Source organism: Vigna unguiculata, chromosome 10 (assembly GCF_037176805.1).
Source record: "Vigna unguiculata cultivar grain cowpea cultivar isolate G323 ecotype 2 chromosome 10, ASM3717680v1, whole genome shotgun sequence".
Taxonomy (NCBI): domain Eukaryota; kingdom Viridiplantae; phylum Streptophyta; class Magnoliopsida; order Fabales; family Fabaceae; genus Vigna; species Vigna unguiculata.
The window spans coordinates 53,074,996-53,207,240 of record NC_140801.1 but is presented as its reverse complement, the minus strand read 5'-3'; the positions used below and the strand labels follow the sequence as shown (position 1 = coordinate 53,207,240).

Here is a 132,245-nt window from a genome sequence, read left to right as displayed (position 1 = left end):
ACATATATTTTTCAACTTTTTTATAAATATGGTTTAACTCGTATAAGCTTCATTTTATTATGTGAAATATGGTTTATGGAACATTAATTTTTTTACTAAATGCATTGAACATGTGGACAACGTGTGAAACTTAAATTTTATTATATTAATATAATATTAATGTCATTAGGAGTCTACTAAAGTCGATATTCTAATTTTTTTTATCATATATTATGAGGTTTCTTTCAATTTTTACTTTAGATATCTACAATGTCCTCAACATAAAGGTGTGTATTGAAGATTATAAGTATATTGAAGATAAGATCAAACTAGACTATATAATTTTATATCTTATAGAATCAATGAGATTGAACTATAATTAGTTTTCTCTTGATTCTCACACTAGATGAAATGAATGATTTTATTAATGTAAGCGCATAATATGTCTAGGTCAGTAGGTGTATTAGTGATTTTACATTAGTTAGGAGTATATAAGTAAGGATAAACTTATCTTGATGAGTTGATTTATTGAAATTAAGATGAGATTTAGACCTATCATACCATTCGCTATTAAGTTCTCATCGATTTTCATTCCTGATATCCTGAATACAAAGAGATGTGTAAGATATCTAACCTCGAGTAAAGATAATAATAATTTATAATATATAAATGAGAATAATAATTTACAATATATATATATATATATATATATATATATATATATATATATATATATATAAATAAAGTGAGAATAAACTTTATCTTATTAAGTTATTCTGTGGAATCTAGTTAAACATTATTTCACACCCTTAATAATTATTATAACATATGAAAAAATATATTTTGATAATAAGAAAAAAGGTTAAGTTTATATATATATATATATATATATATATATATATATATATATATATATATATATATATATATAAAGATATAAAACATATATTGTTTGTTTACTGTTTTTAGAAATTTAGCATTTGTTTATTTGCTTTTGATTAGAGAAATATAAAAAAATAGAACAAAGAAAAAATAAGTTAAGATAAAAGTATCATGGAAAAAATTATAAATTTAATTATTTAGTCAAATAAAATTAGGAAAAAAGTAAAATTAAGAAAAAAATTGATTAATTTGCATAAAAAATACACCAAATAAGTAAGTACGAGTGTTACATTTCTCATTATTTTCTAAAATTTACCTTCTTCATTCCCACAAAGTATCTTATTTTATTCATAGTTACAACCAAACAAATCAATAAGACAAAATTTTATTCCACAAAAAGCAATAAATAATAATAATAATAAATCTTACAAGTTCATTTTCATCAAATATGGAAGTACCACTCTAAACTAATTTTATAGGGAAGGAGGTATAGGGTCTCTGGTTTTAGTTAGACCACACAATCATTACCAATGTTTATTTCACAATCATTCCACCACCAACTTCTATTTAGAGTCTTAGGTGAGAATACAAATAAAAATTCTCTTTTTAATTTATGTGTTAAAACAAGTTTATCCATATTAATAATTTGTCTGAAAATATTTTAATATTTCTAATCTTATTAATATATTTGTATCAAGTTTTTCCTTCAAAAAAAATCTAATGTTGTCCGCCAAACACTATTTTGAATAATTATTTTGAAAAACACTTAATATAGTGATTTTTTGTGTGATATAAATGATTACTTATTACATTTATGTCACACAAAAAATAACTACATAAATATTTTTCGATAAATAGGACTGGATTGGATTAAATATATATTGACAAAATTTATAATGTTGATTTTAAAATTATATCCATGGTGTGTGTCTATCACTTTCTTCCAAAACTATACACAAAGGAAAGGAAGAAAAGGTAGAAGAAGTACACATTTTAGTTTGAAAGTGATGTTTTATTTCCAAAAATATTTATGATTATGGAATATTTCTAGTCACATGCTTTTATCTATTGGGTTGGCAATGTTACACATAAGTTCTTATCTCACTTGAATTATTAATGAGATCAACTTAGACACTTGAACTTTTCTCTACAGAGTGTGATACAGTATCAAACCCTAACAGAGAAAACAATTCTTGAACCGTTTTTTTTCCCTCAATTTTTGGGTAACATTTCATAATTTAGGGTCCTACTTGTGATCAATTTGTGATCAATTTGTAGATGCATGCATTTAACCCTAGTGCTACTAATTCAACTCATTATTAATCATCACTTGCTCCTATTCTAGGGTACTTTAAGTGTGAAGTTGTTGAAATGAGCATGTGATCTAAAAATTTTCAACAGTTTTGAGGTTTTCATATTACTAGTTAGACAAAATACATATAATACATAATCCAAATTTATAGTATATAAATATTTGCAAATCTCACTATGTGAAATTGAATTAGATCTAAAGTTCATTTGTTAATATGATATCAGAATCATGCATTAAGGTCTATCATAATAAAATTTGTTATTTGTTGGATCTATATTTCACACGTCATCAGACTGTTATTGGACCACTCATTAATAGCTAATATTCTAGAGGATATATTAGAAGTCCTACATTAATTAGAAATAATACAAGTTAATTTTTGTAAGATTATATATATATATATATATATATATATATAAATATATATGTATACATACATATAAATATTATATATATATATATATATATATATATATATATTCTATTTCTTAACATTCTTTAAAAGTGATTCGTATCTCATTAATGATTAATTTTTTTGTGTATTATCTAAAAATTTAACCAACTTGGACGTTTTCATATCACTAATTGGACAATACATACACTTATTAAAATGAGGATAGCAAAATCATGTTGCACTCAGATTCTTCACAAATGTTATACGCACAGATTCGTAATAATTTACTGCGAATATTTTGGCTTTGTTAGTGATTGAACAGGTGCATCTCTCAGAATCCAACAAAAAAAATAGGTGCATAACATTCATATAGAATATTTTAGTGTTAATCACTCATTAACTTTGGCCTTTTTTTTATACACTTTTTTGACAAACAAAGTTTAGAGAACCCACCATCCAAAAGTCACAGACAAATATGATGCACCATGATGACAATAATGATTGCTCTCTGTGTATTCACCTTCAAGCTATTCTGCTATGCAATGCTTATATTATAACCTATTTTTTAAACATCTTCATAATTAAAGTAAAACTATTTTTTAATGTGGTATTGGACTCCTTTCTTATCAACAAAGAGCAAATTAAAAATAGTATTTTATTTTATTACTCTGTATTTCTTAATCGGTATTTAGTTTGAATTTAGATTTTCTGCTGTTTTTGTTGTTGTTCCTCTACGTGTTTTTATAATACACTGATTTTGACGTTTTAAAATATATTAAAAGAATATTTAAAATATCAATACAGTTTTAAAATATATTAAAAAGATATTTAAAATATCAATACAGTGTATTTTTAATGCTTAACAGAAAACAGTACCAAAAAAATCAATGAAGAATCTGGACTCGTTTAGTTTTCACATTATGTGAATATAACAAGCTGGGGTAGAGAAAAAAAGAAAAATACATGACATGACTGATTTGGTTAACTATCATAATCCTCTCAATGGGGTTAAGTGTTGTTGAATTTAATTTCACAGATGGTTAGGATCATGATTTGCTTCCCACATTGAGTCCATTAAAAAGACCCCATACCCTTGAGCCACTTCACAACAAAACTAAACATCATTTCTTCTAGTTGTGGATAATATTCAACAACCATGCTCTGCATTTGGACTCCCATTTAAGCTTGAGAAAATGACTGAACACTAAATTTTGCTGTCAATTTTTTCTGGCATGCATCACCCTTAAGTCATACTAGCATTCATAATAAGAACTGCATAATTTTGTAGTTAATTAACTTTACCACCCAAAACATGGATCAATGGGTGTAATATTGTTCCTGTTTAATCAATGATATTGGAGTTTAAGTTTTAGACATATAGCTGCATTACATATTTGGAGAGACTAAACATTACTGTCTATAATTATAGTATAGAGTAAAATTGTCTAATGTGGAAATACCTGCATTGTATAACAAGGAAAGAGAAAAAGGCTTATTTTGCTAATAAAGATCGCTCCTTCTGCATAATTGGAATGTATCTCTGCGTCAAACTTTGATACATTTTTATTCCAAGACTTTAAAAATGAATGGATATAACCCTCCTAACTCAACTAGATTAAATTTTTTTGACATGTCAAACATGTTTTAGGATGACATACGAATTGTTTGCATCATCTTGACACATTCCAGCTCAAATGTCATCTTGAAACACCGTTCAACAAGCCTAAAAAAATTAATGTTATTAAATTAAAAGGACTATATTCATTCATTTTTAAAATTTGAGAATTAAAATATACAGATTAAGAGAGGAACAAATTCTAGTTTCTCATCTAAGTTTAGGTTAGGTCTAAGTTCAGGAACTAAAAACATACGTAACTCATAATTCAATTCACACAACTTTGTGCTGCTCATGTATGGCGAAATCCATGCATGGTAGAAACTAGGCCCTATTAGCTTGACAAAAAAGCCCATGAAAATAAAACAATGCACTTAAGTTCAGCTAAGAAGAAAAAAGAGCAAGAAACTATGTTCAAGTCCAAATGTGAAATGAAATTATTCCGGCAACAGAATCAACATCAGTACTGAAATCATGTTGCTAATCAGCATTTTTATTGATTAAACAATTTCTTAAGTTTCAGAACAAAACTTATTATATAGAAAATAAACAAATCCAGAAGGGACTTATTATATTGACAGAAAACAAAAATGAATTGAGTGACCAAAATTCTAGGCCATTAAGTTATATACTATAAACAATATGATGTCCAGAGCTTTTGGCCAGACAAACACTCAGATGGAGAAGCCATATTGGTTATTCAACTCAACTCTATTTAACGAACTGATGCACAAATGGACTGTTGGTTGTACAATTCTGTGACTCCATTTGTGATCTTCTGCCTGTTTTTCCTCCTCTTTGAGACAACTATGAACCCTTCATCACCATTCTTTTTTTCACTAACACCTAATGTCTCTTGCTCATCACTATCACTGGAATGAGGCACTGCCTTACTCTTTTCTTCATTTCCATACATAATGTTTATGACAGCACTGTCTTTAGCTACTTCATCATCACAATTTTCAAACTTCCCAACTTTTCCTTCACTGTTGTTAGATTCATCCACAGAATCAATATTTTCCTTGACAGATTTCACTAAAAAACTGAGCAATATCTGCCTTGCTATCTCGGACTTCTCGGATTCAGAAATACTGTTTTTTGTGGGACTTGCCTTGATTTCAGCAAAATTTTCATTTTTTTCTGCCATGTCATCAGAAACATTTGAATTAGAATCATTGGTTTCTATCTGAGAAGCACTTCTGGGAACAAACTCAGGCGCATGAGGATTCATTATTCTTGGAGATCCAAATCCGGTTCTTTCTCCGGTAGGTGTTTGGCTTTTACTAAAACCATGTTTCATGCGGAAAGTATAGTTGGTTCTGTAATATAGAGGTGATCTAGGTCCACAAGGGACCCTGGCAACAGCAGGGGGAAACACTGGCTCCACATGCATGCCTTGACTAACATCTGTATCATACACGCTAGTGAAGGAACCTGAATTTAAATGGTGAGACATGGACAACATTCCTGGATTGAAAGGTTTGGCCGCAGCTGAAAGCTTACTGCCATTTGTTTCTGTAGGTTTTTCCTGATCAGAAGAAGCAAGGGAAACCTTCTCAGCTTCCAATGCAGAATTTTCTTGTTGAGGTTCAATTTCTTGAGTTTCCTCTGTTTCATCATGCTCAGAAACTGCATTAACTATGGAACTTCGGCACGTACCTTCGTTGGTTGATGTCACAGGTAGACTGCTGCATGTCTCATCTTCAGCATTAATCTTCTCCATCTCAGCCTTTTCCAACAGTGGCTTTAAAACTGTACCTGGTGGAGCCAGAGCTACTTCTTTGTAAGATATAGACTTTGAAGCCAAGGAACTTAGAGATGCTGGAGATGAAATTTTTGACACAGAATTTTTTGTTGGATAATTGACAGAATCCTCGGTCAAAGCTATGTTTCGAGCTTTTGGTTGTCTAGACGGAGATGACATGTCTGAAACTGCTCTAGGAACTCCTCTTTGTGGTGGTGAAGTAATCTCATTCCTAGAACTGCTTTCCCTGTAAATGTAATTATTAGAACCATTGATGCTGAGCTTTGATAGAAGAGGTCGCTTTTTGTGGCCGAACTTGCGGTTAGCAGCATTTCCTGATCGCCCTTTTGAATTTGCTTCTTGCCAACCCTCATCTGATGATGCCTCATAAACAACTTCACTTGTCACTGGCCTGTAACTAGTGAAATCACCATTTTCTTTTGGTATTTGAGAATCACGTGTGTCATTGGTTTCTTCTATATTCTCTTCTACCATGCTTGGAGCATCTCTTGAGTCATAAAAAACAATGCTCTCCTCAGCTACTGCATCTTCAGGTTCTTGACTGTTATCACTTGCTGGGAGCAACTGAGAAATAAAAGCGATATGTGAAATATAAAATATGGTAAATGTTCTAAAGTGTTGTCAAAAGTACTTCTAATTTGAAATTAGACTATTCTAGCACTTCACCTAAAACTATAAGCTAACTCCAAAAAAATGTAATATGTTGCATGCCGTTCAAACTTGACTTTAATAAAGGATAAAACTTCCAAAATCTTTGGAATATAGTCTTCCCTTAAGGGAAGTACTTGATGAAAGGCACGTGGTCAATGGAACCGGAACTCAAGGTATTTAATCAAGAGAAAAATCATAAGTTACAATATAGCATATCAAGAGAGGCATTGGTTACAAGCAAGCCATCATCTAGAAAAAATTTTACCCACCTTTGCACGCCTCTGTTTTCTCTGTGCATCATTTCTTTTCGGATCAGGACTGATAAAATCCAAGAGATCTGACACACTGCAAGAAAAGGCTTAAATACATATGTATGTGTACCTTGAAATATAACCTGTTTAAAACACGGTAAATGGGGATACCATGTTAGTACCTAAGGTGACCTTTACTTGCAATGGATGCATCAGGCTTTGGAGTTCCATTTTTAGCTGCTTCCTGCTGCTCTATGGCTTTTGATTCAAAATACTCAAGCCATGCCGCAGCATCCTGCATTGGGGATTTGTTTAAAGAAAATTGTTAAGATTAGAAAAAATCAACTATCAAACCCCATAATTTGTTAATCCTTAGTTCAATCCTAGATAGGTACTCTTTCGCTTATACTAGTAATACCATCAGAAAAGGAAAATACCTGTGTACGAAGGTCTTCTGATCCAAGCTTTGCTTGAAGTATCTTTAGTGTAGTTTGCTCATGTTGCACACTCAGAGAAAATGCATCCATCAATGAAAGAGCTATAGCTATGGCGTGGTAGCTAGCAGCAGTCTATAACATGAAAACTTCTGTATAAAACACTTCCATCTATAGGGGAAGGGAGAAAAAGGAGGGATGGAAAGAGAGAGAGAGACCTGTATATGATCTGCTCCTAACAATCTTTTGTTGCATTTAAGAGCTTCATGCAAGTATCTCAGTGCCACATGAACATTTCCCATGCCCTCTTCCATCATAGCCACATTTATATATGTTGCAGCTGTGTTTGGATGAGACAGCCCACATGTAAAGTGAAGAAGGAATAGAGCACGATTAACATACCTGTGAAAAGGGACATGATTAAATAGTAATTTCAGAATATCAAGCAGAAAAATATAAGCATCCAAGGAACTCAATAAAGTTTAACTTACTTCAGAGCCAGCTCAATGTGTTGCAAACGATAATAGAAAACAGAAAGATCCCCGTAGCTTTTCATAGTGTCAGGGTGGTCAAGACCAAGCTCCCTCTCATTTATATCCAAGGCCTTTTGCTGATAAATGGTGGCCTAAATAAAGAATAATAAAAGTTGATATTTGTTCCAAATCTTTTACCAATCACTACATAAAGAGTTAAAGATACTACACAGGTCCTCACTAAAATGTGTTGATTCACTATCATATTTAGGTTCAGAAAGTCTTTAACATGCTTTCCCCTTTTCTCTTTCTTTCATCTCTTTCCCCTAGTAGCTTAGGACAAAAGAAACAATATTTTCTCCGACTATCTTAGCTTAAACTATGTATCAAGAAAAATTACAGATAAAAATTTCAGATTTCTACTATAGCTTAGACAAAACTGAATTATTGTTACCTGGTTAAAATCTCCTGTGTGGTAGAGAACCACAGCTAGAAGACTATATGCACTTGCAGTATTTCTATGATAGGGTCCACAAACAACCATCATTTTAGCCAATGCCTGCAATATGATAGTATTGTCAAAACACTGCCATATTTATAACTAGTAAACTTTAAAAAGGATGTATCATGCAGACGCCGAAGAAAGTGATTTGTACCTTTGTTCCATAATTTACAGCATCCTCAAGCTTTCCTTTATCAAGAGCAATTTTTGAAGCCTCCAACAAATTGCGTCCATCAATTGAGGAGCACCCTACATGCTGTGAAAAATGATCTTCTTTGTAAATGGTTCAATAAATTATACATTTACACATAAAATAGATCTAGATACTGTTACATAAACATGACCTCACCTTGCAAACAGGAACCAAGCTGATAATATCATTTTTCCCAAAGGGTTTACTAAACTCCATGTCATAATCTCTGGGGAATAATTCCAATCCAACCTGAAAACAAAAACTAGGGCAATTAATAAAAACTTCTTGTATGACAAATAGAATAAGAACACAAAATGCCGATACCTTGTGACATAGCCCTCTGAGAATTGACAGCTTCCTCAAATGTTGAAATTCATCATTCAGTGTCCACCCAAATCTTTTGGACAAAAACGTTCGAAGCCATTGAATTTTGAGATTATGATCATCATTCAAACTTTGATCATTATCTTCTGTTCGACTCCCACCAAGTAAGAAATTTAGTGTTGATGCAATGGCTGCTGATAGATCGGCTACATTGTCAACAGAGGCAATAACTGCTTTAAGTTGATGCTTGAAAGCTCGAGTAATCATCTCATGAATACAAAGGGATTGTATGTGAGGAAGATTCTCAGCAAGTTTAACCTGATTCACACATGAAATTAGAACCAAAAAAAGCAAACCATATAATATAACCAAAACTACTTAAACCAGAAAGGTATATCTAGATTACAATAGCAGCTATCAAGCAGTAGAATAGTGGTAATATTTGAACACTGTTCAAAAAAAGGCTCTAGAGATTGGAAGAACATTACACATACTACATCCAGAAAATTAATCCTCAGCTAGCCAATATCTACAGGAAGCTTAGAAATAGAGAAAAGTATTCTCACCACTTGACCCAAAGATCGCATCTTTAAGCCTCTTAAATGCATAAAGTCAGTCAGTGTTCGCCCATCCACAGGAGAAAGTTCAAGTGATCCAAAGTCCATAGCCTAAAAAATTGATACATTACGTTCTTAATTATTGACTACAACCTTTGTGTTATTCAAACGAATGTAAAGTCCTTTGAAAAATGTAATGTTACCAGCTTTGGCAAGGCAACTTCATCATAAAACTTGTGTGCCATGCTGATTAGCTCATCCACTGACTGTTGCAAGAAGAAACAAATTGAAATGATTAATACAGTTACATGTACAAGAAAGATAATGAAAGATTCATTATCATAAAAATAGCAGCATAAATAATACCTAAAACAAACTAAATACAGACAAAGTAATAAAATTGGAAAATGACAGTCACAAAAGATGTAAGAAAAGTACTAGAAAATTTTCAAAAAAGAAATGTAGATCGCATTCCAGAGGTGATGTTGGTGTCTAACATTTAATGAACTTAATTTCTTCAAAAAATATACCATTAAATACTCTTAAAAGACCTCTACTAAGCATTCAATTTTCAATAACCACTTTCACAACAGATTATTCAAAATTCTCCCCCTTAATATGTTGTTCTTAAACTTATAAAACTTCTCAAATTTGTGAAACTCTTATACAGACAAAACCTTCATGAAAGTATCAACAAGTTGATCATTAAAGTTGCAAATAGAAAAAGCAAAAAAAAGTATCAACATGAGAATACACCAAAATGAAGCACACAAACATCAAAATACGCCACAAACCTTCGTGTGAAGACCAGTTCCAGATTCTTTGAGTCGCAAAAATGTTTCTTCAGAAAGTAGTTTCTCTAATTCATTAGAGTTACTCAAGTCATCACTGTTCGGCTCAACTTTATCAGCATTGTCACTCACATCTCCGGGTCTAGAGTCATTTTGCTCTATAGAATCTGCACCGTCTACATTATTTGATTTCTTCTCTCTTTTCTTCAAAAATTTAAATTGCTTTCCAAGACCTTTAACAGCTTGCTCAACGTCATTTCCATCTTCTTTGTTTTTGGAACTGTTATCAGTTGAAGTTTCCTGTTTTTGCAAATGCTGCATCCAACAGGAACCAAGTTCCCATCTAATAGACCTTTCTGAAACACTTGGCTCCTCCTTTATTTTCTCTATGCCTTCTTGAATAACCTTTCGAACAAGGCTTTTAGAAGCATCTTCGTCATCCGAAATTGATGGGGATGATACATTCACTTCTAATGAATCAGATCCAGACTTGTGAAGCAGTAGCCTCAAACTGCATAGATCACAAAAATGTGTCACTTTGTCAGACATCATCATAAATTTGCTATTATGATCAATCTCTATGGGTGACAATGCTTGCATTGAAATGGATCTAATTAACCAATAGAGAAAGATAACACAAATGTTGCCTGACATAATATGCAACCTAAAAGTGCTACCATTTCCAGACCATCCATCCACAGTTAACATTTGCATAAAAGTTTATCGTTCAAAACCTGTTGATGTTGAGAGCATTTGCCCCACCATCTGGCTGATCGTCTATCTCAATGTCTCGAACTTTGGGCTTCCTCATGTTCACATTACCCACAACCTTCACTGTTGCAGTATATCCACAGTGGTGTACAACAACGACAGTCAAGGAAGAAGTATCCTGTACTCAACAAAGAGCAAATAAAAAAATGAACAATCACAATTCATCTATACCCTTGAGGGACAGGTTATTGACACTTACATGAACAATTACACTTTCATCAGCTGTCAATCCTTTGATTAAATTCTTCTGAACATCCTCCTTTTGCACGATGGATTCAACTTGCAAAGAATCATGCTTTTTATTTCCATCCTGGATGTCACGTTTGACTGTAATGGACAAGTCTCCCATTTGATCTTCATGCAGAACAGCACCTGGAGAAGAATTCAATTCATTCTTCATGTTTTTGTTGGATTCCATGATGTGCTGGATAGCTGCAACAGCCTTAAATATTGAGGTATCAACAAATTGATTGTGAAGAAGAAATGCTTTTCTATCCCTGACTACTCTCTCCTCCTCAGTTTTGCAAGGAAGAGAAGCCAATATTGCAAAATCCGTTGCCCATGGTCTAAGATCGAATTCGCCATTTCTTCCTTGGCCACCACCATTACCACCCCAGTTTTCATCCTCCGCGGGCAATGAAGGAAAGCTTGAAGGAGACTCGGCTACAGATGGAGGGACAAGCCATGTATTTGCTCGGAATCCATATGGAAGATTTCCAAACTGAAGAAACATGCTGTTAGAGAAAGATGTTTTCAAAAGAAAGGCAAATAATAATCAGTTTCATTAATTTGATGAAAAGTGTACCTTATTACGTTCCAAAAAGGCTTTCATCAACGATTCATATGCCTACATTCATCAAGTCATTTGTTAGAAAGCTAGTTAAAACATCAAACTCCCTGAAGAAAAATCAGATTCTTATATCTATTTTTCTGATATCTTCACATGAAAGATATGTAAATAAAAGCACAAAATATGAACAACTTCAGTAGATAGAGTTTATAGCCATTTATATATTATAGAATGAGTTAAGAACCTAAAAGGGAAAGCAAAGAAGTTGGGAATAAGAAGAAAGAGAAACATACATTAGCAAAGGCTCGGCTGAGCTGTTGCAGAAGATCAACCAAGGTGTGGCTGTGCAGAGACTGCTTCCCCACAGTGTAAAACCCTTTCTCTGAAACAACCACTTCTATTACCTTCCCATTGCATATTTTAACCTTCATTCACGCACCAACAACATTTTCTCACGTCAGATACACATAACATCATGCAACATGCATCAGTAACAAAGGAAAAGGCCAAAACCTGAAGCTGAAAGTAATCCCCTTTGCGCCTATCATCTTCATCCTTCACTTCACATCTCTTCAATTCTGCAAAACCCAAAAAAAAAAAAAAAATTCCATTAAATTATTGTTCAGCTTGTGATTTTCCCATGAGTTTGTTCAACAGAAATGAAAGTGAAGAGAAAGAGGTACCCACGTAAAATGGGGGGAGAGAGGTGAGACAAGGAGAAGAACTCGTAGAAATCTGAGAGCTTCGGCGTCGGGTGAATGGCCTTCATCCCCACATTGTCGGAGATCGCCGACGGTGGCGCCTCCGACGATGGTGACCCGACCCGGGATTCCCCATTCGGTGTTTCAGGTGGGCTCAAACTCGTCTTGTTCTGGTGTTGGGCCTTCCCGTTTTTCTTGGGCCTCGATTCTGGGCTTGGTAAACTCCGTTTGGGCCTACCGAACCTTGTTGTGCATGCCACAATATCCAAGACCCTCCGCACGTGCGCAACTGCTTGGGCCTCCTCAGTGTAATCCTCTGACACAGTGACACAAACAAATAAATATATAAATAATAAATAAGTTTAAATAATCATTTACAGTGATTTTCTTATTATTAAAAACTCACTACAAAAACTACGACATTATTATTTTTTCATTCATTACGACTTCAGAGTTTCTTAGAAATGGAAAAACCTTTTATATTTTAAAACCTTTATTTTGTAATGATAGAGAATAAAACTTAGAATGAAAAGCGTTTATATAAGAACTAAAACATATTTACTTAAAATATAAGGATTAAAAAAAATAGCGTAATGATTAAATAAATAATTAATCGAAGAATTTCATTCTGCAAGTATAAATAATTGAAATGAACAGTGACACGTGAAATCATACCGGTGAGTTTCGTGACACTGATATTTTGAGAGAGAATAAAATAAACATGCGGCAAAACAAAACACATGATTTTCACATGATTATTTTTAATTATTGTACAATCATTTTACCCCATAATTAATTACTGGTAATTCTTAACTTAAAAAAAATCTGTTATCGATGCATAAATAATTTTTCAATAATACTTGAATTTTGAATTATTTGAAAAGATCGAAAAAGGGGCGTACAGAAAACGTTAGTATCACATGTTGGTTTCAACATAGCTTTAAAAATTTAATTGTTCTTTTTAATTTTCTCTTATATTTATAAAAAAGAAAAATACAATTATTTTGGTATATATTAAATTCCAACACGAAGCTATTATGAGATGGCGATGGTGTAGGAAAAGTGGGGTTTGGTTTTCCACCGAAATGCAACTTGAATAAATGGCAACAACAATATTGGGCGAAGCATTAACGTGTATCACACAAAAAATAGATTTTCACTCTTGTGAAAAGGACAACAAAGTATTTTTCAAATACCAAAATAAGTGAATAGATTTTTTCTTTCTTTGTATGCATTGCTTTAAAGAAACACCATAAATATAAATAACCATTTTGAAAATAAAAATTAAAAATAAAACCACATTGGAAGGTTTTTCACTTACTCCTAGATGATTTATTAATTTTTCAATAAAGGGCACACTTAAAAATTAGTACATTTGAACATTAAAAACCACTATTTTTTTTTTCAAATAGTTGGAGCCCACAAAAAATATTCCATTATTTGTTGTAAACTACTATGTTTTAAGAAGTATTAAAAGATGTTGTATTCTATAGAGCAATGTCTCCTCTAATGCTCTAATGTTAGGTGAAATTCCTCCACATGTAACTAAGCCAAATAGGAGATGAAAAAAACTAAGTATCTAAAGGAAAATAAAACAATTTCTCTTTATAGAACCCAATATAAAGAAAAAAAAATTAAAGCAATGAGATTTATAAAGCACAAAATCTTTATAAAAACCAATGTAATAAGTTTTTTCAAACAAGAACTTTTGACATTAGTGTACATTCAAACTTTGAACAAAGACTTTAACATTAAAATACAAGAAGTTTAACATAACAAGAGCATGTTGTTATTACCATTTAAAATATCTTTGTGTCACAATATTTGAAAAGAAAAAAAAAAAATCTTGTTAATCACGAGATTCTCTATGTTTCGGATATTGTCCTCGTAAAATATAATAAAATACAATATAGTAGACAATGTTTTAAAAGATATTATTTTTTTTATATTTTAATATTAATATATTTTGGAAACTCTGATAGTAGAAGATAACATAAATAAACAATAAAAAATTCTGACCGGTTCATCCTTGCATGTAACTTCATTGGTAAAAAAAAAATGCCAAAAAATAAAAAAAAATTAAAAGCATTGATTAAAAACTTAATGGCAAAACCAGTTCACAACTCCCAACTCAACACCATTATGGAAATTTGCAATTACCCCTTCAGCCATTCGATGAGTCTTAATTAAAAAATAAATGAAATTTCAGTGCAAATTCTGATTAAACTCATTACCCTCTTCTTAAAAAAGAAGAAAGTAGATTAAAGTGGTGAACAAAAATAGCCAGAAATGGTAGACTAAACTAAATGCAGAAGCACATGAGACACAATTTGTAGTTGATAATGAATGGGAAACATGTTGTTGTTGAGTACACCTACCTTCAACCATTCTCAGAAGACATGGCTTTAGGGTAACAATTTCCACTCTGTCATTTAATTTATGACCTTTACCCTAAGGAAGGAACAGAGTATATGTGTGAGACAAATATAAATAAAGATTGAGAAGGGTTTTTCACACAGGAATATAAAATATTAACTCAATAAATAAATAAATAAATAATTTCAAAAATATTTAAATGCCAACCTCATGAGATAAAGAATAGTTTGTGAAATGGCATGTCTCCACCTTCACAGCCAATAGTTTCCTCACATCGAGTATCTTATCAGTCGAGATACCCTTTCGCAAATTTTCATCACACAAATCGTTAGCGAAATGTAAAACTCGTCAAATGACACACAACGAGAATCTAAATTCTCCAATAATACACAAAACCTTCAATGATACACAACTACAAAATGAAATTTTAAACCCTTCAATTGACACACAACTGATTCAGAATGTGAAATAATATACATACCTTCAAGAGAATTTGGGTATCATATGGAGTCACCACATTGATGTCAACAAGAGAAGGTGCTGCTGCTGCTGAAAATGAAAACACACAACAACAACAAACAGACATTGCAGAAAAGTTTTTCAGTTCCATTATCTACACCAATATATATATATACACTCACTAATCTGGTGATGTTCACAAAAAACAACACCTTTCTCTTCCTTTTTCTTCTTCTCTGCTTTTGCTTTATTTGATTTCCCTTTTCCTGATCTTGGAGGCATTTTTTCTGCACACTGCCACACACACAAAAGGTAATTTTTTTTTTTTGCATAGAAAGTTGAGAGCACTAGTTTGGAAAACTCATCAGCAATCCAAAACTTTGGGTGGTAAAAGGAGATTTTATACTAAAAAAGGTGTTATAAAGATTGATAAAGAAGAAGAAGAATGAAGAGTGTGGAGAAAAGAGTGTGAGAAGAAAGAAACATAAGTTTTGAAGAAGTGAGTGATATATTGTAATTTGGGTTGAAGAGGATAGGATAAGGGTGATGGAATTTTAACCTTTTGAGGATTTGAGAGCAATTGTAGCCTCTCCTTGTTGCTAATAACTTGATATCTTCTTTTTTTTTTTTTTTTCTCTTTCTCTCTCTCTTTGTGTTTTTTGTGGAACCATGTGATGTGAATCTCAATGCAAATGTCTTATAACAAAGTTTGAGGTGGGCATGCACTTGAGCCCAGGCAAAAGACAAAATGGCCAGTGCAGACAAAACTGGCCGTTGATTGCCTGCCACGTGGCGCTCTGCCGTGTGGCGAGTTCATTTTGTTTTATCACATGTTTGCATCTTCAATTGATGCTCCTGTGCAGAGTCATCACACACCGTCCATCTCCCATCATGTAATCAACTTTTGACAGTGTGTGTATTATTGAACCTCATGCACCAACCTTGTCATCTTCTCATTGGTTGCTACCTATTGTATTCACTATTTAGTCCATCACTTGCAATTTTAAATCATTTTTTTTTCTTTATCTCTATGGCAGGGAAAAATATGGCTGCAATTTGCAAATACTAAAAGAGTTACTTTCTGTTTATTTTGATCTTACATGCTAATGAATTATTTTACAAAGAAAATAACAGATTAATATATAAAAACTTGGAAAATCACTTTTCTTTTATGTTGAAACATGTCAATATATACTTGTAAACAAATGTATTTATTTTGTGCAATAAAAATCAAAGTAGTTCACAAATATTTTGTCAAAATCAAGAAAATTCAATGTAGTTCGTAGTTGTCAAAATCAAGAAAATTCAATGTAGTTCGTAGTTCCTATGGGCTTAAAACTACTAATTAAAAAGTATTGAGTGTTTTTTATTAATCATTTATAAAATGCATCAATTTTTACAGTATGTTTAATAATAAATATTATTTTTTTTACTCTTGTTCAACATTTGTAGAACTGAAAATATTTCATTGTCTTGATTATGTTGTTTAAGATCATGGATTAAATATTAAGAAGGATTTACATTAATATTACTTTTGCAATAAATTATTTGCATTTATTATTATTATTATTACTCTAAGATAATTTATAATATTTATATCCATATATATTAATTATATAACAAAGATACTTCTTATTATATGAAAGAAACAAATTTGAATTCTATGCTGGTTATTTGAATTCTATGCTGATTTTTTACGTGTTGTTTTTTTTTTACTGTATTTTCATAATACACTGACTACTATTAATTTTAACGTTTTAAAATATATTAAAAGATATTTAAAATATCAATACAATCTATTTTTAATACCCAACAGATAATAATATAAAAAATCAATAAAAAAATTTGTACTCAAAAAAATCATCTGATGTATGCTTTCAATGACTACAAATATTCTGCATAATATAATTAATACTCATTAATTTTCATTAACTCCGTTCCTTGCTAAAAAGCATGTCAAACTAATAAAGTAAGCACAAGCTTCAAAAATGTTGGTGCATGAAAATGATGTAACTTTGGGTCATTAAGTTGATCAATCTTTTCAAACGTGATTACCTAGGCTAAGAGTAATTACACTCCATTTGACTTAATGATAACCGTCCAAATTAAAAATTGAAAAAAAAAAACGACAAAATATTATACAAAACGTGGTCCCTTCAAATATATAAACACGATATGAACAATTAAATAATTAGTTGCGAATTGATTTCAACGACTAGAGTTTATCTAAATATATATATTTGAATAATTATTGGAGTCAAAATAATTGACAAAATATAAAGTAAACTTCTTCGAGGAATCGAATATTTGTAGATACCATTCTGCAATGCAAATATGTACAATCCAATGGATTGGTTAGCAATTTTTTAAATAAAACCTTGATTATTTTGTTTTGACTTTTATAATTACTGTCAGTAATATTTTGTTAGTGATTTAGGTTGTATAAAAAAAAAAAATTCCTACAAGTGTTACTCTTTGATTAGATTTTAAATTTGTAGAAGGTTTAATACATTTTATTGTCTTAACAATTATTTAATGTTTATGTTTTAGTTTATTTATTCATACTGATATTTGTTAAAGCATCGTTAGATCAATCTTAACATTTTTGTTTGGAGACGATGGTTTGATAAAATAATATATTAATATAATAAAATCACTACTAACTCTTTTAATAAATATTAATATTACCTCGAGTTAAAAATAATTAAAATAAAACATGACAAATATTACGACTAAAAGGTTATTAAGATTTACTAAATCAAATTAAAATATATAGATGTGTTTTTATTTAAATCAATTTTACAAAATCCATTTATAAGATGGAAGTATTCGTATATATTATGATAATATATTGATTATATTATATATTGATTTTATAAATTTATATTTATAGCTTTTTTAAAATATTTAACGTCACTTTAAATATATAATAATAATATTTTAATTACGTTTTGAAAAAAATTAAATTGAAAAAAATATTCGAATTTTTCACATAACGTTTTTAATCATAGTATATACATTTTTTTACTTACACAACAAAAAAATAGTTATGGTGTATTTATGTTTGTAACGGTAATGTGTGTGATTTTATTTAAGAAAGGAGGCTTGCATTTCTCCGTTCAATTCAATATTTAATAACGGCAGTTGAAATATTATTATTATTATTTTAAAATAGTATTTATTTTAAATAAAAAAATAAGTATAAAGATATAGTTAAAAAGTTATTATTTATTTTTAATTTTTAATTATGCACTACTGCTTAATATTAAAATTGTAGAAATTGATTTAATCATCAAAATTATACATAAATAGCATTAAGCTAAACATTTATTAATTAATTATCAAAATTGATATTAAAGAGCATTAATAATAAAATTAAATAATGAATTAGTATTCAATATTAAAATTATACAATTTAATAATTTATTAAATATATAATTAAGAACATTAAGTTAACTTTCGTCCCACTACTATCATTAAATTGTGGTATAAACATTATTAAGGTAAGTAATTCAATTCTAAATTTATGTTATGTTTAATTAAAATGTAATCATTAATAAGTTTAAGTCTCATTTACCAATAAAGGATACCAATCTATAAGTTAGAATAATGTGCATGCTCTATTGAAATTTCGATCTAGGAAAAAAAATAAATTTCTTTTATTATTATTATTTAATATTTAACTAAAACAATTAAGAAATAAACTAATTATACGGAATAATTGATCATTTATTTTCTATTTTTAAACTTGTTTTATAACATTAATATTAGTTATTAAACATATATATAAATAGCATTAATTTTAACAATTTATTTTTTTCATTAATTACAGATAACGTATTTAATTTAATTTAATTTCATCCTACCACTATTATAAATAATATTACAATTCGATTATTTCAAAATTTATCAATTTAAACGATACATGATTTTCCAATGACTAAGATTAAAATTCTAACAAATGGTATTAGTATTGAATAATAATATAAACAAAAAAGTTAATGTCAAAGTGATTTGTAGAATCAAAAAATAATCTTTTAATATAATAGCCCACTTATTTGGCACACTATTTTTACGTAATTTTTCTCCCTTTTTTACCCCTAAAAACCTTTCATTGGATTCATTGATCAGTTCCTTTTCAATTATGTCTTTTGATGAATACTTTGGCTCCTTCACATATAAAAATTAATACATATACATGTATACATGTTGTGAATGTTTTCACACTATTTATAAATATATTTTAAAATATTATAATTATTATACATCAGTATATTTTAAGAGCACAACAAAAATGATAATATTAATAATTTAATAGAATAGTTAAAAAGTAACAAAAAAAAGGTGAAATAGAATTGTTTGATTGCAATGTTTCATAGTCTTTGTCCTAAGCTATGGTGCCATGCCACTTTATTTTCATTAAACTCTTGTCTCATTGTGTTTGCAACAACCAATTCATGATTTCTCATTCTTAGTTAGAAAAAGAAATGCAGCATTAATGACTACATTTTAATATATCATTTGACTTCAACCTTTATAAATCTTTTTAAGATTAAATATATTTTTTTTTCTAAATTATTATAAAAATATATACTATTATGTTAACAAGTAAATTTAGTTTTAACTTAACTTTTTAAAACCTAACTATTTGTTGTATTTATATATTATAATATTTTTTTCTCATGTCTTGATATAGATTTTTAATGAAAAAAATATACTTTAGAAAGCTAAAAATTGTAGTTGTAGTCTATAAAAGAAAAAACCTAATAAATAGTGAAAGTTTGTAGGATTGAACATATTGGATAGTTGGCACTTAACATGACACCAAACTCTGTACCTCATTTCACAAAATCATTCATTGGCACCACATTTTGGTTCGCCAACTTTCATAAAATCCTTCGCTGCCAACACATTTTTTAATCAACAATACCATAATCATTTTAATTAAAATTCACTTTCAAATTTAAGTGCAAAGCCATATTTTTAAATTATTTACTATATAACTATTTGTAAAATGCCTAGTGTTTAAAGAACAAAAAAATGCTTTTGGTTCGGTCTTAAATTAAAATAGTGAAGAAATAAACTTAATTTTGAAAGTCACGTCGTTACTCAACAGAGACAAAACTAATTTATAATAACAAGGTACAAATTTTATTTTGTTGATTTTGTAAGTTTAAGTTAAATTTAAAGTTGATTTCTTAATATAATCAAAATCAAGAATTTAAGATCATTATAGCAAATTTTGTTGTTTAATAAGTTTATTATTTCACTCGTTATAAGGTCGTTTCATTATTTATAACATCGCTCTTGAATCACTATTAATATCTAGTTTCACATTAGAAATATATATGTTTCAGACACGAAAAAGATGCGTTAAAAATCTCACATCAATTAGAGGTAATATCAATTTATAATAATAAATAAATATAAATCTTTTTTACAAACTCATTTTGTAAGGTTAACTTTGTAAGACTCCACCTTATTTTCATTTATTCTTCACAAAGTTAAACTCATAATTTCTTCTCTTGTACTCTTAAACAAAATTTTAAAATAATTAAAAATGTTTTCTTTAAGCTAAACAGTATAGAGTTAAAGATTTATTCAAAATATCATTTAAATCATAAAAATCTTACTCAAAACTTGTGTTCCTCTCAACATTTACTCATTATTTAAAGGAATAATCAAAGACAATATGGGTGTTTATTCTCTAAGGACAAATTGAATTCTCTATTAGGAAATGGAGGACAAGTTCATCTGAAGAAAGATATACTTTTATCAGTATTCCAGAATTAAAAGATAAAAATGAAAAAAAAAAATCAAGGCAAACTAAATTTACAATTTATGTAAAAACTAAGGAATTATCTTCCAATCAAATAAACACTGTGATGCCTGCAGGCAGCAGGGTTAGGTAGCTGTTGAGATCAGAAGAAGAACATTCTGAAAGCTTCAACAACTTTCTCAGGCCTGTCAAAGATTCAAAAGGGTATATTCTTAGTATGTTGAAAAAAATATTTCCCTATTTAATGCTATGTCAAAGTTGTTTACCAGTCCTCTTGTGGCATGTGACCTGCTCCTTCTATCAATTTCAGCTGAATTTGTGATGGATTTCCATTCTTAAACTGCTCTGCTACAGACTGAGGCAAGTATTTGTCTGATAATCCCCAAGCAACAAGAATTGGTTTATCCCATCTGTAATCAAATTACAAACCCTAGTTATCAATGCAAGTTTAGGGTAAGATTTTGATTTTCATATCTCTTCCCACAAATTAGAGTTGTCATTCTACACACATGCATAACAAACAATGAATATGCTGAAAAATGAATGGAGTTATAAGGTGAGTTAGTGATAAAGTTGAAAGAAAGGCGAGAGAGATCATGGATTCAACTTGTCTCATAATATTTGAGAGTTATAAGATTTGTTTGATGGGTTTGGAAAAAAAGGCGAAAGAGTTGTGAGTTTAACTTCATCCACTGATAACATACTAACAACTGACATTTGCTGATAAATAGTTTTAGATAAATAGTTTTAGAGGATTCAAATTAATAGTGTATACTACATACTATATATGTCAGATTAAAAATGTTTCAATCTCCCAACATGCTAAAAAGTAAACTTGATTATTGTCTGAGAGTTACTGTTGCCACCCAGATGTTTAGTGTTGGGTTTTATATATTTTTCATATATATGGTTTATGGTCATGGTTATATATATTTTATATCATATGGTTATAATCATTGAGAGATTGTGATTTCATATGGTTATATGATATTAGTCTTACACATATAAGACATTTGACACCACTTTTACCCCAAAACCTTAAAGCAATGGTGTTATGGGTCTTTATTCTTATATAGTGTTTAACTTTATCTTTTCTATCTAATGTAGGACTTTGACTCACACTTGGACTATTTCCAACATTTAGTTCCCCCGCTTCTTTCATCAAGAAGAACTAATCAATTCCAAAATAATGATAATAACGAAGCATGAAATTAATATACCTCTCAGTTGCAAATCCTTCTGCTATTTGATTGAAAGTACCTTTGAAGTTAGCTTTTCTTGCAGCTTCAAGTAGTGCTGAAACCCAACATCAGAAACTTGGTTGTTACTAAAACTAAGTCAGCAAAATTAGTTTTACTTATGTTCATTACATAAATTTATAGTTAATAAACCATGGTTTTTCTAGTGACTGAACTGAATATATATATATATATATATCAGGTATAAATATAATCATTTTTCATGAACATCACTCTGAACTTGGCACAAAGTAACTTTTCTTCACTTCCTGCATATAATATAACATATCTATCGGTTTTATAAACAATTTCCTTAAAATTTAATTACAAGCAGAAAATTTGAGACCACCAAAGTGATGATGTCTTGTCTGTCACTAACCAAATCCAGGTCCACTGCTTTTCAAATAAGGTAGCCTGTACACGTCAGCCTTTTCATTTTTTAGAACGTAACTGCAAAATAGACAATCTATAAGAACAAGATCCTTAAAAAATTTTAGTTTGAGGAAGTGTTATTTCCTTAATTCACATTTTGATGCTTTAACAAGAAAGATGTTTGCACCAGTGGGTTACTGAAAACAACAATGAGTAAGCTCAATGCTGCTCCTGCACTAAAATTGCAGGACTTCACAGTCTTTGAACAATGCATTATATGAAGGACAAGGAGGTTTTCATAAGTGAAACACTTACCACATAAGGTGGTGCTAAAGCCTAGTATGATTCTGGTTTAATGGATGTGCGAAATTGTTCGTTTATATTCCTAATTAAGCTAAGTTAATTTGTTTACTTCTATCTGTGAAAAACTATACAAGATATTTTCAGCACTTTGGAAATGGCATAGTAAGTTGCAGTTTACAGCTTCAACTTATAAAATTACCAGGCAATAGTCATGTACAATTTTTGGATACATACGGGCTACCTCCTTCAATAAACCGCTCAGCGATGATAGCATTCTGGCTTGTAAATTCACCATACAGAGGAATTCTAGAAACGAAAGAAAAAACATCAATGGAGTTATTATAGTATATGAATCAAGATCAAACAGCCAACATGTCACAAAAAGACAAAACAGCATTAGTATCAGCTCTGCATTGTGACATGTAGAACATATTTATGGCTAAACCACGTCATTCATTGGTAAAAACTGTCATGAAATACTCTAATTTTTTAGCTCCATTGATAAGGTACTATTCATTGATAAGAATAGGAATAAGGTTGTTCTTTAGTTGAAGAAATACTCAGTTACTAGAACATTTGGAAGTGAAGACAGTGCTCCATAGCCTTCAAGTGATTGAAATTTTAGAGATAAATCTACAGAACATTTGCATAGATTTAGCCGAGAAGTTCAGTTATACATTCATTGGTACTGTAAGAAATAAACCTTAGCTTCTGAAAAAGTCCAGGAATGGAAGATGAATCTGTTAATGGACTGTTCAGTATTGCTAGCTTTGATATCTTGCTTGAGTTCTTCAGGGCCCAAGTTAGTCCATAGGAACCTACAAGAAATCCCTTGAGGAGAATTACGAACATATGTTAGACACAGTATTTAGTAAGGAGTTCACAAAACTAAAATGCAACTAGAATATACATCTACTTTTAAGAGAAGCATTCCATCTTTATGTAAATGTATCACATCGTTTTAGAAAATTTTGAATGCAAAATATGCTACTAACTGCAGATTGTATTATTCATTCTTTAGGTACCTGAACAACTAGGAAAAAGGGGGATTTGACCTCTAACACCTCAAGCAGTTTATCCAATGCATCGTGGAACTCCTTTTCTATGAGAAATGAAAGAAATGCATTAATGAGGTTTCTGCAGGAAAAACTGCTTATGATATATAAGATGTTTTCATCACAAAACCTGTGTAATCAAAACCATATCCTGGCTGCGGTTTGTCACTGAAACCAAATCCTATCCAGTCTGGTGCAAAGCAATGGAACCCTGAATCTGACAACTGTTTTAAGAGGAAGAAAATTTAAAACAGAGAAAATTTAAACAGATTTAATCATAAGATAATGAAAAACATGCAATGAAGGTAAAGTGACAGTGTAAAATCAAGAACAAGTAATGCTCAAAGTTACTCATAATCTGGAGAAAGAAGGGAACAATAAGTACTTCAAATTATTGCATTAGTTACATGGTAACAGCTGACACTAACAGCACACAGTTCATTATTGGCTACTGGGGTTGAAGAGTTCAAGGATTTTGAAAAGGACAAAATATACAATTGCTTGTGTTGATCTATGCTCCAATCAAAAATTAAGTTTAACCTCGTTACAGTGATGAAACTCTAATTCTGACCGAAGACCTCCACAGAAAACACAACAATTTTTAAATTTTGTCCTTCTGAGATATGAGAGGCTCAAAATCATTCATTCTGATGAGAAGATCATGTTTGATTGCATACAAAATAGAAGTAGCATGAAAACCTGAGACATAACAACTCGGTAGCTAAAAGATTGTGTAGGAGCACCATGAAGAAAGACAATTGTTCCTCTTCTGCTACTAGCTGACCCTGCAAAATAAGACAAGGAAAAAAAAAATCCAAAAAGCGAGCATTTTCCATACATTTCTTAAACTTGAAAATGGAAAATCAGAAACCAATTCCTCAGCTAAGAAACAAACAGTACCAGTTTCTCGCACAAACCATCTTAACTTGCCAGATTTAACGTATGACCCATATTCCTTGCCCTTGTCTTCTGTCCTCTAGCAAAACAAAAACTATTACTACATTCCCACTCAGTGAAAACCAGCATCACTGATCAATCAAACATTAATAGTTGAAGAAGCATCATCAAGTCATGCACAAACAACACAAAGTCTTCAATGTTATATATCAGGAATCAAAGGAAGTAGAAGGAGAAAAGAAAGATTGGTACATAAAGCATTTGGCCAACGTTGCCATCTTCAGCAGGGCTCTCAGGCAATTGAATAGCACTGCGGCTTGAAGCGTTGTCAGTGACAAACCCAAAAGGGTTGAATGCTGAGGCTTCTTTGTCCTCGGATTCACCCTTCTCTGTAGAGCTAGCTCTCACTGTAACACTTCTTGTGGGTGTTATTCTTCTTTTACAGCAGTATGTGGTGGAAGAAATGGCAAGGTTGAGAGTGGGAGAAAACATGGCAGAAAAAACCATTGTTGGGAGAGGTGACTTAACGGTTCAAAGTGAACATAACATAACCAACGATTCTAGCCAAAACTTTTTTGTTTGATATTTATCTTTTCTTGGTTGCTTCATAAATTGCGGTTGATGTCCCCACTTCAACGTAGTCCTCATATATTTCCACCTAAGATGTGGCATATAGTGAGAACTGGTAAGAACACACCACGTGTGATTGCATTTTTTTTTTATACTTATTAAACTAAAAATAACAATTCACACAATAGTTTTCGTAAAGAAAATATTAAAAAGCTGCGTGAATAAGGACAAAATGGTATAAAATATGTACAAATGTGTAACGTTGTATATGTAAGTCATCCGTAACAAAGCATTTATCATGTCAATGGTAACAAAGATAATAAGCACTTGTATACATAATAGTTAATAAAACCATTTGATTCAAAATTGTAACATCATTAATATGTTCAAGTTAACTTATTGAGAGTCACAACATTAAATGGGTTAGTTTCTGGCTTAATGAGTTCAAAATACTTGTGACAGGAAAAAAATAAAGTGACACGAGCTGACAATTGATATTTGCAACCTTGATCAACTTCTATTTGAAATTTTCCTTACCATTTTCTTGTGAACGGTAATAAAAAAATACATTTTAAGTCTAACTCAACTTTAAAAAAAACTTATAAGATATAATTTACATTTATTTATATATTCTAAAATGATTTTATCTTTAGTCAAACCTAATTATATAAGTTTGATATACATATTTAAAAAGTAATTTAATTGTGACAGTAAACATATTTTCCCACAGAATGTGCAGGTGGTGTCAAGTTTCTATAATTATATAATGGAGATAAAAATTGACATGACTTGAGCACAAAAGTATATAATGTATATTTCTATGTCAATGTGAGAACTTCACAACTTAGTAGGCTTGTATTGTGGCTACTCTTCTGGATCTTCTTGTTAAAATGTTCACCAGAAATTATTACATGAACATGAACCATTCCTGAAATGATGGAATCTGGTTTTATCTCTAATTATTAGTTCCCTGTTGTAAGCTTCTGAAACCAGCTTTGCCATCTGGTGACAATCCACACACATTCTAAGGTTCTTAACTATTCTTATAGTAACTCCAGGGCCTGAACTAATGAGGGCATAGGCAATAGCCAACTTCTCACTATGCCGGTAAAGTGCAGTCTCCTTATCCTCCTCCCCAAGATCAAGGAAAACCTCTGATGTATCAGGTGAATAACCTGCTTTAATCAAGTCCTGCATCATGTTTTCTAACTTTTCATATATATATTTAGATTGAGGATGTGACTGGTCCCCAGCAACAAATTCATAAACATTGCCATTCAACTCCATCAAACTGCAACCTGGTGTTTTCTTGATTCCCCTCTCCATCATCATTTTCCTCACCTCACGCAGGTTTTCCCATCTCTTGCAGGCAGCATATATATTACATAACAAGACATAAACAGCCCCATTTTCAGGCTCTAGCTCAAGAATTTGTTTAGCTGCCATTTCTGCTAGATGCACATTTTTGTGTACTCTACAAGCGCCAAGAAGTGATCCCCAAACAATTGAATTTGGTTTCACAGGCATATTCACTATGACCTCAATGGCTTCTTCTAAATGCCCAGCACGACCAAGGAGATCAACCATGCATCCATAATGTGTCACATTAGGTTTAATTCCATGTTGCATGGTCATGGCAGTGAAAAAACCTTTTCCTTTCTCTACCATGCCTGCATGTGTGCATGCACACAGGACCCCAATATAGGTTATCTCGTCTGGTGTAACTGAAGCCTCTATCATACTTGAAAACATGGCAAGAGCTTCTTCACCATGGCCATTAATGGCAAGGCCAAGTATCATCGCTGTCCAGGTAAATTTGTCTTTCTGAAGCATTTCCTTGAATACTGTTTTTGCTTTTCCAACATTCCCACATTTAAAGTACATGTCTATCAGAGCATTCCCGACAAAAGTATCATTTTTTATACTGTTTTTGTCAATGTAAGTCTTCACCCATTCCCCTAGCTCGAGTGCTCCCAGATGAGCACAAGCCGTTAGAATGCTTACCATGGTGAACTCGTCAGGTTTCACATTTGACATTTGCATCTCACGGAAGAGTGCTAAAACCTCTATGAAACGGTTCATTCTGAGGTAGCCATCAATCATAGCAGTCCAGGAAACATAATCTCTCTCTGGCATTTGATCAAAATACTTCCGAGCTAAATCAATTTGACCGACATTGGCAAACCCAGTAACAATACAAGTCCAAGAAATAACATCTCGAGCCTTCATATTGTCAAAAACACCTTGTGCAGCATCCATTTCTCCACAAGATGCAAACATATCGATCAAAGCATTTTCCAATATGAGATTAGGTTCAACAGTACCTTCCTTAATATACTTAAAAATGTTCTTGCCCTCATCAAAATCCTTCAATTTAGAGAATGCAGAAAGCATCAATACTAGTGTAACTGAATTGGGCGACACTCCTCTCTTCTCCATCTCAATAAAAAGCTTCTTTGATTTCTTAAATTGCTTAACTCTGTTATACCCGGATAGCATTATATTCCAGGTAACTACTTCCCACGCATCACCCTTATAGAAAACCTTGTAAGCCAAATCCACAAGCCCACACAAGGAAAACATATGTATGAAAGCCTTTTGAACAAACAAATTAGAATCAAATCCATGCTTCACTGCATGGTTAAGTAACACTTTCCCATGCTGCAAAGCCATGTCACTGTTAAATCCCTTCAACAAGAAGGGAAATGTATAACGGTCAGGCATGATGCTATTGGCCAGCATTAATAGATACATGGAAACTCCATTCTCAGGACGGTTGATCCTAGAATACCCCTTGATCATGGTATTCCAAATGAACACAGTTGGGTGCGGGATTGTGTCAAACACCTGACGGGCATAGTCCATATCCCCTGATTGATGAGCACAACAGAAGGCTATGACTCTATTTTGAAATAAAGGGTCTGAAGAGAGACCAATTTTGAGAATGTGGCAGTGAATTTGCTTTAGCTGGTATGTGGACTTGCACCTCTCAAGCAAAGAGATTGGAGATTCTCCAAAGCAGTTTGAAGAACACACAACAGTAGCAAGAGTGCTACAGATCACTCTATTGGGGAACCAAGAAAATGGAAATTTGAATGTTGCAAGTGAAAAAAACAAGGGAGTTGACAAAGATAACATGGAGAACATGTCATCTCACTCAAGTGCATATCTAGGATCAATGTGACAAGTATCTATTCATGTTTTGTGGTCACTAAAAGTTTGAAAATTTAAGTACAAGTTTAAGTCTTACCTAAAATAAAAATGAAAAGAAATGAAAATTACATAGAAAAAGAAAGACTTACTCTAAAAATTGAGTTGGAAATAATGATATTAGATTCATGTCTGATTGGTAATTACCACTTCAATTCTATAACAAAAAGATAATAGATAATCACACTTCCAATGCAAGGAGCAAGATTCTATGAAAGCTTCTCAAGATACAATTATTTTTGGACAATTCATCGTACAATTTAGTATTTTTTTTTCATTAGCTTAAATAACTTTTTAGTTTTTTGTGATACTTTTCTTAGATAGATAATAAAAAGATTGTTTTTTGTCTTCTATAAAAAATAAAAAACTAGTTTTGCTTTGACTCGAGTTGTTTACTTACCCAAGTTAAGTGATTTAGTTAGTACTCGTATGATATGTAAGTGATTCATTAGGATTAATTATTGTTATGTACTTTTCTTATTATAATTTCTTTTATTTTAGTGTCTCATAATAGTTTTATTTGTATTTGTATCTCAATTTATTATTAGTTCTTTGTAAAAGTTTTATTTTTATTTTGATCATCGATATTATTTGAATAGTGTGTTATTTGGTAAGCGATCAAATAGATAATAAGTAGAACTAAGATGTGTTATTTTAAATTGTTTTATTTTGAAGGAAGAAAATCAGTTAATATCATGCAAATACTTTTTATTTTCTTCCGATATGATTTATATATATATATATATATATATATATATATCGTCCAGATTTCCTAAAAATCCAATACTTATTTGATGATAAAACTCAAAAAAGTTGTATATCTAACACCCTTGAATAATTATAGAGGGTTTTTAAAATCCTGTCTTCTCTGGATTTCACCCTTAAATAGAGAAAAATGAAAATAATAATAATAATAAGGGACACAAACCTAAGACAAATATACACGTGTTAATTCTAGGTAATTATTGATATAGTCACATGAGGGACAGTGTATACTTAAAATATCTCAATATGCAATAGAGAAGAAAATCGTTTCTCTTTAAAGAAAATAAAAATGGACAAAAATAATTGAGGACTAAAAGCAAAAATCTATGATTTTATTAGATACTAAAAGAAAAAATAAATAAATACATGTCTGAGTCCTATTTTATTGCTAACATGTCATCACCTAATAAACAACTAATCATTTTTTATAATCTTTTATTTAACTTTTATATGATAGTTTCGAATGAAAAAAAGTTAATATTATTTTGTTAAAGAATAAAAAAATTAATATCATATATTAAATGCACAAAAAAGTATACCGGTTTAAAAATCCATTATATGAATACCAATTTACTAATAATATAAAAAGTAAAAGTAATAATACCAATTTTGAACTCATATATTCAAGATATTGATATTTTAATATATATATCTATATCTATATATATATATATATATATATATATATATATATATATATATATATATATATATATTATCTATCTATATATATAGATATATATATCTATCTATATATATATATAGATAGATATGAGTTCAAAATATTTATCTTTGATTTACAAGATACTTCACTTTCTAGTGGTTCATCACTTCGCTAACAGAAAATTACTAATAAAAATAAACAACCCTGTTAACGGAAAAATAAAATTACCAATAAAAATCTTCTACTCTCTTAATTTAATATAATTGTTTTTGTCTCAAAAAATATGTACAAAAATCAATCTTCTAAACAAAAATAATTACTTTTTTTATTCCTTTAAAAAACTTGCAAAAGCTAATTCTAAAAAAACCCTTATTAATCTCCTATTTTCCACTCCATTACGATCCAAGGAAAGGATAATTTGTCCACCTTGCCACTCATTCTACCAATTTCATTGCTCATTAATATGTAGCATCTTTCTTCATCATTATAGATTTAATAAGAATCTATAAAACTAAATAAATCAAAAATGAAAATTGATGTCCAATTCATTAATTACAACTGCCATTTGTCCTGTTTTTTTTTTATGAGACACGTTCCACATCATATTTAAGCAAAAAAATTGTCAAATAGACATTTTTTATATGCTTTAAATATTACCCAAAAGTTTGACATTTCCATATGATTTAAATATTTTTGTCAAGTTTAAAGCATATCATTAAAATTAAAACATGATATGCAAGTTAACTTAGTTGGTTAAAGCATATCAAACCAAACATGCACTATAGTTGGTTAAAACAATCATCTTCTATCCTATCAGGCACATACATCAAATTAGTAATTAGGCCAATGTCTATACATGCGAGATATAAACTGCCACTATACAAACCAACCCTAGAAAAGCAATCCTTACATCAACGTTCTTCATTCAAATTTTGAAACTATGAATCTTTCATGTTTTTCATTGAAACAATAAAGTATGAATAAAATCATTTCTTGTTACAAAAGGTTATTTTAACCAAAAAGATGAAATTTAAATAGAATTAACCTTTATACTATAAACATGTAATGAAAATCCTGACAATAACACGAATTAAAATCTACTCTGTAATATGCCCCTTCATGAAAAACGTATACCTGAAAATTTCCATTTTCCCATGTACAACTGAAAAATATAAAGTCATTCTGACTGGATCCAATCCTTGGCACAAATAAGGGCCTCAAGAGTGAGGGAGCTTAAAGAACTACGGTAGCTATCCATTTTTCTAATCTGGGTGTCAAAAACAGAATCTGCAGACAGAGTGGAAACTGGTAAAGACAAAATATCAGATGCGATTCTAGACAATGTCGGATATTTCAATCCATTTACTCTCCACCAGCTCAGAATATCAAAATCCTCTACTATGGTTAGCAGAGGCTCTTCCAGATACTCTTCCAATTCTGATTTAAATTGAGGGTTACCAGTAAAATCAGATATATAAAATTCATAATCAGAAAGACCATCACCATCAACAAGAAGTGAGCAGTCAATAGAATCTTCTTGACATATTTCTTTTATCATAATGTCATCCCCATCATCATCATTTGTTGCTGTAAGAAACATCTGGGTGCTATATTCAATGAATAGATCACGAAGACCATCCTCAACAGTCTTTATCCAGGTCTCAGCATTCTCACCGAATGTCTTAGCAAAGGTAAATTCCACAAGTTTCATTTTATGCCTTGGGTCCATAGCTACAGCAATTGCTAAGATGATGCAGCTTTCTCTCCAATATTGGTCAAAGTTCTTGTGCAAAGGAAAAATCAAACTTCTTATGAAAGGATCCTGGATGAAGACTGCTTGTGTCAGCTCCACCTGAATTTTTGACACTTCAGAAAAAAATAAGTTTGAAGTTGGGTATGGTTGCTGTGTCAGAATTTTGGCTGCATCATACAAATACTTCAAATATGAGCAGAGAGTTTCAACCTGATTCCAGTCATCCATTGTCAGAGTCATTCTGTAATCAGAATCAGTGGTATCAAGGCAGATGAAGATTTCCTTTAACTCACAGGCAGCTACAAGCATATGATAAGTTGTGTCCCATTTACAAGGGTCATCAATTGAAAGATTCACCATACTAGGTACTTGTAAATGTTGCTTCAAGTCAATAAACTTCTCTTTATGGGATTCGGAAGACTTCACATGCTTTACACTATCACGAACCTTGCTAATAGTTTCTCTTACTGCCCATAGTGCATCAGCTGCAAGGCGACTAAGCACACGAGCATAGCAATTCTGGTTTAACAACTGACCATTGAGAATGGCAGGGTTCTTAACAGAGAGCAGGCCTCTCAGATTTTCTATCACATTCTCACTGGAAAAGGATTTATCAAGCGCAAGAGTAAACAGCCGTCCCTCCAAATGCCAATCGGATAAACAGGTCACTAAAGTTTGATTTAAAGAGTCTTCAGAACCAGGAAAGGGTACTGTAACGACATTGAGAATAGGACGATGTAAGTTCCAATCACTATCAATGAAGTGTCCTCGAACAAAAACATAGCCCATTGCCTGGTTCGAAGTCCACAATTCCAATGTCAGGTTGACTTGTCCAGGAATCACATTAATAACATTCAATAGATTTTGCTTTTTCCTGAGGTAAATAGCGATACAATCCCTTTCAACAGAATTCAGACATGATGGATTGAACTGGGGTTGGAGAATCCGCACAAAATCAATGAAACCCTGTTGCTTCACAATATGAAGAGGATAATCATGCAAAATTATCATTTTGGCGACATCATGGTTGCAACGCTCCTGATCAAATGAGATACCATTACCAGTAAACCTAGAATTCTCTCTTGGCCGTTTCTTGGGAGGATTGGCAGTATACAGAGAACCACCTGTTTTGGGATATGAGCTTTGTTGGTTTTTCTCCCGAAGTACTTGACAGATTCCCAAAGAAATGTGTCGTTTCAGATGGCTTGTACCAGCTAGTTTTGAATCAGTTATGTAAGAAAATGATTTTTTGCATTGGTTACAGTAAGCCCTGGTACATCCAGCTCCAACAGCTTCTACAGTGAAGTATTCCCACACCATAGACTTTTTTCTCATCCGCTTATTCGGTTGCATTCCTGAATAAGGTATCACATCATTATTATCGGGGGTAACTTGAGCATCAAGCTCCATCATAGCAAAAGTAACCCTGGAAAACCAAAAAATTAGAGCGCCAAAGGGCATCAATGAGTGGCTCACCGAAACTAAAAGTTGTATTATTTCTTATACAAAACATAAAAAACTAAAAAAGAAAAACAATTTATAAGGCCCTGAAGTTCAGCTGCTAAGGGCAAAGTCTCATAAATGATATCTAAATAAAAAGGAAATTATATTGGAAAACAAAGAAACCAGAACTCTTAATTTTGCTGACAATCTTGAGTTTTGGAGGAAGGTTGAACATCATCTCAAAATGAAACCCACCATGTGAAAAATTCACTAATACTGTCAAAGTTAAGACAGTCATTACCGGAAAGATATCAAGACTTCAATGTCATCTATATAGTATTTCCTCTAAAGGCAACTCATCACATTCTTTTTTGTTTGCATTCAGTCTCTACATTATAAATGATAAAGGTTTTAAGCACAATGTCTATAACCCTAAACTATTTAGCACAGAAGCTAGCAAATAACTAAAGGATTAACACACATAAAAATAGTTATCAATCTAGGGATGAGGCGCATAGTGGCCAACTGTGAAAATGCTATAGCAGGGTAGAAGGAAGTGGGATGGCCGCTATTTTAAACTTATAATTGTAACTAAATAATTTATAAAATACTAAAAAAAAGATAATTAAAGAAATTCATGATAAATAATAGAGCCACAATTTACTCGTACAATCACCATCAATTCAGGTACAAGTAAAAAGAACATAGCAACAATGTCATACAAATTAGATAAACATTAGCAGAATATAAACTAGGAAGTCTAAGGAATAAAATAGAAAAGAACAGAAGTAGGAAAAAAAATGCCCTATGCAGTGAGAAGGACAACGTCACAACTAAGGTAACTTTTTTGTGAAATGATCAAGGTCGAAAGGTTTCAAATCCTATTAACCAGAAAAGGCACTCAAAACAGAGAGAGTAATAACAATTTTACCCCCCAAAAAAATACAACATGCTACAAGACAAAAGAAAGGTTGTATCACGGTAGTGCTGCTATGGCACACATAAAACCACTATTTTGGCTACCATTGCAACCACAATTGAAAACCAATTCACTATTTGAACCATATAGCAATCGAAAATCACTACCCTAATCTGCTATAGCAAGCTATTTGTGAGACTTATGTACAACCTCTTTAGTTATTTCTAGTTTAAAATTATTGCATGGTGTACTATTCATCATTTATATGACATATGTGAACATGTAGTGGGCCAAGTTCATTCCTCGCCATTGTGAAAAATCGTCGAACCAACAACAGTTATAATATTGCGGGCGGGATTAGTCTCTGGCAAAGTGGACGTAGAAAACCCGTGGCAGAACAAAAGAATATAATATATTTGAATTTTGTTTTGTCTCCAAATCTAACATTCACTTCTTTGATTTGAAATTCATAACTCTAAAGTTGCATGGCAGTTAATGATTTAGTGTACATCCGTGCTATAACTATCTACGTTAGCTTCAACATGTATCTTGATGAAAGTAACTTTCCCTTGCAAGATATACATACTTAAAACCAGTGTTAAATTGAGAATCGCAGAAAATGGCGGATAGCCGATAATCTGCTATATCATAAGCAGATAATGCCGCTGGTAAAGAAGGGAAATCACATAGCAGTTGAAATTTGTAAAAGATATCAACTATATATGCATAAAAAAATTAAGTTTCCCGTAAATAAAAGTAAAATGCATAAAGCTTTTCATAATACTAACTGACAAAGTTCAACTGGTCGGAGATTTGTCAGTGATGACAAGAGGGTGAAAAAGGAGGTGAACAAACACTGATGGAGTAGTGGGGCTCGATCTTAGGTGAAACCCTGAACAGAGGTTTTTGTATTGGAGAAGATTAGTAGGTTTAAGTGAGTAGGGGGAGTGGAACAAAGGGACTGAGTAGGAAAAAACATGTGTAGTCCCATATCCATCTCAAAACCACATCGCAACGCATGAAAGTGAACGCAAATCCTAGGAATTGTTCCATGCAACAGCACTATAGTCACTACTTAAACAACACAGCTTAAATCAAAACCTACAAATAACTTGTGCTCATTTATCCCAGTAATCTCAACAGTCACACTAAAATTAAAGGTAGCATTCACATTTTCTTTCTCGGTAACATCCATAAACAATCTAATGAGGAAGATTGACAAACAGAACACCCTATCCGCCCGCATCATCAACAGAGCAAACAAAACAAAATTTAATCAAAAAATAAAACAAAATTTAATCAAAATATAAAACAAAAACCCCGATACTCAGGAGAAAGAAAAAGAAAAAAAAATCATGAAGTGTACACAAGGCTCAACACAACATTTCACTTGAACACAATACCCGACTCACTCATTTAACATCACAATGAAAATGCGCGACGAAGACAACAACGACTGAGCACAAGGAATAGGTCCTGATTAAAACAAAAATATTAATCCAAATAATATAAATACCGATGTTTCCTCGTGTGTTTTCCGTTCTTTCGTTTAGGGATCGAACAAAAACAATACACAACAGTGAGTAAAACCAAAACAGAGAGACTCTAATCCGTTACAGAGTAGCATTACATTCAATTCAAATAGTGAATAGATAGAGAGAAAACCTTGAGAAAAGGGGAAGCTGAACGAGTTCGTGCCACTGTCACGGCGGCGGAAGAGTGAAACGGCTTTGTGAAGTGAATGGAGAAAAAAACGAATGAGAGAGGAGTGCTTATATATACACACACGTGTGAGTATGTGCGTATATATAGATGAATATATAGAGAGAGAGAGAACGAACAATTATGGTTGGAAAGCGGAGAGAATGTGTACGCGCGGCCGAAAGAAGGAAAGGAGGCAATGAGGGGTTCAAACTATGCAACTTTTGAACTGCTTCCCGATTTGCACTTCTAAACCCTTCAATAGGGTTCATCATATATATATATATATATATATATATATATATATATATATATATATATATATATATATATATATATATATATATATATATATATATATATATATATATATATATATATATATAAAATATCAAATAATATTATATAGATACACAGTAACTCGTCTTAAAAAAATAAGAAGGAAAAAAAAATGGAGATTATGATGGTGGGAATTCTAATGTTTTTTGTTTGTGAAAATACTTCATTGCCATTTCAAATTTTGGCTTTAGATAATAAAAAATGTACGGAAAAAATAACATTTATTAGAATGAGAGAGAAAATAAAATTATTTATATAAAAGAATTATGAAATAAATATTCTACCGGATAAAATAACAAATAAAAATATTATATGTGTATCTTATAAATAATTTGATATATTATTAAATAAAAGTGTATATATAAAAATATATATATATATATAATTAAAATTATGATAAGATAGAATACTAAAAATTTGAAAATATTTTTTATATATCGAACTCATTAAATCAGAGATAATAAAAGTCATTTCAAATAAAAAAAATATTTTCAAATTGAATAAAAATTAAAAAAAATTAAGGATTAAATAGAATACAAATAAATAATTTGTATATACTATTAAGTAAATAAAGAGTTTATATTATTAAACACTTGAAATTGATAAAATCAAACATTTTTCACGTAAGAAAAAAAAACTTATAAGATAAATATAAATGATGTAACGTTTTCACGTGAAAAAAAAAACTACAAAAGATAAATATAAATAATGTAACGTGACACCTAAAAATTATTTGATTAATTTAAATTAATAATACTTAAGATATCTACATAAGTGTAATCAAAATTTTAGTAAGAGGAAAAGTAAGTTAAAAATGTTAGTAAAGTTTGTATATATAAAACAAGTTAAAGAATTAAAAAAAAGAAAAAAAAGAAAAAAAGTTAGAAACTAAATTATATATATATATATATATATATATATATATATATATTATAAAGTTATTCGAATTATCTAATAATTATTATGTTTAGTTTAGTAATTTAAATGGGAATGATTATTTGCCCACTAATGAGAATGGAGTGAGTCAATATAAGCATTGTAATACCTCTCTTTTACCCTCTTCCAAAACAGAAGCTCACTCTTCTTCCTCATTCCTTCCACTCTCCTCTGCAACTCCAAACTCTCTTCCACTCCCTCTCTCTGTGCTGCCATCTCACCATTTCCTTTTTCCTACTCAGATTCCAGAAGAACCAACCAGCAGGAACCTCCGCAACTCTCTCCCTCAAACCTCCATCCCCCAAGGTAGGCTTCTTTTAAAATTGGGTTTGGTTCCAGCTAGAATCCTCTAATTACTCGCCGATTTTTGAATCTAATCACGAAATTCTTTCTTCTCCATGTCGTTGTGATGAATTCCTCTAGGTTAAGCTAAAACTCTGCTGTCTTGTAAATCTGCTTGAGTCCACCAGTTAAAGTCTTGGCAAAAGGTAAGGGAAGCTAACTTTGTAACTCATTTTGGTGTGAATTGCGTTTGGGAGTGCTTTGATTGCATGATTGCTTGTTTAATTGAAGTTTGAGACTGCTAAAGTATGAAATTGAGTGGGGATGGCCTTTGGGCGAGTTTGCATGTGCAGAACATGGAGGATTTTCTGGTAGTTTCGCCTAGGCGAGTTGGTCTCGCCTGAGCGAAAATACCAGAAACTCACCTCTGTCAATTTGCGAAGTCTCGCCTAGGTGAGCTGGAGTCGCTTGAGCGAGATAACCTCTCGCCTGGCGAGCCAGCTTCGCCTGAGCGAGAATTCGTCCAGAGCTTCTTTTTGCCACTGTAAGGGTTCTCGCCCAGGCGAGGGAAGCCCGCCTAAGCGAGATAACCTCTCTAGCTTAGGCGAGACCCTCTAGCCTAAGCGAGATCCCCTGCTGAAGATTGTTTTCTTCCACTGTTTTGCTTCCTTGATGTTTGATTGTTTGCTTTAAGATGATGAGGGTTGATAATTGTATGAGATCTTTATGCATAGTAAATTGTATGCACACCTTGGGTGTGAATGTGATGTGAATGGAGTATGTTATAGTTAAGATTTCAAGGGAAATCCTATAGTATGTGGTTTAGTGAATGTAAGGGCATGAGGACTCAGATTGGTGATATCCTGACGCTTCCAGTAACCATTAAGACTCAAGTAGAGTGTGATGGATTACGTCGGGAGAAGTAGCAGGAGGTCCTGGTCTATGATTCCGATCCATCATAGAGGTGATGGGATTTACCTTGAGAGTGGTTGGGTGAATACCCCTTGTGCCTAAGACTCTGCAGAGTTTAGGAACCACTTCAAGTGCAAGTCACCAAGAGCTCCAATGCCACTTACATAATCCGGATATCGAGTCTAGAATGAGGTGTGATGTTATGGCCATGATTAATTGGATTGATTTTAATTGATTGTGTAACAAAAGTATATTACCTGTGGTAGTATAAAAATATCAATTGCATGATTTACTCTGTGTCCAGTTAGCTTACCCTTTTAGTTTCTTTTGTGTTCTGTGTGTCTTCTATTCTCTTTTGCAATGACCGTCTTTAATGAACGGCGCGAACAGATAAAAGTGCAGGTGAAGGTACACCTTTCTCGGACCGACGTTGAGTGAATTCCTAGACGTTTCCCAGCTGTATGTAGCTACTTGTTCCCTAGTAAATGTTTAGGATGTTTTGCAACCTTCAGTGATATGGGCTGTACATATTAATCAGTGTATGCACTTCTTTTGGATGACTGTACTAGTTATATTGGCCTATGTTATCATCTGCTTCTGAACTTTTAAAATTTGAATGTTTTGTTTAATAGTTTAAAACTATAAAATGGGATCTTACAAGCATTATCCATCACAAACATATATGAGCTAAATAAATATTCATAAGAACGACTCTATTTTTCATCCTACGAAAGACATAACAATCATGTTTTAAGGTCAATTGCATTTTTTTTTCTACTATTACTTAGTAATTAAACTAATATTATTTTTTACTATGTTTTGCACGAAAGGCCAAGAATCTATCACTTCAATGGAATTGAAAAAAAAAAAAAAAACAGAAAAGGAACGTAACATAGTGATTAGTTAGTAAAACATTAGTTTTAATGTGGGAAAACAAATTCCTAGTTATGAAATTGTTTCTTGGAAAAAAATAAAAAGTTCGTGGAAGGGGCTATTTTATTATCGAAGAATGTAGCATCATGTGGTAATTAATGAGACGTGTTAGCGTGGACTACTAATTGCATTTTAAATACTAATAATAATAATCCTTTCAAAACCAGTTTAACTTATTAGGGTTTAATTTAAAGTAATTTAGGTTCATTTTGAGTGCAAAATTTAATAAATTGATTTTATTTATTTTTTCAATCCAATAAAACTTCATCATAAGCAAAATGACTTGAAGGTGACGATGAGTCATTAATATCTTTGATTCAAATATACTATAATTCTTTTTTTTAACGATATAGATTTTAAACGCAATTAAATAGAAGGATTGTTTCCATCTTGTGCCAATTATCAATTGGTAATGGATAATAATTAATTTTTTTATGCAATATCTTTGATTCAAATATACTATAATTCTATTAAAATTGTTCAATATTTTAGCAAGTGTACCAGTATCCTGGTTTTAGATTAAAGGAACACTGAGACTTTACCAATCATTTTCAATAAATCTTAATCCAACCAGAATTAGAAAAATACAACCCAAACCAAATTTATTTATTGCTCTCTCCACCAAATTCACACAAAACCTAATTCAAAAACAATTTCTTACATCATGAACACAAAATATTTAATCACTATATACATTCATCGCACTTTTATTAAAGTAGTCCTAATGTAAACAAGGCGCTATTGGATTTGTGTTTATACAATTTTTTAAATATGCGTAATATTATATACGTTTGTGTGTATATAATTTTTTAAATATGCGTGATATTATATTAGTAGGTGATAATATTATAATATTATTAAATTGATATATAAACTAAAATTATATTTATTAAAAATAAAATAAAATATATCAAAACAGATAAATAAAGAAGAAGAGAAGAAACTGAGATAACCGATTTTATAAAAAGTTTGCAAATATAATGATCGATTTTTAAAAATTTAATAAATATTATATTTAAAAGGTAAAATTAGTATTTTGATATGTAAATACATAAAGGAGAATTCTCTTTATATATTGTTAAATTGTTAAATATAAATTTGAGTTCTAAATACCAGGAGACTGCATTTATGATTTTAAATTATAATTTAACAGATGATCAGAACTAGCAATTTTTTTTGTTCGAATTGGTTTGATTGGGTCAACCTTCATCCATGACCAAGCCTATCACAACATTAGAACAAAATGTAGTTTTTATGCAGATATTATGTGTGATATGGTTAACCAACACTAAAGCAACATTGGAAGAGACCAGATGAAAAGGAAAGAAATATATAAAACCAGAAGAACATCCATCGAAGCAATCGAAAATGCAAATCCAAAATCAACTGTCAGAATTAACTTCACCTTTTTCAATAAATTAAGTGGAGCAATATGTAACTTATTTATCATGTTACAACTACAAGAAAACTTCCAACTCACAATAAAATTGCTTTGCGTTCCTAAAGACTAAAAAATATACAGACAAGGGGGTTTAGTTCTACAGAAGGAGTGTTAAAGAAAATTTGAAATGAACTATTCCACCCATCGAGATTGCTGCAGATTGATTAACAGAACAATTCATCCGAATTCAATGTGAACTGCATAATTTGATGAATCCAGCTCTTGTGAAGTATGTATTAGAGAGGTTTTGGTAGTGATCAGAAACAATCCTCAGCTCCTATGCCACAACAATCTACTTATCACCACCGCCAAACATTCCCATCATATCTTTAGCAGATCCCATCTGCTTCATCAAGCTTTGTAACCCACCCATGCCTCCGATTTGTTTTAGCATCTGAGGAGGGAGGACTTTGCTCATGTGCTGAGCATTCATATTTCGGGATAAAGCGCTCATTTCACCCTTCTTGGGTATTTTAAGCCCTTTCATTTTGCTCCATATCTTTGCAAGCCGTTTGTACTCTTCCATCATTTCCATTACTTCCCTGACTGGACGACCAGAACCTCGAGCTATTCGCATCATGCGGGACTCATTCATGAGCTTTGGGTTTGAGCTATCCAACTCTGTAAACATATTGTAACCATTAAAGGTTAGCTTATGAAGGTACATTATTTCAAAACAATTAATTTAGTATACAAAAATTTGATACTCTAAAAGAGGCAAACAAATGCCCAGCACATGCCTTCATTTGTCATTGAGTCCATCATTGTCATGTAACGCTTAATTTTTGCCTGGCTTTCCTTCTCACGGCCTTTTGGCATTAATTCGGCACTGAATCCTGGTAGCATAGAAAAGACCTGCATAAATCAACCAAGCAAACGTCAATAAAGCAAATGTGCAGCATCTCATTACACGGTAACCAAGAAGCTGTTACTAGTATCTGTTTAGAGCATCAAATATAAAAATTGTGGGTATAATAAATTCAATCAAACATAAAAAGGATGTAACCTGGCCAATGGGACCCATTTTAAGTATGTTCTGAAACTGCTCATACATAATCCTCAAGGTGAAGTTTCCCTCTGACAGCTTTTGTAGCAGTTCAGGCTGTTGATCCATAGGAACAACTTCATGTATTTTGTCCATGAACCCGGACCAGTCTCCCATGCCTGGATCAAAAGTCATTGAACAAGACTAAAAATTAATTTAAGCAAACTGACACAATAATATACTTAAAAGGGTGTAGGATAACCCAATACTCATGTAGAGAAAAAAGGGAGGAAGCACACACCTAATAGTCGACTGACAAATGGTTTAACATCAAAAACTTCAAATTCATCCATGTGTTCTCCAGTTCCAATAAATATGACAGGACTCTTTGTTGCTGCTACACTGAACATACAAGATTATTAGATTTCAATTCAAACCACAACAAACATACAAAAGCAACAGACACCCTATTTACATAAGTTGGTATTAAATTTAAATCGTATAAATACAATATAATTATCTTGGCAATACTTACGCACTAAGAGCACCACCACCCTTTGCGTGGCCATCCATTTTAGTCACAATGACGGCTCCAACTGCAACACTCTGTTTAAATGCTTGAGCCTGATCAAAAGCAGCCTGACCAATACTGCTATCCATGACGAATATAACAAGATCTGGTTTCTGAACAATGCAACGAAAAATATTAGATGTTGTTGACTATTGAAAACAGAAATTAACAGAGTATCCACAGGAAATACCGTTGCTTCTGAAACTTGACGCATTTCTTCAAAAAGTGCAGCTTCTTGTTTATGCCTCCCACTAGTGTCAACGATTATAAGGTCACAGTTTTCGCTCTTGAATCTTTCAACTCCTTCCACAGCAATTTTCACAGGATCTGACTCCATATAGCTGAAGAAAAATGGGCCATTGCAACCAAAATATTACTTGAGCATGAACACCACAGAAATAAAATGAAATGCAATTAACAACATAGAAGCAAGCATTTGTAATGAATGACAAATGAGAAAAATAAAACGAAAACAAAAGAAATTGTAAGATGAATCCAAATAGATCATTGTGAGAAAGAAAAAAAAAAAGGAATTCTTTTAATTATTGGTTTCATGCATTTTTTATGTTGGTAAATTTGCATAGTAAGCCTGAGACACATTGTAAATTTTTATTAAGTCTTCTTTAGAAGAAATAAGATAAAAAAATGAAAAAGAGTACGCCCATTTGTGAGCAAGGGAATCTTAGCAACAAAATCTGAACATGTGATTGAAGAGCCAAGAGTGTAAAATCCATAACATATGAAAAAACAAATTGAGAATAAACAAATCTAAGCCCCAGTTTCCGAAATAGTCAGCGATAATCATCCCCAATCTTACTTTGTTACTCACTTAATACCTACTTGCAGACGAATAATATCCCAAAATAAGATTTAACGCCATCCAAGGCATGATCTATATAGAAACATAACTGCCAATGTAACTCATCAACATATAAAAATACAAGTACACAACCTTAACTTTACTATCAACATTCAGCAGGTATAAGTGCAGCATGGCTAACAACAGAACAATGTGTCAACTACAGCTAAATCCAATCATCTCTGCATCTCACGAATCAAATTGAATAACAACTACCAACACGTACCTTCCATAGAAAGGGATCTTAGCCTTAGTGGCGTTTTGCTTCAACTGATCAAAAGCACCAGCTCTGAACGTATCCGCGCATACCAGTGCGGGCTTCCATCCTTTCTTCTGATGATAGTACGCGTATTTCGTACACGTCGTCGTTTTACCAGATCCTGTATCACGCAAACATCCACGATCATTCCAATTGTGCAAAACGCAAAGCATAACGCTATTCGAAGGAAAGAAACAAACCTTGCAAACCGACGAACATGACGACGCTGGGTTTCCCCTTTTTGGGAGTGAACGAGGGTTTCCCGGGATCGAGGATTTTGCAGAGCTCATTGAACACGGCCTGCTGGATGATCCGGCGCTTGTTGTGGCCAGCGGCGAGGTCGTCGAGGTTGACGATGCTCTTGATGTTAGCCTGCATTTCACGGACCAGCTTGAATTGCACATCGGATTGGAGAAGTGCGCGCGTGATGTCGTTGAGGCAATCGTTGAGGACTTTCTCGTCGATGATGGTCGCATTGCTCATCTGCTGAAGAGCACGCGAAATGCTCCCACCTAACTCCGCGAGAACCATCTTCGCCCACCGTCAGATTCTTCCTCCGATCACCAATTGGGTTTTGTTGAATTAGGGTTTGCACCACGTTCGCCGCCGCCGGTGAAACGAAAAAAGGTGAATCCAAATATCCACTGTGTATGCACGCCGTTTCTCGTATACACGCACACCCTAGCTATAGTTGGATTTTGATTTTTCTAAAGTTCACTAGAATTTGGAAATAAAAATCTCTTCTTTATTGTAATTTATAAATTGTAAATTAAAAAAATAGGTTAAACTACTAATTTATCTTTTTATTATTTTTTTTTAAAAAAACGACTTTGTAAAGTTTAAAAAAATATAGGTTTTCATCGAATTAATCTTAATCAGATCGTTAATTATGTAAAACAACTCATCGAATCTTTTTTTTTCTCCATATCTAATGTTTTCAAAACAGTTAATAATTTAGTTTTTTCAAGGCCGGTATTTTTTAAAAATAAAATTTCAATTAATTAATAGCTTTACGTTTAGTTGTCCATTTAAAATTTTTAAATAGTTTAGAAAATAGGAGTAATTTAATCTTTCGAAATTTAGAATAGGCAAATCTCCTTTTTATGGTTTTTTGTAGTCTTGTTTAGTTTATGATGATACATTTCATATCTTACTTTTGCAACTGTTATTGTTAATAGTTCATCTCTTTCGTTATTTAATAATAAATCGTTTATTGTGTACTGAAACATATTATAAAATACAAAATAAAGAAAGAAAAAGTAATATGTAGCTACGATTAAAAATTAATATTACAAATTTAAAAGTTGTAACCGCAATACAAATTTTCTAAACAAAAAAGATTTGATGTTTACAAAAATTTAAAATTAAATATTGCGGTATTTTATTTTTAACTGTATTGCTGCAGTTATAAAATAAACAAAGATAAAAAAAAAAAATCTTGAAAAATGTACATGTCATAGAAGTTTTATAGATAGTTATAAGTAATATATAATATTTCTAATCAATATAAATTTATATTAATATAATGTATTAATTTTATTGAATTGCAGAGGAAAATTGTGAATTCAATCACGCCTTCAATTAAATGAAGATAAAAAATTTAAGGTAAATAATTGATATCAAAATCTTTTTTAATGACATTTAGGTGTATCTATAATGCTTATAAAATATATAATCATAATAATAAAGCAAAATTATAAGTGAAAGATTTTAGTAAGTATATTATTTTTACTATTATCATTATTAATTAAAATATTAATACAAAATATGTATATGATTTAAGATTATCTATTAAGTTTTCAACGAAGACAATTAAGATATATTTATGCTTTTGTAATGATTTTTTAAAATTGGACTTAAACTCACAATCCAGAGTGATCACATGTAGCTGTTTCTAAAATAAAAGAAAAAATACAAATTATTTTTCATTATTTTGAGTGGTTCTAATTTATTCGAGTAAAACTAAATTAATTTAATAAAGATATTTTAAATTATAAATATTAATAAATATTTTAAAATGTGTGTTTAACATATATTGAGTGATAAGTTTACATTATTATTATTGTAAAACATTATCTTTAACAAACACATATACTTTATGTATTAAATTTATTCCAAAATCAACATATTACTTTATATTTAGTCGTTATAAATAAAGATATTTAAAAATAACTTATATTGTTACAAAAAAATTTATCGTAATTTTATTGTTGTTTGTTATTTTAATTATTATTATCTATAACAATATATAAAGAGATTCTTTTTTATATCTATATTTCATAATATCAATTATACCCTTTAGAATATAATTATTTATTAAATTTTTTAAATTTAATGTTATTTTTACCTATTTTCTATAAAACTGTTTATCTTTTTTTATTTATCAACAATTAATTTTTCTATTCATTTCACTTTATTTTTAATAAATATAAATCTATTTTATATATTAACTTAATAACATTATATTATTATCATCTACTTACATACTATAATTTATATTTAAAAAATTGCATACACAACTGTGTATACGTTAATTATTATTAATTTAAATAAATGTCATATAAATTTTATTTTTCTATAAAAATTTGTTCTTATTTTTGTTGTGTTTATTCACTCTTATTTTTATTTCATAATTTTGACTAACCGTTGTTAGGTCGTTAACTTTGTTTAAAAGTGCATATCACGTATTAGTTCATTTTTTAATATATTTTTTAATTTTTTAATTAAAAAAAATCTATTTGTCAAATTATAATTATGTTCAATTCAGTTTTATATTTTTTATTTCATTCAATTCAGTTTTTATATATTTTATTATTTTAGTTTTAATTTTCATTAAAATTAGTAATTTTATTATTTTCAAATTAACACTAAATTTAATATTTTATATAAATATTATTCTAATTTTTAAAAAATAGACTATTAAGAAAATAAAAAAAATTGAGACTGTTCAAAAAATGAATTATTTTAAAATTGTTGATAAAAAAGTATTAAGCCTTAATTTGAATATTACGTATACATCCCATTGAAAAGTATTGACCCATTAACCCCTTATTGTCCGCATCAAAGACCTTCTTTGCTTTACCACCGCAGGGGTTGCGGCGGAAGATTGCCGGCGGTCGTGGGTGTAGACTCAGACCACCATTTTGGACCGGTTCTCTTCGACGGAGGGATAAAAAGGCAAACGGGGAGAAAAATAATTTAAATAGTTTGATTCTTTTAATCTAGATTATTTTAATTTTTATCTTAAGGTTAATTTTTTTTTATTTTCCTTATTTTTATTTTGTTGTTTTCTTTTGACATTTACACTTCACTTTTTCCCCCTTTCTAAACCTAATTTCTTTGTCTCCTTCTCGCATTCCGCCGTAGCTCGCCGGTCGCCGGTTTCCGTGAGTTCCTCTTTCTCTGTTAATCAATTTCTCTATTTCATTTGCCTTTGTCTCAGCAAACTTCTCACTCAACTCACTCACTCTCGCGAAATTAAGTTCGCAACTGAACAATTGAGAGAGTAAGCATCTGTGTCTTTCATGCCCTAATTGTTGTGTCGTATCATACAATGATGGTGCAGATCGTGAAATTGAGAAGTTTAAAAGGTTTTAATTATGGCAACGGCGACATACCCTCCACCGCCACCTTTTTACAGGCTTTACAAAGATTACTTGCAAGATCCTAAGTCTGCTCCCGAGCCTCCGCCGCCTATTGAAGGGACTTACGTTTGTTTTGGAGGCAATTACACGGTAATCATTTTTTTCCTATGCCTTTTTTTGGGATGTAATGTTCAAATGAGCTTCTGCTGTTGCAATTGCAGTGTCGTTGGTATAATAAGCACTTTCTTGGTGAAATTTTAACTATACATCGAGGCTTTAAAAATGTTTTCAGATTATTTGAAAGCTTTTGCGAATGCTTGTTTTCACTGGCATCGATTTTCGGCTTGTGAAAAGAAATCTGAAACAGCTTATGTGGGAGTCAGTTGGTTTGTTTATTGAATTCTTAGAGATTGGTGAAATAGCTTAATTTTCGTAGTTTTTTCACACACACATAGGATTGTAATTGGACCATACTGATATGATATGTAATAATAAGTTGTTTCATGGTAGTAAGTTTTTCTTCTTCAATTATCTTCAATGATTTAAGGACAACTATTTTAGGTGGGCACTTGAAATGGGGTTTCTTCTTGTGGGTCTGATTTGCAATTTTCACAAAGTCTTTGCTTATCTATTTGTACTTTTATGTAGGATCTCTATGTCATGATAACGTATTAAAATTATAGTTCTTTGTTTATTTTCTCGTAGACTAGTGATGTTCTACCAAGCTTGGAAGAACAAGGGGTGCGCCAGCTCTATTCTAAGGGGCCTAATGTTGGTAGGCCATTTTTAGCCCTATTCATGCACAACGTGATATGATAATGTTTTGTAATGACCACAAGTTGCTAGTTTTGGTTTTCTATTATCATGCTTTTCTATCCCAATATTATCCAGTTGGAAGCTATCGTTCCAAAAAGAATAGTAAATGATATGACTTCTCTTTCTTGCTCCGGAAGAGCTGGTAGTATCATCATGAACTTTGCTTTAACATTTGAATGCTTTTGTGAATCTTTGCTTCTTAATGTTGATAACTCACGTTTAGGTTGTTTGTGTACACTTTGTTGCCATAGGTACTATGTTGCAAAATGCTCCCTATCATTTTCATCATCTTTTAGAAATTTCAATTTCTATATGAGAAAGATGAATCACTAAGGCACAAACCTAGAATAGATACTATGTCAATTTCAACTTTACATGCACTGGCTTTTTAATTAAATTGGGTATCTTTTCCCATACTCAATTACTTAACAGGCTGGTGTATTCTTGAGCAACTGGTGAAATTGTTCATTGTAACTTCCATAAAGTGAGTAATTTCAAAAGGGTCAAGTGTTCACAATATATTTTCTCTTTCATTATAAGCTGCTTTAACATAACAATTACAAGATTTTTTTCTATCCTTTAGTAAAAGATTCCGATCTTCTATAGATTTCAAGAAGGAGCTGAGGTCACTCAATGGAGAGTTGCAACTACATGTCTTGGAGCTTGCTGATATTCTTATTGAGAGACCTTCACAGTATGCAAGGAGAGTCGAAGAAATATCTACTGTATTCAAAAACTTACATCACCTTTTAAATTCATTGCGTCCTCATCAGGTATATTTTCTTCTATACACTAAGTATAAGGAAATATACACTTACCTTGCTGTTCTGTTTCCGTTGTCTGGGATTTTAATTATATCTTTTATTTACTTTATAGGCTAGAGCAACTCTGATTCACATTTTGGAACTTCAGATACAACGCCGTAAACAAGCAGTGGAGGACATAAAGAGGTATAAATATATATGTATATGTGTGTGTATAAGAAAGTGTACCTGGACTTAATGGATTGGATCAACTTTTAGTTTGGATAGCTAATAAATCGTCAGCCATATCTTTTAGATTAATGGATATAGATATTATTACATAACGAAAACAATCCTTTGAAGGAGGGAACAGATCCTTTTTTTTTTTGGTAACACTGCAACAACCAGTTTTTAAATGTTTAGCTTTTGTTTGAGGGTGATTTATAGTTTTGAAAAATAGTTTAAAAAATTCCCATCATATTAAAATTAATTTATAGGTATGGTAATAATGTTGACAACAACAACAACAACAACAACAACAATGTTCGAAGTGGTGGTAGTAGCTTTCAAGGCTACTCAACATGGGACTTCTAACAAAAACTTTACAAATAACCGCTAACTTGTGATAGAGTAATCCCTCCTAAGTTCATATACCCATGCCTGCTTACCTTAATAACTACATTATACCTCACCACTAAAATTACACTTACAAACTGCATACTTAGAATGTTTCTTGAACCCATGGAAGACCATGAGAAAGTTTAAATTCTTAATAATGTGATTGAAACTGAAAATGGAGACATATCACATTTTTCTTTTTTTACAACCCTCTTCTAAAATTTTCGAACTTAGAAAAGACAATTCTCAATGTATCTTGGTTAAGTTCAATGAGCTGTAGATAAACAAAAGGGTGTAATGCTTGTGAAACTTGATTGATCTGAAATGTATGATTTTATAGGCAGTGAACAAAGGTTGATAGGTGGGAAATGATTAAATGGGGGAGTGAACTATAATTTCTTAACATTAATAAGGTATGGCTTCTGTTGTTATTTGTGTCTAGGAGATGGTGTAGCAGATCTCACTACCTTCCTTTTCCCTGCTTATCTAGTTTTGCTTTGGTGAAAATTGAGCAGATACTTTTCTTTTATATAATACTAATGCATGATTGGGACAAAATTTTATCATATCTTGTCAGAGTAAAACACTATGTTGAATGGTGATTCGCAATTTATTGGAACAAATGTTGTCGAATCTAAATCTTATAGGGACGAAAATGATGTTTGATTTTTTGTCATTGGCTTTTTTTCTAAGGAAATCTCTATTTGCAGGAGGAGAGAAGAAGCACGACGGCTCCTTAACGAGTCCTTGGCAACACTTGATGGTCACTAGAGCGTTCTCAATCTTGTATCCACAGCAAGAATCAACTGATGAAATTAATTTTAGAATAGATTTTAGCAAATGATGAAAAGATTAAAACAAGAAATTTGATGAAAGCTGTTTTGCAGCTTGTGTAGAGATATTAGAATTAGAAGAATTGTGTGAGTGTTGCTACTATCCTTATAAATATTCAGTGTATGGAAGTCTGAACTGTCAATGTACGATAGTAGTGGGACGAATTTGCCTCTATTGAATATTATTTAAATAATATTATAGTACCATCTTTATGAGAACAGCACATTATCAGATTTCAGGATGAAGATGCTGCAATATTTAGATCCTTGATTGTCTTGGTTTTTGCATTTTCTTGTCCCATGCTATTGTGCATAGTATTTGAGGTGCTACCTTTCTGTTACTCATTCAAGGAATTCAATGAAACTAAGACTAGTAAAGGAGGGACTCTAAGAAGAGTATAAGAATTGTCAAGGAATGATCACTAGGAGATGGATGACTAAAATCTTTGATGAAAAGAACAAGCCTACGTGTTTTCTTTCTTTGCATACAAATCCTGTCTTGCAAAGTAAATTAAACAAATTTTTATTTTAGAAATCTTAGGAATTAAAATATTTTATTGTTTTTAAATAAGAATAATAGTATTGGAATGTTTGTTTTCAGGAAGTTAAATTTTGATTCTAGTTTTTTTAAATAGATATCATGTCTATTGCAAACTCATTTATTGAAGAAAAAAAATATAAACTAGTTTTCTTCTTCTCACCTTTCACCGAGAGTCTTATAGAAAGGTTTTATTATTTTTATTTTTAATTTTATCTCGACATTCAAGTGACAATTTTTTATTCTTCAAATGGTAGTCGCCATCATCTAATTCTTTCTATAATTTTTCTTTTGTTCTTGGGAATGCTGATAGTTATGGAATCTACATGAGTATATATCCATTTTTGTTCATGAAGTTTGATCTATAAGTTCTTTTTATTCTTTTATTTCTTTTCTGATTCTAATTTATATCTACAGTACACATATTATTACTGTGCTCATATTTTTTATGTTTTGTTTTTGTTTTGTTTGTTCAATAATGGATTTCATTCCCACTTTTCTATTTGTGCTTCTTTAGATTTTTATGATCTAATTGATTGAATCCTGTTATTAAGACCATTTTAAGAAAATCTATAAAGAGAGATTATGATTTGATTTTGATTATCAGTCTTAGTTTGATAGATTCCAAAGTTCAATTATTATTATTTTTTTTAGCAACAAGAAACATTTAAAATAATAGAAGTGGCATAAGAGGTGCCAAACTGATATGGAAGGCGATCAATTAGGTCCAAATATGAAACAAGAGAATGTCCGTCCCACACCAAACAGAAAATAAGATATACTAAAATTGTATTTCTACAATCTAATAAAATTAATAAAGCATTAAATTTGTGAAAAAAGAAAGAAAGAAAATAAAATTGGTTATGAAAACACAATGATATATTGCTAATGAAACAAGCTGAAAGTGTATTAATTAAAAATATTAAGTGAATTAAACACTAATCTCTTTACCAGTCGATAAATAAATGTTTAAACTAATGAAAATTAAGATTCGCTACGCAATCTTCTGAAATTTAATTTATTACGGAAAATAAATAATACCATAAATAAATTCTTGAAAATTGAAATATTATAATTAGTATAAGAATCAATACTCCATTGTATTCCACTTATTTGAAATAATTTTATTCGTTAATTATATATAACATTCTTTTAGCATAGATTTTTCTCTTTTAAATCGCATAACTGATGTGAAAATTTAAGAAATTAAAACCGAAAATAATTTTTTTTTAAATATTTGACGCATGAAACTGCTAAAAAAAATCTCAAATACACCAATAATAATTATATACAATTTAACAGTCGATCGATAAGAATAAGTGATGCAGTTTCGACGCAGTGAATAAATTAAAATTCTGATTGTAGCATGTATAATTAAACTTATTTTGAAAAAGAAATTTATAGCTTCTTCCAAACGGATGATACTAATAAGATTGACTGAAAACATTGATATAGTGTTGGATTCTATACTGTGTTGATAGGATACTATAAAAGCAGAAAGCATGCAGAAGCTATAAAAAGGGAAATTACAGCAGCATTAACCTTTTCACGAAAGAAAAAAAATAAGATGAACATAATTAGTCAAGCTGAAGCAGCTATTTGCTACCTCTATTATTATGTTTTACACATTCACCCCATTAGAAGACATCAGGTGGGAAGTGCCCAGTAAAGGGGTTGCTCTGTTGAGCCTGCTTCAAATGCATTGCCAAAGCATAGTTATTCACCTGTCACCAAATCAATGGACACACAAATCATCAGTATGCTCAGAACCAATTATTGATAGCGTAACAATTTATTTAAGACTAGATTTTCCATCCACTACTACCCATTAATCTGGTTTGTCTGAATTTAATAATGGACCAATTTGAATCTGTAAACTGATTTCTTATAGTAAGATGCAATATTTATGTATTTGCCCTCTCCCTTTTACAAGCCCAAGTTGCACTCGCTTGTAAACCTATATGTAAATAGCAGATTGCTATATTGACTCCTAACCTCAAATGAAAAGAAGATGATAACAAGTACAAGGTCGTGTCAAAAACAATAGAGTCTAAAAAAAGACCAAATCACGAAAGATGATACTGATTAAATCCTTAGCCTAATGAACAGATGTGACAACGAACAATTAAGATGGAAAGTTGATTCAAACCTCGAGAGTTCTAATCTGCTCCTGGTATTGAGACACCAATTGCTTTAAATGCTGCAACTCTTGGTTCTTAACCTCGTAATCAGCAGATCGTTCATGCTGGATTTTAAAAGCATTTTTGAAAGAATTTTTCTCTTTAATCAATGCTTCGATTTGCTCTTTCAGCATCAAATTTTCCTGAAAATGAGAACATTATACAACTACGATACAAGCTGAACCAGGAAGAAACACTATATATTTATTCCTAAATCACCAGGTCATAATATATAAGAATATCAGAGTGCAATCTAAGCATTATAATTCTAGCTCAGAGTTCATTATTAAAAAAATTACAGTCTTTCTATATGAAAACAAACTACAGAGTATTGTAGAAAATCAGCCACGATATATTTTGCATGTTTATTCAAAGAAGATCCACACACCAAATTGTCTAAGCACAGTAAGTTTCCCTCTCTAATCTTCTCATACAGGCAAACAAAAAACCAAGCATTTTCCTACTAGGTTTGGCTACACGAACCAAATAATGTCATATTGCTCTATCATCATCAACAATTTTATAGACAGACTGACCATTAAAATCCTTCTTGATGGTTTTGCCTATAACTTTTCTTGACCTCCCTCTACCTCTATTAACAAGACTAACCTATATTTGATCTAATATCCTTCCTGGAGCTTCTTCATATCTTCTCCACATACACCAGAACCCCATTGGGGCAAAATTCTACTATTTTTTCTACTACTGGTACATACGAACTTCCTTTAATTTTGCCAAGTATGTCCATAAATCTAACACAGCACTCTCACCTTTGATAGGCTTGAGGTTCTTTTCTTGTTGACTTGTTGCCACCCAACACTTAGTTCCCCAATATTTTTATTTTCTTGTTTAACCTCGTGTACAAGCTAGTGAAACTAAAACATCATACACAGAATCATTACACAAAAACAACAAAGTAAAAATATTACAATGAAAGAATTAAGATGAACCATCCTCAGCTTAAGTCAACAATAGAGTTTCTCCACAAACAAACCAATCTCAAAGAACTCAACATCACCCAACTGCCACTTCAGTTCAGCATTCCCTGGGCCACAGCATACATCATACCATTGATCTGTTCCTCTAAACAGACATTCACTCAGTGACATGCAAAACATCAGAGTTTGGTCGTTAACATGAATCTTGAATGGTTTTAGAATGAGTACCTTTAGAAGTGCATCAGTTGCCTCAGCCCTTGCTCTTTCACTGATTGATTTCTCTAGAACTTCTAGCATTCTACCAGCACGGGCTCTAGCATCATCAACACTAGTAGCAACCATCATTTCCCTAACAAAAAAGTCAATCCATTCTGCTCCATCTGCAGGAAGGTGGTTGTTCAAAGTAGGCTGGTCCTCAGGAACAGAAGCATTTCCATTGTCTTCCAATTTACCTGCAGAGTGTCTCGAAAAAGGTCAATTTCTCAATTAGTTTTGTTACAAAAACTTTTTGGTAATTTATTCAACTCATATCATTATCTTTCCACCTATGAAGCCCGGACACGCCTCATTAATGGTGTGTCCCGTGTCTGACACGTATCGGACACCGATACTCGTACGATACGTATCAGTCAAGTGTCCAATTTGAAAGACATCTTTTGGTCTTTAACATGATTTTGACATGACTCCAACATAATGTTAATAACCAAGAATTCAATGATTTTCTAAAAAAATCTATAAACTTGTAAATTTATCACATGAGTTTCTATTATGATTATAAAAATAAGAAAAAAATATTATATGATCACTACTTTTCACTTTTTGGATATTAGATTGATAAATTAGATTCATTTTTTGTGTTAGTTGACAATTTGTTAGTTAAAAGTTTGAAACTAATATGTATATGCATATCGTGTTCCGTGTCCTATGTTTTTCAATTTAGCCATATATCTGTGCCAGTATCTGGGCTTCATAGCTTTCCACAGCCCCTGTCCGGGTTAGCATAGACGAGCAGTTCACCAGTACAATACCAGAAAGCAATTAATTAACAGATTAAAATCCTATCATATATAGAACATATAAAAACAGAATTTTCTCATAAAAGTTTAGTCTACAAAGCATTCAATCGCAAACATCAACCAACCATACCTGCATCCAAATTAACAACATCCGATCCTTCGGAATTTCCATTTCCATCTGCATTTCCCAAGCAAAGCTCGTTCAACCTCTTGATTGCAGCATCTATATCATTTCCACATTCTTGAAGTGCCCTCTCAAGAACCTGAAAGGTAAAATAACAACCAATAAGGTATGTGAGTAAGAGAATCATCTATATCAATCATACAACTTTCAAAAAACACCAACTGAACACATCGTAGATTCGATTCCATCCGATCGATTCGACCGGCCGCCAAAAGTCAAATCCCAGATTGCCAACCTATCTTCGGAGACTGACCATTTACTATGACCACTCCCCCTGTCACATTAACAGTTGAGAGGCACTAAGACCTCAAATAGTCAGTTGGAGTTGGGCCTTGAGGCCCAATTATGACATTTTATAGCCCAACTACGATCCTTCTAGCCCCAATTACGACATTCTAGGCCCAACTATGACACTTCTAGCCCCAATTACTACATTCTAGGCCCAACCATAATACTTCTAACCCCAATTACGAAATTTCAGGCCTAACTGATATTCTAGACCGCCCATGGCACCTACTTGCTGCACAGTTAGTACCACCTCTTCCTCTCCCTCGCACGTGACAGCATTCATAACATCCCAGAAAAGGGGAAACATGTTAAATGACTAAGGATACTCCCAAAACTCAAGAGAGAAAAATGAGGGGCGTTTCCATAAAGAGAAGCAAAGTAGGTCAAATGAGGGAAGTGTGGACAATTTTTTTTTCCGATAAGCTCAGAACAGCCAATCGGATATTGATTGACATGTTCGTTAAATACGTATGCTCAATCCAAGATAGTAGGCCTATTGAGTTCATACATACTGAACTTCAGGACTACCTGCCGTTTCATTATCAAGTACAAACACAAATGAAAGACGGAAACTCCCTCTCTCGATTCAAGCCAAAATTACATTCACTAATTATTTTGCAGCACAAAAGAAAAAAGCGAAAGGACAACCAAACACGGTAACTGATAACAACAATATGCCCAAGAAGATAAACTACAATTCTAACCTTGCAACTAAACTATAAACAAACTACCAAGTTTAAAAGATTAGTAAAACAGTAAAGTGTAACCGTAAGTGGATTCAATGTCACGTAAGAGTAAAACTGAGAAAGAAATTAATAGATACCAGGTCGTCCATGTGGGGAAAGAGCGGGCGAAGCTGGTCGATGAGAGAGAGAGGAGGGAAGCGAATCGGCGAAGAGGAACAACGGAGCCTCTTGGAGAGCGGCGGTGACGGAGGAAGCTCTTCGAAGAAAGATCTCTTGCTTCCGCACACAGCAGCAGACATCGTTCTTCAACGCTGACACCACCAATTTCAAACAATCCTTTCACGATCGCCTCCAATTCAATCCCAACGAATTGGGGTTAGGGTTTCGGAAGAACGAGAGTTATCGGAATCGAAGGGGTTTTCGTGAGGGTTAGGTTCTGCGCTGTTCCTGAGGGAAGAAAAGTGTGGAAACTTGAGAATTATTTATAGGGCTATGCTACAAAGGAAAACGGAACTCTCCACGTGCTTGCCAGCGCGTCGGGTACCAGCGTTTCCTTTGTCGGAAATTCTCCCTGGAAAAACCAAAACCTTCAAAATTATATATATATATATATATATATATATATATATATATATATATATATATATATTTGCTCATTATTTGTATGCAATCTAAATGTTTTCTAACTTAAAAAAATTTAAGATAATACTATTTCATTAATATATATGATTTAAATTTATATGTATGTTATTTAGGATTGTATTTTTAATCACCACCCTCTTAAAATCAAACTAAAATGTAAAATGGGCTTATATTTGTAAGATTGTTTTGGACTAGTTATTTATATTAATTTTTAATTATTATCACAGATCTTGTTAGGAGCATCAGTGTTATTTTTAAATTTTTACTATCTACCTAACAGTTCGTATTGTTGTTATTTTATGAATATTAAAGGTTTACCTTACTGGCTTCGATTTCCTTTTCTGAAAAAAAAAATGAACGTTGTAACTTCTTTAAAAGTATTTTGATGTTTTTCTAATATTCTATGCACATATAAAAGTTAAAAATAATTTCATATCTTCAAAAGATAAAATATTGAATTTTTTCACTCAAATAAAATTCTAGCTTCTAGGACTCTATATAAATCTTTTAAATATCTTGTTATAATTACTAATACTCTGAACTCCTTAACTAAATCCATGTATTTATTAGAAATAGGCGCATCTTAGGGGTAAAATAGGGAATAAAGCCACCCAAAATTTTAAGTTTTTCTATACAATATAAAATTAAATAAATTAAAAGTAATTAAATTAAAAAAATTATTTTTTTATTATCTTTTAAATTTTTCACATATTATATTTACATATTATTCTCACATTTGTTTCGGTTACTCAACAAAAATCATAACTTATAAACAAATTTATGTTCTCAATTCTTATATGCTATGTATCATTGTTGAAGATAAGTAAAAAAAGACAATTCTTTCTTATTTTATTTCTTACTTAATAATATAATATTAGTTTTGATTTTTTTTATAGTTTTTTATTAATATAATAGGGAGGATTATATATTATAGTTTATTAATAACCTTTTTTAATTATGGTTTCGTTATCGTAAATTTTTCTTTCAATAATGATGTGTCAAAAATTAAATAATAAATTCACTTTTTTTAAAATAATAAAAGATAAGTTATTTCTGAAAAATAAAACAAAATAAATTATACTTTATCGTATATTTTAAAACGTGATAAAAACCAATAAAATTTCTTAACATGAAAACTTAAAAAGAAAAAAAATAAAAAAGCGAAAAAGTTAAATGAACATCTCTTTATTTTTCTAAGCTATTTGACATCTAATAAAAAAATGTTATTTTTATTCTTTAGGAGATTCATTTTAAATTATTTTATATTTTAGAGCGAAAATATTATTCTGTAAGTGTGGGATAGGGATTGAATAAATATTGGACTGTTTGTTTATCATCACTCAAAAAAAGGAAAGAAAAGAAAAGGAAATTACGCATATTAAATTTATCGTAAAACATTCACAAAAAATATATAGAAAGTTATAAATTATGATTTCATTGATGATTATATAATAATATTAATATAATAAATAAAGTTATTGATAATAATACATATTTTATATTTTTATCCGATTAACTTTATTCTTTAATCTTATTGTTTTTCTTTTCTTTCTTGAACGATTCTTTCACTTTACATCATCCAATTTAAACAAAGCATTATTTTTCTTGAAAATACCAAAACAACACGAAGCATTTTCTGAGTGGACGACGACTTCTGAACAACATTAAAGACATTTAGAAGTTTGATGGTAAATAAAACAACAATGGAAGAAGTTTTTCTCTCTCAATGGACGTTCTAAGTCTTTCTCTTCAGACACTGTTCCATTATTGGTTTCTGCAGCTAGAGTTTTTCTGAACATTTCACTGTTCTCTATACGAGAATATTTATCCTTAGACTCTCCTTTGAGTTGCTCCACCACATCAAGCATGGTTGGTCTCTTCTCTGGAAGATTCTGAGCTGACATAAGTGCTACTAAAACTACTCTTGTAAGTTCTTCCTCCACATAGTTACCTTTTAGTCTTGGATCAGCAATTTCACTGAATTTCTTCTCCCAAACCAATGGCAATGCCCAATCAACCATCGATGGCCTCACAGTGGAACTGAGATTTTCTGTTGGTATTCTGCCACTGGCAAGTTCTAGAAGAAGAACACCAAAACTGTAGACATCACAACTCTCATTTACTTTACCTAAAATAGCATATTCTGGTGCAAGGTAGCCAAGAGTTCCCTTGATCTTCTTAGTCAAATGCGTTGCGCTATCACGGATCAACACACCAAACCCAAAATCAGCAACCCTGGCTTTGAAATCAGAATCCAACAACACATTACTTGGTTTAATATCCCTGTGGATGATGTGTGGTGTTGCTTCGTTGTGAAGGTACCTGAAAGTAATAACATTTATGGATAATCATGAACGATAGTGGAATGGAAGAAGTTCATAAGAAAAGTCAGGTTAGTAAGTACTTACGCAATTCCTTCAGCAGAACCAATAGCGATATTCATCCGTCGATTCCAATCGAGAGGGCATTTCAATGAATGATGTCCATGAAGATGAGAGTGGAGACTCAGATTTTGCATATATTCATACACAATTAACTGTTCCTGTCCTTCAGCACAGTAGCCACGAAAACTGAGAAGATTCTTGTGTCGTATTCTTGCCAAGATTTCAAGTTCAGCTGCAAATTCTGTCTCAATTCTCTTGCTGGAAACTTTCAATCTTTTCACTGCAATCTGTAATGGCAAGATTTTTTAACCCCTGAAACTTCTGATCATAATCTTTAGAAATCATGTCACTAGATAAAACAATCCATTAAGGTAAATAAATAAAAGTCATAGTAATACTTGCGATCCATCCCAAAGTTGACCCAAGTACACAGTGCCAAAGCCTCCTTCTCCAAGCTTGTTGTCATTGTTGAAATTATTCGTAGCAGAGTGTAATTCCTTCAAAGAAAACAACCGCCACCTGAGTTGTTCTTTCCCTCGCCTTGCGCTGCATGAATAAGACTCTAATATCAAACAAGAGTCAAGATTGCACAGTTAAAAATATCTAGCATTCATTATTTTCTTCAAAATTAAACACACGAAATCATGCTATGCAAACAAACATCTAATTTGATCCAAGAAAAAATAAAACAGAGCAAGAAAAACATTTAAACAGGATTCACGAATTATAGTCATACCGGTTCGAAACTTTTCTGCAGCAAAACCAAAACGCCAAAATTTTCACGAATGAGCCCCACCCACCTTCTCCCTTCTTTCTGCTTTGCGAAACGAACCCAGAAAATGTGAACAAGATCAAAACTTGAAACTGACCCACCAACCCAAATAGGTGTTGATGTTGTTCCTTTAACCTCGGACATGTTTCTTAGGATGGATATCAGTTCTCAGTGTGAAGACATATAAAAGAACATGTGTTGTATGGATACAAAGACAAGAAAAGAAGATGATGCAAAGCAAAAGGTGATGTGAAGAGAAAGCCAAAAGAAAGTGGAAACAAAAAAAAGAACGCTTCTGTTTAATATAAGTTAAGGAAAAGTGATATTTTATATTTTTTCTTTTCCTTGTTCAAATTTTAGTTGTGTTCTTCTAAATTTTTCTTTGCAATTTTTTTGTCTGAAATACTAAATATCTATGTTGTTAAAATGAATGTTTTTAAAATTCCCTATTATTATTATTAAGTCTAAATTTATTTTTCTTTACTTATCTATTTGTGCATAATTCTCTTTCAGTATTAAATATTTTATATTTATTAATAATTTTTACACGTTAGAAAATTATTTTAAAAAAGCAATTTTCTATTTTATTTTTATCTTTTTACAATTAACGCAAAAAAAAAGAGGCACCATTGGCTAGTAGATATATTGTGATACAATTTAAAAATCGATGAATTTAAATTTGTGTTAAACTTACTTGGCAAGGAAGAGAGGGGAGAAAATACATACTCTGTGAAGCCTCTATAGACGGTGCTGCTTCGCGACTCTTCAGTTTCAATTTCACCTTCAGCTCCGGCCGCATCTCCGGCAACAACGTTGCTGCTAATGGCATGATCCACTGCCGAAGCGAAACCGTGGAGAGGAAGGGGATTTGGCGCAACACTACTCCTCACTGCATTCTCCACCGTCCGATCAAAACTCTCAACACTGTGCCGTGTTTCCAAATCTGGCGCAGTGGTACTCTTGATGCCGTTCTCCACTGTGCAATCGAATCCATGGACAGAGGATATTTCCGAATTCAACGCAGGCCTACTCCTTATGGCACTCTCCACTGCCGAACCAAAACCACGAACGCGGTATTCTCCTTCTCCCAAAATTGAATCACTACTACTTTTAATCGTCGCATCAATTCTTCTAATTGCACTGTCCATTTACCAAGTGAAAGAATGCTATGTATGTGCGTATGTGTGTGTGTGCTCACTCTTAGGGTGCAAACACACACATATAGAGAGAAAGAGATAGGATAGAATTCAATTGAGTAATTGCGAGGCAAATGCAAGAACAGAGAAGGTTTTGGTTTGGAAAGTACCCAGAACCAGAGGGTCTTTCACACACTCATTATAAAATCTCCATTTGACACCGCTGATGTCACCGCGTATTAAAATATATCATAAATTTGAAGAATATTTTAATGATGAATTTTAAACAATGCTGGACTATGTTAAGAAGTGAGGGTGCTGGAAATAACAAAGGGTGTTTCAGGATGAACAGAGAGTTGAATCTAATACTTTATATAGATTGGGGAGGAAGTAGAAAGAAGAAAAAAAAAGGAGAATGAGAAAGAAAATATAAAGCAAGATTATTTAGATAAAGAAAAATAGAATAGAAAGTGAAGAAAGAAGAATTGTTATTGAATTGATTGATGTTGTTGATATTATTATTTTTTTAAGTTGATGTTAACTGCTTGTCTTTTATTGTTGTTATAAGAGTTATTGTCTTATTTAAATTGTTATAATTTCCTTGTAATTGTTGTTATTTTTTACTTTATATTAGAGTGGCTAATCAATTATGTAAGTTTTATGTGTATAAATTTATTCAAATTTTGAAGGAAGTTATGACAAATGTACTTCACAAGAGTTTTTTTTTTTAATTTTTTATTATGCATTATAGAAAAAACTTCACACAAGAAATTGGAATTTAGAGATCCATTTTAGAAGGCAATAAGGACAATAAATATTTCTAAATTTGAAAAGCACAAGTTCACCATAAAACAAAAGAGTGAAAATACAACTGGAGAAAATAGATGGTTGTCTTTTGTGGTGGTATTACATTGTAATAAGCATATATAATACCTTGAAAGATTATGCTCCCAAAATGAGTTAAGACAAGTCTTTATTCTTGAATGCATTGTGTTTTTGTATGCATTTTGTCAAACACTATTCTTTTATAATTGTCAATATGTTTGTCACTCATCACACTTGTGAGGAGAGTGAAGCTGAAGCTTTTACAACAAAAAATTCACAATTTCTAATAGGACATAGTTTACAAAAATATATAAAGCAATATTGCATAGAACAACTGATAAACCCCAAGCACTCATACAACCACACTCGTACACCAAACACAAAAGCCTTCACAGCTTATATTTAATCCCTGAAGCTCATACTTCAGCATTCTCTCTCAATGGACGTTCTAATTCTTTTTCTTCTGAGATATAGTCTAATCTATCATCAGCCAATGATGTTCCATTATTGGTTTCTGCAGCTAGAGGGTTTCTGAACATTTCACTGTTCTCTATATGAGAAAATTTATCCCTAGACTCTCCCTTGAGTAGCTCCACCACATCAAGCATGGTTGGTCTCTTCTCAGGAAGATCCTGAGCACACATAAGAGCAACTAAAACAACTCTTTTAAGCTCTCCCTCCACATAGTTACCATTTAGTCTTGGATCAGCAATTTCACTAAATTTCTTCTCACAAACCAATGGCAATGCCCAATCAACTATCGATCGCCTCACAGTTGAACTGAGATTTTCGGTTGGTCTTCTGCCACTAGCGAGTTCTAGAAGAAGAACACCAAAACTGTAGACATCACAACTCTCATTTGCTTTGCCTAACATAGCATATTCTGGTGCAAGGTAGCCAAGAGTTCCCTTAACTCTTGTAGTCACATGTGTTGCCCCATCAGGGATCAGCTTGGCAAACCCAAAATCAGCAACCCTGGCCTTGAAATCAGAATCCAGCAACACATTGCTTGATTTAATATCCCTGTGAATGATATGTGGTCTTGCTTGGTGGTGAAGGTACCTGAAAGTAGTAACCTTTATGGATAATAAACTATAGCAGAAGAAGTTCATAAGAAAATTCAGGATAGTACTCACACAATTCCTTCAGCAGAACCAATTGCTATATTCATCCGACGATTCCAATCCAGAGAGCATTCGAATGAATGATGTCCGTGAAGATGAGAGTAGAGACTCAGATTTTGCATATATTCATACACAATTAACCGTTCCTGTCCTACGGCACAGTAGCCACGAAGACTGAGAAGATTCTTGTGTCGTATTCTTGCCAAGATTTCAAGTTCAACTGTGAATTCTGTCTCAGCTCTGTTGCTCCAAACTTTCAATCTTTTCACCGCAATCTGAAATGGCAAGATTTTATAAACAATAAAGCGGTTATACTTATACATTCATGGTATTTACTTGCCATCGGCATATTACATAGCTTTAATTATCAAGGTTTTTGAACAGAGGTTTTTTGTAGCATTAACCCCTGTAAGTTCTGATCATATTCTTTAGATCAGTGACAATAACAACAATAAGCAAATAAATAAAATTTAAACCATAGTCTTACTTGTGATCTATCCCAAAGCTGGCCCCAGTACACACTGCCAAAGCTTCCTTCTCCAAGCTTGTTGTCATAATTGAAATTATTCGTAGCAGAGTGTAATTCCTTCAAAGAAAACACTCGCCATGTGGGTTGTTCTTTGCCTTGCCTTGCACTGCACGAACAAGACTCTTATATCAAACATCTATTGGGCAAAAAACAAAATGAAAAGGCATAATTGAGACCAAAGTTTGAAGATAAATGATACACTTTAAGAACTGTGCGTGTTTACGATCAATGAAAAATACACCTTGGTATGCTCAGAGCAGTTAATCATGTTTAAATGCTCAAATATTCTCTCTTAGTTTTGCTTCTGGAGTTGTTCCTAACCAGCTTAACTAACCCTTAATTGATTCTTCTTACTCAAGAACAGTCAATATTGCAGAATTAAAAATATCTAACATTTTCACAATTAAACACACAACTGAATCATACCATACAAACAAACATATAATTTGATCCCAAAATAAAAAACAGAGCAAGAAAAACAGTTAAATAAGATTCATGAATTACTGTCATACCCGTTCGAAACTTTTCCGCGGCAAAACCATAAAGCCATAATTTTCACCAACCCACCTTCTCCCTCTCTGTGCTTTGCAAAACAAACACAGAAAACGCGAACAAAATCAAAACTTGAAACCGACCCACCTTCTCCCTTCTCTGTGCTTTGCAAAAGAACCCAGAAAATGCGAACAAAATCAAAACTTGAAACCCACCCACCAACCAAAACAGGTGTTGATGTTGTTGTTGTTCCTTTAACCTCGGACTTGTTTATTAGGATGAAGATTTGGTTCTCAGAGTGAATGCAGATAAAAGAACATATGTTGCATGGAAACAAAGACAAGAAAAGAGGAGGAGGATAATGATGCAATGTTAAAGGTAATTTTAACAGAAACCCAGAAGAAAGTGGTAACAGAAAAGAAAAAAAAAAGCTTCTGTTTAATGGAAGTTAAGGTTCGTTACTCCTCTGGGTCCTTGTCACACTGAACTCCAGCTGTTGAAAATATTAATGTTTTTTTATTATTAAAGAAAACAAAATATGGGTGGGGCCTATTTCTTTTTAAAATTTTAATTGTGATTTTGGAGAATTTAATTTGGACATGAATGCCAATCTTAGGATAAAAAACCCAAATAAGGAAGGTCTGTTGCTTAAATAGATAAAATTAATTATTTGCCAAAATAGATAAAAAAAAATTAATGTACATTCATGTAATTTCTTTAAATATGTAAAGAGAAAATAAAAATGGTATAAAAAGATTTTACAATAACTAAAAGTTCGCTTTAATATAAATAATTTCATTTTCATTTTCATATAATAATTTCGGAGTTGGGAATGTTAATTCTCTTATCTAGTTTTTTTTTTGTCAGACTTTTATCTAGTTTATGTTTGAAAATTAACATTTTCATAAAATTATATATATATATATATATATATATATATATATATTTTTTTTTTTTTTAAAATAGCTAATTTTGTCTCGTGAAAGAATTTAACTAACTTTTCTATGTTATTTTTAACAAAATAAATTTATCCTTAGACTCTCCTTTGAGTTGCTCCACCACATCAAGCATGGTTGGTCTCTTCTCTGGAAGATTCTGAGCTGACATAAGTGCTACTAAAACTACTCTTGTAAGTTCTTCCTCCACATAGTTACCTTTTAGTCTTGGATCAGCAATTTCACTGAATTTCTTCTCCCAAACCAATGGCAATGCCCAATCAACCATCGATGGCCTCACAGTGGAACTGAGATTTTCTGTTGGTATTCTGCCACTGGCAAGTTCTAGAAGAAGAACACCAAAACTGTAGACTCTCATTTACTTTACCTAAAATAGCATATTCTGGTGCAAGGTAGCCAAGAGTTCCCTTAATCATTTTAGTCAAATGTGTTGCGCTATCAGGGATCAAAACACCAAACCCAAAATCAGCAACCCTGGCTTTGAAATCAGAATCCAACAACACATTACTTGGTTTAATTTTCCTGTGGACGATGTGTGGTGTTGCTTCGTTGTGAAGGTACCTGAAAGTAATAACATTTAAGGATAATAATGAACGATAGTGGAAGAAGTTCATAAGAAAAGTCAGGTTAGTACTTACGCAATTCCTTCAGCAGAACCAATAGCGATATTCATCCGTCGATTCCAATCGAGAGGGCATTTCAATGAATGATGTCCATGAAGATGAGAGTGGAGACTCTGATTTTGCATATATTCATATACAATTAACTGTTCCTGTCCTTCAGCACAGTAGCCACGAAAACTGAGAAGATTCTTGTGTCGTATTCTTGCCAAGATTTCAAGTTCAGCTGCAAATTCTGTCTCAATTCTCTTGCTGGAAACTTTCAATCTTTTCACTGCAATCTGTAATGGCAAAATTTTTTAAACGATAAAATGGTCATACATTCCTTGTCATCAGCCCCACCAACCTTCTCCCTTCTTTCTGCTTTGCGAAACGAACCCAGAAAATGTGAACAAGATCAAAACTTGAAACTGACCCACCAACCCAAATAGGTGTTGATGTTGTTCCTTTAACCTCGGACATGTTTCTTAGGACGGATATCAGTTCTCAGAGTGAAGACATATAAAAGAACATGTGTTGTATGGATACAAAGACAAGAAAGGAGGATGATGCAATGCAAAAGGTGATGCGAAGAGGAAACCAAAAGAAAGTGGAAACAAAAAACAGAGCGCTTCTGTTTAATATAAGTTAAGGAAAAAATTCTTTGACAGGACGAGGGAAAATGGTAATAATAAAAGTGATATTTTATATTTTTTCTTTTCCTTGTTCAAATTTTAGTTGTGTTCTTCTAAATTTCTCTTTGTAATTTTTTTGTCTGAAATACTAAATATCTATGTTGTTAAAATGAATGTTTTTAAAATTCCCTATTATTATTATTAAGTCTAAATTTCTTTTTTCTTTACTTATCTATTTGTGCATAATTCTCTTTCGGTATTAAATATTTTATATTTATTAATAATTTTTACACGTTAGAAAATTATTTTAAAAAAGCAATTTTCTATTTTATTTTTATCTTTTTACAATTAACGAAAAAAAAGAGAGGCACCATTGACTAGCAGATATTTTGTGATACAATTTAAAAACCGATGAATTTAAATGTGTTAAACTTATTTGGCAAGGAAGAGAGGAGAGAAAATACATACTCTGTGAAGCCTCTATAGACGGTGCTGCTTCGCGACTCTTCAGTTTCAATTTCACCTTCAGCTTCAGCCTCAGCTCCGGCCGCAGCTCCGGCAGCAACGTTGCTGCTAATGGCATGATCCACTGCCGAAGCGAAACCGTAGAGAGGAAGGGGATTTGACGCAACACTACTCCTCAATGCATTCTCCACCGTCCGATCAAAACTCTCAACACTGTACCGTGTTTCCAAATCTGGCGCAGTGGTACTCTTGATGCCATTCTCCACTCTGCAATCGAATCCATGGACAGAGGATATTTCCGAATTCAACGCAGGCCTACTCCTTATGGCACTCTCCACTGCCGAACCAAAACAACGAACGCGGTATTCTCCTTCTCCCAAAACTGAATCACTACTACTTTTAATCGTCGCATCAATTCTTCTAATATCACTGTCCATTTACCAAGTGAAAGAATGCTATGTATGTGCGTGCGTGCGTATGTGTGCTCACTCTTAGGGTGCAAACACACACATATAGAGAAAGAGGTACGTTAGAATTCAATTGAGTAATTGCGAGGCAAATGCAAGAACAGAGTAAGTTTTGGTTTGGAAAGTACCGAGAACCAGAGGGTCTTTCACCCACTCATTATAAAATCTCCATTTGACACCGCTGATGTCACCGCGTATTAAAATATATCATAAATTTGAAGAATATTTTAATGATGAATTTTAAACAATGCTGGACTCTGTTAAAAAGTGAGGGTGCTGGAAATAACAAAGGGTGTTTCAGGATGAGCAGAGAGTTGAATCTAATACTTTATTTAGATCGGGGAGGAAGTAGAAAGAAGAAAAAAAAAAAAAGGAGAATGAGAAAGAAAATATAAAGCAAGATTATTTAGATAAAGAAAAATAGAATAGAAAGTGAAGAAAGAAGAATTGTTATTGAATTGATTGATGTTGTTGATATTATTATTTTTTTAAGTTGATGTTAACTGCTTGTCTTTTATTGTTGTTATAAGAGTTATTGTCTTATTTAAATTGTTATTATTTCTTTGTAATTGTTGTTATTTTTTACTTTATATTACTTTATATTAGAGTGGTTAATCAATTATGTAAGTTTTATGTGTATAAATTTATTCAAATTTTGAAGGAAGTTATGACAAATGTACTTCACAAGAGGTTTTTTTTTTTTTTATGCATTATAGAAAAAACTTCATAAAAGAAATTGGAATTTAGAGATCCATTTTAGAAGGTAATAAGGACAATAAATATTTCTAAATTTGAAAAGCACAAGTTCACCATAAAACAAAAGAGTGAAAATACAACTGGATAAAATAGATGGTTGTCTTTTGTGGTGGTATTACATTGTAATAAGCATATGTAATACCTTGAAAGATAATGCTCCCAAAATGAGTTAAGACAAGTCTTTATTCTTGAATGCATTGTGTTTTTGTATCCATTTTGTCAAACACTATTCTTTTATAATTGTCAATATTTTGTCACTCATCACACTTGTGAGGAGAGTGAAGCTGAAGCTTTTACAACAAAAAATTCACAATTTCTAATAGGGCATAGTTTACAAAAATATAGAAACCAATATTGCATAGAAACAAGGATAAACACTACACAAACTGATAAACCCCAAGCACTCATACAACCACACTCATGCACCAAACACAAAAGCCTTCACAGCTTATATTTAATCCCTGAAGCTCATACTTCAGCATTCTCTCTCAGTGGACGTTCTAATTCTTTTTCTTCTGAGATATAGTCTAATCTATCATCAGCCGATGATGTTCCATTATTGGTTTCTGCAGCTAGAGGGTTTCTGAACATTTCACTGTTCTCTATATGAGAAAATTTATCCCTAGACTCTCCCTTGAGTAGCTCCACCACATCAAGCATGGTTGGTCTCTTCTCAGGTAGATCCTGAGCACACATAAGAGCAACTAAAACAACTCTTTTAAGCTCTCCCTCCACATAGTTACCATTTAGTCTTGGATCGGCAATTTCACTAAATTTCTTCTCACAAACCAATGGCAATGCCCAATCAACTATCGATCGCCTCACCGTGGAACTAAGCTTTTCGGTTGGTCTTCTGCCACTAGCGAGTTCTAGAAGAAGAACACCAAAACTGTAGACATCACAACTCTCATTTGCTTTGCCTAACATAGCATATTCTGGTGCAAGGTAGCCAAGAGTTCCCTTAACTCTTGTAGTCACATGTGTTGCCCCGTCAGGGATCAGCTTGGCAAACCCAAAATCAGCAACCCTGGCCTTGAAATCAGAATCCAGCAACACATTGCTTGATTTAATATCCCTGTGAATGATATGTGGTCTTGCTTGGTGGTGAAGGTACCTGAAAGTAGTAACCTTTATGGATAATAAACTATAGCAGAAGAAGTTCATAAGAAAATTTAGGTTAGTACTCACACAATTCCTTCAGCAGAACCAATTGCGATATTCATCCGGCGATTCCAATCCAGAGAGCATTCGAATGAATGATGTCCGTGAAGATGAGAGTAGAGACTCAGATTTTGCATATATTCATACACAATTAACCGTTCCTGTCCTTCAGCACAGTAGCCACGAAGACTTAGAAGATTCTTGTCTCGTATTCTTGCCAAGGTTTCAAGTTCAACTGTGAATTCTGTCTCAGCTCTGTTGCTCCAAACTTTCAATCTTTTCACCGCAATCTGAAATGGCAAGTTTTTATAAACAATAAAGCGGTTATACTTATACATCCATGGTATTTGCTTGCCATCGGCATATAGCTTCATTATCTAGGTTTTTGAACAGAGGTTTTTTGTAGCATTAACCCCTGAAACTTCTGATCATATTATTTAGATCAGTGACAATAACAACAATAAGCAAATAAATAAAATTTAAAGCATAGTCTTACTTGTGATCCATCCCAAAGTTGGCCCCAGTACACACTGCCAAAGCTTCCCTCTCCAAGCTTGTTGTCGTAGTTGAAATTATTCGTAGCAGAGTGTAATTCCTTCAAAGAAAACACTCGCCATGTGGGTTGTTCTTTCCCTCGCCTTGCGCTGCACGAACAAGGCATAATTGAGACCAAAGTTTGGAGATAAAAGATGCACTTTAAGAACTGTGCGAGTTTACGATCAATGAAACATACAACATACACCTTGGTATGTTCAGAGCAGTTAATCATGTTTAAATGCTCAAATCTTCTCTTTTAGTTTTGCTTCTGGAGTTGTTCCTGACAAGCTTAACTAACCCTTAATTGATTCTTCTTAATCAAGAAGAGTCAATATTGCAGAAATTAAAATATCTAACATTTTCAAGATTAAACACAAGACTGAATCATTCCATACAAACAAACATATAATTTGATCCAAAAAAAAAAAAAACAGAGCAAGAAAAAAGTTAAACAAGATTCATGAATTACTGTCATACCGGTTCGAAACTTTTCCGCAGCAGAACCATAAAGCCATAATTTTCACCAACCCACCTTCTCCCTTCTCTGTGCTTTGCAAAACAAACACAGAAAACGCGAACAAAATCAAAACTTGAAACCGACCAACCTTCTCCCTTCTCTGTGCTTTGCAAAAGAAACCCAGAAAATGCGAACAAAATCAAAACTTGAAACCCACCCACCAACCAAAACAGTTGTTGATGTTGTTGTTGTTGTTCCTTGAACCTCGTACTTGTTTCTTAGGATGAAGATTTGGTTCTCAGAGTGAATGCAGATAAACGAACATGTGTTGCATGGAAACAAAGACAAGAAAAGAGGAGGAGGATAATGATGCAATGTTAAAGATGATTTTAACAGAAACCCATAAGAAAGTGGTAACAGAAAAGAAAAAAAAAAAAGCTTCTGTTTAATGGAAGTTAAGGCTCGTTACTCCTCTGGGTCCTTGTCACACTGAACTCCAGCTGTGGAAAATATTAATGTTTTTTAATTATTAAAGAAAACAAAATACGGGTGGGGCCTATTTCTTTTTATAATTTTAATTGTGATTTTGGAGAATTTAATTTGGACATGAATGTCAATCTTAGGATAAAAACCGAAATAAGGAAGGTATGTTGCTTAAATAGATAAAATTAACTATATAGCAAAAAAGTAAATAATAAATTAATGTACATTCATATAATTTATTTTAATATGTATAAGAGAAAATAAAAATGGTATAAAAAGATTTTACAATAACTAAAAATTCATTTTAACATAAATAATTTCATTTTCATTTTAATATAATAATTTCGGAGTTGGGAATGTTAGTTCTCTTATCTTTTTTTTTTGTCAGATATTTATCTAATTTGTGTTTGAAAATTAATATTTTCATAAAATTATATATATATATATATATATATATATATATATATATATATATATATTAAAAGTAGCTAATTTTCTCTCGTGAAAGAATTTAACTAACTTTTCTATGTTGTTGTTTTTAACAAAATAAATATATCATGTTTCTGCTGTAAGCTTATTTAATGGAATAAATGATTTTTTTTTTATCAAATATGGTATTGTTGATTATTTAGTCAAAACTCAACGCGGTATTTTTTTTTTTTTAATTTATTGGCTTATGGATTTGAAATTATTTAACATTCTTAGTTTATAAATTATTAAATAATTGATTATTTGAAGAATATTTTACGACTATATTTGTTTCTTTTCCTCTTTCGAATTTTAGTTGTGTGTGCTTCTATAATTTTTTTATTGTGGAGAGACTTATATTAGTGCCGTTAATAACAAAATTAATTAATTAATTGAATTAGGCTTGGTTATTTATACTCTACCATAAATGAATATTTTTTTTATTATAATTTTGGCATCAACATAAAATATAATATAAAGAAAAGAGAGAATATGATTTCCTCATACATCTTAAAATCAAACTCTTTGATGCTTTGAAGAATAGATTCTATTCTTTCCACCGAAAACGTTATGGAATAAATTATTCTTATCAAATTACATGTTGATGATGTGATTTTTTTTAAAACATATACTTAGTTTGTACAAGAATTTTGTTTTGGTTTCCAAAAATCTTTCTAATTATAACCTAATGTATCACAATATATTATTATCCATGCATTTTTTTTTTCTGAATTTGAAATCGACCATGCAGATTCCTTTATATTACTTAACAAATTTGCCAAAAAAAAAAAAACATTATAGCATTTATATCTTATTACTCAATATAGGTGAAGAACACTTAAATTGTTTAGTTGCTATGGGTATACAGAAGGGGTAGTTAGTTCAAGACAAATAGAAGTTAATAAGAGAAGAGTTTGACTTGGTTTTATGAGATTTATTTTTATGTATATTTTGGTCATTTTATTTTTTAAAATAAATACTCTACATACAACCAGGCTAAAATATCTTTAAACTATTTTTTAATCATAAATAAGTATGTTTGTATGTGTAATATAACTTTATTATAATTCGTACAGTAATTATCTTAAAATCATATCAATGTTGAATTTTAATTCAATTCCAAACTCAGTTTTTTATAATAATTTATACAATTAAAAAAATATAATTTTTTGAAGAATGTTTTTTTTTTCTAGAATGATTTTAAAATAATTTTCATTAACAAGTAGTATTAATATAAATGAGTATTTTCTGCAGTGGGATCAACTGGTTGGTTTGTCTGGTGCATCATCTTTCACTTAAATAAATGTAGATAATAAATAAAATACTTATATACTTTATAGTAATTATTCTACTTAGATAAATTTATTAAAATAAAAGTATAAACATTGCATTTGTTTTTGTTAATGTTGTCCACATTCAATAGCTCACACATCACTTAGCAATTGAAGTCAACGCAATTTAAATATTTTTTTCTTCTTCTTATCTTCTAAGATATATTTTAAAGATAAAACTGTGACGAAGTTACGTGTTTCAAAATAGACAATACTTATAAATCGAGCCTTTTTGTTGTTTTTTCTCAAATATTTTTTTTAGTCCAAGAAGGTTAGAGAAGGGGAGAAAAAAAGGGAGAAAAAAAAAAGAATTTGATGGCCTAGAAACCTTACAAAGAAAATAATTAAAAATTGAAGATAAAAAATATCTTCTCACAGAAATTGATGATATGATAACTTTTATGAAAAAAAAAAGTGGGAACTTAAATACTGAGTGAAAACAGTGACTCTCCACAAGAATTTAAAACATAGTTAGAATCAGGTTCCTTATTTATTTTTTAGTACTATTTGTTTAATGATGTATGGGCTTTTGTTTTGGATTTGTGATCCAACTTTCCTTTGTTCATTTTGGGAATGGAGCTGTGATCCTTTTTACATTGTGAAGTTCACATGCAACATACCTTTTATATATGTATATCAAATAAAATTGGAAGTAAAATTGTTTAACTTTCTTCGTTTTATTTGATTGTGTACTTCAAATATCTATATATAAAGAATATTGTTTTGGTAATTGTTCTGTAACTATTTTTTTTGTATATATATATATATTGTACTACTGATTTTATTTTTATTAATATAAATTATTTTATCTTCTAAATTATTTATTTATTTTTTATGGTTACTTTTTTTAAGAGTATATTTATTTATAAATTTAATAATATTTTAATTTTAATAATGATTATATTAATTAAATTTTTATTTTTTTATAATCATAACATAAAAATGGACACAATATGCGTGAAAGTGCATATGTTTCCACTCATATTTGTAAAAGAAATAACAAATAGTAACAGAAATATTAAATTGGATTGTTGGGCTTTTACGAGGTGCTTGGCAGTTATTAGGCTTTGACCCTTTTCTTAAATCTAATAAAATTTAATATAAAACAAAATGTAGGAAAAAAACAGTCACTCTCAATTTCTTTTTGTGTGAACTTTCCAATATTAGTTTATATATTGTAATTATATAAACTATATAAGAAAAATATCACCAAAAGAGTAGTACTAATGTTGTCTATAAATGTACTATGTTGTCCTAATATGAAATATGACATTTCTTTATAAGACAAGTGATTTTTGTATAAGTGATGGTGAGAGCAAATGATATTTATAAATGATATTTTGATCTATTTATTTATTTATTTTTTATTTACCGTTCCAATTATCCTTAAATTATCACATTATATCATTAAAACAAATCAAAATAGATAATTGAAAGATGAGTTAAAAATAAATAAAAAAGTGAATCAAAATATCATTATCCAGACAAATATTTTGTGTTATACACCAAGAAATATCAATGAAGGGTTTGGACTCATTACTACCATTATAAATAAAATAGAATTTGGATTCTCAGCTGAGTTTTTTTTTTTCCTTTACTGTGCTTTCATAATATACTAATTACCACTAATTTTAACATTTTAAAATATATTAAAAAGATATTTAAAATATCAACACAATGTACTTTTAATGTTCAACAGAGAACAGTAAAAAAAATCAATAAAAAATTTTGATTCTTATAAATACATGTAGTTGAATAAGAGGTAATAGGTTCATAAATTCAATAATGAACACATATTCATAGATTCCAATAACATATTGATAAACCTTGATAACATATTCATAGATTCCAATAACAATTGAACACACACACAAAAACTAATTTTTCCTAAACAACAAAAGTTAGTTAGTTAGTTAGTTGTGTTACAATGAAACTGAGAAACTGAACCGATTATGTAAATCGTTGTGCTGAGTCATGTGCTCCAGCCCAATCGAAAGACAGAATACAAGGTCAGAGACACACGCACGTGAGCTTCACTATTTTCTTTGTCTTCATATTTGGACTGTTGCTTCATCTTCTAAAAAAATTTAATACAAATTGAGGTAGTTATAGTAGTTGACATGTGACACCAGCTTTTGCTGCATATAGTTCCTTTTTTCATAAATATTTTTAATAAAAAAATAAAATATATAAATATAAAAATATTTACTTGTGGCCACACAAACCCAGAAGGCATAAAAAGTCACATGCAACACCAATCACAACTCTGAATTTTTAACTGTTAAAAAGAGAAAAATATGAAAAGAGAAAAATAGGAAGTGGAAGGTGGAAAGAAAGTGTGTGTGTATTGTATAAGAAAAACTAACCTTAGCCAAACTTAGGAAACTCCGTCACCACTCGCATTCTCTGCTTTTAATACCATTCTCCACATTATGACTTCCGCACTTCAAAAACCTATCTCCAACGGTCATGAACGGCGCCGGTAAGCCCTCCGTCAAGCGCAGGGGCAAAAACCACACGCCTCCGGCTAACGGCGTTAAGGTGGCAAACGGCGCCATGGTCAAAACCGCTTCTTCGACGCACTTCTCCGACGCCTCGTTCATGAAATGGACCGTGGCCGATGCTGTCCACGTGGCCACGCACCATTGGATGCCGTGTTTGTTCGCATTGGGACTCCTTTTCTTCATGGGCGTGGAGTACACGCTTTTCATGGTTCCGCCGACGTCGCCGCCGTTCGACTTGGGCTTCATCGCCACGCGCCACCTCCACGCGATCCTCGAGTCGTGGCCGGACCTCAACACGCTCTTGGCCGCGCTCAATACGGTACGTCGTTTACGCTTTCTCAGATCTGAATCGACGGGTTCTTTCTTTCTTGTTTCGGATTTTTCTTGTGGGTAATTGGGAAATGCAAATGGGTTGGTCTCAAAATCTGATATTGCGGCGTTTTTTTGTGTAATTTTTTTTATTCTTTGCATGAATGGCTTTTGAGACGCGTAGGTGTTTGTCGGAATGCAAACGACTTATATCTTGTGGACGTGGCTGATTGAAGGACGCCCCAGAGCCACTATTTCAACGCTGTTCATGTTCACTTGCCGTGGGATTTTGGGGTACTCCACCCAGCTCCCGTTGCCTCAGGTGATGATGATTCATTCAGTTTCTATAAAACCCAAGCACAGACACATTTTTCCTGGTCGTAGTTTTCTCTGATTTCGAATTTTAGTTTTTACTTGTTATTTTGCCTGGTTAATGAATGTTTGTATGACTAAATTCTAATCTTAATCAGAGAACATCACTAAAAGAATCTTGTCAAGCTTTCTCCATTTGATAATACTCACATGCAATTCAAATAATTCTGTGTTGTTTTTCTTTTTCATCACAGTCAACACTTTACCTTGATTCTAACGTTAGTAGGATATCACCAAAAGGGTTGATTGATTACTATATTATCTATCTTGTCCTAAAAGTGTTAGACGTTGTCAGTCTTTGAAACCAGAGAAAAAAAAGGGGTTTTCATAATAACAGCAACCTGGTAATTATGCAGGTCCAAACGTTTTGTATAACATTTAACTGAAGGGTAATGTTAATGTATGTTGAAACTCTCAAAGATTGAAATAACAGCTGGTGGATGAATTTGTAATTTCAGAAATTTCTTTAGTTTGAGAAAGCTATACAGTGATAGGAACAAGAGGAGATTCAGCAAACAAAAAAACATGTAGAATGTTTTGCTTTTGATTATTCAAACTTTTTCTGATTGTTACTTTGATTGGTGAATAGGAATTTTTGGGTTCTGGTGCGGACTTCCCTGTTGGAAACGTGTCTTTTTTCTTGTTCTTTTCGGGGCACGTTGCAGGGTCGGTGATTGCTTCGTTGGACATGAGAAGGATGCAGAGGAAGGAACTGGCTTGGACTTTTGATGTGCTGAATGTTCTGCAAGCTGTGAGATTGCTTGGTACCAGAGGCCATTACACTATTGATTTGGCCGTAGGGGTTGGTGCTGGACTTCTTTTTGATACTTTAGCAGGCAAATACGAAGACAGCAAAAGGAAAGTTGCTCTCACCACAAAGCACGATTTTTCTTGAACAGAGTGCATAATATGCCAAAACTCATTTAACAAAAGGATCATTGGAAAGTACACAAAAAAGGTGAGAGTTTGAATTGTAGAAAAGAAAAGATCAGAGAATGATACTACTATAGGAGGGAGTATCAGAGTATCAGAATATCAGAATAGAAGTAGTCTTAATTACAGTGTTCTGAGTTGAGTCTGTTTTTCTTATTGTTTTGTAAGTTGGAATTCCCTTGCCATGAACCGATGATTAAAGGAATTAAGTTTTGATTATTTCATCAGATTTATTTAAGAATGTGCACAGTAAATGAAGTTAAGATTTTAATAGTTTGGTTGTGTTAAAGTTTGGTTTGAATGTTGTGGTTATTTGCATATGCAAGTTTCTTTTGTTTGGCAGCAAAGTCAGAGAGATCATAGATAAGATAGACGAATAATCATATAAGGCTGCTTTTGAATAATTCACTGAGTGATGGAAGCATGAAAGGAATTAAAAGATTCTGACTTTAATATTAAAACAAGCATTTTGGCATGGGTACAAATTTCACGTTCCTGTGACTTGAATTCAAAAGTCAATTTTTTATTTATTGGTGTTGCAACTTCTGATATTAAAAGAAGTATTTTATTATATTTAACGTGTTATTGTTTAGGCAACTGAATTATGAAAATATTTAAATTATTATGGGAAAAGTAAAATCAATTGTTATATTAAAAATTCACATTAAAAATACTGTTTTATTTTTCAATATTTATTGAATTTTATTTAAATTTCTAAGTCCTTGGTGTTTGGTCCTCTGAATATAGTAATATGGCGGTGTATAAAATAAATATAAAATTCACGTTCCAATAATAATAATATAATAATTCACGTTCCAATAATAATAATATAATAATTCACGTTCCAATAATAATAATAATATAATAGTAAATGATAAGATGATGATTGCATTTGCTGCTCTATATTGATATTTTTTTTTTATTTGAGTATTCGTGTCAATTTCACATTCCAATAAATTTAAACTTCAATAATATATTTGGGTTTTAGTTTATTCAAATAACTTTAAAATTTCGGAAGAACATGAACTAAAAAAATATTTTATCAGTCTTGAAAATATTTTGAGTTTTGATAAAGATTCTCACATTGAAGGTCTTAATTTGTTTTCAAAAATAAAGGTATTGAAAGGGATTATAACAAATGAAATTACATACACTTAAAAATATTAAACTTTATATACAGATAACAAGTTCTTTTTTAAAAATGTATACATTGCTTATAGAATATTGTTTAACGTTACTTATACTTATTGTGACTGTTAAAATAAACTTTTCAAAATTAAAATTGATCAAATCATATCTGAAATCAATTTTTCTAGATAAATTGAATGGATTGGCTATGTTATCTATTGAGTATGAGATATTAGAACATTTAATTATAAAACTCTAATAAATAATTTAAATCTCAAAAAGGCTGGAGAAGTAAATTATTAATCTAGATTAACACAATTTATATCTGACTTTTCGTCTAAGGTCCTAAAATAAATAGATGTGACTCAAATTACGATAAGAGTGTAGTAGTAAATGGCAAAGTAATGCACACATTACTAAAAGATTGATCATTCATTCTAGCAACAAATTCAAACTTCAAAACACTAATATGGTGATTATGAAATTGAATGAATCTTTAATACCAAAGTAAACTTTCAGCAGAAAATGAGTCTACATTCTCTACTGTTTTTTGTATTGTTTTCTGTGGAACATTAAAAATACATTATGTTGGTATTTTAAATATCTTTTTAATATATTTTAAAACGTCAAAATTAGTAGTAATTAGTATATTATGAAAGCGCAATAGAAAAACAACACAAACAAACCCGGTAGAAGACACAATTGAAGAACAACACAAACAAATCCGGTAAAGAATCCAAATTCAAGAGAAAGAGAAAATATGTTTTAGCAGTAACAACTTAAAGAGAGAAATAATGTAGCAAAACCATAGTTTTTTGAAGACCAAGCAGAACCAGACATGGCAATGTTCAATTTAAAGAGTGAATTTATATACAATATACACTATCTATGTACTTAAAACCAACATAAAGTATATGATCTAAATGAATATTTATGAAAAGTATAACTAATCCTCAGACTCAGAATCCAATTCAATTGGACATGTTCCATCATCTACATTGGCTAGTGGATTGTACAAATGAGAACTAGGATCTGTGCATCCTAAAACAAGATTCAGATCGCATCGATCACCCTGCATCAATGTTTTCATTCATCATTAAGAAACTGAAAGTGTTCCAAGGAAAAGAAGTGTGTTAAAGAGTAAAGACACTGAAAAATGGAAGAATGTTCTCACCCCTTCTTTTGTCAAATTACCAATCATAGCACAACTTGCTATAACTGTGTTTGTGTCCGGAAATATTGCCTGCTCACATGCTCCTTCTTTACTCAGTTCATCTGCCAAACCCTGCCATATAATAACAGTACACTAAGTACTAATTTCTCACATAATGTTGTTATTTTGTCGCGTAGTGTTTGATCTGTAGTAGGTATTCATCAAAGTCTCATGTCGAGTAATATGAAAAACATAAAAAGGTATTATAAAAGTGAAAAATTGATTCAAGATAAATAACCAAAATTCAATAAGATTTTTGAGTATACGAGAAACTTGGGTAGCTATGCGTCATTGGAATGTTTGTAAATATGTAAAAGCAATAGATAGTTGTGTCCATTACCCTATTAAAAAACTCAATTGGCTTGTTCTTTAAAGCCTTGGGAACTTCAAATTGAAGTCTATATGGACCATCCCAGTCTACTCCATTAGTAAATGAGAAGATCAAGTTCAGAGCTGCACAAAAAAGAGACGTAAACAAGATAACATTGAATGGTTTTGTCTGCAAAGTATACACAGAGAAACAAGAGAATCATATTACCATGCTTTGGAATGCATATCTGAATGGTATATATTGGAGCATCAGCTTTGCCTCGATCTTTTCTAAGCATAGCCCTTGGCTCACCACCGCACATAATTGGCTGATTAAAACCTCCTGAATCGATGCAATGTTATAATTCAGTTGGAAAAAGAACATGACTAGAAAAACGAATAACTATGACATATAAACTTCCACAGTCTGAGAAAACAGTATATTATGTTAAGAAATAGACTTTAAGTCAAATTCAATCCTATAAAACCGACTTATAAGACGAGGTTTGCATTCACTTATACTATAAAATTGTCTTATTGACCAATCTGTGGTCAATGTGGAATCTCCAAACATATTCGGTTATTCATTACGATTCCACATTAAGCAAAGTTACTTTCTCATACATGTTGTTGATTAGTGTCATTTGCAACAGTTTCGGTGACTCCAAACACAAAATGGTAAATTTCTAACTCAGAACAACAATGTGTAGTTTCTGTCACTTGTTCTTAACCCTTTCTATGTCTGTTCATAATGAATCCAAATATTTTGGTTGCAGAACATTACCGTTAAAAGCAATTCCAAATTCTTCACTAGGGACTAGTTGAGTTGCTGCTGGATTATACAAAAGTTTTAGCTTTTCTCCCTGCCAAAATTTGTAAGAAAATTTACCATTAGTTAATGGATTATGATGCAGTTTTGAATTAGTTAACTCAAAAAGTTACACTTACTGAAGTAGGAGGAAGGCCATTCATTGTTTTCCAATACACAGGAGCTCTTCCAATCTCAAACTGAGCCCATGAAGGAAGCTTGTATCTGCAAACATTAACAGTAGATAATGCCATTCTAATAAGTTTATCCAAAACTAACTTTTATTTGTATAACTTGAAATCATTCACTATTTAGTTTCCAATATGTATAATACAAAAACTGCAAAAATAATAAGTGGTACTATCAAAAAGGGGAATTCATACTCTTGAATTTCCTCTGTAGTTGGTGTTGGTGTTGCAACAGCAGCAGCACTAATCTTTCTGCTAATTTTCACATGGTTTTTCTTCACAGGGTAACCTTTTGGTAATGACACATTGAGAAAAGGACTAGCTGCATCAGAAATTACTAGTATTAAATTTGAGACCTGAGCTCAACCAAAGGAATTCACAGCACTCTGAATCCAAAACTTTAAAACTATAAGTTTATGGATTTTTATTCTTATACAGTATTCTACTTTTTCATTTTTATCGAATCTGGAACATAGACTCACACTTAAATTTCTGTCAGAAAAAGGATTAAAAAACTAATCGAACAAAAAGATTTTATTAAGGCTACTGTGAGAACACAACAGGTTTTAGATTTATTAAAGTTCTGATGCAATAATTTCTATGTAATGATAGTTTATTCTGATTCCTTTACAAAGGTGGAGAAACTTTCTTCTTGGACTTTTAGCAGCAATCAAGAAAGATATAAATAAACACACAACAGTACCCATAATAAAAAATTAAGCATATTCAAATCACATGGTCCTTTGCAGCAAAATCTTAACTGTTCATACAATATATTACACACTATTGTTGACAAAACATGGCATAAAAATGAGATAAAGGAGACTTACATAGCGTGTTTGAAATGGTTGGAGGCACAGAACATGGTTGCGTGGGAGAAGAAAACATAGAAGCATTGGTTGCAGCAGCCATTTATGTGTATGAGAGAATATTGAAGAAGAGAAGAGTGATATCTAAGAGAAGAAGAACATGTCCAAATTTATAATAGCCAAGAGATTGCAAGAGATAAATAGATATTTTTAAGTTTGCGTGTAAGGGGCATGACAGAGAAATAAAGATTTTTATAAGGAGATAATTGATAGAGCTTCATTTAGTCAAATTTTGTAGATATTTTTTTTATTTTTTAACAAAAGATTATCAAATTAAGCACTCATCATATAGATGTTATTCACAATACTCAAAGTTTGTGTGCGTGTGTGTTTTAATTGAAAATTTTGATAGTGTGATTAGATCAAAATTTTGAAATATTTTATTTTTAGACAAAACTAATTAAAAAAATACAATTCATTATTCAACTCATTAAAAAAATAAGACAAGTTTGTTTACATCACAATTTATTATCCAATCGAATTGAGTTAGTGTTGATTAAATGATAAGTAAAATCCAATCTAATCTAATTAAATTAAATTAGGTTAGGTCTAATTAAGTTATCAAATAATTTGACCCAATCAACATCCCCATTGATGGTGTGAAACAAGGTTCTCAGATTAATAAGAAGAACTAAATGCAACACTGTATCATATCATTGGTATAAGCAAGGGGGTATCTCTTAATTTTGAACACTGAGAGAAGAAAAAACAAAGTTGTATTTTTTATGAGTAATGAAAAGATGAGAACTTTGATAGAGGAATCCCTTGAAGCAATGTGATTCACAACCAGCAGCTTCAGGGTACGTTGCCTTATCCTTCTTTCTCTCTCTGTCTCCACTTGCTTTAACTTCAATTTTTCTTCAAAATCCCATTTTCTTAACACCGGCCACACCACAAGTGGGGTTAGTGTTTTTCTTGGTCACTTGCACTTGCACGTCACAATCAACTTCACCACCTTAAAACCCAAACCAATTATCCCTCCAACACCACTTTCCACAAAACTCAACACAACCATTCAATTCAATTCAATTCAATTCCCTATGGTTCTCATCACCACTCAGCCTAAAAACCCCATTTTTCATGGCTGCACCACCCTCCACCGCTCAATTCCACAGCGGGGTGATAGCACTGTTCTTGGCCTTGGCTCCATTAAAAACTTTAACTTTAACCAAAAACCAACCAAAATTTCCCTTAAAAGCAACCCCTTTACCTATAATCTGGCAGTGACAGCCAAAGCCAAGACCAATGCAGCATTTGGAGAAGTTGAGGCATTGAAACCCAGAAAGATTTTGTTGTCTGAAGTTGAGGTGAAGAGAGAGAGGAGTGTTCTCTTTGGGAGAAAATGGAACACTTTGGATGTTGGCACTGCTGGAATTGTGTTGGCCATGCATGTGCTTTGTCTCTTTGCTCCATTCCATTTCAATTGGCCAGCATTATGGGTGGCTGTGGCTCTCTATGTTGTCACTGGCCTTTTTGGCATCACTCTTTCTTTCCACAGGAACCTTTCTCACAGGAGTTTCAAGCTTCCCAAATGGCTTGAATATTCCTTTGCCTATTGTGGGGTTCTGGCACTTCAGGTGAATTTTGTTTCTTCAAAACATTTCCATTCTATTCTGCTTTTTCTGTATCTTTCTTCATGCTTTGGTTTTTGGTTTTGCTGTGGTGATGATGCAGGGGAACCCAATTGATTGGGTAAGCACACATAGATACCATCACCAGTTTTGTGACACTGAGAGAGACCCTCATAGCCCCACTGAAGGGTTCTGGTTCAGCCATATGAGTTGGCTCTTTGATACCAATTCTATCATAGAAAGGGTATGTATGTAGGTACTGTAAGAATGCTTCTTCTGCATGACCAAACAATGTTGGCTCTTTGTAAATTTATTATGGGATATGTTATGTATGTGCAGTGTGGAGAGGCAAACAATGTTGGTGATTTAGAGAAACAACCTTTTTATAGATTTCTCAGAAGCACTTACCTTTTCCACCCTTTTGCTTTGGGAGCCCTTCTATATGCAGCAGGAGGATTTCCTTTCCTAGTTTGGGGAATGGTACCAAAAGTTTCTTTCATTTTATGTCTGTTCTTTAAGTAGAACACATATCAGAACAAAGAAAATTAAGGACCAATTTGGTAGATTATTTGAATTACACCATTCTTTTATGAAACGCAGGGAGTGAGGATTGTTTGGGTTTATCACATAACCTGGTTTGTAAACTCAGCTTGCCATGTTTGGGGGAATCAGGCCTGGAACACCAGAGACTTGTCCAGAAATAATTGGTATTTTTTTTTCTTATCTTAAACTTGTCATAGTTTGATAACTTGTTGGAGTTCACACGTTGTTTGATCTTATGTAAAATGTGAAATTTCTTAGGTGGGTGGCGTTGCTTGCATTTGGTGAAGGTTGGCACAATAACCACCATGCTTTTGAGTATTCAGCTAGACATGGATTAGAGTGGTGGCAACTAGACATGACCTGGTACGTTGTGAGATTTCTCCAAGCTATTGGGTTGGCCACTGAAGTCAAGTTACCCTCAGAGACTCAGAAACATAGAATGGCATTCAATAGTGATACAATAACCACATGAAACACAGTTTTTGTCCTTGGCCAAGGATCACAAAAATGGGGTTGGAAATAACAGTAAAATGAAGGAAAATAATTTGATAGGTACTAGTTGATGACACAAAGGTTTTGGTTTTGGTTTTGGTGGGGAAATTATTCTCTTGGTCTTTCTTTCAACCATCATGGAACCATCTATATGGAACTAAATTTTGATTTTGGATTCTCTGTAGAGTGTCTTCCAAATATATTTTAAAAAAATTATAATATACCATCATCAGTGTATTTATAATACTCTGATAACACCAAAAAACTCAGTAAAAAAATCTGAATTTGCTAATATTTTCACTATTGACGGATACAGAAGAATATTCAATTAGTATCCTTGTCACCTTCCACATACTCTTATATTATATCTCTGTAACAGTTTCTTTCTTATCCTTCCCTGTTCATACCAACTAACTAGCTACACAGTACTCTTCATCGTGTAATAACGCAAACTGAGTGGCTCTGAAGCCAGACTCGTTTACTCATAATTTCATTACAGACCAAAGTGTGTTTGTTTTGTGTTAGCATGGCTTTTGAAGCATGTGAACCAAGAAGCAATAGTATATATATATATCTCAATGCATTTCCAAGCACAAATGCAAAAGTTTTATGGTATTGGTCCCACCACATTTGAATTCAGTGGCATTTTTTAATTATGAACCAAACTTTGTGCACTAGAATCACATGTCACTATTCTTTGCTAAAAAATAAGGATGAGTACACACACCATTGTGCCTAACACGTTCACACGTTCATTTCATTATTATCATGAGTTACACACATTTTGCTTAGAGTTTTGATGCACCGTCCCCTGTTTTTGGATTTCTTTCTTTCTGCTTTCACCGTCCAGTTAAATGTGGGCGATTCATTGTAGACTTTTCGTTTCATTTGTGAGTTGTCATGTTTTTTGTGTCTCACAACAATGCAACAGCAACATGTTCATTGTGGATCAGAATTAGGAAAAAAATATAAAAACGCCCACCGTGGGGCTCGAACCCACGACCACAAAGTTAAGAGCCTTGCGCTCTACCAACTGAGCTAGACGGGCTTCTGAAAATTTAAATAATAATTTACAACAAATCATTTAACATATTTTACTTTTTTTTCATAAAATTACGATGATAAAGCCCATTCAGTTCTTCATATATTCGGCCAGATAAGTAAAAGTTATTACAGCCCAATGGGCCTATCCAATTCCCAATAGGCCGGACCAGGCATGGCCTGTATGATTATGGTCTAAAAAATAATTAAGAAAATTTAATTCGTTTCAACAGATAATTTTACCACTAATTATTTATTTTTAGAACAACAACACTTAACGTTTGCAAAAACATTGAGTGTATACAACAAGTAGTATTTCCCTATAGTTTATTCCAAATGCAATAAGTGATGTGATTAGGATTCAAATTATAGATTAAAAGTTATTCTTACTCACAAAGTAGATTATTATCATTGTAGCATTTATTTGTTTTGAATCATTTCATTATTTGATATATATTAAATAATAATATAAAATATCATTATAAATCTATTTGTTTTGATATTTTCATAACTTATATTATGAACATTAATCCAAATAAAGTGTGGAATTTCTGACATTGTTGAGAAAAAGAGTAGTGCATAATATTACTATTACAAAAGTTAAAAAAGAAAACCCTAATAAGAACCTCGAGCATTGAAGCAACCAAATTTCATAGTTGTGGCAATAATATGAAGAAGAAGAGGATAAAATAAGAGCATGATTTGAGTTTTTGACTTGTATGGAAGAAGAACAGAAGAACACTGCTATTGGTGTGATTTGGAATTTCGAAGCTGTAAAATAAATGAATTAATAATGATATGAAGATGATCCAATAATAGGGTTTCTATTGCACCACTATCAGTATCATCTTTAATTCAAACTATGACTATTTCAAAATCATCTTTAATTCAACCATTCCTTTTTTCAACTCTCATTATTAAAAATTTTCATATTTCATATTATATGAAAACTTTCTTATAAATTTATTAAAAGAATTTATAAAATATGATTTTTTTTTATTTTTTTTAAATATTTAAATTGACAGATAATTCCTTAACGAATAATTATTTTTTATAAAACTATAAAATTTGTAAGTATTTTTTATTAAATTTATTGTAAAAAGTATTTTATATAAAATATTTCTAAAAGTATTTCTTACATTAATATTTTATATAAAAAAGAAAAAGTGCATATCTAAAATGGTGGCAGAAAGAGTTGATTAATAGGTGCAAATATTAAAAATTGTAAAATAGGGTGGCCCATCAGCAATGAGAGTAAAATTGAAAAGTGTTTATTAAAAATTGATTCTGCAACTGATACAGACAAAAAAAAACCCTAAGTAACCCATAACGCACCACGTGTCCAGCATGGTTTAAAGTTTCCACCACCACCCCCACCACCATGTTCAAACTTTTCAATTCTCTGTTCTCATTTCGATGCACCTCACTAACCCTACCTATAAAACAAAACAAGCGTTTTCCTTTTTCTTGCTTTCATTTACCTCGGGAAAGTGGAAAAAGTTTGATTCACAAAACACATGAGAAAGGTGAACAACCATCTTCATTAGCCTTTGTCTTGTCACCACCACCCCCTTATTTTCCACGAACAGAAAAAGGCACGGTCCACGCATATCAACATCTTTTCTCAGACACCCTCCATGCATTTATATACGCCTTTCACCTTTCAACTCTACTATCTCTACCATGTCATGTCTATTCTTCATGCATACTTAATATATGGGTTAAATATTTTAAAATCCAAATCAATGAATTTAGTTATTTAATTTTAGAAAGGTGGGAATTCAGTATTTTTAATCAAATTTTGTTAAATTTGTTTAAAGTTGGTTAGAAGTCTCGTATCAATTAGAAATAAGAAAATCTCATAGTATATAAGTGAGGTATAAACCTTACCTTACAAGTTGATTTTGTGGGGTTGAATTAGGCTTAAAGTCCACTTCTAATCAAGTTTAACATGTTTCTCAATTAACATTGAGGTGAAAATATGTAAAATATAAACGTGTTTGAAATGTCAAATGAACTTAACCAAATTTTGTTAAAATAACTAAATACAAACATATACATTTCTAAAGTTAATTAACCGAAAACATATTCATTAACAAATATTGTTATTTTTAGTGTATATAAAATTTTTAACAATACCCTTTTCATATATAAATTTTCACTAAAATTTTAAGACACATCCTTGTCATTTATAAATTTTTCCTACATGATTAGATATTATTAGATGATCTAATAGTAGATGACACAATAATTCTAACAAATAACAAAATTATAAATTTTGTTAAGATATATTTTAACTTATGATTCTGATACTATATATTAAAAATAGACTTTAAACTTAAATTATCTCCACAAAATTAGTTTTTAAAATTGAAAATACATAATTAATTAGTGGAATAACTAAATGCAAAGTTAATTAATTTAAAAAATGAATTTGAGATGTGTTAATGTTAAGTAGTGGAATATGGTGGCAGGAAAAGAGTGGTGGTGACTGACAGGTTACCGGCTGCAGGTGGTGTCGGGTGGGAAGAGAGGCTGCAAAGGCGCAGCATTTTGCAGAAGGCAGGCGCATGCGAAGTGACCGGTTACCCGGACAGCAGGTAGGTATAGGTTGGTTCCACACCCATACCTCCAACACAAACACTTGCAGTGAGGGTATGTAGGATGGTCCGGGAGATAACGCACACTCACCTCGATAACCTAAAACACCTGCACGAGCACGCCCCTCTCTCTCTCTCTACGTTTTTTCTTTTCTTTTTCACAATAATCACACATTAAAGGTTAAGTCTTTATGGTTTTCACAAACGTAACCATGTTCTTTACATAAAAATCATTAATGTTACATTTATTTCTGCTGAGATCACACTACTCAAACACTTTAAACGTTACTGTTACTCATTTTATGTATTTTTAAACGTTAAGTTTCATCTTATCTCAAACATTTTAAAATATACAAAGTTTTGTTTAATCATTTTTTATACTTTTTTAACTCAGCCTTCGTAAAGACGCACTGAGAGAGGAGGGTCCAGAATGTGGTCCAAGAGTGGGTTTAAACTGTGCTACATGTAGAACAACATGAAGGAAAGTGTCACAGAAGACAGAAAGTTTAGGAGTTTTGAGTTTCAGTCTGAAAATATTATATATATATATATATATATATATATATATATATATATATATATATATATATACAGACATATAGATATATATCATATATGTTCCATACACAAACACAACACAACACAACAACACTGCATTATTATCAGAGTAGGGTGTTCCATTAAGGGCCACTCTGAAACTGTTTGATAAATTAAGAGAATTGTTAGAGTCAGCCAAAACGGGTCTGCCACTGTGGATGCTTGGTTTGGGTGCCGACCTCTTGTGGGCCGACATGAACCGTCTCCTTGCCTTCCTCTTCCACCAGGTTCAACCACTTCACTCCTTCTTCTTAATCTTCAATTCTTACATATGTAGTAATTGCCGAAACATGCATCATGTTTTGTTTATCTGTTTTGTTTCGATCAGGGAGTGTTGGATGAGCAGTTCTTGCAGCTTCAGCAGCTGCAAGATGAGACCACCCCAAACTTCGTATCCGAGGTTGTCAACATCTATTTCCATGAATCAGAAAAGCTTCTCACCAATCTCAGAGCTTTGCTGTAACATATCTTTTCTCTTTCTTCCTATAGTTTTTTCTTCATGTTCTAAGTTACTACCACTGAGATCTATGATTAGACCAGTGTTAGAATCCAACACTTACCATTAAATAAAAAGCTATCGTCATTAATCAGAACAAACTATTTTTACTAATGTATCAATTTGACCTATGTTATGAGGAAGTGATTAATGAATATGTTACTGTGAATGAATGCAGCATGGAGAGGGAGTTTTGGGACTATAAGAAAATGGGGAATCATTTGAATCAGTTCATGGGAAGCAGCTCCAGCATTGGCGCCAAGAGAGTTAGAAACGTTTGCGTAGCCTTTCGTGCTGCTACTGAGCAGAATAACCGTGCTGGGTGGGTGCCATTTGCCAAACTATTCCAATCACTATTCCCTCTCATTTCGTGCAACTTTTTCTCTCCCTTTTTCCATCTCTTCTAATCATCTCACACTTTATCCATTTATTGCAATATTCCCTTTTTCAAATCCTCATCTTCCCACGTTCCCATATTCTCCAATATAAAAATACTGTGTCTTTATGATAATCATCAAGCACACTGTCATTGTTTATTCTTTTTCCCCGGTTGCAGTTGTTTGCGAGCGTTGGAGATGCTGGAGCACGAGTACTGTTATCTCAAGAACAAATTGCACGAATTGTTTCAGGTAATGTTGCATTGCATGCACTGTATGTGTATATTATGAGAGCATAATCACGTTTATTATTTGGTGATGAACAGATTGAGCAGCAACGTGCTTTGGCTGCAGGAGTAAGGTACCCAGTGCAGGATTAGTGAAAAAGATGAAAATTTTTTAGGTTATTTTGGTTTTGTGTTCTTATTGTTTTTCTGGTTTGGTAAGGGTAAGGGTTGGTCTTTCCGGTTTTAGACAAACCAAAGGAGGGTCAGCTTTTGTACTTGGTTGTGTAGGGAAAAGAAAAAAAGGAATCACCGACTCTGTTGTTTAGATTCTCTAATGTACGTAGTGCCATCATGCTTGTGCTTCGCTGTAACCTGTTCACTTTTTTAGCCAAAGTGGATCAAATCTATTGAAAGTTGGTGCTCTTTCGATTTTTACTATTCATAGAAACTTTGTCTTTGTGTTTTAGCCAGAGTAGAGAGAAATGGATTTGGAATGAAAAGGTTTTTGAAGAGGAAATGGTTGGAACCAGACACAATATAGCACGAAAAACATTGTATTCAACAAGAACACTACACCTGATGGAACGTTGTATTTCACCAAATGTTCAGAAAATTAACAATAACGAAAACTACTCGGGAGTAAATTGGAAAGAAATCATTTTAAATATGCATCACTTTTCAATCCTTCTATGCAACTTTTGTACGTAAAGGAAAAGTGATTTAGTACTTCTTTTTGCCATTTTCGTGAGGAAATTGAATGGAAACCCAAAAGAGAAATGAAAACTCAACTAGAAAGAATCATGACTTTTCTCGTTCAGTGTCGTAAGAAAATTATTTGTTTTCTTTATGTTATAAGGGATTTTATGGTATGCAAATTATATAATGAGTTAGACTGGTTGGAACTGAAGGACAACCAATCAATGAATGAACTTCATCATGCCCAAATGTTTTGTTCGAAATAACTATTTACGAGTATAATTTGACTATGTATGTTTCAAATTTTTTACTGAAAATAAGTATACATTCAAATTTAAAAGTATACAGATGCACGATGCACATTATTTGTAAGAAATAATATGTATAAGTTTAATGGTAGTTTATATGATTTTTTTACTAAATGTACTGATGTAATTTCTTCATACTAACAATGAAGAATGAGTAAAAGATGACTTTTAGACTATGACTTACGGTAACTAATTTGGATAACTAATTAATAAATTAAAAATTATTAATATTTAAAATAGTTTATATTATGAATAAAAAATTATAATTAATTTGTGAATTAAATTATAAATTATAAATTATTCTTTAATATTAATTATAAAGATCGTAAGTTATAAAAGGAATTAGTATTTATATTGGTTTAAGGTCTTAATTTAAAAGAATTGTGTCCTCATTGATTATAATTTTGATCTAGTAATAAATCTTTGATCTTAACAATTGGTATTAGAATCAAAATCATAAGTTTAATTATTGGTAGACAACTTATAAGGGAAAGATTTTTAGATTTTTATAAGTTTGATTATTGGTAGACAACTCATAAGAGAAAGATTTTTAGATTTTTATAAGTTGCATGATTATTGACTATAATTTTTGGTTCAGTGATAAAAGTTCGATCCTAAAAGTTTTCATTCGCTTGGGCACGATCTTCTCGGAAAAAAGCCATGTTCTTTTGCGAGCAATTTGAAGCTTGCAAATCTCAACATTTTCTGTCAGAAAGAATTAAAAAATCAGAAAAGGTTGTGAACTTCGAAATACGTGTAGTTGGTTTGGGAGTTTGGTTACGAATGAATACATTTACATCAGAGAGGTTTGCTCTCACACCAGAGATGAAAAAAACAAAAGGAGAAAGGTAGCGCAGAAACGTAGGACTCTGTTCTTCTGCAACAACAGAATCTAATCTATCTTCTATCTTTTATCTTCTATGCATGCATGAAGATCGGTCAAAAATTCAACAAAGCCACTGCACCGTGTCTCTTTTTTACATGTTCACAAATTCAAAATTTAGACAAAACATGGAGTAGCTAGCTTAGCTAGAAAGCTCGTTTCATAGGTTGTGTTGTGGTTTGCGAGTAAAGACGTGAGTCTTCTGGTTTTGAGTTGCAGCTACAACACAACCCACATGAAAATACATCAGGTATTTGACAAGGTAATTCAGTGGAGTCAGTGAAAGATGGATGGACATGGATCCTGTTAGTCAAATTGTTGACCCAAATCGTAGGTAGAAGAACCAAACATGAAGAGAGAGAGAGAGAGAGTGAACAAACTATTTGCTTCCTCAGTTCCGTTCTGGTTTTGGACAGTACTGCGAAGAACAAGACTGCATCTGCATGCAAGGAGGACAACAAGTGTTGTCTTGTTGGAATATGAATATATATATATATATATATATATATATATATATATATATATATATATATATATATATATATTGCATTTTCCAACGAAAGGTACTAGTTTGTCTTTTGTACTTCAGAATGTTGAATATGCAGTGACTACATTATAGTGATCTATCTGATCATACATGTTTGAAGAAAGTCTCAATGTTTGAAATTGGGACAATTGTTGTAGTTGATGAGACCAGATACATTCCATTGAGTTATTGTATGATTTCACTAAATATTTTATAATTAATCACTTCAAACATTTCTATGTATTTCAAATGTGATGGTAGTTTACTGTGGATCATAAATTATTTAAGTGAGTTGAATTTTGGAAATTAATTTTTTAATTTTTTCTTTCTTTTAAAAGAGTTGTCGCTGTGTAAAATATATATGTATAATATAAATAAAAGAGAGGTATTATATAATACCTCAAATTTTATGTGGTTAACACAACACAACAACCCCATTTTCCCTTTCTTCATCACACCACCACACACTACACTCCTTCACCAGGATTCGAACCAAGGTTGTTTTGGAATTGTACAGTGACAATTACCAAATAGGATGTAGGGTTTGGTATGATGCTATTACATTTTGTTAAAATTAAATAAATCCAATGAAAGTCACTTTGATAAATATTTTGTATTAAAATATTTTATATAATTATATGTAGAATCCATAAATATCCCATATATTTTTATATTCTATTTTTATTTTCTAATTTTAAATAAAATTACTTAAAACAATTTTTTTAAAATAAAAAAAAAACGTATTTTTAAAGTACAATTTAAATCAAATTACTTACTAAAATTTGATGCAATAGAAATTTGAACGAGAGGTTGTAATATATTTATATTGCATTTTAGCTAAAGCTTTATAGTTTGTCTTTTGCATGTCAGAAAGTTGCATATGCAGATGGCTACAATATAGTGATCTGGTCATACATATATTTCAAGAAAGTCTTAATGTTTTAAATTGAGATTGGAGTTACTGTCACAATCGTTGTAGTTATGAGACCACATACATTGCACCTATTACAACACACACTGTCATTCACTTATTATATGATTTTACTAAATATGTTGTAATTAATTAATTCAAACATTATATATATCCTTAAATATGATGCCTAGTTTACTGTTATATGATTTAAGTGGGTTTGATTTTGGAAGGAAATTTTTAAGTGATATTATCAACCATTACAATATTGTTAAAAATAGTTTTCCTTTTTTTAGAAGAACACTTACTGTGTAAAAAATATATATATATAAAAAAAAGAGAGGTATTATGTAATACCTCATGTTTTATACGGTTTCATCATCATCACCATATAGGGTTCATGTTTCCTTATCACACACCACCACACTACCATCCACCGCAAGGATTCGAACCTACGGCATTTTGGAATTGTGTACCAACAATTACCAAGTAGAATGGAGCGTTTGGTGTCACAGATTTACATTTTATATTAAATAACTAAATGTAACGATAAACACTTTGATATATTCTGGAAATGTTGCCTCTGTTTATATTAATTAATACAAAGAACAAGGTAGAGCCCAAAAGCAATAATTAATTTTTAATAAATTGAAAGTAGAAACCATTAGTATATTTATATTGGTTAACCAATTCTTTTAACTTTTCATATAGAAAAAGGATTATCCAGATTAAAAATATTTTTATTATATGGTTAATAAAAACTAAAATATTTTATAACTATTATACATAATTATAATTTTACTTTTTATTTTAATATAAACTATCGTTTTATATAATTAAACATTATAAAAGTAGAAAAAAAATTGATGTACCTACACACATTTTCATAACTTCAATTCTAAATTTTACTATTTTTAATTAATTTTATATTATATGGGATGATTATGTTCACATTAAATATTATAAACACAATATATCCTAAGAAAGCAGAAAAAAAAAATGAAAAGAAGTTGTGTGGGTGAGGGAGTGAGGACGGTGGATCGTGTTTTTTGACTATGGAAAATGGAATCATATATAGTGTCGCATTACATCATATGCTATATACTTTTCTTCACAAACTTAGCTTAGAATTTGGAATTCATAGATTGAATTTGTGTGGTGGTGATGGCAACTTTCCGACCTAGCCAACAAACTATACTATACTCACTTCCACCACTCATGAAATTTGAAAAAAAATAAAAAAATTAACCATGTTTCGAATCAATTTATTTTTTTTTTTCAATTTTAATTAAGAATGTAGCATGTTATAAAATAGGTTTTTCCAATGAAAAATGTATCTATGGCATCTAATAGTCTTATATAGTTTAGAACTCGAGGTCTAAAATAAACAATATGCATGTAGATATTGTTCCAACAAGTTAATTGTTAAGAAGTGGACTTTAAGTCTAAGTCAACCTCACAAAATCAGCTTATAAGGTGAGGTTTGCACCTCATTTATATATTATGAAATTGTCTTATCTCTAGTCGATGTTGGACTTCCAACCCCTCCTCTCATGTCGAGGTATATTCATTTCATGCGTGCGACTAGAAATGAGTGGTTGGATAGCAGTCTGAGATAGCAGGTGGAACAAAATGTCCAAAAAAATTCGTTAGGATATGCTTTAACCTGTCTCTGATACCATATTAGAAATTTCTTTAAAATCCAACTCAAATTACATAGAGATAGATCATCATCAGGTTTGGAGAAGTTTGGAAATTAGTTTAAGTATACCGAACTTACCAAAAAGATATTATCCATTTCTGTACTAAATAATTGACTAACTTAATTGAGTAAACGTATACACTTCCTATATTTTTCTGTCCTTAGTTAAATATGGATCATAATGAAAATAGCATAACAATTTCTTGGAACAAATAAATATCTAGATAGTGATTCTGCTTCTCAAGTTTCTTTGAAGATTTTTATTTTGGAGTTTTCTTAAATTTGATAAAAATCCAAATCCAAACGCCACCCAATTCATATATTAGATAAGACTAATAAATTTTTTGATAAATTGTGATAAATGACAACTCCTAACTCCTTTTCCAAATCAAATGATATTTTGCCACTAAATATACTATTTTTTTTCATATATACAAATGTTATCACTACTTGGTAAAAAAAAAAAAAGCCACGCATTAGTTTCTTTTTGTCTCTTTTTTGCATTAAAAGAACTACGTACAAAAATTGGTGGTGGAGATTTTTCGACTCCTTTATTTCCTCCAACCTGTGCCCACAACCTACAAATGCCACCGAATTAAATAAAAAATAATAATAAAAACCTTATTATTGCCTCACTAAAATTTTATAACATTTCTAAAATGATGTTTGAGAATATTTGTCACCTTAGAAATCCACGAACATAATCAATTCTTTTCATACGATGATTTGTTAATTAAAACTAGCTCAACTAAGTAAAAAATATTATTGGTGCCAATAGAATGCTAATGCCAAGACCAATGCAAAATATTACAAAACTATAATACAAATATTCATTTTACATTTCCTACTAAAATTTTCATATTTCATGAGAAAATTTATAAGAAAAAACTTTTTTTATTTTTTCTAAGAATTTTAATTGACAAGTAATTCTTTTGTAAATAATTATTTTCTACAAGATTATAAAATTTGTAAGCATTTTTTACAATTTTTTTTTATAAAAAAGTGTTTTATACAAATTACTCTGCAATAAAATTAACAATTTCTTACAAAATTATTTTACAATAAAATGTGTAAGTATTTCTTATGAAAAAAATTCAAAACAAAATTGACAGAGTAGTGATTAATGAGTTTCAGAAGCTATGTAAAAGACGAATTAACTCAATTGACTTGTTTTTTCGATTCAACTTTATTAAATTGAATTTACAAAGATTCCTAAAATCAAATATATATGTGAGACTATTAAAAAATATAATTCTACGTTATATGTATATTGTAATAAGTTTAAATTAATAAGTGCATCTTTTAAAATGACATATTAAAGTGTATAAATACCCAAATTTTGGAATTAGTAATCTTTGAAGTTTCCGTGAAAAAAAAACACATTAAACACATTAAAAACACATTAGAATAAGAAAATTAAAAACAAAATTAACCAAACTTTTTTCATAAATCAAAATATATTTTTTAAAGCAATTAAAATACTGATATTAACTATAATTTTTAAGCTTGAAGTACACAACTCACTTTAATTTCGTCAATCTTCGTATTTTCTCCTAAAATTACACAGTTCCAATAGCATAAATATTCCGTGTTATATATATATATAATAAAAAGGTTAAATACTTCTACCTGTCTCTCTTTGTGTAATAAATTTAAAAGACTATTGCTCATAAATGACTAATAGTAACGCCCACAAATTTTAGTAACTTGTTAACGTCTCTTTTGTTTATCTTTCTCATCTATCACTTCGACATTTTAACTACTATTGCTTTTATTTCATTTTTAGAGGATTATAATTAAAATGAAGTTAATTAGTGTACACCGACAACATTATTTTTTTCAAAAAACGCTTTCTTTAAAGGCGTCAGGTCAAAAGCAACGTAACATATATATTATGTATATATGTTGTATATATAATACAAGGGAATAATAAAAAGTATACGATTATACATAAACGTGGGAATAATAGACGTGTATAATATCAGTATGATAAAGATAGCTACTCTGGCTTCTGTGTTTACATAGAAGAAAATGGCACACGTGATCATATTTTATTTAAGTAGTATTTTGTATAGTGAACTTATAATCATTTTAAGTGTTAAATATGTTTTCAGTCCCTTAATTTTTAGTGAATTTTAAAATTTGGACTAATTTAGTTCTTTATCTATCAAAATATGTTGATTTAGTCTTTCTAATTCAATTTTGTTAAGTTTATTTGATATTTCAAGCACATTTCATAATAGTATTTGACTTAACATTAAAGCAAAAATGTGTCATACCGTATAAACAACTCGAACACAATTTTAAAATGCGTACGAAACATCAAATAAATTTAACAAAATTTGATTAAAAGTACTAAATCTACGTATTTCGAAAAATGAAAAACTAAATTAGTTCAAAATTTCAAAATAGACTAATTCTAAAATTTACTAAAAATTAAAGGAACAAAATCATATTTAATCCTTCCTCTGATAAATATCAAGTAATTAAAATTGGTTAAAATTGTTAATTATGGTATTCAATTTCAAATGGCAAAATTGTAATGATTTATTTATTTGTTTTAATCTCTTAATCAATGTGTTTGAGATTATGATTAAGGAAGAAGATGGGACAGAATCATGATTAGATAGTAGAAAACATAGAGAATAAAGATGGGGTATCAGTGTGAAAATCACGTAAATATCTACATGGTTCAATAGGAAACACACACGTAAGCAAATGAAACCTTAATATTTTTGTTGTCCACACATAAAATATTAACCTTAATGTATAGAAGTGGTAAATAAATACTCAAAAGAAAAAAAACAAAAAGATGAGTATGGTTCATTGATGATACCTTTCCTTTTCCGTTGCAACTCAATTGTGCTTTTCCGACTGTATATATATAGAGAGAGGAGAGTGAAAAGGTGAAAGGAACAGGTCCTCTTCTCCATTCTCCATTTTTGCAGATTCTGAAATTGTGAAGAGAGAAGAATGAGAGAAGAATTGGTGGTGCAAGAAGTGTACGTTAGCAATGAAGAGAGGAACCTCACAGTGCTTAAAACCTCTCTCTTCTTCAACGGAGATGGTTTCGCTGTATATGATTCCAAGGGTCAACTCGTTTTCCGCTTCGACTCCTATGGGCCACGCGCACGTGACAAAGACGAGCTTGTTCTCATGGATCCCAATGGCCGTTCTCTTCTTACTCTGCGCCGAAAGGTACAACCTTCTTTTTTTGCTTTCTACCAGGTCACATGTTTCTATGTTGCTCTTTCAATTCAAAGAACACCGATTTCTCTGTTTTGTGTTCTTTTATTTATGACTGAAGCGTTTGTTATTGAATCGGCAGAAACCGAGTCTTCATCAACGGTGGGAAGGGTTCAGAGGGGAGAGAAGGGAGGGAGATATAGCCGTTTTCAGCGTGAAGAGATCGTCGATCATCGGACGGTCGAGGACGAGCGTGGCGGTGGAGGTGTACGATAGGGATGGTGTGGAGTACCTGATCGAAGGGTGTTTCCGGCAGCGGTGGTGCAAGGTTTTGAATGCGGCGAAGGAAGTGGTGGCTGAGATTCGTCGCAAGGTGGACCCCACCACCAGTGTTATGCTGGGGAAGGAAGTGTTTTGGCTTTGCGTGAAGCCTGGTTTTGATGCGGCCTTTGCCATGGGATTGGTTTTGGTGCTTGATGAGATGAACGGTGAGAATTACTTTGTGGATAGAACGGAAGATCTTGTGGTGCACTCTGCCGCAGAAGATCCGGGACTAGTTTCACCTCTTCCAGTTTGAGAGAATTGCGTGTTTTTCTGATGCTGACGTTATACTCACTCATGGTTAGTTGGTTGGAGTGTTCCCTTGAAAAGGGTTTTCTCTCTTTTTTTTTCTTTTTTTTTTTAAGAAAAAAAAGTAATAATGATGATGTTGTGGATGAAATCACTTGCCAATGTAGTACATTATTTTCATATGCAAATAACACAAAGATAACCTCATCCTAAATTTCTGTCTTAATTTGTCCTATATTATATTGCGGAATAATAATAATAATAATAATTATTATTATTATAATAACTTTAAAATTTTGCCAACAAGGTGTAAATAGATCTAAATAATCGAATAAAATTTAAATTTTATGAGAAAATAAAATTTAATGTATTTATAAAATTTGTAATTTTGGTCCTAATTTCTTCGACATTATTGTAGTTGTCTGCAATATTGATATTCGAATTCTTTTTTACAATTTTAATCTCTTAGTTTTAATTTATCCAAAAATTTATTTAATTTTCAGTTTAATTATTCATAAGTGTTTCTTATTTATAAGTTTATTTGATCTCAACCAATATTTCTTATTTTCGTTACGGTCTTAATCAGTTTAATAATTTGTATTAAGTTGATTTAAAAAAAAAATTAGTATGACATTCAAATAAGATACTGTAACAATGTCTTACTTGGTTCTTAGCTAAAGAAACAAAAATGTCTCAATCATACATGTGTCGAAATGCAATACATAAACAATTAAGATTCGAATCAAATTTTAAATAAATAAAAAATACATACAACTAAGAATGTATTAAAATATCAAAGCTATAACAGTTTAGTTAACTAAATTTACTATTTTGAGATATGATGTTGCTTCATTTAAAATGATAGATATAAAAGTTTATAGATATGATTTTATTAGTATATAGATAAACAAAGGTTTTGAAGTTATTTTTCTGTGTATTACAATGTCTATAGCCACTTTTACACTAGAGCACAAAACCATTTTATGTAAGGACCATATTAAGTCCTCTTTCTGAAAAATTTTGTTTTAAATTCAAGAATCATATTCTCAGTAAGTGCCAATTTTTATATGTACAGAATGTTCATAACTAGAATTTTTGTTGGGCCATAAATTAAAAATTACTCATGGTGGGCTTGTTGCCCAAACACCCACTCAAACTTTTACTTCGAGTTTATTAATTTTCTCTTTTTGATCAAAAAATAAAGGTTAAAATATTCTGTTAGTTATCGTTTTGGATTAGAAATTTCAAATTGGTCATCGTATTTTAATTGATCTCAAATTCGTCCTCATTTTTGTATTTGAGTATTAAATCAGGGCAATCGTTAACTGCTAGCAAACGACGTTTATATGTAATGATGTGACTGTAATGTTCATTCTTAAGTGTCATTGAGTTGTGGTTAGCACAGTAAACAGCCATTGTTGTTTTCACTTGTAAGAAGAGATAATATTGAGAGAGTGTAAGTGTTTGAAAGAGGGTGCGGAAGGTTTCTCGTCTCCTCTGTTTTGCTTTGTTTGCACCGGTAATGTCTCCCTCTCATATTCAACTACAACAACTCGTACTTACCTTTAAACTGGCGCTCGACCACGACCACAATGAACGCTCTGACCTCCGATTGCACTCGCTCTCACCTCCGACCATGATCGACCTCACCTTCGTCCACGCTCACGGGGTTTGCATTCCCGCACTTACTGATTTTCCCAATCCAATCCCTAATTACATCATTTAACGTCAGAAATTCAAAATCAAGTTAACGTTACAAAATTTAACACCGTTATCGATTGTCCTGATTTAATATTCAATTACAAATATGAGGATGAAATTGAGATCAATTAAAATATGAGGACTAATTTGAGATTTTTGAACCAAAACAAGGACTAAAGGAGTATTTTAACCAAAAATAAATTTTGGTTTCTTAAATATAAGAATCAGTCACATCAATTGTTATAGATTCGATTTAAATAACTTTAAAATGAAGTCATGAAAGGACTTACTATCTAACGAAAAAAAAAAGTTTTAAAATTCAATATCGTTACTCTGCAAAAATAAAACGCATTTAATGTAGTTACAAAATTTCTTCCCAAACCATGTAGAAGAAGATTTTCTTCTTTCATACCCTTTTAACTTTTATGTTATAAATGACTTAGAATTTATCAACAAGCTATATAAAATCTATTTCAATAATTTCTCAAAATAACTTATAACTAAAGTTTATAAATTATATGAATATTATTCAATCCTAATAATATCTACGAGAAAAATAAGCATTCATAAATGGCTTAACTAAATTGACCCAGATTGTTTTGAGCTTTGATTAATCTCATATTTGTGAACCACCACAATTAAATCAAACTTTTGACTAATTGAGCATGTAATTTATGTATTTACATCAACCATTACTTTTGAGCTAAATTTGAAACCATAAAAGTTTTTTATTGATCAAACTATAATAAAAAATACTACAACTACAACATTGTAAACAAATATGTATTAGTAGGTCACACTCATAAATCACATCGAACACTTCATGCATTATGTCCAAAAATCACTAAAATGAACGCGGATAAGAAGAGAAAGAAGGGAATGGAGGCAGAGGAAAAAGTAGCTGCCGGAGACGAAGGTGGTGGTGGTGGAGTGGTGTTGGAGCCCGGTGAAACGGCGGCGGAAGGTGGCAGGCCGGAGCCGGAGACATTGACGGCTAACCTCTGTCCACGTGTACAGTGTTGACCGATGCTACAGATGTAGTAATGTTGACCGGCTGTGGTAAGGGTAACGTTGACCGGACCCGTGGTATATGTACGTATAGGATTAGCGGAAGAGCACGAAGTATACGATTCTTCCGGCACTGCAACCACGTTATGCTGTGCTCTTTGGAAATCGAAGGCTGAAAAAAAAAAAAAATTATTTTTTGTTTATAATTTTTCACGGTGTTTCAAACATGGAGACAATTACGGTAAAATCATGGTACGAATCGAAGACTTACATAGAATATCTCCGACTGCAAAAGTTTTGTCGGAAACCCAAGTTTGGTATGTGGAGGGATCTTGTGGAGTTGTCCAACCAGTGCCATCTCCGACAATGAACACTCTCTGTGCCTCTGTGTAATGTACAAACATTAAAATAGACACCATTACACTGAGACAGAGGGAAGTAACCATGTTGTTCATGTTCAAAATTCTTGCAAAATATGTTTTGTTGGTGCAGAGTCTAGCGAAAAGAACAGTGACAAAGGTGGTTGTGTTTGTGGTTGAAGTGTTTTGAGAACCAAAGCTAAGCTATAAATAGAGGGAGAAATCAAAGTTACAAGAAAAATGAACTTGACTTTGTTGGAATCCAAACAGAGGAAAATATTTTAGTTTCTTAGAATTCAACCAAATTAATTCAAAATTAGGTAAAATTGATTTAAAAAATAATGTTCTTATATATATATATATATAATTATTATTTTCTTAATTGAAATGAGATCTTTAATATATTTTTATGGGCTAAATATTAATGATTGATTTTACGTTACTTAGTGAAACAACTTATAAAACGTCTTTTATTTAATCGGATTATAATATTTTTTATTATTTTATTTTTTCTGTCAAAGTTTAGACAGAAGTAGTTTTTTCTTTTCGTTAAAAATTTATATGATGAAAAATTAAAATTATATGCTTAGCGCGTGGGTTGGTGGTAGCCGCACCGGTGGAGACGCCACTCTTTGGCCTTGCTCGTTACGCAATAGTTCAAAGTCTTCACGTACCAACCACGAACATTTATTTATTTTTTTTCTCATTTTTTTCTCTGTTGCATTTAAGTGAAAATCGAAATTCGCTTTTACATAATTAATAATAACGTTAAGCCAAATGTTTCAAATTTTAATATTATCTTTTACAATTAACTCTATTTTCTTTTATCATAGTAAACTTTTATACATTTTTAATGAATTTCGCAAGGTATAACTTTGAATGTATGGTCTACAAAGTTGTATGTAATACAATAATTCGGTGATTTTATACAATAACTTTGAATGTTTCAAATTTCATGAAGATGTAAATCTAAAGGATTGACATTAGTCATTAAATAATATAATGTATTTAGAAAATAATTATTTTGGATAAGTATAATACATAATAAATAAATAAAGGTTCAAAGGTGATATTTATAATACTTTTTATCATCCGATCAAAATTTTGTGCAGTGTTATTTTTTCAAATTCAAACCCAACGCAATTAACATACTATATTGCTAAAATAAATAGACAAATAATATTAATTAAAGTTTTAATAATTTAAGTGGTTTATGTACGACAAATCAACTAATTACATACCTATAAAACTGCTATGCATAATCTTTTTAAGGTAATTTATGTTTCATTAAATTATTATGATATCATGTTTCATTCATTTATTTTTATCTCTTTTCCTTTTATTTATTTGAAATTATTCTATTATGCATAATAGTTTTTTTTTATCAAGTGTAAAACAAAGGAACTAAAAGTGGAAAAAACATTGATTTTTTAAAGAAATAATTGTATAAAAAAACACGTTAAGAGATTCGAAAGAAAGGAATAAGAAGTGAGATTATATATATATATATATATATATATATATATATATATATATATATATATATATATATATATATATATATATATATATATATATAGGTGATTTAAAATCACATCAACATTGAAAAAAAAAAAAAACATTAATACTTGGTTGGTGAGTGTATATATAATATAATATATATAAAAAAGGTTAACCAGATATCTATACTTCGGAATTTCCACAATTTGAATAGCTCGTGAGTTCTGAAAATTGTTACATCCAAAGAATCATTGAGTTCACTTGTACATTCAATCTTATGATTGCTTATAACGCTACAAGAAGAAGAAAAGCCGCACAACTTGCAGAAACCATTACATATAAAGATCCAACACCCTGCAAATGCATCATTTTCTGCATCATCAGCATCACTTTCTACCATTTATGTTCATACTGAGTTAACCAATTCATATCAGTAATAAGACAAAGTGTAAGAGCAAACATACCTTGAAGGAAACAAAGGACGAGGTTGCTGATGAAGTGAGTCCTGTGAAACCTATATCATAAGCAATGCTACCATCTGGTTTGAACAATCCAAAGTTTCTCTCAGAAGTTGGACCAGGCTTCAAATTCTCGTTAAACAAGGCAAAAATATAAGCTCTCACAACCATCTTAGGCCTATAAGGGGTACCCTTTTTCTTCATCAACAGCTTCTTCAAGTTTTTGTTATAAGTCTTTGCATTTTTCACCGTTGCACCAGCTTCATTGTCGTCACCACGAGAGGCCCAACCAGTTTCCGAAACAATGACCTCCATTTTCTCAAACCCAACCTTCTCCAAGGCTGCATAAGCAGCATCGATTTGAGCCATGAACATGTTGTCGTAGTGCAGTTTGGTCTTGGCGTCGTAAATCCCTGGATTTTTCTTGAAGAGAGCGTAGTTTATGTCGATGTGTTGAGGGTCATTCTTGTAGGCCAAGAAGGGGTATGCATTGATGTAGAAAGGAGTGCCAATTTGTGAGAAGAATTGCAGAAGGGGCTTCATGAAAGGAAGAACATCGTCCCTGAAAGTGCATGCAGATGGAGGGTATGAGTTTGCGAACACAGCCTCGGAATGTGGACTTGAAACCTGGATTTGATGTGCCAGATTGAGCCTAGCGAGTACAGTGTAAACATTTTTAGCTGCTGGAAGCAAAACCTGCCACAGTTCCATGTCTCCACCTCCAAGTATTTCATTCCCCACTGCAATGCCACGAATTCTTGTTCCTGGAAGAAATGGCTGAACGTTTTCTTTGATCCAGTTCATGGCACGATCCTCTCCCTGGCTTATATCTCTCAGAAACTCATTTGGTAGCCCAATGATGATTCCAATCCCTGACCCTTTGAAGGCACTGAGAACTTGATGATCAGCATCATAGATTCTGATGTTTCTGATCTTTGCAGCTTTCAGAAGAGTAACCACACTCTGAGGAGAAGGTAGATTATCTGCAATCCTTCCATAGTTCACTCCATACGTTCCAGTAAACACTTTATCCCCTAAAACTGCACCACACAACAACATGAAAAAACATGTTATCAAGAAAAACAAACATGAAAACATGAGATGAGAAAGAGAAAAACACAGACCGTGAGAAAGTGTTACGGAGAAGAAGAGAAGGCAGAGAAAGAAGGAAGAAGAGTGAGAGAACATGGTACGATGTGGTGTGAGGATATTAAGAATGAAAGAGCATTCCAGTGATAGAAATGGTGTGGGTTGTTCCTGTAATATGTAATTGAATAACGTAACATGGTTGGTGAAGAAATGACAGGGAAACCTGGCGGTGATGCAAAACTTTTCGTCCAGGAATGCCATAAACTAAAGATTCGAAGCTTTTTGGCAAAAGATGATGAGGAAAATATCTGAATAAGATTCTTGGCCTTAAACAAAAGATGAGTGTAACATAAAACAAGGTTGTTTAGAGAGAGTTAGAACATATTCTTCCTTTCACCACCCTTTAACTCTCCTTAAAGTATACCTTTTTGCAAGTTTGATGAAGTGAATAATGTGTCTGCAGCGAAGGATGTGTAAATTGATCATCAATACCTTTCGTGGCCTCTTGCTTAGGGTCACACTTCACCATAATGCCTATGCACATAATCTCAAACGTGATAAATAACTATCAAGAAAATTATTCAATATCATCAGTGATAAAAAATAATTAATTATAAATTTATAAATTATAAATGATTAATAATTAAAATAATTTTAAAAAATTATAATTGATCTTTAAATTTATAATTAAAATAGTTTTATTATGAAAAATTTTAAATTGGTAATAGTATAATTTATCAAAATTTTAACTATTAAAAAAATTAGTTTATAAATTAATTTTTAATTAAAATTTAGTCTGTGATTAAGAAATTAGTCTTTAAATATACTTTTTGTAACAAAAATTGGTTGTAGTTAATACTACATCATTAATGAGGGTTCAATAGTCATCCAATAACGGATCAAACATTAAACATCAATAAACAATCAATTTTGATCTTAATTCATACTTTTAAAAGAAATTACATATGTTTTTACTCGCTTAACTTTCTCTAAATTTTGTTTGAAATTTGTATATTTCAAAATTTTGGACTAATTTAGTCCTTCATTTTTTAAAATATGTAAATTTAAGTTCTTTTAATCAAATTTTATTAAGTTTATTTGACATTTCAAGCGCGTTTCATAATAGTATTTAACTTAACATTAAAACAAAAATGTGTCAAACAGTATAAACAACTCAAATACAATTCTGAAATACATACGAAACATCAAATAAACCTAACAACATTTGATTAAAATGACTAAATCCACATATTTCGAAAGATGAAAGACTAAATTGGTCCAAAGTTTTGAAATAGACTAATTCCAAAATTTACTAAAAGTTAAAGTTAAGGGACAAAAACATATTTAACCCTTTTAATAGCTATTCAAGTCGATCTCATAAAATACATCCAACCTGTATATACTAAATATTCATTTGTTTGTCTTTTTTTTTTCTTCATTTTCTTTCCACTCTCTGTTCAATCTATCCGTGCTTAACATTTACCACCTTTTGCTGGTTAATTTTTACATTTCCATTAATATATTGACCAAAACAACATTTAACGTCAACACTTTGTAGTAACTTGGGTATTAAATTTGGAATAAACGGAAAGAGATGAAAAAAAGATTATAAGATTATAATATATACTGCGATGGAAAGATAAATAATGGAGTGAAAAGTTGGGATCCTATTAATCCATTAATTAAATCAGTGGTCATGTGTTTGATTCAAGTTTGCATAAACAAAATAAACTAATTAGTTCAGTTAATCTCACCCTGTGTTTGTTTATTTTCCATTAGAGTTCATCAGATAAATTCAATCAATGATCTGAAGTATGGGTGTTATTATTTTAATATCCAATAAATATTTACACGTACTTTACGTTCATTATTTTATTTTTCAATATCTTTTCCTTTATAGATATAAAAAATTATTTTTTTTTAACGATGAAAAAACAGTTAATTGTTAAGGAACCACCCCCAACAACATTGGTCGTGTAGCTCCTGACAAGAATCTGGTACAGCAGGTCATTTAGTATTGTTTATGAAACATCATTCTGTTCCGTTCCGACGTAAAGTTTATATTTTTACGCATTCAAAACCTACACTTTGAAAACTTGTTTTACTAGAATACATACACACATCATAGATTTCAGATTTGATATGATAAAAATAAATCTTGTATCGAAAACGACCTTAATCATTGTTTATTATAATACGCCACCCATTTTATATAAAAAATAATTAAGCATTGAAAATGTCTAAAACCTGTCAAATATCAAAATGAATAAGACAAACAATTGATCGCAGAAATCACTTTCTTTTTGTTCTAAAAAGTTTATCATTTTATCCACGTCAAGCACGTGGCTATTTTATTTATGATTCCTGAAATCGAAACAAAGAACGCAACTTGCTAAAACAAAACCAAGTCCAAGCATGGAAACTAAAAACAAAACAAAATGAAAATATCATATCTATCAACCCTTTTTCTCTGAGTAGCTGAAAAAGATGAAGAAATGTAGCAGTTAAAAACAATTAATTCCTAACACAAATGTGTGCCAAAAGCCTACAACGATCGTTCATCATAACAGAAAAGATCTAGTCTAGGAGTTGATAAGTGTTTGATGATGTTCATCCTAAAAATACAACCAAATCTGAAGAAATAGTACAGAACTACTACAACAATCCAAGAGCTCATAAAACAACTACAACAACTTAAAATAACATTACAAAAGTCACCACCTATATTAGTAAGATACATTTAAGCAGAGCTTACACTACAAGATGAAGAAGATTAACCATTTTTTCACTGAGCACAGCTCCAAATCACTTGTCCACCATTGTCAACCATTTTATTTACTTGCTCCTCTGCTTGAATACTGTTCTTTCCATCACTTACAGGGATTTCTTTTGCACTGTTCTTCTCCTCAACATTCACTTTCTCTTCCTCAGCTCCTCCATTTGCATCAGGAATCACACTATCTGCCATCTCTTGCTTACTGTCATCATCAACTGTGCCATTTTCTTGGGGTTTTTCAGTGCCCTCTTGCTCCTCCTCAGCCTTCTCAGTCACCTCTTCTTTCTCTTGTTGTGGTTTTTCAGTTACCTCCTCAGTATTCAAAGCTTCTTCTTCCCCTGCAACTTTCTCCTCTGACTCTACCAACAATGTTTCTTCAGGCTTTTCAGCTGCTGCTGCTGCTGCATTTTGCACTTCAGCATTACTGTTATCAATCTCCTCTGTATCAGGCTTTTTCTCATTATCAGTTTCATCAGCAGCTGGTTCGTTTTCTTTGTTATCCTTCTTTGCAGAACCTGACGATTTCCGGGATCGTTTCCTCGGAGGCTCGGTCTCCGCCGGTGGGGTCGACTTGACCTTCTCGCTGATCCGTGCCGATCGGCGAGGGGTCTCGCCGGTTCCCCAGTCAAACTCGGAGATCGCCGGATTCCCAGGATGTGCCCTTAGGTACTGCTCCAACTGCTTCTTGGAAGTGATCTCTTCCCCAGTGGGAGCTATGAATACAATCTCACTTTTCCTTGGTGTTCCTACTTTCTTAGGGAAAAACTGCAGAGTGAAACCAAACCAAACCAAGCATCACAACGCAATTTCCATAGATGTACATGTATACATTGCATAGATCTTTGTATAATAACAGCTTCATAAAACAAAGCAGAAGGGTCTATGAATCACTAAGACTCCTTCAGAAAAATGCTTAGTTAGTGCGTGTCTGGTAAAAAGGTCTGGGACAAGGAAAACTGCATCAATGGTGAATACAACTCCATGTAGATACAGTATCCATTTATGAATCGATTATGAAAATATGAGATTCCAAAACAAGCTATTATTAATATTTATCTCCAAGATTCACCTTTTATTAGTAGCTTCAGTTCACGTAAGGATCTAGAATAAATCAACCAATATTGTTCATAAATAGTTCAGGAGTTTCTTTCTCAGACATGGAAAATTGCACTTCTGAATCCGGAAAGATAGACATAACTACGAATTTAATATGGAATGGTGCCGCTATGGAATAGAATCAACACGAAAATTTTCTGAATCACATAACAAAACGAAGAACATTAAAGCCGTGACGTGACACTAGTTAGCATAAGCAGACATAAATCCATGGAAACATGACATGGTACCAGGTAAAATGAGACACTGTCATCTAGTTTCTACAGCGAGATGACCAGAATGTTCTGGTATTATCATCAATTTTCGCAGGGATCACAAAGAAAGAAAGGAGCAGATTGCAAAGGCATTGAAATTAAAAAGAACAGATAAAAAACTGAGCCAAACAACTTTCGTTACGAAATAGGAGCTAAACTCAGTGTTAACATAATGAAATTAAACTGTTTTTACAAGGTTAGCCCTTTGAGAAAAACCCTAAAATCCCGATTAAGCACCAAATTCTTCAAAACATTTACACTACAAAAAAAGAATTAACAGCAGAATTTGAATTGAATACAATAGAAAACTATTACACCCCCTTTCCCGAAAACTCTAGAAGCAAAATTCGACACCGAATTCTTCCAAATCCAAACCATTACACATCAAAAGAAAATTATCACACCAGATTTTTTCCTTTGCAACAAAGTTACCATTATCACAAATTAATCCCTCCTAGAAAACCCTAGAAACAAAACTTAGCACCGAATTCTTCCAAACATTCACACTACAAAAAGGAAAAATAAAGACTTTCTCGTAAATGAACCATTATGACAACTTCATCGCTTTCCAGAAAAACCCTAGAAACAAAAATCCACACAGAATTCCCTAAAACCATTGTTGTTTTCTCAAAAACAAAGGTACCATTATCACAAAGTCCTCTCTTTCCCAAAAACCCTCAAAACAAAAATTAGTTTCAACAAAAATATATACAGAAACGTGTAATAAGATTATAACATCGGTAACAACGAAAAGCCATGGAAATTGGAAAAACAGACAGTGAATGAAAACATGGAAGTGGGAAAATAAATTAAAATAAATTAGAGAGAGAGAAAGAGAAAAGACCAGTTTCTTCCAAGCAGAAGGTGCTGAAAGCTCAACTGATAAAACCTCATCTTTTCCTGCACTCTGCGGTTCGCTCTCCATTCCTCTTCTCACACTCACTTTCCCAACAACCTGCGATTCTCTGCTATCCCAATTGCAACCAAACAAAAAAATCAAAAAAAAAAAAAGAATGCATAAAGCGTCGAATTAGGATATGGTTCTCTCTGTTCCCCTTTCTCTCTCAAACTGTCACCAAATTCAATTCCAGAAAGGGCTTTTCTAAACTCACCCACCTCCTCCCTCACCCTCCAATCAAATCCCCCAAACACACCTCCTTTCTAATTAATATTCTTATCCATTCCCACCATTTCGTCTTCTTCACCTTCCAAAATTGACACGTGCCTGTCATCAAAACTTGCCCCAGCGCACAAACTTCAAGAACTGTTACATTTATCGATTTCAAATTAAAGTACACATTTTTATGCGTCAATTCAATGAAAATAGTATTTTAAAGATAAAGAAGGAGTTAGAAAATTAATGGTGTGGTAAAAGTAAAAGAAAGGTTGAAATTTGAATATGTGGGGAGTGGTAGGTGTTGCTCACACGTGAAAAGTTAGTGTTTATGGATAACCTTCTCTTCTCTTTTGTGTTAACCAGATTTGAATGTGTGGTTCGAGTCCGAAACTCACCGACCAATCACCTTCAAATTTCAAATTCAAATTCTTCCGACACTTTCTTTCTTTTATACAAATTTCTTTTCATTTAAATAATATAAAATCTGGATAACGTTCTTTTCCCAGTTATTAAACATTTAACCAAAATCAAATGTTTATTTCGAGTCCGAAACCACCGACCATTACCAATAAATAATCTTTCAAATTTAAATTCATTTTTTCCTCTAAATATTAAACTTAAAATACAAATATCTTGATTACGGTTTTTTAAATTAATTACGATGAAATATATATATTACTCAATTTAGTTTTTTTTTAATGAGACTCGATTAAGGGCTATTTTGTAAGTTTCCTCACAAAGATTTCACATAATAAATTGTATGTATTCACTGTTTTATACGTAAATATTTTTTCTTGAAACAATGTAAATATACTTTTTGTGTTCATAAAAAAAAACACTAATATGTAAAAAAGTAAAAGTTATTGACAGAATGAATTAGAAATGTGGAAATGTTAAATTTCTAAAATAGAAAAAAAAAATCACTTAAATACCCAACATTTTCACGTAATGATATCTAACTTGACCAATTTCGTTACCAACCCAAAAAAAAACTCAGGCCCACCTTTTCTGGCCCATTAAAAAGTGTTTTGAATCGGCGAGCAAACAACAATGCTGGAAAAAAAAAATTCTTATTTTACAAAATCCATCGAAAATTTAGTTAAAAAAAACGATGTCAATGTAAAGATATTGTAAGTCATATGTTTGAAAATAATTAACGAAAATACTATGTATGTGTATCAGTGTCTTTATATTATTCAAACTTTAAACTTTCACAATTAGGTTAAAATTTGGGAAAATTAATAATTAATATATGAGCTGAAGAAATTAAAATGAAGCAGTAGGAGAGATGCACAAAAAGCATGAAACTGAAATTTATTTATTTTGTGTGTAGGGTTGTAGAATTTGAGTTCTTGGACATTGAAAATATTTTGAAGGCTTTTTTTTAAGAGTTCGATTGAACTAAAATTGAATAGATAAAATAATTATTTAGAATTTATATAGATAAATATAAATTTTGTTTGTATTTGATAAAAAAAATCTTTCTTCTAAAATTTATTATAATCAAACTTAAGGTTTTGAAAAAAAAAAAACATCATCTATATAATCTTTAAATATATGATGTGAATCATAAAATTAGAATTATAAATTAATTTAAAATTGTACATAAAAAAAACTTTATCAACCTTTATAATAAAAAACTATTTATCATCAACCTCGTGATCCCGAATGAACATTTATCAACCTCATTTTAATCATGACGGACCAATAATAATAAAATATTGATATTTCATATCAACATATAATCCCTTGAGATAATTCAATAATAATTTATCATGTTGTCTTTATTTATTTCTTACTAATAACATGACATGAGACCTAATATAGTAATATATTAATGAGACTCTCTTTTGACATTTAAATTTATTTCTTACAAAACAAAATAACGTTTGATCATCACATTAGAAATGCTGGAACTTTACCATTTTTCAAAATTTTGTTTTAGATTAAGAATCTAACAAAAGGAAAAAAAAAAATAGAAAACAAGAAAATAATATATTATACCTGAATTTATACTGCCGAAGTTGACCATGATTAATAAATCACTATTTAAAATTCTACATATGTGTTAACACATGTTTCCGTGAATTTAGTGGAATAATTGATTGATATTTTACATAATTATAATTAACATGAAAATTTTTAATAAGTTAATTTATTTCATTTTGTTTAAAAGTACGTTAAAACATGACAAATGAAAGTAGTCTTTAGAACTACAATAAAAAATTAATTATGTCCCTATCTTTTATAACTATATTTTAGTTTAGTTTAGTTTAATAACGATAATAAGCTCTTAAGAAAATAAAAAATGAATAAAATAAAGATTGGTCACATCTTTATGTATTTTTTCGTTTACAAATAAATAAATATATATATATATATATATATATATATATATATTTTGAAAATTTGAATTCTCTACTGAATTTTGTTGTACTACTTTTTTTTTACTGTCTCTCTATAATACACTGATTACCACTAAGTTTAACGTTTTAAAATATATTAAAAAGATATTTAAAATACTAATACAGTGTAGTATATTTTTAATGTTCAAAAAATAACACAAAAAAACTAATAAAGAATCTAGATTCTAACTTTGCATGTTCCAAAGACATTAAAGACTTAGCTTGTTTAAACATAAGACAAAATACGAAATCAATGATTAGTGTACTTAAAAGATGCAAACTTTTCCAATTTGAGCAATGTGCCACCCTTGATACATTGAATTAGGGTGAAATATGTTTTTATCCCTCAAGTTTCAGTGAATTTTGGAATTAGTCCGTCATCAAAACTTCATACCAATTTAGTCCTTCATCTTTCAAAATGCGTGAATTTAGTCATTTTAACCAAATTTTGTTAAGTTTATCTGACGTTTCAAACACATTTCATGATAGTATTTAAGTTAACATTGAAGCAAAAATGTGTCAAACAGTGTAAATAATTTAAATATTATCATGAAATGCACTTGAAACGTTAGATAAACTTAACAAAATTTGGTTAAAATGACTAAATTCATGCATTTTGAGAGATGAATGACTAAATTGGTCAAAAGTTTTGATGAGGGACTAATTCCAAAATTTGCTGAAACTTGAGAGAGCAAAAACATATTTAACCCCGTTGAATTGAACAAGTTGTGGCTAACGACCCTATTTGCCATCAATTGCATTACGAACAATGACGAACACTTTGAAAAAGACGAACTCACAAACACTTACCACCTTATCACTGACTCAGACATCTGAAAAAGACAACAAAACCATACAGACTGTAGCTGACAAAACATCCATTTGGTTCACCTTTAGTTCTACGTTTGGAACCGTTGGTTTATGTAACTCAAACCCCACTCTCATCTGTTGGAATATATGTATGCAGCTGCTATTACTGATGTTGCTGTCTATGGCTCCATGCACATGCTGTAGTTATTTTCTTTCTCTTTTCTTATGGTGTTAACATAATTTTAGACTCTACAACGGACAATTACTCGAATTCAACATTTAACTTTAATGACGATGGTCTATATCAATGTTATCTGATTGGAAATAAAGTCAGAACACAAAATGATTATATGTATCATTTTATTTTTTAGTGCTTCCATGCATTAAAGTGTCTTCCGATATATCTCATATTACTTAGGAGTTAAGGTCACAAACTCGATCAACCTTTCGAAACATTTTTTAAGAACAAAAGTATGAAAGAGTTTCAAGTCCTAAAAAGAACAATATTTCAGATATAATGAGTGACCTTAACGATGATCGCTCATGTTCGAACCGGAAGGTATATGAATATATATAGGGTTGCACCACTTTACTCCTTGGTGTCTGCATGCATAACCTCAAAAGATACATTTGATAAGGCCTTGTTACTTACTTAGAAGCACAAGAGGCACCAAAAGCTGATTTCTCTTGTTATGGTCTAAAGCTATTTACAGTAGGAAAGTTATTACCATTACACCACCAACCATTGCAAGTAACACTTCCAAAAGGGGCAAGAGTTACTGTTTGAGACCATATACTTATTTGTCATGCAAGTTAACCATCATTTAAGAAACAGTGGTAAAGCTTTTGAGGCTTCAGTTATATGAAGGTGATGGTTACTTCCATGAAATAGATCAATTGGATATGAATGCTTGTCATCTGATTTAATTTGGCATTCTTTATCTTCCTCCTCATCTTCAGCATCCCAAAGGAATTTAGCATATGAAGCTACGACATGGCTACCAACAATTAAGATTTATAATATCAGTTTCATGAACAAAAGAAGGCAGAACATTTTTTCCATTTCATTTGGGAAACAGAAAGAAAAGTAATTGAACACAAAGCAGAATGTTCAATTTTCATGTATATCAGAATAGCAAGTGACTATAATGAGTTATAATGAGTTATAAGGTGGCTTAGTAATAGAGTTGGAAAAGAGGGTGATAGAGGTTCAACTATTTCAATAACAAACAAAATACTAATAACTAACATTTGTCGAGAAAATTAAGTGATTATAAGTTATAACATTGTTCATGGTGTTGTAACAAGAAAAAATCAATACATCCTTCATTTTCTTTAAACAATTACAAACCATAATCCACTAGGAATTGATGATAATATATTTTACCAATCATCTGGTGCACTTCTAATGGCTTGATCAAAATATCCTTCAGCTCGATCTGCATCTTTCTCAGTTTGCCATATTAAATCCGCATAGAGGGATAGAACAACACCATCATCAGGATTAGCCAAAATAGCTCTTTCGAGATACTCTTTTGCTTTAGGATAGTCTTCACAAACCTATTTGCATATACAATATCAAAACTATAAACAGATAAATAGATAGGTCGATGAAGCATATAATTTTCCAAGCTTTTCTATGCATCAACAAAGTACACAATCTAGGTAATCTGATATTTTTTTAACAGTGTAGTGAGTTGATAATTCATTGTGATTCTCTGTTTTTCACAATCTTTAGAGAAATAAAACATGATGAAGCTCAAGAAGCCACTGAACAAATTGAGTTACCTCTTTCAAAAACTTTGCATAATTTCCCAGCAAAAGAGCATCACCAGGGTTTGCTTCAATCATGTTCTGGTAATAAGCATCTGTTCTATCTCTACCACGATCGTTTCCTTCATGAAAATTCCACCCTCTTCCATGTCCACCATTTGAGCCTCTTCCACTACCATTACAACCACCACAAATCCAACCACCTTCACACCCCATTCCACCCCCCATCACCGAAGTCTGCAAGGTCCCATCTTTCTCCCCCCCACAAGACTCTTCTTCATGATCCATTACTCCCTTATCTAAATCCAAACTTGAAAACATTTCTTGAATTGAAGGTTGTGATTTCATGTGTGTCTTTTGTTGAGGACTTTTCACTTCATCTCTTTCTTTGATTTTTATACTGTGTTGATTACCAAGTGGCACACGGTTTTTTCTCATAGGACTTCTTGAGTTTTTAAGGTCTATCTCTACCAAAATCTGGCTTAGACTTAAAGCTGATGTTGTTTTAGGTAGCTGAAAAATGTTTTCTGGTTCAGGGGAGGAGTCTCTGGAATAGAGTACCAATGAAGTTAGAATTGGTGCAGAGGAACTTCTAAGCAACATGTCTACAACTTACGGAAACAACAATAAGAAAATGGTTGAGGACAGAAGTAGAATAGAAACGAAATGGTGCAAATTGAAAAGTCAAAGAAAAGTACTGAACTGCAAAAGGAAAGAGAAAAAGCAGAAAACAAAGTGATTCGTGGGATTGTTATTATTAGAGTGAGACATGGAATAGAATGTAAGAAAGAAGCAAGTGTTTATATAAAGAATTAACACTGGACATTATTACTCAGAGGAATGTGTTGCCCAATCCGGAGTTAGAAATTTAGGAAAAGGGAATGAAAGTGAGAAAGTAGAACCAATGCAGAAGAGACACGTTAATGGGGGGACCCTAGTCGCCATTTTTGTTTTACTGTAAGTTGCAAAATTGAACGGACACCAATTGCTTTTGTATCGCCATCTCTTCTGAACCTTCCCAAATTAGACCAACCATGTATGAACACCTGCTTATGGACACCATGGTGGTTTTTTGTCACCATGTGGCGTTTGCTAATAATGTAGCAACCTTTTAAAACTACATACTGGAAAGTGGAAGCGACAGGGATGTCATGATCTTGCTTATACTTGGTAAAAACAACCTCAACCGTGAACTGCGTTGTTCCAAATCTGCTATACAAATATGTGTTGAAGTATGTAACAATTTGATTATATGTTATTGAAAAATAATATTTTAACCTATTTTTTTTTATTCATTTTTAATCTATCATTCTCACCACCTATCATCTATTTTAAATTTTTATAATGATGTGAATATTTTATAATGATGTGATGATCTAAGGATATAAGAATAAAAGATAAAAAAATAGATTAAAATATCATTATCTTGATGCAACCACCGTCGGCAGAGTCAAAAAGCAATTTAGTAATTGGTATAATTTCGAATACATTAAGTTTTTGTTATCGGGCGATTTTTAATATATTAAATATTTCATTTGAATTTTAGAAACTTCACTGATATTTTAACCAAAGTATAATTATATCAAGCATGGAAGATATCTTTGAGGCTTTCTATTAAATGGAAATTGATATTTTTTAAGTAATTGATCCTATAAGGTGACGACAACAAATTTCATCTCCAATTTCGTCCAGTGCTACGGTCTGCAAAGAAAAAGAACAAAATATGTCGTATTCGTTCATTGCTCCTGAGGAGTGAAAGATTGCAAACCATATTACACGCAGCTACGGTCTGTGCAAAAATATCAATTCCTTGGAACACATCAAGCTGACGATTAACCCATCCATAAATGAATAATGTTCGATATAAAATGACCCTTTCTTTCCACAGACTATACCTGCTGGCTCAGACAAAACAAGAAAACAACTTGAAACAAATTTCAAATTTCAAAATGATAGTGGGTTTCTGGGTTTCATGCACCATGGTTTAGGCCGAATGGAACGACATCATTCACCATGAAGGGAAATACTTGTCCTTCCAATAAAGAGCAGAGACAGTCATTAAATTAAATATCTTCAAGGTTCTTGTCTAAACTCAAATGCATAGCAAAAGTAATCTGCGAGACCCCACAATACATTTTACCTGAATTAAAAGCTCAAGAATACAAAAACAGACCAATCACTCAAGATGCAAAAGGATTTAAGTTCATAAATATTCTAAGAATTTCAGTCTTTCGGATTAATGACATAATGCCAGAAAAATTTTAATTTAACTTGCCATCAACGTTCTAGTTGACATAAAAATAGCATCAAAATAATGATTTACGCAATCTTCAATATCAAATTACACAAGGTCAAACAGAACACGAGTTTACATTGACATCTACAATAAAGGGAAATTGCTTCCACAAAATAAGAGCTTGTGACTAACGGGACCTGAAAGTTTATAACTAAGGGTGTGAGAGAAATGGATTGAATGAATTTTAAAAGTAAATTCTAATACATTAGTTCAAAATAGATTACTAATCCATTTATATAAAAAATCTTGTTTCATCCTAAACGTATTTAATAAAAAGATATCCAACCTATCCGTTGCCTGACTTTTACAGATGGATATCCAACCCATCTATTTAAAAAATAATAATATAAATTCCAGTATTTATACAGATTCTTGTACCCAAACACCGAGTTTAGGACCGTCTCTTACAAGACATATATTAAACCACTGAACCTTGGATTGCAACAATAGGTTGAATAAATCGTTATCTATCCAATAGCAAATTATGACCTAATGCAACCAATTATACATGAATATTTTTTAATATGAATAATGCAAATAACTTACTAAATTTCATCCACTACTTCTGTCTGAAATAAACTCCAAACTTCACTGCTGATTCAAGACATTCAAAATTTGAGGATATTTCAATTAGCTGATAAAACACTCAGAAAGAAAAGGAGAACAGAGTATCACTCAAACTACTTCTGACAGAAGTAATCATAGCACAAGAAAACTTTACGGAGAATAACACTTATTCGACACAGTTGCATAATTTTTTCCTTTTGCTGTATAATTCTGTCCCACTAAGATACATTTTTCATATATACAAATTAAATGCTTACTATTTTATCTTCTAAATCTTGATCCCTTGTTTGGTCTATTCCTCCCATCCCAGGCAGAAGCCCAAAAGAATAGAGACAACCAGAAAAGAACAGCAAAGAATATCTGTATCCTATCTTGAATTTTGGATAAAGATGCACCAACATCTGCTCCTGAAAAAAAAAAAGTATTTTCAATACCGAAAGCTACATCTCGCAAGCATAAACACCAAATCAAAACATAAATGATAGAAATTGAGCATATGATAAATTTTAAATACAAAAAAAAGTACAGCATCCTCATCTTAAAACTTAGGCAAATATAGCATTGAGTAAATGTACCAAAGTAGCAAAAGTCAAGAGTGAAAAATTACTGTGGAATAAAGATAAACACAATACAAGTACAGTTGACAGTTATAAAGTGGCTAACCGTCTATAACATGATTCAATGCTGCAGCAGACAACAGATGATTTCAAATTTGCATATCTTATCTACTTTAGTTTCTTGCCCATAACGATTTAGATGGTTAACTATGAATCTTCGAAACTCCAAATTATTACCTGGGATGAATTTGACGATAACTTCATGCGTCAAAGACAGATATTTATGCACAAAAAGTACAAATACTACTCAGATTTTCTTAAACCTGCCTGCCTCTGCCCCCAAGAAAACAACAAGCACCTTCAAAAGATACTCAATAGAAAACTTTATATTTTGCACAACATTGTTGTCAGGTATACTCAGCTTGTTTGTTGAGCTAGAAAAAAAAAATGAGTTTTGACGACGAATTAACAGGTTGAGCTTAAACAATTCATGACCAGCTAAGTTCATTTTTATCCCTAGTTGTGAAATTACCACGTTGACTGAACACCGTCCATCTTCCATAAAAAATTAAACAAGCTACCAAAGAGAAATCCATCTCACCGACCTAACTAAGCTCTTCCTTGTACTTCATATTAATGTTTACCCCTCTCAATTCAAACAAAGAAACACGTCAACTACTACAGTTAGTACTTGAACACGGAACATAACGGGAAAGAAAATTCTAGCGATGGAACAACCGTAACAAACTTGGACTATAATAAACAATCCTAAACCGAAGCGCGAAACAAAACTAACTCATATAATTAAACACTGAAAGATTCGATGGATGAAACCTTTAAGGTTGCTTGAATCGTTATCGGAAGGTGGGAGCGGAGAACCGGGGGAGGTAGCGCGGCACGGGGGAAGACGACGGAGTACGGCGGAGGAGGAGAGTGGTTGAAATCGGCGGTGCAGAGGGAAGGAGAAAACGTGAGAATGATAGAGAGTGCGATAGAGAAAGAGCTCGGAGGAACTTGCGGTGGTGACTGAGACAAGACTCATTCGGAAACATTTCATTTCAAGTTTAACCAAAATGAATGATCCATAACTGATTTAAGTGTTCCCTTATACGGTGGATTATTGGGCTCACTTCCCAGCCCACTGAGTCAAATATTGGGCTTCATTTACATCATCAACTGGGCTTGGGTTCTCCTACTTAAGGGTTTTCCTTCCTGCACTCTTTTTCTTCCTGCACCCTCCTAAATTATAAATTATCAACTTTGACCCTCAATTTCATTTTTTCTCTCACATATGCTTTTCCGAATTCAAAAATAATTCAAAATATTTTTTTTATACTTTTACTATTTTTGAATTTATAACAAACAAAACAAATCTCCTTCTAAGATGATGCCTCGTACTAATAAATCAAAAGATACATTATTTTAATTTCACATAACCAACTTTTTAATAGCATTATATTGCGAAGGGAAATTTCTTTAGTGCAATAAAATTAACTCTTATACAAAACTTCCTTTTTTTTTTTGTATTTGAGGTGTTTCTTTCATGTGAACCACGGTTAAAATTGAATAAAAAATAAAAAAAGTAATAAAATACATGTATAACATAAAATTAGTTCATGAATGAATACATTAACCCGCATATTTTTTATATTAATTTTTAATTTTTATATAAATTAAACTAAAAAACATTTTCCTCTTGAACTAGTTCATAAATATTTATTCTCGACATATCCTAAGTACGGTGCATTATGGTCCTCCACTGTGTGGACATGAGACAGCGTGATATGACCTTGTACCAGTTGTATTCTTTTCATGTCTTAAAAACCTTTTTCTTGTGTTTGTAGTTAGAAGAAGGTCAGAAAAAACCATTAGTTTATTTAGATTAAGGATTATAAGAAAGAAAGAAAATAAAAAACTAAAGAGTAATAATTAATATATAAATTATTAGATTATATTAGAAAGAGTGAGATATGAAAAACAAGTTCAACTGGCACATCCAATAAATTTTAAGATCTAAATGACAGATAGCCAAAAAGAGGCTCTAGCAGAAGTTGCATTCTCTCATATTTTGTTGCCTTTTTTCTGGTTACATATACAGAAAAGTCAATGGTTGAAGAAGATGAATTATCATGGTTGAAACAACTTATCACCACATTTGCATTTCCATGAAAGAAGATAATAGGTATCATCATCCCCATGAGAAAAAACTCTGAAACTGAAACCCTTCTTCCTCTTCTGGTGGTTTGGAACAACCAGAGTAGCCATGCAAGGCCTGCAACTCTTGCACTTGTTCACACAAGTAGGAGGCTTTGACCCTATCACCATTTTACTTTGCTCCAAACCCTTTCTTGTGTCCAACATCACTGACCCACCTGCACAACAATTGGTACTGTTCATCAAACCTCAAGGGTGCCCTAGAACACAGCACAGAGAAAGAGAAGACAAGCACAGAAAAAGAATATCGAAATCTGACTAAATTTAAAATTTTGACACAAACCCAAAAAAGAGGAACTGTGTGTGTATACAAAGATGATGTGTGTGTGTGTGTGAAAAGGATATGGTTATTTGGAACTTTGCAATTACTCTACCCAACAGAAGGGTTGAAACAGTTATTGAGTTAAATAGGGTATGAGAGTGGTGGAGGGTTTTTACCAGATTTGGAAGGTAGAAGGGAGAAGAAAAAGATGAAAAGCACAGTGATTGAAAGTTTGAGTCCATGTAGAGGATAGGATCTAGCAGGTGGAGCCATCAGCAGTGACGGGTCTAGGTTGAATTTTGATACAATTAGTCACAGTGAAGAAGTGTTGAGGAAAGAACACTTATGAAATGAAGAAGCAGTGAAAAGTGACTTATATTAGTGTTGGAAAAGATAAAAATAAGAGATATATTATAAGTGTGATAGACAAAATTGAAGGATGTTTCCTATGGGAGAGACAGTGTTCTGATTCCATGGCTTGGTCACCAATGGAAATCAAAATCACACAGTGAGAGTGACTTGCTTTGGTCTTTTTGGGAATTTGGGGAACAGATTTTGGATTCACAATCAATATTATTGACTCAGTGAAGTGAACAAAAACTAATATGATTATGATATGACCCCTTTCCCTCTTCTCCATACTTGGATTCATCACACCTTCTACTGTTATCTGTAAATTACCTACCTGCCCTTAAATTGATTTTCATTTCAAATATGAAAAAGTTAAAAAATGTTGAATAAATTTGTTTAGTTTTTACAACCCTGCTAATTAAAAGCTTATTATAATGTGTAAAACACATTCCTAGGTTTAGAAGCAACTGTGTTAACAGGAACTACTGGTGTATGCCCTATTTTCTTCTAGATCTGACACAGGGTGTTTAGATTTACTGTTGCTGCTGCTGACATGGAAAACTTTGCTTAATATGAGATAAAGGGTAGAATCTATTTTCAGTTTTTACCCCCACACCTTCCTCAAGAACCAACTTTTTCAGTGTCTTGAACAAACCAAAGAAAATTCAACTTTTGAAAACACCAACCTCTCTCTTTCCCGAAGAAAGAAACTGCTATGACTATTGCTCAATAGTAATGCATGGCAACCGTGGAGTCACTCTTGTCTTTTCCTTCCACAACACACATTCATAAACCAATCTATTTACTTTCAAATTTGACTTCCTTATTCCTGTACACTGTTGACTATCGCCAACACTGATTCACTCAGCTTTTTAATACTTTATTTCATTATTTCATATGTCTAGTACTATACAACAACATCTGTTTGATTATTAAAATTAATGAGATACATTATATTTGTGTCATGTTATGTTGATGTTGGTCATAGAATAGGCTTAAAAGTCTTCAAAACATGTGAATATGTTTTTATATTGAAGACTTATTTCTTATTTCACAGTGTCATGCACAATCTCCCAAAAGATGGGAGCAAGTACACACACACACGAGATCTCCAATCACAAGGTGGATGAATCCTACGGCTAAGAGAGAAGACCTGTATCACTTGTTTTCAGATTTTCAGATCTGACTGTTCACATTTTCTGGACCCACAAATGTGATTGTGTACTGATACAGAAGCAAAAGTGATAAACAGTTGTTGCATACAGTCTCATGCTTGCACTGGACTGCACGTAACTGTTGAGATGAACACAGTGACCTCATCATATCAGGTACACATCACAGTTTCTTCTTTCTCCTCTCTTTTTCGCTGTTCAGTCTTTTCATTCTACACCACTTCACCTAATGTACCTTTTTCTTCTTCATTTTCATAGGATAGCTTTTTCTTTTTTCATTACTATTATCATTATTCATCCTTGTCTTGGTATTGTATGGCATTATTTAAGAACACTGGAGAGAGTGGATCACTGACCCAATAGAACATATCCCAGATTTCGAGGCTGTACTCTAATTGGGCTGGTCCATTCTTCAGAAAGTTTGTGAGAAAAGATTATTTACTTTTGCTATATGAAAAGAGACTTTCTACATAATTTGACCAGAAAAAACAAATCGCATGTGGTCCCAGAACAAAAAAACATCTGCAAAATATTATCAGACATCAAATACTATATAGTATTATAAGATATATAATATGACAGTGATAGAAATTTTAGTATATTATATATATGATGTCCCCAGAAAAAAAAAAAAAAATCTTACTATCTTATGAAGATTTCATTTGTCTATGAAAGTAGTAGTAGCAGTAGGAAAACATAAAAGCAACTCTCAACTACTACCAGGGAGGGCCTCATCTTTGTGCTGTCAGAAAAACAATGTCTCAGAACTTGAGTTATGATATTTTTGAATAACAGTTTCTATTTTCTTGTTAAGAAAACAATTTCTCATTCTGAAGCATTCTTTTAACCTTTACACTTTATGAGTTGCAGTGAAAACTCTTTGAATTGAAGGAATGGACAATAAACTCTTTCTTTTACTGGCAATAGAGCCCAAGTATGATCAGAAACAGTCTAAGCCCATAAATGGTCCATTTCTCTATTTATATTTTTTCTTACTCAATGCAGTTGTATACTTTGGTTTGGTTGTTTTGAGAAACAAACTACAAAGGGAAGGAAAAATAAAAACATCAGAGGAAGAAAACAAAAGTATGTTATTTAACACTCACAGGTCTCTGAGGTTTTTATTTGATCATTGTACATTAACACCAAAAGAACCAAACACATGCACAAAGTCTAGGTTTATAGCCACACCTCTATTGGGAAAACCTTAACATCATTCTACTGTGACTTGTTTCACATCCTTTTTGGGTTTCTCAGTCCTAGGAATGGTGACAGTTAAGACACCATCCTTCAACTCTGCTTTAATATCATCAGCTTTAGCATCATCAGGCAAAACAAGGCTTGTGTTATAATATCCATAGCTACTTGATGACCAATGCTCATCATCTTCACCTTCTTCTTTCTCTTCCTTGTGCTCTCCCTTGATTGTCAACACTCCATCATCAACGGTGATCTTCACCTCCTCTTTTGCCATTCCTGGCATCTCATACCTCAGCTTGTAATGATCATCTCCCTCTTTCACACGACCACTCAGAGACCAAGGTGTCAGATTCATGCTCTCAAACACCCTGTTGATGTTCTCACTTGCCTGCAACAATGCATTCCCAAGCCCTGAAGGAAAGAACTCTAACACCCCAACACAAAGTGTGAGTGTAAGCTTCATCACAAAAAAACCATCACCAGCATCTTAATTCATCACTTTTTTTATCTTTTAACGTAAATTTTTGTGTTGTAATAGTATAAAAGTAGAGAAAGAGAGAGTACCATAGAGAGCTGGAGGGAAATCACGATCTTGGTTTCTCCAAATCCATCTTCTGTTGTTCCTCCTTCTGGGGAACAACTTGTTAGACTTTTTCCCTTCAGTGACAGCAACTTCAGTGGCTTCAGATTTTCCTTTATCTCCTGCTGCAGTGGCAAACCTTTTGAGCAATTCATTGTTCCACCTCTGCTTGTGCACGCCACCAGAACCATGGCTGGTGAAGGAAGATGAAGCAAACAACTTTCGTCGCAAATCTTTCAAAGCCGAACGTGCCAGAGCCATGTGATGACTTGATTTTCAACTGCTGCTTGTTTCTTTGTCTGGTTTTGCTTGTTCTTGCTGATATAGTTAGTGGAACTGAGACCAGTTAAATATATATAACACAAGGTTGATGCTGGTTAATGACTTTTTTTTTTGGCTTTGGATGCTTGGAGAAGTGTCCATGAGATTCTAGGCTGTTAAGGATGTTTAGAACAGTGATATTCATGGAGAGTTCTGGTTTTTTCTCAGACTGTTACATGGATATTCACAAGAGTGTTCCAGAGAAAGAATATTATACACAGTACCTGTGTTCTTGGGCCTGAAGAATAAAGATGCAGTCCAGAAATATTACTCTGATGGGTCTGGCCCAAATTCAGAATACAATTTACACTTAATCACGCATTTTATTATTAAACAATTATTATCTTTCTTAACAATTTTTTTCCGTTTAAAATTTTATATATATATATATATATATATATATATATATATATATATATATTTACTAACAATTAAAAGTTGTATCACTATTTTCAAACAGTGTTATTTTGATTTCGTTTTACTTTCTTTGTAGAATCTTTGTCACGATAAGTCATTACTCTCTAAGAAATTTAATTTTTTTATAATAAAATATGTAAAAAAATAAAAACTTCTAGTAAGATTATGAAATAATAGTTAAGTAGTAAAATATGTAATTTAAGTAAAAAAACTAAAACTAGAAAGGAAAAAACCATTGAATTGAAATGTGAATCTCTTTCCAATGAGATTTAACACAATTAAAAGATAAGGAATTTCCTAAATATATCTTTAGAATTAGACACTTTGATTATATTTATGATATGCTTTGTTAAAAAAAAAGAGGGAAGTAAAACTTGAAATCATGGACAGAGAAGGTTTTCATTGGTAATATATAATTGGTTCCAAAATATGTATATCCTTTCATTACAATGTTTTATAATTTTAATAGTTAGTATGTATTTATTTTCATTTTTATTAAATCTTTTTCTTTATAAAGTAAAAGAACATTTAAAAAAAGGAGGATAATTTATTAGATGATATATAATTACTGAAAAGTTAAAGGAAGAAAATCTCAGAATATGCAACATGAAGTTGATGAACCATGACAAAATGGACAATGATTGCGATCTATGATAATTTTTTATTTGAAGCTGGGTCACAGTAAACAATCAAACTACCCACTTCACTAGAAAAAACAATCAATGTTTGACCAAATTATGCAATCACAAATCAAATCATTGACCATTCTTAGAATTTTGCTATGGGTGTTCAATAATTTTATTAATTACACACTTTAATCCAAGCTTTTTCTATTACATTAATAAAACAATTGTTAACTGATCTACCAAACCATTATATTTTAATAAATATTGGTGAAGATACACTCTAAACACCTATTACTTATACTAACATAGTATATACATACACAAACACACACATACATTTCAAATATCAGTAAAAAAGTAATTAGAAAAAAAATTCAAATAAATATTTTCTGGTAAACTTAAATCCATATCTTTTAATTTATTAGATATCCATTTGCTTAGAAAAATATATTATATACTCTAAACAAAATTTGGTCATCTGTTGTACCTAAAACTTTTTTAAGTCTTTTTAGGATATAGGAACAAATTTCAACAAGAACCCTGAGATTTTATAACATCAAGATTAACTTGTATGAAACCAAATCAGAAACTGCATATCTGTAAAACCATTACACGAAATTTCGGTCTACTTAGACAGAGAGGCTATGCAAATGAAAGTAGCAGCCAACTCATGCAGCATGAAGAGTTCTCCAAAACTAGGCTCATGAGATAGTGGAGGCAGCCAAGGCAATCAATTAAATCAAGTATAATACAGTTATCTCATGTTCCCAAGAGAGAAATTTTCCTCATCATATTCATAGGCATTTGACAACTGATATACAAACTGAAGTATATGCCAATTAGTCCTTCCTATAAGCAAGAACTACGATTATTTTCAGCGGCACTTCCTAAAGCTTCAACAACTCAGTCGTATAGGCCATCCTGCTCCCAGATGTCCACAAGAAAATCTACCATTTCCTATCAGTATTCATATCACAAGATCATTACATAATCATTTTTTACTTAAAACTACTGCATCATGGTTGTTTCAGAGTAAATGCTTACTGCAAGAGGGATAGGCTGACGGAAAGGCTTGTTGCTCCCAAGTAAAGTTTCATATGTTGCATTCCAACTGCAAAGCCAAGAAATTTTGGCAAGGCACAGACAATAAGTTCTGACAAGATAGCAGAAAAAGAGAAAGGAATTCATAATTACTGAGAGAAAGAAGTTCGTTCGCAGCAGTATATGCAAATCTTATTTCCCAACTTGGAAAGTTATACTATACACCATATCAATATGAAAGGAATTAGCACGCAGAACTGATCAAGACAACAATTGAAATATAAGCTGTGCTCCTTATAATGTACTTGTTAATGTAGCAGCAAGGCTACAACAGGCTTTCCAATTATTTAACTATAAGCTGTAATATAGAGTAAATTAATTTTTCCCCATTGGTTGCAGCCTCCTTCCAATATGATCATCCAGAACAAATGTTTAACAGTATAATCACAACACAAGGAGACTTGCATATGAAACTCAGACAAGAAAAAGGAAATGATGAAAATAACTTGTAGATTAATGGATTTCCCAGAATCCTAACACAAATTTACAAAAAATATAAAAAGGTGCAAATAAATGAATCCAAAAAAGTAAGTTACCTCAATTTAGGTTCTCGTAATTGTTGTGTTCGGTTTTCAGACTTTTTATTTCCAACCCAGCGTTGCCGAGTCTGATTCCAAAGAATTAGACCTGCAACCAAAAATATTACCATAAATTCACCTGCAAACTAAAATATGATTGCACCACTAACATATCTAACAAAATCTCACTAATCTACGATAGATTGGAAGGTACAGCAGGTAAAAGGCATATCAATAGGAAAAGTGGTAAACTAGCAGTGTTTCATAAATGTGTGAGAAGTGAGGGCTAGTCAAACTGCATTTCTTAACTGAGCAACAACATGCATCATATATATATATATATATATATATATATATTATGTCATGGTACACCAAAAATGGCTGTGTCCTAAAAAGGAAATAAAGAAGTAACTGCATTACATAGACATCTGTTTAATGTTAGCATTGCATATAGCCACTACTTACAAACACACACCATGTCTTAGCTTTACACTTGTTTAAATAGAGTTTGACATTGTTCAACCCACAAACAAGCAGTGGATGATTTCAACTTGCACTGTGAAAGGCCATACCTTTTCTTTTTCAATTAAATTACAAAAAAAGAAAAAAAAAAGTTCATGTCAAACCATGAAAACTTATTTAGAAAAATATCTGCACAAAAAAGAAAAAAGCAATGAAAAATACCATACCATGATTTACAAATTCAGTGGGGTTGCTGCTGTTTTTGGAAGAACTAGCATGAGGAATCACAGCTTGGTTTGTAAGACTGGCTGAAGAGATACTACCCTGTGACTGGACGGCACTGTTGTCCATATCATGCGTGCTGGTGGTCCAGAAATCCTCTGATGAACTAGGTTTCCTTACTGAGTTACCTTTTGTTGCAAATCCTTTTGATGGCACATCCACTGTAGCGCTCAGTGTAGGCCTTTTATAGCATCCAACACAACCACTGCTCTGTTACAATAACATTAATTTCGGTTATGCACCACTTTATAATCATAGGATTGGCTCGAATAACCATCATAATTCAGCCACTTCAATTTAATGGCAACAAATATGCAATATTTATGTTAAGAGAATACAGGTATCCTTTACAATAACCAATCTTGTTTGAGCAGTCACAAAAATGCAAATTGATAAACGTTCCAGACCAGTCGCTGTAGTTCATAAAACTAAAAAACCTAAAAGGTAATTTATTGACAAATTCAACCACTGTACATATACATCCTCTACTGCCAAAAAAGAAATGATGCCATTAAAATCTATGACCGATCTTAAAACATTTTCATCAATTTTCTAGACAACTGTGTAATCAAGAGACATAAAGGAATAACTTTCAGCGTCATCACCCTAGCACATGATTATCAATCAATATAGGGGGGAAATTAATACCCACATAATATAAAGTTAATTTCAGGGGAAAGGGGAAAAAGGAGACAACTTTATTTCAGCTATGGTTGGATTCGTAAAACATACCCCATATGCATGCAATGTCTGAAACACCCCAGAAACCTGATTAGATAGATCTGTCCCAAGAAATTCGAAGAAAACCGAAGAAGATGATATCGATTCCAGAGAAATCCTAACAATTCAATCAAAAAACAAAGATTAATAAATAAAGATAAAGAAAATGCATAAAGAAGATGAGAATAAAAAAACCTTTGAGTTTGAAAGCCCTCCCTTCTGATGTGTAAACACTCTCAGATGGGATTGCTTTTTGGATTCTTCTTCTTCTTCCTCGGCCTCTTCGCTTTTCTTCTCTCTCAATTGAAATCAACAAAAGGAATTGATAATGCAAGAGTGGAATATTTAAGCAACAAAAATGTAATAATTTATTTTTTATTTAAAAAAATTATAATTTTAACTACAATTTAGCTAACTGTTAGAAACTTAAAAGGTAATTTTAAAAATTAACATACTATATTTAAGAATGAAATTAATAAGAAAAAATAATTATGTTCTAATTTTTTACATCTACCCATTATTTAAACAATGTAGTGAAACAGTTACTTTTAAGAACTTTTGATATAATGATAGAAAAATGGTTCATAATTCAATTTCTTAATCAAGGCACCTTAATTATTATATTATATATACATATTTCTCATATTAGTATACATTTATTTTCCAATTTTTCTCTTAAATATCTATTTTTAAGTGATATATTTTAAAATGTAATCATTTTTTCTATTAATTTACCATTTTCTTAAAAAAATAATCATTTTTTAAACTAACTAACTTATTGTTTGTGAGGTTTTAGAGGCAGGAGTATTTAGCAAGGAAAGATTAAAGACTATTTAGTTAGATATATAAGATGAAATTATAGTTGTATTATATATATATATATATATATATATATATATATATATATTAATAACTGCTACAAATAATAATTGATGAATGTTAGATGTTAATTAACTATAGTTGTTTTGAACAAGTAAATAAAGTTGTTGGAGGTTTGCATTTTGTTTAGGAGTAATAGTATTAAATATTTATTGGATAATCCATATTTATCTCTTGGTCTTTTCTTCTAATTCCTCAATTTGTTAGTTTTTTTTGTCAAAGTGTCTATTATGAAGATACCAATAGGGTTTCAAAAATAGTAAATTCTTATCAAACTTTTTCTTACAAGTCTTATCTAACTCTTTTAATTATAATATTAGTAATTTAAAATACTGATTTATTTGACTACATCACAATTCAATATATTAGGTGAAATGTTAGGTATCCGTACTATGAACTCATACATTATGCAGGCAATTAAAAAAAATGTATTTAGTTTGTATATTGTACGAAATTTCATTATTTCATCAGTTAAAATTAAAATATTAAACATTTATTGAAAATGACACCAACCAAATGTTTAATTCAGTTAAAGTCTAATGTTAACTTAATGTTAATTTTATTTTGTAAAAATATTTACATAATTAATAATTTTTAAAGCAAATTAATGTTTAGTATAATAAATTTAAAGAATTGTTAATTTTATGTTTGACTAATGTGAAAGTGTTTCCTAAAAAACAAAATAGAGTCTTGGTCTTTATTTGACTATTATATATTAGTTTTTTGGTTAACTGTTTCGTATAAAATACTATTACAGTTATTCGTACAGCAATTTTTGGTGTTCACGTTCTAATTCCATGAGTATAATAGTTACGTATCGTGAGCGTATTCTGCGTACACGTTGAAAAATATGAGTATTTGCATCACCGTATACGATGACATGTTATATTTATTCATGTAACACGTGTAAAAGATTTGGAATCAATACTAATAGAATTGGACGCAATCTTTAAATACTATGAAAACATCACTAATTATAATAAATAATTGTTAATTATTTATAGTAATTAATCATAAACACAAAAACAATAGTTTTTTTATGTTTACGGAAGGAATGTAGAATAAGTGGGTAAAAAAAAGTGGTTGAGCAAATAATTTATATTTCTTACTAAATATTACTATATGAAGAATAGTGAAAATTACAAATTCGATATATATGCAGAATTGCAGAGACATATATTTTTTTTCGCAGAATAAATTAGTAAGTTCCTGGTGGATTATAAGCGAATTTTAATTTACAAAAAGTTAAGTAAAATAATTACTGTTCTTGATTTTACTATAAATAGTAGGTAGAATTGGTACATTACTTACTAGTTAAAATTTATTTTTGCGAAAAAAAAATTGTTTTATCCCATTAAAATGTAAACACGGTTTAATATTTGTTGATAATAAGGAAAAACAATCGATGTTCTTTAGTTGGAATATTTATTAGCAATAACTTAAATATTAATATGTTATGAGGATTTAAATATTTTTTAAAAAGTAACGAGATATAATTTATATTTTTTATATGATAAGTATTTTTAAACCTCTAACGTGTAAAATGAATAATTCGTGTTATATATTTTTTTTAAATGGTATTATATAATAAATATATTGTCAGCTGTATAAAAGATGTGTAATCAGTACAGCTTAGGAAAAAATAAATAAAATATAGTCGAAGACTATCTTCAAAACTAATTAATGTATAATGCATTATACTATATTATATACACTACTAAGATAATATATATATATATATATATATATATATATATATATATATATATATATATGTATGTATGTATGGCTATGGACCATGGGGTCGTAGTTGTCACCAACAATTGAAGTTACAACTCCATATAGAAGAAGCTACTCTCTTTGACCATTGACTAATCCCAAGTTCCAACAATACAAAATTTGTCCTGGTATGACTATATCAATTTTTATATTTTAGATTATATATAATTATTCTTATTATATATTATTATTTTTTATATATTATTACCGTAGTTACTTTTTTTTTTGTCTTATCAATTATTACTTTGTCCAATAAATGTGTTAAGTAACATTAATCAACAATATTCATTAAGTCTAGTCTACCTAAAATGGCTATAAAATACTGTAAATAAATTTATAAAATATTCACATTTTAACACTAACTATAATAAAGTTCAATAATTTGATTACATCATCATATTTTTTAGTGTCATATATTTATAAAATATCATATATTTAAATATATGGTATATTAAATGAAGTATTACATTGTTATTGTAATTATCTTTTATATATATATATATATATATATATATATATATATATATGTATATATATGATGTAAGTCATTATTTTGTTGATATCATATGTATTATCAATTTTATCACATGGATTATAAACATGAAAACATTATTCAACACTTTATCAAAGAAAAAGTCTACTGGTACAAAAACAGTTATTCTTTTTAATAATAGCTTATTGTGCCAGCTATTATTACTATAATTAACATCAAAATATGGGCATGCTAATTGTTTCATAATAAAGTATAAGATTTTATATGTCAGTTATGAATACAATTGACATAGAAAGTGAGAACATTGACAATTTCATAATAAAGTATAAGATTTTTTTTATGTCGTTATACTTATAACTATCATAGAAAATAGACAATATATTATTTTAAAGTTCAAAAATATATACTATGTCGGATTTTCACTATAAACGACATCAAATCTTTAATTTATTTCTTCTTCCTTCTCCCATTTCACTACACTTCACTCTTATGCTTGCATCTCTCCTCCCTCGTGTTGCCTCCCTCCTCACATTAACTCTTGTTTTCTCCCTCTTGTTAGTGACTATTGTATATTCCCTCTTATTGCACTTAGCTTTTGCTCTCTCTCTCTCTCCCCATGCAATTTTCTATCACTTTCACTCTAGTTAGCCTTGATCCCTAATTTATTATTGTGTTTATTGAGTATGTTTTGGGTGTTTATTAGGACAATATCACAATGTGTTTATTGTGTTTATTATGCCGATGTCAGAGTCCCTAACCACCTTGAAGAAAAAATGTGCGATGAGTGTGGTATTTTAAGTGAAGAAATGGTCAATGAGAATGTAGATCTCGCAGGCGAATAAAACTTGATCAAGGATCAAGACACGATTTTAGAATCACAACAAAATGTAATTTCTTTATTACACATATGAAATTCCAATAAGAAAACTGCATGTATAAGAAAATATATTGGTTTTATAGAGATGACATAATATAATATTGAACTTAACTTAAGATGAAATTGAATAATGCAACAAATCTTTCGATTTAACCACTTTTATGATATTGGATCTTCAAAAAACAAAAAAGTAATTCGAATTTTGGAGGGAAAATAAAAAAGGATTAAAGAATCTAATTTATGAAAATTAAAATTAAAAACGATTTTCAGAAACATTTTCTAAAATAGTCCTCTTATAAACCTTTAATTTTTTAATATATAAAATATATATATATATATATATATATATATATGTATAAATTTTTATTTATATTTTATTATATATTTTTTCAGGTTTTCTAAGAAAAAAATTCTTTAAAAGTTTAGTTATCTTTATAAAAAGCGAATTTTTTTCATTTTTTTAAAATTAATTAGTAAAACAAAAAGCAAAATATTATACGAAGACAAAAAGAACATTATTTGGTAAAAATAATATTCTCTTATTTCTAAAAATTAATTATTAAAATAAAAAGATAAAGCATATCATGTGGAAACACAAAAACAATATTAGTTGGTAAAAATAAATTTTATTTTATTAATCAAATTTATTGTGGTTTGCTTGAGCCTAACAAATCAAACGGTCACATTATTATAATTGATGATAGAAATTCAATTAAAAAATATACAACAATTTAAATACTCAATTAAATATAAAATGTTAATAAAAATTCAATTGTAAATACATAAATATATAAGAAA

At 31.5% G+C, this 132,245-nt stretch overlaps 22 protein-coding genes, 1 long non-coding RNA gene, 1 other non-coding gene and 2 pseudogenes across 44 annotated transcripts; 6 read left to right on the top strand and 20 right to left on the bottom strand.

The window, feature by feature from the left end:
* Nucleotides 1-4,646: 4,646 nt before the first annotated feature.
* LOC114167138 (Tetratricopeptide repeat (TPR)-like superfamily protein) lies at nt 4,647-15,906 on the bottom strand. 3 transcript variants are annotated; one of them, XM_028052114.2, is made up of 24 exons: nt 15,780-15,906; nt 15,433-15,514; nt 15,243-15,307; nt 14,969-15,061; nt 14,764-14,836; nt 12,372-12,701; nt 12,198-12,262; nt 11,978-12,109; nt 11,700-11,741; nt 11,094-11,615; nt 10,858-11,012; nt 10,127-10,634; nt 9,536-9,598; nt 9,342-9,443; nt 8,776-9,093; nt 8,608-8,700; nt 8,413-8,514; nt 8,211-8,315; nt 7,775-7,908; nt 7,502-7,685; nt 7,287-7,418; nt 7,032-7,144; nt 6,868-6,943; nt 4,647-6,511 (listed from the first exon to the last, which is right to left on the bottom strand). In XM_028052114.2, the coding sequence occupies exons 2-24, from the start codon at nt 15,500-15,502 to the stop codon at nt 4,898-4,900; spliced, it is 5,091 nt and encodes a 1,696-aa protein (XP_027907915.2). In that variant the 5' UTR covers nt 15,503-15,514; nt 15,780-15,906; the 3' UTR covers nt 4,647-4,897. The 3 variants fall into 3 exon arrangements, with proteins under 3 accessions (XP_027907915.2, XP_027907914.2, XP_027907913.2); XM_028052113.2 differs by lacking the exon at nt 15,780-15,906 and having other exon boundaries at nt 15,243-15,310; nt 15,433-15,728; XM_028052112.2 differs by lacking the exon at nt 15,780-15,906 and having other exon boundaries at nt 15,433-15,728.
* A 5,069-nt stretch (nt 15,907-20,975) lies between these two features.
* Nucleotides 20,976-25,434, bottom strand: LOC114166306 (alpha/beta-Hydrolases superfamily protein). The gene is made up of 11 exons (XM_028051020.2): nt 25,117-25,434; nt 24,868-24,943; nt 24,667-24,752; nt 24,098-24,191; nt 23,938-24,014; nt 23,616-23,743; nt 23,147-23,218; nt 22,617-22,687; nt 22,220-22,295; nt 21,266-21,409; nt 20,976-21,184 (listed from the first exon to the last, which is right to left on the bottom strand). The coding sequence occupies exons 1-11, from the start codon at nt 25,369-25,371 to the stop codon at nt 21,142-21,144; spliced, it is 1,122 nt and encodes a 373-aa protein (XP_027906821.1). The 5' UTR covers nt 25,372-25,434; the 3' UTR covers nt 20,976-21,141.
* Nucleotides 25,435-26,148: 714 nt separating this feature from the next.
* On the bottom strand, nt 26,149-28,767 carry LOC114167430 (Pentatricopeptide repeat (PPR) superfamily protein). The gene has a single exon (XM_028052518.2). The coding sequence runs from the start codon at nt 28,579-28,581 to the stop codon at nt 26,329-26,331; it is 2,253 nt and encodes a 750-aa protein (XP_027908319.2). The 5' UTR covers nt 28,582-28,767; the 3' UTR covers nt 26,149-26,328.
* Nucleotides 28,768-31,097: 2,330 nt separating this feature from the next.
* Nucleotides 31,098-36,158, bottom strand: LOC114166194 (zinc finger BED domain-containing protein DAYSLEEPER pseudogene; annotated as a pseudogene). Of its 2 annotated transcripts, none has more exons than XR_014985146.1 (2): nt 35,854-36,158; nt 31,098-33,252 (listed from the first exon to the last, which is right to left on the bottom strand). The product of XR_014985146.1 is annotated as a zinc finger BED domain-containing protein DAYSLEEPER pseudogene, transcript variant X1 (transcript). The 2 variants fall into 2 exon arrangements; XR_014985147.1 differs by having other exon boundaries at nt 31,098-33,181.
* A 4,520-nt stretch (nt 36,159-40,678) lies between these two features.
* LOC114167269 (signal recognition particle subunit SRP54 2) lies at nt 40,679-44,113 on the bottom strand. Its single transcript, XM_028052306.2, has 8 exons — nt 43,607-44,113; nt 43,374-43,527; nt 42,479-42,629; nt 42,253-42,401; nt 42,019-42,119; nt 41,739-41,896; nt 41,473-41,587; nt 40,679-41,353 (listed from the first exon to the last, which is right to left on the bottom strand). Exons 1-8 carry the CDS (start codon nt 43,935-43,937, stop codon nt 41,025-41,027), a joined length of 1,488 nt encoding a protein of 495 aa, XP_027908107.1. The 5' UTR covers nt 43,938-44,113; the 3' UTR covers nt 40,679-41,024.
* Nucleotides 44,114-46,439: 2,326 nt separating this feature from the next.
* On the top strand, nt 46,440-50,242 carry LOC114166090 (mediator of RNA polymerase II transcription subunit 7a-like). 4 transcript variants are annotated; one of them, XM_085667724.1, is made up of 8 exons: nt 46,440-46,654; nt 46,773-46,792; nt 46,972-47,140; nt 47,696-47,765; nt 48,239-48,290; nt 48,390-48,579; nt 48,683-48,756; nt 49,878-50,242. In XM_085667724.1, exons 3-8 carry the CDS (start codon nt 47,006-47,008, stop codon nt 49,936-49,938), a joined length of 582 nt encoding a protein of 193 aa, XP_085523850.1. In that variant the 5' UTR covers nt 46,440-46,654; nt 46,773-46,792; nt 46,972-47,005; the 3' UTR covers nt 49,939-50,242. The 4 variants fall into 4 exon arrangements, with proteins under 4 accessions (XP_085523850.1, XP_085523849.1, XP_027906550.1 ...); XM_085667725.1 differs by having other exon boundaries at nt 46,454-46,583; XM_085667723.1 differs by having other exon boundaries at nt 46,441-46,792.
* Nucleotides 50,243-51,943: 1,701 nt separating this feature from the next.
* On the bottom strand, nt 51,944-56,375 carry LOC114167121 (uncharacterized). Its single transcript, XM_028052083.2, has 5 exons — nt 55,968-56,375; nt 54,803-54,935; nt 53,885-54,108; nt 52,688-52,861; nt 51,944-52,262 (listed from the first exon to the last, which is right to left on the bottom strand). Exons 1-5 carry the CDS (start codon nt 56,127-56,129, stop codon nt 52,176-52,178), a joined length of 780 nt encoding a protein of 259 aa, XP_027907884.1. The 5' UTR covers nt 56,130-56,375; the 3' UTR covers nt 51,944-52,175.
* Nucleotides 56,376-58,124: 1,749 nt separating this feature from the next.
* Nucleotides 58,125-60,921, bottom strand: LOC146883424 (PTI1-like tyrosine-protein kinase At3g15890). 2 transcript variants are annotated; one of them, XM_085667755.1, is made up of 5 exons: nt 60,355-60,921; nt 59,593-59,670; nt 59,255-59,402; nt 58,881-59,143; nt 58,125-58,794 (listed from the first exon to the last, which is right to left on the bottom strand). In XM_085667755.1, exons 1-5 carry the CDS (start codon nt 60,774-60,776, stop codon nt 58,137-58,139), a joined length of 1,569 nt encoding a protein of 522 aa, XP_085523881.1. In that variant the 5' UTR covers nt 60,777-60,921; the 3' UTR covers nt 58,125-58,136. The 2 variants fall into 2 exon arrangements, with proteins under 2 accessions (XP_085523881.1, XP_085523882.1); XM_085667756.1 differs by lacking the exon at nt 59,593-59,670.
* Nucleotides 60,560-67,520, top strand: LOC146883421 (uncharacterized). Its single transcript, XR_014985152.1, has 2 exons — nt 60,560-60,701; nt 66,373-67,520. It is a non-coding gene; the product is annotated as an uncharacterized LOC146883421 (long non-coding RNA).
* Nucleotides 61,544-64,628, bottom strand: LOC146883423 (PTI1-like tyrosine-protein kinase At3g15890). The gene is made up of 4 exons (XM_085667758.1): nt 63,755-64,628; nt 63,201-63,348; nt 62,726-62,988; nt 61,544-62,651 (listed from the first exon to the last, which is right to left on the bottom strand). Exons 1-4 carry the CDS (start codon nt 63,790-63,792, stop codon nt 62,006-62,008), a joined length of 1,095 nt encoding a protein of 364 aa, XP_085523884.1. The 5' UTR covers nt 63,793-64,628; the 3' UTR covers nt 61,544-62,005.
* LOC146883422 (PTI1-like tyrosine-protein kinase At3g15890) lies at nt 64,715-65,818 on the bottom strand (annotated as a pseudogene). Its single transcript, XR_014985151.1, has 2 exons — nt 65,329-65,818; nt 64,715-65,251 (listed from the first exon to the last, which is right to left on the bottom strand). The product of XR_014985151.1 is annotated as a PTI1-like tyrosine-protein kinase At3g15890 (transcript).
* A 126-nt stretch (nt 67,521-67,646) lies between the features above and the next one.
* LOC114166250 (PTI1-like tyrosine-protein kinase At3g15890) lies at nt 67,647-70,583 on the bottom strand. Of its 3 annotated transcripts, none has more exons than XM_085667757.1 (5): nt 69,989-70,583; nt 69,788-69,859; nt 69,270-69,417; nt 68,801-69,063; nt 67,647-68,726 (listed from the first exon to the last, which is right to left on the bottom strand). In XM_085667757.1, the coding sequence occupies exons 2-5, from the start codon at nt 69,823-69,825 to the stop codon at nt 68,081-68,083; spliced, it is 1,095 nt and encodes a 364-aa protein (XP_085523883.1). In that variant the 5' UTR covers nt 69,826-69,859; nt 69,989-70,583; the 3' UTR covers nt 67,647-68,080. The 3 variants fall into 3 exon arrangements, with proteins under 3 accessions (XP_085523883.1, XP_027906764.2, XP_027906763.2); XM_028050963.2 differs by having other exon boundaries at nt 69,788-69,854; nt 69,985-70,582; XM_028050962.2 differs by having other exon boundaries at nt 69,788-69,854; nt 69,989-70,582.
* Nucleotides 70,584-74,374: 3,791 nt separating this feature from the next.
* On the top strand, nt 74,375-76,440 carry LOC114165821 (phosphatidylcholine:diacylglycerol cholinephosphotransferase 1-like). The gene is made up of 3 exons (XM_028050407.2): nt 74,375-74,872; nt 75,047-75,184; nt 75,824-76,440. The coding sequence occupies exons 1-3, from the start codon at nt 74,519-74,521 to the stop codon at nt 76,127-76,129; spliced, it is 798 nt and encodes a 265-aa protein (XP_027906208.1). The 5' UTR covers nt 74,375-74,518; the 3' UTR covers nt 76,130-76,440.
* Nucleotides 76,441-78,092: 1,652 nt separating this feature from the next.
* Nucleotides 78,093-80,860, bottom strand: PIFI (post-illumination chlorophyll fluorescence increase). The gene is made up of 8 exons (XM_028050761.2): nt 80,644-80,860; nt 80,009-80,135; nt 79,766-79,850; nt 79,602-79,680; nt 79,047-79,160; nt 78,849-78,961; nt 78,470-78,580; nt 78,093-78,367 (listed from the first exon to the last, which is right to left on the bottom strand). The coding sequence occupies exons 1-8, from the start codon at nt 80,723-80,725 to the stop codon at nt 78,242-78,244; spliced, it is 837 nt and encodes a 278-aa protein (XP_027906562.2). The 5' UTR covers nt 80,726-80,860; the 3' UTR covers nt 78,093-78,241.
* Nucleotides 80,861-81,531: 671 nt separating this feature from the next.
* On the top strand, nt 81,532-83,472 carry LOC114166036 (palmitoyl-monogalactosyldiacylglycerol delta-7 desaturase, chloroplastic-like). The gene is made up of 5 exons (XM_028050689.2): nt 81,532-82,259; nt 82,357-82,497; nt 82,593-82,733; nt 82,854-82,960; nt 83,055-83,472. Exons 1-5 carry the CDS (start codon nt 81,723-81,725, stop codon nt 83,266-83,268), a joined length of 1,140 nt encoding a protein of 379 aa, XP_027906490.1. The 5' UTR covers nt 81,532-81,722; the 3' UTR covers nt 83,269-83,472.
* A 791-nt stretch (nt 83,473-84,263) lies between these two features.
* TRNAK-CUU (transfer RNA lysine (anticodon CUU)) lies at nt 84,264-84,336 on the bottom strand. Its single transcript has one exon. It is a non-coding gene; the product is annotated as a tRNA-Lys (tRNA).
* A 3,200-nt stretch (nt 84,337-87,536) lies between these two features.
* On the top strand, nt 87,537-89,048 carry LOC114167555 (pseudo histidine-containing phosphotransfer protein 6-like). The gene is made up of 5 exons (XM_028052655.2): nt 87,537-87,753; nt 87,855-87,985; nt 88,201-88,344; nt 88,579-88,651; nt 88,726-89,048. The coding sequence occupies exons 1-5, from the start codon at nt 87,685-87,687 to the stop codon at nt 88,777-88,779; spliced, it is 471 nt and encodes a 156-aa protein (XP_027908456.1). The 5' UTR covers nt 87,537-87,684; the 3' UTR covers nt 88,780-89,048.
* Nucleotides 89,049-96,508: 7,460 nt separating this feature from the next.
* Nucleotides 96,509-97,621, top strand: LOC114166312 (protein LURP-one-related 5-like). The gene is made up of 2 exons (XM_028051023.2): nt 96,509-96,849; nt 96,980-97,621. The coding sequence occupies exons 1-2, from the start codon at nt 96,625-96,627 to the stop codon at nt 97,412-97,414; spliced, it is 660 nt and encodes a 219-aa protein (XP_027906824.1). The 5' UTR covers nt 96,509-96,624; the 3' UTR covers nt 97,415-97,621.
* Nucleotides 97,622-99,768: 2,147 nt separating this feature from the next.
* LOC114165703 (umecyanin-like) lies at nt 99,769-100,640 on the bottom strand. Its single transcript, XM_028050268.2, has 2 exons — nt 100,388-100,640; nt 99,769-100,288 (listed from the first exon to the last, which is right to left on the bottom strand). The coding sequence occupies exons 1-2, from the start codon at nt 100,569-100,571 to the stop codon at nt 99,930-99,932; spliced, it is 543 nt and encodes a 180-aa protein (XP_027906069.1). The 5' UTR covers nt 100,572-100,640; the 3' UTR covers nt 99,769-99,929.
* Nucleotides 100,641-102,111: 1,471 nt separating this feature from the next.
* LOC114167311 (glucan endo-1,3-beta-glucosidase 14-like) lies at nt 102,112-103,710 on the bottom strand. The gene is made up of 3 exons (XM_028052364.2): nt 103,558-103,710; nt 102,440-103,473; nt 102,112-102,329 (listed from the first exon to the last, which is right to left on the bottom strand). The coding sequence occupies exons 1-3, from the start codon at nt 103,619-103,621 to the stop codon at nt 102,261-102,263; spliced, it is 1,167 nt and encodes a 388-aa protein (XP_027908165.1). The 5' UTR covers nt 103,622-103,710; the 3' UTR covers nt 102,112-102,260.
* Nucleotides 103,711-106,020: 2,310 nt separating this feature from the next.
* Nucleotides 106,021-108,773, bottom strand: MBD11 (methyl-CPG-binding domain 11). The gene is made up of 2 exons (XM_028051764.2): nt 108,513-108,773; nt 106,021-107,063 (listed from the first exon to the last, which is right to left on the bottom strand). Exons 1-2 carry the CDS (start codon nt 108,591-108,593, stop codon nt 106,308-106,310), a joined length of 837 nt encoding a protein of 278 aa, XP_027907565.1. The 5' UTR covers nt 108,594-108,773; the 3' UTR covers nt 106,021-106,307.
* Nucleotides 108,774-112,489: 3,716 nt separating this feature from the next.
* Nucleotides 112,490-114,661, bottom strand: LOC114166923 (uncharacterized). The gene is made up of 3 exons (XM_028051810.2): nt 113,789-114,661; nt 113,388-113,560; nt 112,490-112,998 (listed from the first exon to the last, which is right to left on the bottom strand). The coding sequence occupies exons 1-3, from the start codon at nt 114,374-114,376 to the stop codon at nt 112,821-112,823; spliced, it is 939 nt and encodes a 312-aa protein (XP_027907611.1). The 5' UTR covers nt 114,377-114,661; the 3' UTR covers nt 112,490-112,820.
* A 708-nt stretch (nt 114,662-115,369) lies between these two features.
* LOC114166925 (uncharacterized) lies at nt 115,370-118,279 on the bottom strand. Of its 8 annotated transcripts, none has more exons than XM_085668090.1 (3): nt 118,028-118,279; nt 116,894-117,043; nt 115,370-115,474 (listed from the first exon to the last, which is right to left on the bottom strand). In XM_085668090.1, the coding sequence occupies exons 1-2, from the start codon at nt 118,248-118,250 to the stop codon at nt 116,898-116,900; spliced, it is 369 nt and encodes a 122-aa protein (XP_085524216.1). In that variant the 5' UTR covers nt 118,251-118,279; the 3' UTR covers nt 115,370-115,474; nt 116,894-116,897. The 8 variants fall into 8 exon arrangements, with proteins under 8 accessions (XP_085524216.1, XP_085524218.1, XP_085524215.1 ...); XM_085668092.1 differs by lacking the exon at nt 115,370-115,474 and adding an exon at nt 115,476-115,671; XM_085668089.1 differs by lacking the exon at nt 115,370-115,474 and adding an exon at nt 115,679-115,805.
* Nucleotides 118,280-119,166: 887 nt separating this feature from the next.
* Nucleotides 119,167-120,284, bottom strand: LOC114165939 (EPIDERMAL PATTERNING FACTOR-like protein 8). The gene is made up of 2 exons (XM_028050579.2): nt 119,846-120,284; nt 119,167-119,565 (listed from the first exon to the last, which is right to left on the bottom strand). Exons 1-2 carry the CDS (start codon nt 119,940-119,942, stop codon nt 119,321-119,323), a joined length of 342 nt encoding a protein of 113 aa, XP_027906380.1. The 5' UTR covers nt 119,943-120,284; the 3' UTR covers nt 119,167-119,320.
* A 1,980-nt stretch (nt 120,285-122,264) lies between these two features.
* Nucleotides 122,265-123,373, bottom strand: LOC114167441 (HSP20-like chaperones superfamily protein). The gene is made up of 2 exons (XM_028052531.2): nt 122,957-123,373; nt 122,265-122,818 (listed from the first exon to the last, which is right to left on the bottom strand). Exons 1-2 carry the CDS (start codon nt 123,231-123,233, stop codon nt 122,406-122,408), a joined length of 690 nt encoding a protein of 229 aa, XP_027908332.1. The 5' UTR covers nt 123,234-123,373; the 3' UTR covers nt 122,265-122,405.
* Nucleotides 123,374-124,862: 1,489 nt separating this feature from the next.
* On the bottom strand, nt 124,863-127,753 carry LOC114165878 (uncharacterized). 3 transcript variants are annotated; one of them, XM_085667679.1, is made up of 6 exons: nt 127,615-127,753; nt 127,432-127,537; nt 126,645-126,909; nt 125,974-126,064; nt 125,381-125,447; nt 124,863-125,293 (listed from the first exon to the last, which is right to left on the bottom strand). In XM_085667679.1, exons 3-6 carry the CDS (start codon nt 126,766-126,768, stop codon nt 125,240-125,242), a joined length of 336 nt encoding a protein of 111 aa, XP_085523805.1. In that variant the 5' UTR covers nt 126,769-126,909; nt 127,432-127,537; nt 127,615-127,753; the 3' UTR covers nt 124,863-125,239. The 3 variants fall into 3 exon arrangements, with proteins under 3 accessions (XP_085523805.1, XP_027906295.1, XP_027906296.1); XM_028050494.2 differs by having other exon boundaries at nt 125,381-125,489; nt 126,645-126,904; nt 127,615-127,747; XM_028050495.2 differs by having other exon boundaries at nt 126,645-126,904; nt 127,615-127,747.
* Between the last annotated feature and the right edge of the window lie 4,492 nt (nt 127,754-132,245).

Bases quoted from the DNA above. Each gene is read 5' to 3' on its own strand.
- LOC114167138 (XM_028052113.2), bottom strand. From the start codon at position 15,502: ATGCCTCCAAGATCAGGAAAAGGGAAATCAAATAAAGCAAAAGCAGAG. The intron at 14,837-14,968 runs GTTGGCATTTAA...TTCCTTCCTTAG, and splicing joins ACTATTCTTTATCTCATGAG to GGTAAAGGTCATAAATTAAA. The intron at 8,515-8,607 runs GTGAGGTCATGT...CATTTTTCACAG, and splicing joins GCTTGGTTCCTGTTTGCAAG to CATGTAGGGTGCTCCTCAAT.
- LOC114166306 (XM_028051020.2), bottom strand. From the start codon at position 25,371: ATGGTTTTTTCTGCCATGTTTTCTCCCACTCTCAACCTTGCCATTTCT. The intron at 24,192-24,666 runs GTTTTCATGCTA...CTCTTAAAACAG, and splicing joins ACCGAGTTGTTATGTCTCAG to TTGTCAGATTCAGGGTTCCA. The intron at 22,296-22,616 runs GTTAGTGACAGA...GTTGGGTTTCAG, and splicing joins AAGCAGTGGACCTGGATTTG to CACTACTTGAAGCTGCAAGA.
- LOC114167430 (XM_028052518.2), bottom strand. From the start codon at position 28,581: ATGTTCTCCATGTTATCTTTGTCAACTCCCTTGTTTTTTTCACTTGCA.
- LOC114167269 (XM_028052306.2), bottom strand. From the start codon at position 43,937: ATGGTTCTCGCGGAGTTAGGTGGGAGCATTTCGCGTGCTCTTCAGCAG. The intron at 42,402-42,478 runs GTATTTCCTGTG...TGCATTGTTCAG, and splicing joins GTCAAGTTTCAGAAGCAACG to AAACCAGATCTTGTTATATT. The intron at 42,120-42,252 runs GTAAGTATTGCC...TTGTATGTTCAG, and splicing joins GGTGGTGGTGCTCTTAGTGC to TGTAGCAGCAACAAAGAGTC.
- LOC114166090 (XM_085667724.1), top strand. From the start codon at position 47,006: ATGGCAACGGCGACATACCCTCCACCGCCACCTTTTTACAGGCTTTAC. The intron at 47,141-47,695 runs GTAATCATTTTT...ATTTTCTCGTAG, and splicing joins GTTTTGGAGGCAATTACACG to ACTAGTGATGTTCTACCAAG. The intron at 48,580-48,682 runs GTATATTTTCTT...TTTACTTTATAG, and splicing joins ATTCATTGCGTCCTCATCAG to GCTAGAGCAACTCTGATTCA.
- LOC114167121 (XM_028052083.2), bottom strand. From the start codon at position 56,129: ATGTCTGCTGCTGTGTGCGGAAGCAAGAGATCTTTCTTCGAAGAGCTT. The intron at 54,936-55,967 runs GTATCTATTAAT...TTTACCTTTCAG, and splicing joins TTCCCCACATGGACGACCTG to GTTCTTGAGAGGGCACTTCA. The intron at 52,862-53,884 runs GTACTCATTCTA...TCTCATTTTCAG, and splicing joins CAACTGATGCACTTCTAAAG to GAAAATTTGATGCTGAAAGA.
- LOC146883424 (XM_085667755.1), bottom strand. From the start codon at position 60,776: ATGGACAGTGCAATTAGAAGAATTGATGCGACGATTAAAAGTAGTAGT. The intron at 59,403-59,592 runs GTATGACTATAA...TTATTCATGCAG, and splicing joins TGCAGAAAAGTTTCGAACCG to CGCAAGGCGAGGGAAAGAAC. The intron at 58,795-58,880 runs GTAAGTACTTAC...TATTACTTTCAG, and splicing joins GGTTCTGCTGAAGGAATTGC to GTACCTTCACAACGAAGCAA.
- LOC146883423 (XM_085667758.1), bottom strand. From the start codon at position 63,792: ATGGCTTTATGGTTTTGCCGCGGAAAAGTTTCGAACGG. The intron at 62,989-63,200 runs GTAAGACTATGG...TTGCCATTTCAG, and splicing joins AGCTTTGGGATAGATCACAA to ATTGCGGTGAAAAGATTGAA. The intron at 62,652-62,725 runs GTGAGTACTATC...TACTACTTTCAG, and splicing joins GGTTCTGCTGAAGGAATTGT to GTACCTTCACCACCAAGCAA.
- LOC114166250 (XM_085667757.1), bottom strand. From the start codon at position 69,825: ATGGCTTTATGGTTCTGCTGCGGAAAAGTTTCGAACCG. The intron at 69,064-69,269 runs GTAAGACTATGC...TTGCCATTTCAG, and splicing joins AACTTTGGGATGGATCACAA to ATTGCGGTGAAAAGATTGAA. The intron at 68,727-68,800 runs GTGAGTACTAAC...TACTACTTTCAG, and splicing joins GGTTCTGCTGAAGGAATTGT to GTACCTTCACCACCAAGCAA.
- LOC114165821 (XM_028050407.2), top strand. From the start codon at position 74,519: ATGAACGGCGCCGGTAAGCCCTCCGTCAAGCGCAGGGGCAAAAACCAC. The intron at 74,873-75,046 runs GTACGTCGTTTA...TGAGACGCGTAG, and splicing joins TCTTGGCCGCGCTCAATACG to GTGTTTGTCGGAATGCAAAC. The intron at 75,185-75,823 runs GTGATGATGATT...ATTGGTGAATAG, and splicing joins CCCAGCTCCCGTTGCCTCAG to GAATTTTTGGGTTCTGGTGC.
- PIFI (XM_028050761.2), bottom strand. From the start codon at position 80,725: ATGGCTGCTGCAACCAATGCTTCTATGTTTTCTTCTCCCACGCAACCA. The intron at 79,681-79,765 runs GTAAGTGTAACT...AAATTTTGGCAG, and splicing joins ATGGCCTTCCTCCTACTTCA to GGAGAAAAGCTAAAACTTTT. The intron at 78,962-79,046 runs GTAATATGATTC...TTTTTTGTGCAG, and splicing joins GATATGCATTCCAAAGCATG to CTCTGAACTTGATCTTCTCA.
- LOC114166036 (XM_028050689.2), top strand. From the start codon at position 81,723: ATGGTTCTCATCACCACTCAGCCTAAAAACCCCATTTTTCATGGCTGC. The intron at 82,260-82,356 runs GTGAATTTTGTT...GTGATGATGCAG, and splicing joins GTGGGGTTCTGGCACTTCAG to GGGAACCCAATTGATTGGGT. The intron at 82,498-82,592 runs GTATGTATGTAG...ATGTATGTGCAG, and splicing joins CCAATTCTATCATAGAAAGG to TGTGGAGAGGCAAACAATGT.
- LOC114167555 (XM_028052655.2), top strand. From the start codon at position 87,685: ATGCTTGGTTTGGGTGCCGACCTCTTGTGGGCCGACATGAACCGTCTC. The intron at 87,754-87,854 runs GTTCAACCACTT...TGTTTCGATCAG, and splicing joins TTGCCTTCCTCTTCCACCAG to GGAGTGTTGGATGAGCAGTT. The intron at 87,986-88,200 runs GTAACATATCTT...GAATGAATGCAG, and splicing joins ACCAATCTCAGAGCTTTGCT to CATGGAGAGGGAGTTTTGGG.
- LOC114166312 (XM_028051023.2), top strand. From the start codon at position 96,625: ATGAGAGAAGAATTGGTGGTGCAAGAAGTGTACGTTAGCAATGAAGAG. The intron at 96,850-96,979 runs GTACAACCTTCT...TTGAATCGGCAG, and splicing joins TTCTTACTCTGCGCCGAAAG to AAACCGAGTCTTCATCAACG.
- LOC114165703 (XM_028050268.2), bottom strand. From the start codon at position 100,571: ATGAACAACATGGTTACTTCCCTCTGTCTCAGTGTAATGGTGTCTATT. The intron at 100,289-100,387 runs GTAAGTCTTCGA...TTTTTTTTTCAG, and splicing joins TGCAGTCGGAGATATTCTAT to CCTTCGATTTCCAAAGAGCA.
- LOC114167311 (XM_028052364.2), bottom strand. From the start codon at position 103,621: ATGTTCTCTCACTCTTCTTCCTTCTTTCTCTGCCTTCTCTTCTTCTCC. The intron at 103,474-103,557 runs GTCTGTGTTTTT...TGTGTGGTGCAG, and splicing joins CTCCGTAACACTTTCTCACG to TTTTAGGGGATAAAGTGTTT. The intron at 102,330-102,439 runs GTATGTTTGCTC...ATGCATTTGCAG, and splicing joins CGTCCTTTGTTTCCTTCAAG to GGTGTTGGATCTTTATATGT.
- MBD11 (XM_028051764.2), bottom strand. From the start codon at position 108,593: ATGGAGAGCGAACCGCAGAGTGCAGGAAAAGATGAGGTTTTATCAGTT. The intron at 107,064-108,512 runs GTCTTTTCTCTT...TTCACTCTGCAG, and splicing joins CTTCTGCTTGGAAGAAACTG to TTTTTCCCTAAGAAAGTAGG.
- LOC114166923 (XM_028051810.2), bottom strand. From the start codon at position 114,376: ATGTTGCTTAGAAGTTCCTCTGCACCAATTCTAACTTCATTGGTACTC. The intron at 113,561-113,788 runs GTAACTCAATTT...ATATGCAAATAG, and splicing joins ATGCAAAGTTTTTGAAAGAG to GTTTGTGAAGACTATCCTAA. The intron at 112,999-113,387 runs GTAAAATATATT...AATTGTTGGTAG, and splicing joins AGAAGTGCACCAGATGATTG to CCATGTCGTAGCTTCATATG.
- LOC114166925 (XM_085668090.1), bottom strand. From the start codon at position 118,250: ATGAAATGTTTCCGAATGAGTCTTGTCTCAGTCACCACCGCAAGTTCC. The intron at 117,044-118,027 runs GTTTCATCCATC...TTTTTTTTTCAG, and splicing joins CGATTCAAGCAACCTTAAAG to GAGCAGATGTTGGTGCATCT.
- LOC114165939 (XM_028050579.2), bottom strand. From the start codon at position 119,942: ATGGCTCCACCTGCTAGATCCTATCCTCTACATGGACTCAAACTTTCA. The intron at 119,566-119,845 runs GTAAAAACCCTC...ATTGTTGTGCAG, and splicing joins CCTTCTACCTTCCAAATCTG to GTGGGTCAGTGATGTTGGAC.
- LOC114167441 (XM_028052531.2), bottom strand. From the start codon at position 123,233: ATGGCTCTGGCACGTTCGGCTTTGAAAGATTTGCGACGAAAGTTGTTT. The intron at 122,819-122,956 runs GTACTCTCTCTT...TTGGGGTGTTAG, and splicing joins TTTCCCTCCAGCTCTCTATG to AGTTCTTTCCTTCAGGGCTT.
- LOC114165878 (XM_028050494.2), bottom strand. The intron at 126,065-126,644 runs GTATGGTATTTT...TTTTGGTTGCAG, and splicing joins CACTGAATTTGTAAATCATG to GTCTAATTCTTTGGAATCAG. The intron at 125,294-125,380 runs GTAAGCATTTAC...GAATACTGATAG, and splicing joins GTCAGCCTATCCCTCTTGCA to GAAATGGTAGATTTTCTTGT.